Source organism: Carica papaya, chromosome 6 (assembly GCF_054855325.1).
Source record: "Carica papaya isolate Zhongbai chromosome 6, ASM5485532v1, whole genome shotgun sequence".
Classification (NCBI taxonomy): Eukaryota; Viridiplantae; Streptophyta; class Magnoliopsida; order Brassicales; family Caricaceae; genus Carica; species Carica papaya.
This window is the reverse complement of record NC_142314.1, coordinates 33962076-34063028: the sequence shown is the minus strand read 5'-3', so window position 1 is coordinate 34063028 and position 100953 is coordinate 33962076. Positions and strand designations below refer to the sequence as shown.

The window sequence follows — 100953 nt, the reverse complement described above, 5'->3', positions numbered from 1 at the left end:
AAAGAGCTAAATTACTTTTAGGAATTACCCTAAGGTGTCCTCATTACTCTTTGAACTAGCTCTACAAGTTTTAGAGATCAATCATAGTGTGATCGCATGACTTATAAGGACTTATTTAATAAAACTTCAAACACCTTGTGGATTGACTATGAGTTGACTTCATAACTCTTAGGGAATATGGATGTTTACATGCATTTAAAGGCCAACTTTATGGTGATCTTGTAACTCTTAAGGACTGATTTTAAAGGATCTCTATTTTTACGATTAACTCTAGGATAACCTTATAGCTCATTTAAGACTAACCTTGAGGGATATCATAACCTTTTAAGGTGGAACTTGAGAGAATTAATGACCTTTAAGTATAAATGTTGAAGAATCTCATAACCATAGGGAACTAACCTAAAGGAATTTATATTCTTTATGAAGTAACACCAAATAAATTAGAACCTTGGCAATCAACCTTGAGGAACCTAAAAACCCTCAAAAAACCTTGGATAACTAACCTTTAAGGAGCTTGCAAAAACCTTAAGGATAAACATTTTAGGGACTTCAAAACTTTCGGGGATTAAACCAAATAGAACTCACAACCCATAGGGACAACCCATAATAACGTAACAAACTTAGGGAACCAAACTCTACAAACTTTATAACCTTTAGAAAGACTTAAGGGACCTTACAACCCTGAAGAATTAATATTTAGGGACCTCATAATATATGGAGATTGATGCCAAGAAACATTATAACTTAAAGGGGTTAACCTTTAGGCTTGGGACAACATAAAAAGACCTCATAACCTTTAGGGACTAACCATAAAGGTGGAAATAACCTTTTAGAATCAACATAAGGGACCTCACCAATCTTAAGGAATCGACCTCTAAGGATCTTGTAACCATTAAGAACTAATCCTATAGACCTTATAACCCTTATGGATCAACATTAATGGACTTCATAACCCTTGGGTATCAAGCAACCTTAAAGCTTTAGGGAACACCCTTAAAGGTATCAAGCAACCTTAAAGCAACCTTAAAGCTTTAGGGAACACCCTTAATATGTGTTGCTCATATTAGGTTGACTCAATGCATTGCTTCTGCTCTGTGGAATCCCCTGGTATGTGGCTGGAAAGTATTGTGAGTGTGTGTGTCCTTTTGTGTGTTTATTTGCATATGCATCTAATTTTGGCTCTAGATTTTTCGGCTTAGTTACAGTTATTAGTTGTCATACCTTCAGGTTTTTCTTTTTATTTGGTGGCTGTGTTTTTGTTGTCAAATTCAGATAGTTCCATTTTTACCGTCTATTGTTAATTAGTGTGATTCCTATAATGTTGTAAGATTATTGTTATTATTATTTGGTAGTTGATGATCGTTCCCTGCTTGCATTTCTAGTTAAATTTTGGGACCATATGTTGGAAGGGACTTGCTATTCCTCTCCTTATGCTTCTTCCATGTCATATCATCAGCATTGTGTTCAAGCAATCATACTTAATTGTGGTGTCTGATTTGAAAAATCAAGGTGTTATTATCTGAGATATTTTGGATATGTTTCTTTTTCTGCAGATTGGAGTATCCAGTGGTTTGGCAGAGGCTGCTCAGGTGGTTAGAGATACCGATCTCTCACCTGGCCAACCATTACAGTCGAATCAGCCTTCTGGCAATCTTGGAGTTATTGGTCGTAGAAGTGTTTCTGACCTTGGCGCAATTGGTGATAGTATCAGTGGATTGACTATTAATTCTGGGGGAATGCATGATCAGCTGTACAATTTGCAGATGCTTGAAGCTGCACATTATAAACTTCCTCAGCCCAAAGACTCTGAGCGTCCCAGAAATTATGTGCCAGTACGGAATGCCCAACTCTATTTGTTTTCTTGCTCCTGTAACTCTGTCTAATTCTTAACAGGTTAAATTGATAAATAATATCATTCAAATTTTTGCCTGCAGAGGCACCCTGCTGTAACACCTCCTAGCTATCCTCAAGTTCAGGCACCTATTGTTAATAATCCTGTACTTTGGGAAAGATTTGGTAGCGACGCTTATGGCACTGATACACTGTTCTTTGCATTTTACTATCAACAGGTAATTGTGTATAATCCTTGTACACATCATGCAACCTTTGTTGATTAGATTTTCATTTAGTATCAGCAGGTTATTAGCATGTATATTCCTATTATGCTTCCAACATAGTTTCTTCTTTGTTAACTTGTTATTTCTTCAGAATACTTATCAACAATATTTCGCTGCAAAAGAGCTGAAGAAGCAATCTTGGAGATACCATAGAAAGTATAACACATGGTTTCAGCGGCACGAAGAGCCAAAGGTAGCTACTGATGAATATGAACAGGGGACTTATGTGTACTTTGATTTCCATATTGCTAATGAAGATGGCCAACACGGATGGTAAGGAATTTTATTCTACTTTCTGGTTAAGCTTTTTCATCTTTCTTTTTTCCAGCCATACGTAATAATAATGTACTAATTTTATGATTTCAATTACTTTGTCTGGGTGCTCAATACGTACGTATATACTTTTTCCCCCCAATTTTCTTGGTTCTCTTTCAATTTACACAAAACTCCTAGGGATGTGAATATGGGTTAGCTTTTGATCTCCAACCATCAAATGTATCTCATTATCCTGTTGTAATTTTATTGAAAAAGAATATGCAAGGTATTATTGGCTCATGTTAATTGATAAACAATTTAGAGAAGCCAACAATGGTATGAAATGATTGTTGATTTTTGTTATTTTCATATGTCAAGCTTTCTGAACAATGAACTGGATGTGTCATCATGTCTAAAGATACAGTCCACTTGAAACACTTATGGCAATTTATTTTTTTGGTTGTTCTTTTTCCTTTGGGAAATGTATTTATTTGGAACCTCTGTAAGGTTGGGATAAGGAGGAAGGTACTTGCTACAGTTACTGCATATAACTCAACGACCAGGAAAGGGGTAGTAACATTTTAGTATGTTGTATTTCAATTTTATAATCATCCCGACTGAGATGTTTTTATTTGGTAATGACAGAGTGAGTATTATTTAATGCAAGTCCTTTGATTTCCATGTCTGAGGAATATAAACCTGTCACTGTTGTAGTAGATTCCTCTTTGTCAGTTTGTTATCCTTCATTTGCTTTGAGAGTATGCATATGATGATCTATTATCTTGATATCCAGGTGTCAAAGGATCAAGACTGAGTTCACCTTTGAGTACAATTATCTTGAAGATGATCTCATTGTATAGAGGGTGTGCAGAAGTTGCTATGGCATTGATCCTGTGATTTCACCTCCTGGTTTGTAGAGCTACATTTATCCTTGGTAGTTTTCTGAAGTTTCTTCTTAGTGTATGTCCATCCTGATTTGCCCTTGTGATCTTTAGTAATTTTTAAGTGGAAGAGCATTATACTTTTGGGAAGATATTATGGCAGTTTATTACTGAAGAGGAAGTGGAATAGGTGGTTTCAATGGCCCTCCAATGTTGTCACCTGAAATTTTATTGTTTTTGTTACTCAAAAATTGAGATTGTAGTGTAAACATGTTATTCTCCTTGGACTTCTTATTTTTTAATTTATATGTTTTAGGAGGCTGACTGAAATTCTCAATTGGCACCTAGGGACCTTCTAATCAGTTTTCCCGCCTGATTATTTGTTTGATGGCACCTTCCATGACTGCTCTCTTTTTCCTGGGTGTTCTGGTTCGGAGTATAATTATCGTAGATTAGCAAACACATTCTTATTGTCTGTTTCCTCTTTAATTTTAGGAGCTATGTTGCTCCAGTAAACTGTTTCTAATTTTCCAGTTCTAAGAAAATCAGAAAATGGACTAGGTTTGGTGTATGAAAAAGTTTTTCTAATTTATTTTCAATATTCATAGACTCTTTTACACGGCAAACATTATCGTTCCCAAGATGAACAGTTGTTTAGTTATTGGTCTTCCTGATGTTATTCAATCTGTGTAAAACATCTTTTATTGTTTGGCCTCTTTTCATGCAGACATTAGATTGCGACCGGATTGGATACTATAATCGCTACGTTAATGTTGTGTATCTGGTAGCAGTGATGAGGATATGAGGTATAAATATAAATATAAATCCTTCATACTCCATGCTTTCTGTATTGAATTGCTTAATTGTAAAGGACATTTTGGTTTGAAAAAATCAAAGAAACATTTTGAATGCTAAGGAGCATTATGTTTGTTAAGATATAAAGAGCGTTTTCAATGCTTTCAAGAGCTTCCTCTTTTGACGAGGCAACCTCCGAGCAAAACGCTTTTGTGATTTTATTAAAAAATAATAATGAACGGGATTGGCTTTAATTGGACAGCATTGTGTTTTATTATTTATTAGATTAGTATGTTTGTTTTCTGGGGAAAGAAAATGCGAACAAGAAATTGAATAAAATGATTAGAGGATGTTCCCAACCGAATGGTCAAACTAGGAGATATTGATGTTGGGGAATTGGCAAAACAAGCAAAGAAAAAGGATTATTTTCTGTGATTTTAATTCTCAAATATTTACGTCTTCTTGTTTGAAAACCACGTATAAAAGTCGTGCTTCTTTGTTTGCTTTTTCTTCTTAACTTTTCAAGCTGGAAACAAGTCACAAAAAAATTGGTCAGTAGTTCCCTCCTGTTTCCATCTGAAAGTGCCAAAAATCATTTCTTTGATTGCTCAAAAAGTTTTTAGGAGCCAAACGCATTTTCTTATTTCTGCTGCTAAAGATGAATGAAAAAATTATTTATTATTTTCAAGTGTAAAATTCTTGCAGACTGTTACTTTTCATTATTTTTCTCTTTTTATTATGCCGAGTACGGATTTCTAATTGAATCTCATATTCTCTTTCAAAAATTTCATGTGACCGAAAGGTAAAACAAGGGTAGAATCGACATGTAAGAGTCAAAGACTTTGACGTGGTTTTTGTTATGATTTACAAGGCTTCTCTACATTCTTCCTTCTCCTTCTATCTTATTTATCACTCCATATAAATAATAATAATAATTTTGATTCAAAATTAAAATTTTTGCTTCAGAAACTTGTGTCTACTATTTCCTCCTCAGTTCCATATTCCCTTTTACATGATTGATATTTTTTACTTTTTGTCCATTAAATTATTACTTCCCTTGTAATTTTTTTTTAATCTTTTTATATATTAAATTTCAACTTACTTTTTCCCTTTTTTTTTTTTCATTGTTAAATGTATGTCCTGGTAATATAATATTAAACCTATTGATCAAAAATAAAAACTAGGACGTGTATATAATATGAATAATCGTTCTATTGAATATGGTATTAATTATAAAATGTAAATAAATAACACTGTTGTAAACTATATATGCAACTACAGATGCGAATGTTGCAATAAAAAATATATTTTTTAAATTTTAATATGAAATGATAGAAAAGTTAAATTTAAAAAATAAAATAAAATATTATTATGATGTTGCTGATATTTGATCTTCATGTGATATTGAACATTCTCATATTAGTTTTTAATTATCTTTACTTGATCAATAACTTAAATACACTTCACACGTAAAATTATTACTGATATATAAAATAAAATACATAAATAAAAATTAGCATCGATCTTGCAAAAATACATAAGAGAAAAACTGTACAAAAAACAAATTGAAGCACTTCCAAAAATTTTATATGTCCCAACCAACGAAAAAATATTTGATAAAATCAGAATATATTTTAGGTACTAATTTAATTTGCCAAAGTCATATATAATAATAAAAAAATTCGACTTTTATATCACAAATTTATTAAATGCAATTTAACAAATCAGGTTTGATTTGTCATTAGAAGATTAATTAATCTGAACATCTAACCAAAATAACTCAATTATGGTCAAACAATTTGACAAGTTGTGTACGCATGCTCCTTCTGGATTTTTTTTTTTCTTTTTCTAGCAAATATTATTGTACATACAAATTATCATCAATACGTATACATATATATATATATATATGACAGGTGGCATCATGAATCACATTACCAACTTCCACCAAACACCCATAAAAAGGACTTTTCCTTTTGAAAAATACTAAACTTATAAAATATTTATATATATATATAGTAAAGAAAATTGACACAAATTTTTGTACCTTTTTTTAGAAAGAAAAATTAAAAAAAAAGTGGATAACTATAACTTATACATTTTTCAGTGACCATTCAAAAGCAACATGTCCCATTCACTAAACATGTATAATAAATACCATCCCACCAAAAAAAAAAAAAAAAAACATGTATAAATATTAAATCCCATTTAATAATTGCATATACTAGTTAAATAAATTTTTATAACAATATTTTCATGAATATTACAATTAAAAATTTAAAGTTGATTTAATTCAAAGGCTTAACTTGTCAAACAAAAATATAATAATCTTACATTTTAACCGATTAACTCATTTTTAACATGGAATTAATCTTTAATTTTTAATTTTTTTATTAATCCTCTTTTAAATATTTTTTATTAGCTCAAACTCAAATTCAATTATAATCCCAACAGTTTTATCGGGAAAAAAAAATTAGACGTGTTATTTTTTTATCGATTTTAAAATATAGGTAAGATATTTTATGTTATTTAGAAAAAATACAATTTATTATTTATGATTGATTTTATTTTATTTTATAAATATTGTGATTATTTTTTTTGCAATTCACATAAAAATCTTAGGTTTTTAGAGTTATTTGCACATATTTAGAGTTCAAAAATAGAAATACCTAAAAATTTAAGGCTAAGTAAATCATAACTAGAAGAATATATTTTCATATATATATATATATATATATAACAACAAGGGCTTTAAAAATTACTCTATTACAAAAAAAAAAAAAGGAACAGAATTTAAATTGCAATAAAATTAAATTACAAAGGGTAACAATGTAAATTGTCATTTAGATAATAAAGTTGGCCATTTAATTGAACAAAAAAATAATTTTAAATGGGTATTAATTATTTTGTAGATAATTAATAGAAGATGCTTGAAAGTCACAAAGAGACAAACATGAGAACCCAAAAGAAGATTTAGGGATCCAATTTGAAATTAACACAAGAATTTGATTTAGAGGATGTGCACACTATCAAGACAAATAATCTTATCATCTTTTTTTTTTTTATTGGTTGAATTATTATATAGAAAAAAATTATAAACTATATGACTTCTCTGGTCGATTACGGAGATTTTAGTTTTTTTTATAAAAATATAAAAAAAAATAAATATTGAATGATGTTTATTTATTTATAATATTTAATTTAATAAAATTAAAATTTTAATTTATTGATAAAATTATAACAATTAACTTGATTTAAATTTAAATAGATTTATCTTTTTTTTTAATTGAAAAATATTATTTAATGAAAAGGTTTTTAATTTAATTAATTATAACGAATTTAAAAAGGATTTTTAAAAAAATAAATAAATATAAATTAAACGTTTAAAATATATAAAAATATTTAAAATTTTAAAACTTTATGTGGCGTCACAGTCTCCAAGAACAAATCCAACTCTGAATAAATTGGGGAACAGAGAAACGAAATTGCTTTTCCCAATCTCGTAAATGGTCAGTTCATCCAACGGCTCTCGTTAGATCTGGCGGCCACCGACGCACGACATGAAACGTGGTTACTGCATTTTATTTGGAAAAATATATATATACAAAAAGACAATTTTACCCTTAACGTGCTTTTTAGCGTTGCCCAATCCCAATCGTGCTTTGGGCAACGTGGGGGACGTCGGCCAGACCGTGGATGGAGTGGCCACGTCATCGCTCTCCAAAGAAGTGGGACCATCTTTCCAAATCCAACTCCGTCATCAAACGGTGTCGTTTTCCCTGATTGATTTTCTTCATTTACAAGCAACTAAACTATTTTATTTTTATTGAAAAAGCGGATAATATTATTTATCAATTAATTAATTATAAAAAGGGAATGGTTTTCTCTTCAAGTTTTTCACTTTCCAAATCAGATAGAGAGAGAGAAAATAGGATCCCTTCAGAACACAACTGTCTCTTTCTCTTTTCACATTCATATATACATACACATATATATATATATATGCACACAATATCTGAGATTTGTATTGGTAAAAAAGCTTTTTATTAAGTTGAAAAGTCTTGATACTTGCAAGAAATCTAGCCGTTATAAGAAGAGCCTCTTCTTTCTTTCATGTGACTGAACAATTTTTGGTACTCTTTTCCGCCAAAGTTTTTTCTTTTATTTATTCTTTTTTCAGTGTGCGTGTGGGGGATCTTTTAAAATAATTTTTTGTCACTTTTGATCAATCAGGAAGTAATCAAGGAATATTTCCCTAAAATCTTTCATGGGTAACGTCAATTCTTCTTCCTATCTCCTTAAAATCCATTACTCTTCTTGAATTTTTTCCATTTTTGTTCTTCCCATCGTGACTTCTCTTCCTTTTCATCGGCCTTTCTCTTCCTCTTTTTGCTCTGTTTTCGGGATAATCTTTCTGGGTTCCTTTCACTTTTTCCTTTTTTGATTTTTTTTTGAATAAACATCTGAGGAAACCAATCGATACCCATAAGATCTTTGGTTTTGATTTTGTTTAAACCAAAGAAACTGCTGTTGTTTCTCTGTTTTTTTTTTTTTTTATTATTGTTTTCTGGGTTTCTGTTCTCCTGTTTCTTTGTTTTTCTTCTCCTCTACTGAGTTACAGATATATCTGTAACTTTTTATTGTTCGTTTCCTGATTTTTCTTCAATATTTGTTTCTGGTTATTTATTCCATATATATACACACATACACACATATATTCATGTATTGGATCCATAGAAAAATTATGTATTAGAGTATTTTTTTTCCTCTCTCTTTCACGAACTTAATTTTCGCGGTACTGGCAAAGAATTGCATGATTCTCGCTGATTTCTCGTAACCCACCGCCAAAAGCCGTTTATTTTTTTTTTTCTCTTTTTCTGGTTTAATCATTGAGAATCAACAAAACTGAAAATCCACGACTCTCCACCACGTCTTTCTTTTATATACTACTCATTTTACCTTTCCGGGAAAATCTTTCCTGCGAAACAAAGGGGAAAATATGAAAACGACAAGGGGCATTTCATGTTTCTTCAACTGGGTCTGGTTGGTGGCTCTTCTGGGTTACTCTTGTTGCCTTGTTGATTGCCTAAACCTCGGTGTGAACTGGGGCACAATGGCGACGCACAAACTGCCGCCGTCTACTGTGGTGCAGATGTTGAAGGACAATGGGATAAAAAAGGTGAAGCTTTTTGATGCTGATGAAAGCACCATGAGCGCTCTTGCTGGTTCGGATATTGAGGTCATGGTCGCTATCCCCAATGATCAGCTCAAGGTGATGAACAACTTTAACCGAGCCAAGGAGTGGGTCCGCAGAAATGTCACTCGCTACAACTTCAATGGTGGAGTTCTTATTAAGTAAGTTCTGGGTTCTTTTTTCTCTTTATAAGTGTTCAGAAAGAGAATTTACGATCTGAGCCTTGCCTTTGCATTTCTTTTTTTCTCTTTATAACTGTTTAAAAGCCGCATTTAGGATCTGGGTTTTGCTTGTTTCTAGTTTAGTTTGCTTCTTGTAGAAACTTCAAGGGAGCACTTGAAGTAGATTTTCTCTTATGGTTGATCAAAATTTCTCTTGAAGAGTTAGAATTTGACAATAAGTCATGACTTGATATTGTTTTCAACTTATTGGGTGCCATGTGATTACTCTGATTGAACGTGAAGTGAAAATTTCCTTTTTCTTTCTTGGGTGTTGCTTTGAGAAGCTGTTGCCATGATTTGAATCAGTCATCATTACTTATATTCTACTTTCCTGGCATGTATGAAAAACTTGGATGAACTTTGATCAGACTTTTGATGTGTTGACATTGCCAATTATGGTTTTATATTGAATTGAACATGGTTTCTCGCAGGCCAAGAAAATTGGTTATGCGGTGGGTATAGAAGAGTTGCTAGTATAGAAAAATCTGATATTCTACTGCTTTCCATCAATTCTTTTTCTTTATTTTTAGCTTTGTGGTTAAATCTTCGACTTTTAGCACCAGTTTCTCATCTTCCACGTTACACACTTGTCTAACTTCATGGAATATTAATGGTAGAGCACTTTACAACAATCATATAAATCTATGCATGTGTGTATGTGCATATGCATTTAATAAGAAGTCAGTTTGTTTATTAGTTGACTTAGCTGTTGATCTACTATGAGATGGCATGAAAGGCTTGTTTATTTGTAAAGTTAACTGTGAATTTCACAACTTTCGACAATACTGGTTTTGTTTCGAATCCGAGCTCCCATTTTCTATTTTGTAGAACATAATGTTTGCTGGGTATCGTTGTCATATTGATTCTTGATCTCAAAATCAACAAAAAATAATTAAGATTCTTGTTATTGGTGCTTTCTAAGTGAATATATTTTGCTGCAAAGCAGAAATGAATGAACAAGAGGGTGAGATACTTTTTGTTTTTGGCCTTTTGGAGACATTGAATTGTCGATAATATCAATTCGTAAATATTGAATTTTAGGATTGAATGTATGTAGTGTAACCATGAAACCTACATATCTTGTGAGATTCGTATGGTTTAGCGATTCAGAATCCTCATCTGGGCTTTAAAGAGAAAGTCTGGGTCTTTCACGCAGAGGACTATATCTAGAGCTCTACGATTATGTGCTTGATTTGCTTTCTTTGGGAATATTTTTAAAAAATCTTGCTATGATCTTTGATTTGTTGCTTCACATTTTACTGGGTAAAATGCTTAAGCTTTTCCGTGGTATCTTTCAAAGAAGAGGATTATGACTTATTGGAATCACTTGATGTGGGGCATTTTACTGGGCCTCCTCCACTGAAATTGTTGGAAAAGAACTTTGATTTTTCTTATCTTTAAAAAGTTTTTGAGGAGCCTTTTCTAGTCCTATTTCATTTAGTTAGATAGACAACCTTCTTTTATGATAGCCCAATTTAAGTAAATGCCTGTTATACTCGTAAATAATTCTGTTTGTGAACAAAACTTGTAAAGAATGAACATATATTCATTTTTCATCCTTACAAATAAGTCTTTTCCATACTTCATAGCGATTCAAATGCTTATTCTATATCTTAATTCTGCACAGATATGTAGCAGTTGGGAACGAGCCTTTCCTAACATCTTACAACGGAACATTTCTAAATGTCACCTTTCCAGCACTTCAGAACATTCAAAATGCCCTTAATGAAGCTGATCTTGGAGACTCCATAAAGGCTACCGTGCCCCTGAATGCTGATGTCTACAACTCGCCACCTGACCGCCCTTTTCCATCAGCAGGGAGGTTCCGGGCTGATATCAATGACTTAATGACGCAGATTGTTGAGTTTTTGGCTAAAAACAAAGCACCCTTTACCATAAACATCTATCCCTTTCTAAGTCTTTATGGAAATGATAATTTTCCCTTTGACTATGCATTCTTCGATGGAGCTACCCCCATTGTGGACAATGGGATCGAGTACATGAATGTTTTTGATGCCAACTTTGATACATTGGTTTCGTCTTTGAAAGCAGTTGGTCATGGAGACATTCAAATTATAGTTGGGGAAGTAGGTTGGCCAACAGACGGTGACAAGAATGCTAACTCAGGATTAGCATTAAGATTCTACAATGGGCTTATGCCGAGACTAGCAGTTGGAAAAGGCACCCCTCTTCGACCTGGAGAGATTCTAGTCTACTTGTTTGGACTTATTGATGAAGATGCCAAGAGTATTGCTCCTGGAAACTTTGAGCGACATTGGGGTATTTTTAAGTACGATGGGCAACCTAAATTCCCGATGGATCTCTCCGGTCAGGGTCAAAATAAGTTTCTAATTGGTGCACAGAATGTGAAATATCTTCCTCAGAAATGGTGTATGTTCAACCCAAATGCCGGTGATACAAGCGAACTTCCAGATAACATAAACTTCGCTTGCACCTTTTCCGATTGCACAGCACTCGGATATGGTTCTTCCTGCAACAATTTGGATGCAAACGGGAATGCTTCATATGCATTCAACATGTACTTCCAGGTACAAAATCAAGACGAAAGGGCCTGCAATTTTCAAGGTTTGGCCACTATTACTACACAGAATATTTCACAAGGAACCTGCAGTTTCCCAATTCAGATAGATTATTCATCATCTTCTTCTATATTTCCCTCACTCCTCATCAGCTTATTATCTTTAACTCTATTGCCATTCTTTCCACTATAGATTAGATTGCTTCAGATTTGAGATTCTTTGTGATTTTTTTGGGCCGTTGTACGTTGTACGTCACATATGTATTTGTTTTCTGATTGGCTCAGTTAGATCGCTCAGGATTTATATATTGTTCTTGAAATGATCTTTGTTCTGCAACTTTCATTAATCTCACTGCAGATTGTATTTAATTATACCGTAGATCTTATAATTATGTACTTACTGATAAGTTTGTGTGTAAAAGGGTAGTGACCACGACGAGCATGTTTTCTGTCAAAACGGCGTCGTTCGTGATCAAAAAATATCATTTATTGAACAGAAAATCTATACATGTATCCATATGATGCGTACAGAAAGAAGCAAATGGGGTTGTTTTCTCTTGTTAACTGTGCTGTACTTTTGAGAGAAAGAAGCATAAAACAGTGTGTGTGTGTGTGTATATATATGTATATATATATATATACGTGTATGTATATTCTGTATTGTGATATTATTACACAATGGTAAAAGCAGCAATGATTAAAGTTGCTAAACGAGGCAGTAGGCAACCAAAACTTTTTCCAGCTTCCCAAAATCTCACTATTAATCTCATGTCTTTTTCACAAACCATTTTGTTTATTTGAATTTTTTTTTGTTTTTGTGGGATTTATATATATATATATATATAATAAGTACATAATTATGTATGAATTTGAATTTACCTGTGATGTTATATATTACCAAATATTGTTGATTTAATATTAATATAACAATTAAAAAATTTGCTATTACATTAAATTTAATCTTACTACATAATGAAACATCACAATAAGATTATTATATAAGCATACATAAACTCAATTTAATCCATTAAAATAAAACTAATAATTTATTTTTTTGCCCCAATAAAATTATGGGTACATGTAAATGTCATCCCAATCATAACATCAAAACTCAAGCATATAATATAATATAATATAATATAATATAATATACACCCACAATGTGATAATCAAATCAATTCAATTCAAATGGAGAAAAATCTGTTAGTTCAAATGATAAAAAAGCAATAATTAAATGTAAGAAAAATATGGACATACCCACATAAATATTTTATTTAAATTCATAAACTTTGGATTTAAAAGAAATGTAATAAAATAAAAATGGAGCCTTTGGAATTTTGTTTTGAGTTTTGGTATGAATGATGTGGATGCATGTATTTGTCAAGTGGTGGGTTCCAAAGGGCAGACAAATACATTAAAAGAATATCCAAAAGAGTCTCCTTAATCTCTATGATAATGCCATTCACCCTTAACTCCTAACAAAATTCCCATTTCAATTTTACCCTTTTAATATATATACATATATATACATATATAAATACATATACATATATAAGTTTGTATAGCATTTTAGGTGTGGGTTTATATTTTTTTAATAAATATATGTAATTCATGACTCAAAGTGACATTCCGATAATTTGAGGGTGTTGGGTTAATTATTATTATTTAAAATCTTATTATAAAAGAAACAATAAAATATAGATACATATATATATATATATGTATATGTATAAGAAATTAGATTAGTGAGATACTTGTTATAATGATAGGTAGTGAATACAGCCAATATTAGGATTATATTTAAATAATTGAAACGAAAGAGACATCCACCAAAGAGGAAACTAAGCCTAACCTTCACAATATCAAGCTTTCTTTTATTATAATCTTTTTGACCGATTGATACAATTGACTTTTAAGGGGGGGGGGGGGGGGGGGGTGTAATGTTTATTGAATGCTTTAATTCTTTAATTCATTCAAGTCTACATACATATATAAATGCATAAATTAATCACAACATGCATATAAATGCATCTATACATATACATATATATATATATATATACATATCATAAGAAAAAATATGCATGGATGTATGTTGAAATATTAAAGAATGGAGGTGGTGGAAGGGGGTGTACAATTTTCAAACAGAAGGGGACCCATAACCCATAAGAGAGTGCATGCCACAAATAAAAATACATATATCACACACACACACATACACATATATATATATACACACACATAGGAGAGAGAGAGAGAGAGAGAGAGTGTGTGTGTGTGTGTGTGTATATATGTATATGTGTAAATATATTAGAAACCACCACCTAAATTTAAATAAGCTGTCGGTTCAACCTCTTTTGAATTGGTTGTATAATGTTTGAAGTTGATGGAATATATATAAATATAAGATAAGATTTGAATTTGCCCACCAATATATTTTAATATAATTTCATTATTCTTACAACTTTCCATTTTTATTATTCTTCCATCTTATTAACTTTAAATCAAACTAAAGCAAATTAAATAGTAAGTCCAATATTTAAAAAAAATAAAAATAAAAATGTATAATTTTCATTAATTAATACACGAAAAACAATAAAAAAAATGTACAATTTAATTCAAATTTATAACATTTTATTAAAAAAAAAGAAAAAATATTAATCATTCAGTAAAATTAAATACGATATTTGACCTATAAAATTCGACACGTTAACTTTTTGAATTAATTATTTAATGTTGAGCAAAATATAGAATATGATATTATTTAGAAATAATCGTGAAAATAAGCACGAAAATTATGACGGATAATAAATAATAAATTATTTATTTATATTTTCTATTTCACAAAATAAAGATAAATATTTTTTACTTTATAAGATCAAATTTCATTCATTTTGATTAAACCAAATCTTAATTTGAATTATAATGTCAAATTTATTAATGTTTAATATAATAAAATACACGATATTATTAATATTATGTAAATTAAATTATATTTTTTATAGTATTTATTTATAATTGCATTTACATTGCATATAGGAATGTTTAATTTTTCCCTTCAACATTTGTGTGAAATTAAATTAATTGAATAAAAAAAATGACAATTTTATCTATGGTTTTCAAAATTAAAATAGAAAAGATTGACATTTCAAAATCAAATTAATATGAATAGTCGAAAATACATTGCCAACATTTTTCAATTATTTAATTTATTAAAAAATGAATTTTTTTTTTATGTTTATTATATTTTTAATTCGACATAATATATAATTAATTGGCATAAAATAGAAGTAAAATATAATACATATTAAATTTATGAAAAAATATATATATATTGATTAAAATTCGATGGTTAAAAATAATTTTTATTATTATTATTATTATTTAAAGCTCACGTGCACTCTGTGGAATCCGTCGTCTATGGCCTTGTGCCATTTTCAACATTCTATTTAATATTTATTTATGACAATTGATACCAATAATTTTTTTAAAAATATAAAAAACAAATTACAATTTTCAACTTAATTATAAATAAATTTATTGATTTGAAATTTGCAATTGATATATCAAAATTTAAATAAATAATATAATTCAAAAAATTATTGTAAAATTATGGTCAAAATTTACAATTTATTTATTTTGATCATAAATCTCCACTGAAATTTGTCTTATTTCTCCCTTCAATTTCATTTAAAAATCTTTTGATCTTTCACAAGATTTTTCTACCCTAATTTTTAGATTTAGAAAAAAAATATTTTTAATTTCTACAATTATTAAAATAGATTGACTTGATTAATTGTTTTTTTTTTTTTTTACATTAAATTTTAATTATCTATCATTTTGTTGGAATTTTTAAATCAAATATTTTGTCCTTAAAAAGAGTTATGATATGATTAACGTATAAATATTACTTATTTAATAAAAATATGCATTAAAAATTTAATTAATTCAAAAACCAAGGACCCAATTGGAATTTTCCCCCTTTAGACAACATCAAAATCAAATGACAATTGGTCCTCAGTGCTGTAAGTTCAATTCATGTCAGAAAATTATGTTATCTATATATATATATATATATATATATATATATATATTCCCTAGAAGAAGAAAAGACAAAATAAAAAATCAAATTTTGCAATAAACCCATTGGTGATTTAAGTTACTAATGTATGAATACTAAATACGACACACAGACTAGTACATATAATATAATGATATATATATATATATAAAACCATGTAAAGAGTAGTAATAAACAAAAAAGTCAAGATTTTTTTATATGAAGTGTTGACAAGTGAATAGGAGGAGGAGGAGGAGGAGGAGGAGGATGAAGATTAGTGTTTGCCATTCTCATCTCCAAGACTTTCTTGTGAGAATTAGAGTGCAAGTAGCTAACAAAAGTAGGACTTTTGGCTGGCCTATACTCTGGCAATAACCTTCCTGACTTATACCTAACCCCACATGCATTACACAAAGTTTTTGGTCCCATTGGCCCTGCCCTCCATTGAGGTGTCCTCTGAGCCAAGCAATGGCTGCACCTCCTCACCTGCTGCACTTTCTCACTCTCCATTACCATCTTCTCTTCCTCCTCCTCCTCCTCCACTTCATTTTTCCTCTTGCTCCTACTTCTTCCTTCTTCTTCGTCTTCTCCTTCTTCTTCTTCTTCTTCTTCTTCTTCTTCTTCTTCATTGGTTTTTGGTACAATCAGTTCACTTTCTGCTAACCAATATGCTTGTTGCAGCAATGGAGGGTCTGAGGGTGTGAAAATGGGATGTGGGTTTATGTAATTACACCAGCTGGTTAATTGGTTTTTGTTCTTTTTTGCTGTTGTTCTTTTTGATCTCTTGCTCCTGGCCTTTCCAGGTACTACAAATTTGTGGAGAGATGGTGGGATTTGATGGGGTTTTGACGGTTTTGGAGTTGGAGATTTTGTGGTTTGGATTTCAACAGTTTGTGAAGGAGTTTGTGTTGCAGGAAGACAGTTTCCTGTGCTGGTTAAACAATCCTCAACAAATATTGATAGCCACTCTAAACTCACATCTGCTTCCTGCAATCAAAACAAACCATTATATATTCTCAGCAAAACCAAATACACAAGCTGACAAAATGAGAAACCTTTACGAACATATAAATAGAACCTCAAACATATATTAAAAGGAAAGAGCTTTGTTTGGTTACTCCACATAAAAAAAAAAAAAAAAAAAAGAAACCCAAAGTATCTAGTTTAGCAAGAAAATAAACCAGAGAACAGAAAGATAGAGCCTGAAATGGAGAAACAATATTGGAGAAAGAAAAGATTGAAAATTTATCAGCAAAACTGCAAAGAAAAGAAAAGAAAAAAAAAAAGAAAATACCCAAGTAGATAAAACTAGAAAAAATGAAAAGTATAAAAACTAATTACCATATTCTGAGCAGAGAAAAGGTCATCAATGGAGCCAGGGTTTAAAGCACCAAACTTAGAACAAGCCGGTGAAAGAACCTGCTCTTGCTGATGATACTCACCGGAAACCGACACATTCCGGCAAAAATCCATGGCTCCAAACACAAAACAAAAATACCCAGAAGAAGAAAAAAATTTTTGAAAATTAGAAACCCAGAAGGAGAAAAAGAAAATAATGGAGATTGAAGGAGGAGAAGGGAAGTATAATATGTCTGTGAGAGAGAGAGAGAGAGAGAGAAGAGAAGCTTTATGGCCTTGTTTTCTGTCGGCAGATAAAGCTAAAGAAAAAAATGAAGCTTAATCAATCACAAGGAAGAAAAGCCCATATCCCACAACCTCATAATATTTCAATTTTCTTTTTCTTTTATTTTTTTTACTTTTCTTTTTACTATTTTTATAAAAGTTTTAAACTTTAATATATTTGAATTTGTAGTAATTTTTATAAGCTTTATAAGATTATTTATTTTGTCATTAAATTTTTTAATAAAATACCTTTAATTTATTGTTTTGCATCTACCCTTTTCTTGGATTTGGCAATTTACACAGTCTCTCTTATGGTTGCTTATTATTTAGGCAAAGAAGCAAAAAAAAAAAAAGGGCTTTACCAGAATCTTAAATCTAAGCTGTATTTTGACTCTCTCAAAACCCATTTCACTCAAACTTTTTCAAATATTATGTTATATATATAATAACTTTCTTATTTAGCATAAACAATACTCTAATATTTCTTTAAAAATTATATATTTTTAACTTTACTAAATACATCAATTTTATGATTATATTATATTCACCGAAAATTTAATTCATTAATTTATTAATAAAAATTTCGTAAGTTAAATTTTAATAAATTTATTATATTTTTTTTTAAAAAAAGAAAAAAATATATTTTATTTTTAATTAAATAAGTAATAAATTTTCTTGTTATTTAAAATTGTTTTGGGTATGAATGTGGGCAGAGGATGAGGTGCAGTCATTAATAGTGGGGACATGCCAACAGAGGTTGGTTGCAATTTATATAATAATTTTTTATTGTATAATTAACTATTTTTTTTTATATATATTATAATAATATAATTTTTATATAAGAATATATAATTATTTATAGATACAATAATAATCAATAAAATAAAATATAAGGGGGGAGAGTTCAGTGATCCTTTATTACTATAGTGTTAGTGGTCATTATATTTTTTTTTGCATCGTCTTTCACATTTTAATGTCTTATAATAAGCTAATAATTTCGTGTAATAATCACCATATAATATGTAGTAAATAATAATAAATATATTAAATTAGTGTAAAGTATTAAAAATTCTTTTCGTATTTTTAAAACCAGCTTTTTATTTTTTATTTTTTAAAAAAAATCTGGTGGTGTTGGTGCAGAGCAGAGTCAGAAAAGGCTTCGGCTTTGGGATGAGCAGTGAAAATTTGTTTCTTTGAAATTTATCATTCAATTTCATTAAATAAAAACTTCATTCAAGTTATGTGGAGTAATTTTTTTAACAGATTGATGTTTTAACATGATATAATTATTCTAAGTAAAAGAAAAAAAAAATTACTCTTCATGAAATGTTTATTTCACCTAACGGTATGTCAGAATTCGACTTTAACATGTGATTTATTGAACTTATAATTTGGGGTAAATATTAAAGTTGGAATGATTTAAAATAATTTGAAAATTCGAACAAAATTTATAATTAAGAAAGTATGGGATAGAATTATAATTTTATAAAAAAATAAAATAAACTTTCTAGAAAGAGAGAAGAAAGGAAGTCCGGGTGAGAGAAGAAGAGAGATAGAGAGAGGGAGACTAGTTTTTAGAGGAAGAGTGAAACGTAGAGAAAAAGAAATAGCGTTTTAGAAAGACTGTAATACCCGTGCTCAGAAATTTAGCCCGGGATAATTTTACAATTTATAAAATTATACATTTAAATAATTTAATCTTATTTTATTTTAATTTTGTAGAATTTTTGAAAAAAAAATAGAATTAGAGACGAAACTGAAAATAATTTTATGAAAAAAGTTGTAAAACTGTGAATAAAGAGAGTATTTTTTTTAAAAAAAACTTTAAAATATGGGGTAAAATCGAAAAAAAAAAATACGATCATGTCGGTAGCCACGACGAGTCAGAATGTGCCGCATCGCGGACACGTTGACATCAGCTCCATGTGGGAGGCCACGCGGACGATCTGCGTGCTTGGACGATCTAATGGTCCAGATCGCATTCCGTGCGCTTGAACGGTCTGGATCTGTTCCCTCTATAGATGCGATTGGATGGGCAGGATTGATCATGATGGACGACCATGATTCTCACATGTGATCGGCCTAAACAGATAATGATCGAATAATTCTTCTCGCTCCACGTCGACTCAAATGAACGGCTTGGATTGAATAGAGAGGAGTATTTAAACTCATCTTCGCAGGGAACCAAAATCCTAACCTAGAGGAGTGACCAAAGAATAAGAAGAAGGGCAGTCGGAGAAGGAACCAGACGCTGGAAAAAGAGACCGGCCACGGTCGCCGCTACACTAGAGCCACCGTCGATGTCGAACATGTATTTTTTCCCCTTCTCGTTCAAAATTTAATCCTGAATCTCCTTATGCTTATATCAGAGCCGAAAAGCTAATGGGTGAGCTGAAAAACATGAGTGAATCTCGGCTGAGCCGCCGTGGCTGAAATTTAAAAATCCCTCATATGACCCCCTTCTCGCTTCCCGTTTTCCATAATTTTTTAATTGTTGTGTTACTCGTCCTTTTCTCGTGCAGGATAGCCAAAGGAGAACCCCAACCGCGAAGGAGGAACGACGGATCTACCACACCCGAAGTCCCTCCCACCGGTAGGGCTTTGGTTTTTACATTTTTCGGCCAATAGAGGCCCCTTAACCTAGTTTTTCGTAGGTTTTCATGTAAAATCGGTCAAAACTGGCCGAAAACAGTCAGACCGAGAGGAACCGCCGCCATGGGAAGCAGAGCTGGTGCTGGAACATAGCGGCACTGTTGTGCTGAAACCCTAAATTGGCCAGAAAAGTTTTTAAAATGACCATTTTGACCTTTTGAAGTGGATATGTGACGAGTATTTTTAATTTCTGTAGAAAAAATTCAGAAAAATCGGAGACCGCTAAGTATCAGAGTAAAAAGTACGGTGTTCGGACACCGATCCGGGGTAAGAATCTCTCACTCTTTTTCATCATTACGGTAAATTAAAGTTTAATAACTAATAACAGTGTGTTTTATAAAAATTAAAAATCCCTAAATTAATTACAAGTCACCAGTGTAGGTAGAATCGGTCAATGTGTAATTGTTCTAGTTGTGTTATTTATGTTCTCCTATACTATCTAAATTGCTATTGTTTAATTGTTTTATTTACTTTTTCGTCCATTGATTATTTGGCTGATTATCCTCACTTATCGATTGATTTGAAGCAAATACTTTAATCACGTTTTCTGAATTTTTGTATTGTCTATTTACATGACTTACTATTGATTTGTAAATGTGAAATGTTGGTATATAATTGGTGATTGGTTGATGACGTGGATATATCTATGAAAGATTTATCGAGTACCCTGGGGAAGGGTGTACAAAGCCAGTGGATGGAGAAAATCCTACCGTGCATATTACCTCAGTCGAACAGGACTAAGAAGTCTCATACCGAAAGGAGTTGGGAAGTATAGTTCACCCTCATATCGGACGAGATATTGAGGCAGTGGTATGCCATCATTGGACAGGGTATGGGGACGACCGATTAAATAATAGATTGGATATTGGATTCACACGTAGGGGGGATCCCTATGGACTCCCAAATATACTGGTAAGCGGTTAAGAAGGTAAGTTATTGTTATTGTTAATTTAAATGTGAAATAAAATTGTAATAGCTCGGGTCTTAAAAAGAAATAAAATTATGAATTAAATGCGGAAGCGAAATAATAGAGTTTAGGGTTTATATTCTTTACACAATAATTTAGAATGCCCAATAGAGCTACGAGAATATCTATTATATAAAAAGTTACGAAAATTGAGGAAATAAACAAAAAATTAATAACTGAGTATTATAGGACAACCTTTGCTAGCTTTTGAAGGGAGTCCGGGTGGTGAATTTATTCACAATCCTCTTGTTGATCAAAATCTGGATCTTGGTCCTCTTGATATGAAATAGTTAATGAAATGGTGAGCTACACTATCACAATAAGAATATCACACTACTCACTAATACAAAAACTGAAGGTTGGTAAAAATTATAAAAATAACCAATTGAGCTCTTGATTTAAGTAAATTCGTTTATCATAAAGAAAACTAGTTATTGCACATACTTACTGTTACTAGATTTCTAAAATCAATCTATAGAGACAGTAACTCAAATAACATACCAACCTCATTTTCGAGTTAGCAATAAATACTACTTTCCCTTTTTTATTTGCTTACTGGTATCCCTGGAGCCTCATAAGAATGTCTCCCTACGCGTGAACCAATATTCAACATTTTCAACTAACTAGCCGTCTCCATACCTCATCTGATATGAGTGCCAAATATACTATCCCCCGTCCTGTATGAGAGTAAATTGGGTCGTCCCCATATCCCGTTCGATATGAGCGCCAAAAATACTAATCTTCGATACCCCATCCGGTATGAGGCGACATTCACGGTAAGGTTTTCTATGTACCCAGTCCGTCCACCATCTCTCAGGATATCCAGTAAGGCTACCATTCATTCATTCACTTAACCAATCAATTTTCCGTTTACATTTAATTTTCAGTTTCACAATTTAACCATAAATCAACGCAAGACAAACAATACACACATCAAGAAAATACAACTGAATTATTTTACTAATTATAGTATATTATCATGCATTTAAAGCTGTAAAATTAAACAATCGATTAAACAGGACAAACAATAATAAATAACAAGTTTTGGCTCCATTAGCAACTTGTAATTAATTCTTGAACTTTTCTAAATTATGCAAAATACCATATTATTAATAATTAAACTTCAATTCCATAACAGAGAATAAGGTGAATGATTCTTACCCGAATCAGTGTTCGAAATACCAAACTTTCAATTGCATCTACTGAAAGTTCTCGAGTTTCCTAAAATTTCCTGTGAAGATTAAAACACGCTTCACATACCTAAAAATACCCAAAAAAATTCAAAATCAATGTTAAAAATATTTTCTGGCAAATTTAAGAATTTTGGCATGGTGGCATTGTCGTACTCTAGCGATGGCACTGCCGTCCACAGCGGCAGTTTGCCTCGACCTAGCCGTTTTCGATAAGTTTTGGTCAGTTTCAGCCGATTTTATATCAATCTATACGAGAAAACACATTAGAGGGTCTCGGTTGGCCAAAAAAGACAAAAAAAACAAAAATCTACCAGTGACAATTTTTCGGTGCGGCGGCTTCGCCGGCTTATCTTCGCAGTTGGTGTTTTTCTTCAGTCAACCTCTAGAAAAAAGAACGATGAACACAATGATGAAAAAATCGCACGAAATAAAAAACAGAAAGTGGCTCATCGGATGCGATTTTGGGTTTTGCCCGTGGTGGCGGCACTGAATTTTACCTACAATTTTTGGCTCATCCACCATTCTTTTTGCTCCGATTTGGGTATGGGAGTGTTCAAAATTAAATTCCGAGTGGATAGAAGAATTTTTTACCTTTTTTGGCGGTCGGAGGTGGCTTCAGCGTAGCAGCAGACGGCGGTTGGCTCCCTTCTCTGGCGACTGGTTCTTCTTCTTTAGCGGGAGGCTAGTGGCTAAGGTTTGGGTCCGGTGTGATGTGAGATATTTATACATGTCTTCCTTAAATCAGAACCGTTCATACGTTTGATATCGACCTTCTGATCGCGTTTAGAGAAGAAATGAATCTGAATCATTCATCATGATTTGATCTCGATCGTACAATCGCGTTTAAAGAGGGAACAAATCTGGATCGTTCATCGAATTTAATCGCGACCGTCCAATCACCCTAAGGAGGGAACAAATCCAGACTGTCCACGCGCGCGGGAATGCATTCGGGCTGTCTGATTGCAGGCACACGGATTGCCAGAGTGGCCTACCGCATGGCACCGAGTCAGTGTGTCTTGCTACACAGCGCGCTCTGGTTCGTGGGGGCTACTGACTAGACAGTCGTACGTGGTACAATTTTTCTTAATTGCGTTTTAACCTTTAATTTTTTATTTTTTTCAAAAATACCATCCGAACACAAATTTTTACTAATTTTTTCCAAAATTATTTTTAATTTTATCTCCAACCTATTTTTTTTCTTAATTTTACATTAAACAAAATTTATAAATTTAAAAATTATATTTTCATACATTTTTTTTAACTTTAAAATTAATTTCGGGCCAAATTCCGGATCCAAATATTACAAAAATGACATCCTAGTTATCGTTATAATACTCGGGCATGAAGAACAACTTGAGACAAAAATTTTATTTTTTAATTATTAATTTAAAATAATTTATTAATTTATTTTATTTTTATTTATGTGGAATTTTGAAGAAAAAATGAATTAGGGACGAGATTGAAAATAATTTTAAGAAAAATGGATGAAAATTTGGCTTATCGGGGTATTTAAAAAAAAAAATAGAAACAAAAGATTACTGCAAATAGAGAAAGTTTAGCAACATAAGACTGCCTAATCAGCAGCCTCGATGAACTGGAGTGCGTCGCGTGGCAAGGCGCGCTGACATCAGTGCCACGGGAGGCCACGCTGGCAATCCGCGTGCCTGTGATCGGACGGTCCAGGATCGATCTTGCGCGCGTGGACAACCCGAATCTGTTTCTTCCTTAATCTTGATCGGGCAGTCGAAATTAATCGTGATGAACGGTTCAGATTTATTTTCTCATTAAGCGCGATCAGACGAATGAGATTGATTGCGATGGATAGTCCATATCAACGTAGGATAGTTATAAATATTTCGTATCACACGAAAACCTAAACCTTAGCTGCCAGCCCCCATTGGAAAAAAGAATCAGACATTGGAGAAGGATGCCGATCGTCGACCGCTGCCGCATCGAAGCCACCATCGATCATTAAAAAATGTAAAAATTTCTCATACCTGCTCAGAATTCGATTGAGTATTTTTGCGGCCAAATCGGAGTAAAAGGGATGATAGGTGAGCTAGAAACTGCTGGCAGAGCTGCCGTGGCTAAAATCTCAAAATTCTTTCGATGAGCCCCTTTTCGATTATCATTTTATGTGATTTTTTAATCATTATGTTCACCGTCTTTTTCTGTGCAGGATAGCCGAAGAAAAAACCTCAGCCCCGAAGGAGGAACGACAGAGCGACCGTCGCACCCGGAGGTCCCCCCACCGATAGGTTCGATCTTTTTGTGATTTTCCAGCCAACCGAGTCCCCTAGCATATTTGTTTGCAGGGATATGGCTAAAACCAGCCAAAACTGATCAAAACTGTCCAGGCCAAGGTGAACCACCATCGTGGGTGGCAAAGTCAGTGCCAGAGCATGGTGTTGCCACCGTGCCCAAACTCTAAAATTTGCCAGAATGAGTGTTGGATACCGATTTTAGATTTTTTGGGGTATTTTTAGGTATACAATGAGTGTTTTGAATTCTACAAAAAAAATTTAAGGAACTTGGTACCCATTAGGAGACGTAATAGACAAGTCGACATCTCGAAACATCGATTCAGGTAAGGATCTCTCACCTTATTCTCCATTACGATAAATTGAGACTTAATGATGTATATTTCTTTTTCTGTATAAGATTAGAAAATCTTAAAAATAATTACATGTTACTAGTGGAGCTGAAAACGGTTAGTTCACAATTGTCTTGATTTTCTGATTATTTTTCTGTACTGTCCTACTTATTTGATTTTCGTATGGCACATGTTCTTAATCTATAGTTTAATAGTCTTATCAACTTATTTAGTTATTTTGTTTATATATCGTCAGCATGAATGTAGTTCAATTGATTTGTGAATATGATATGAGATATTGGTATGAGTTTATTGGTTGTTTGTTGATGAAAATCTGTATGTGAAAGATTTTGCTGGTTACCCAGGGAAAGGTGGACAGACCCGATACATAGGGAACCCTATCTGAATGTTATCTCAGTGTGACGGAGCTGGGAAGTCCTTTATCGGAAAGGTTTGAAAGATATGGTTCACCCTTATATCAGACAGAGTATCGAGGCGAAAGAATATTTGGCACCTATTACCGGACGGAGTATGAGGATGACCGATCAATTGTAAAATTGGATATTATGTTCATGAGAGCGCGGAATACCCCTATGGACCCCTAGAGGTACCAGTTAGTAGATAAAAAAAGAAAGTTATTGTTTTTCATTCTCTTATGCTTGAAAGTGAAAAGTAATATGTATATAGATCTTCATAAGTTGTCTTTGAAAAACTCGTTATAATAAGTATTAAATAAATATTTTTAAATTTTAAATGTATTTAAATAAAACAAGAGTTCCGTTAGTTATTTTCTGATTTTTTTATCAATCTTCAGTTTTTCGTATCTGTGATTAGTGTAATATTCTTACTGGGTTAGTGTAGCTCACCATTTCATTAACTATTTCAGATAAAGAGAATCAAGATTCAGATCCCAATTAGCAAGAGGGTTGTGAGTAGTTCACTATTTGGACTCCCTTCAAGTGCTAGTGAAGGTTGTCATAGGATGCTTAGTTATTCACTTTTAGTTTTATTTCTTTAATATTTGTTTGTGTTTTAGAAGAGATATTCTAGTAACCCTATTAGGTATTCAAAATTATTGTGTAAGTAATGTAAACTCTAACTCTTTTAATCGCTTCCGCATTTAATTCATGAATTTATTTCTCCTTAAGTTCTGGGCTTCTACAGTTGTCTTCATAGGTCAGTTTTAAAAACTCATAAGGGTAAGTATGGGAGTAACGATTTTTATGTTAAATGATTTTATTTAAAAAGAGATAATGGCTCCATTTGTTGTTTACGATTTTTACCAACATTTAATTTTTTGTATCGGTGCTAAGCGTGATATTTTTACTGGAGTAGTGTAGCTCATCCCCCTATTTAATCATTTTCAGATCAGGAAGACGAAGATCCAGATACTTAACAAAAAAAAAAACTTGCAAATAAAGTTGCCTCCCACATCCCATCAGAATTGCCCAGCGGAGATTAACTCCATAGGATCTTTAATTGTGTGTTTATTTATTTATTTATTCTGTTATTGAAAACTTCCTTAAATGGACAGTCCCGTAACCCTATTAGACATTCCGATTTATTGTGAAATGAATGGAAACCCTAAACTCTTAATTGATTTTACTTTTACGACATATATATTCATTTTTCTTAAGTTTTGGGCTTCTATAAAGGCAGAGAAATATATAGAGAAAAAGAGTTTGTTAGAAAGAAAGAAAGAAATATAAAGAGAGAAGAAATATTAGAGAGAAGAGAGAATAGAGAAGAGAAAGATAGAAAATTTAGAGAGAAAATAACAAATTGTAATTTTATTTCATAAAATTTACATTTTTTGGTTGATTTACAACTAATATATATATATATATATATATGTATAAAATGATACATGAGAACTCTTATCAACCATTATAACAATTAAAATATATGAGAATTCTTATGTAATGCCCCGATTTTTTTTTTCATGTTGGACGTACTTAACAAGCAACCAATTTCATAACCAAACGGTCATGCACAAGGAAACACTAACATAATCCATTATTCAATGATCGAGATAACCTACAATCATGTACAAGACATCTCACACAATACAACCATACTCAAAATCTATGCTATCATCAATTCTACATATTCCATTCAGTCGAAACAAAACAAAACTCCTCATCCTGTACTCTACACACTAGGATCGGAATCCAACAGCTTTGATCCAGACCCCGTCCCTACATCATCTGTAAAAAGGAAAGAGTGAGTTCCTTTAACTCAGTACAATAAAACTCAAAATATATGCGTGAAATGCAACAGTATAAAACCCTATGCCTCCACCAATCGTTCACTACTGAACTCAAATTTTCACTCCTGCACCTACAATTCTACCTACCCTAGGCGTCCGTTCCCCGACGGCACTCCAGGCGTGCCAGTGATACCATTCATTGCCACGGTTGGCAACCACTAACCACCTATCAACCCCTAGTGGGCCACACATGCACAAGAGTTTTAATCATTTTCGTCACCAACAGCGGCGACCATCCGTCACCTATCAACCCCCCCCCATCAGGCCACACACGCACACTCTAATCATTCACTCCCGTCACCACCTTCGGCGACCGTTAGCCATCTCACAACCTATACCAGGCCACTCACACACATACTATTTTCATTCACTTGCGTCGCCATCATCGACGACCGTTAGCCATCTCTCGACCTATATCAGGTCACTCACACACACTCTGATCATTCTCTCCCGTCACCGATATCGGCGACCACTAACCAGCTCTCGACCCATACCAGGCCACTCACACACACTATTTTCATTCGCTTGCGTCGCCATCATCGGCGACCGTTAGCCATCTCTCGACCTATACCAGGCCACTCACACACACTCTGATCATCCTCTCCCGTCGCTGATATCGGCGACCACTAACCACCTCTCGACCTATACTAGGCCACGCACGCACACCATTTTCATTCACTTGCGTCACCAACATCGGCGACCATCGTCTACCTATCAACTCTCATCGGCCACACCCACACACACTACTCCTTCTCGTCCACTGTCTCTCTCCGCCCGCTACCTGCGAAATATCCTAATTGCCCCCATTCACCCCCTCTTCCTTCCCCCAAGGTTTCAACTACCCCACTCCACTTCCCCAAACATCTCACTCCCCCGGTGGATCTCACTCACCTGGTGGATCCTTCCCTTCTCTAACCTTCACTCACTGCCCCTCCCTAACTCTCTCTCGGCTACAGCCTCCTGCCACACTGTCGCGCCACACCATCCTTCTCACCTCACTCACCCCGCGGGTTCTTCCCTTCACCAGCGTTCCTCCACTGCCTCCCGCTATCTCTCTCTCGGCTACAACCACCTGCCACACCATCACACCACACCTTCCTTCTCACCTCACTCACCCCACAGACTCTTCCCTTCCCCTGCGTTCCCCTACTGCCTCCACCTATCTCTCTCTCCGACTACGTCTTCACACCACAACCTCTCCCTATCTCCTTCCGTGTTGCTCACACACCTCACTCACCTCACGAACTCTTCCCTTCCCCTGCGTTCCCCTACTGCCTCCACCTATTTCTCTCTCCGACTACGTCCTCACACCACAACCTCTCCCTATCTCCTTCCACGTTGCTCACACACCTCACTCACCCCACGGACTCTTCCTTCGCTCGCACACATTCTTTCTCTCTCCCGACCTCCACTCACTCCGCACTCCTATCTCTCTCCTCCCGCGATCTTCACTCGATCCATTTCCTTCCAACTGCCTCACTACACCTACTCACCCGGTCTCTTCCGTACACTGCTACCTCCACAACCCGTGACCACGCACGCTACACATCCAACCATTTTACACTCAAATCATCACACACATTTAGAGTTAGTTACCGTACCTCCCATTTCCATTTTTCCTGCTTTCGGCCGAATGTGCTCTCACTGTCCGCGATCTCCTTTTCTCCCTGCTCCGCCTCCTTCCTCTCTCCTTCTGGAACCTTCCTTCCTCTCGTCTTTCTCTCTCCCACTCCCCTTCTTCCCCTGCTCCCCGTTTTTCTTTTCTTTTTTTTTTTCTTTTCTTTCCTCTCTTCCTTCCTTCCCCCGCCTCCAACTTAAATCACCCCAGTTTTCCCTCAAAACGGCGTCGTTTTCCTCCTTGCAAAACGACGTCGTTTTTTCCTTTCCAAAACGACGCCGTTTCCTCCCCTTTGCAAAACGACATCGTTTTTCCCTTCCCTCTCTCTCTTTTTTTTTTTTTTTTTTCCTTTTTCTAGTTATTACATCTTATCAACTATTGTAATTATTCATGATTTTATAGGATCTCTACACAATGTAATAGGTTTAATAAAAATTATCTCAATTTGATTACTATAATTCTATCAACACATTAAATAAATTAATTTCTCAATCTAATTATATTAGTACATTATAATAATAAAATCAATCAATTATGAATCTTGAAAATGTTCAGTGAATTGGACCATTAAATTTAATTTGTAAGACTAACTCAAATTTTTCTAAAATTAAAAATAATCAAATAATTAGATAATTTATTTTTGCGTACCTAGAATTTTGGAATTTTCAAGATAATGTAAACAAATATTTTGAAAAAATAAATTATATTAATATAAAATCTTTAATATTTTACACAATTTGCTCTCAAAAAATATATATATTTTTCTCTACTTTATCGTAATACGAGTTAAATTTTTCAAAATATTTTCGTGTTAATTATTATAAATCATAGTAAATTTTGATTCATTGAACATCTTTTGAATCTTAATTTCAAATTTCGTTAAATACTATTGTTGATGTATGATATACAAATTATTGGGGTAGAACTATTTTTTTTTTAATTTCATTATTAAAATAAGCTAAGAGGCAAATCAACATTAAGTTCTAAGCTTGAATTGCATAGCCTACATTCACTTCATTAATAACACTTTTTGAAGATGACTCCATAAACTTTTATGAAAATTATATTTTATTGTTACTATAAAAAATAGATTACGTGTGTAAAATGGTAGTTACCAATAAATATTTTTTATTCAAATTTCCCAATTATTTTTTTTTTACTAATTCCTACAAAAGACAAAAAAAAAATTATGTGATAAGGTTAAAAAGTTTATTAAAATTATTAAAATGTTATATAATATATGATATTAGCAAAATCCCTAGTAATAATTACTAATGGTCCTAACCCTATTAGCTTTGGTGTTTTAGTAGATAACCTACTTGGTTAATTAGGGTTTTGGTGAAGGGGATGAATAAGTATTATTTTTTTAAAATCTAATCAAATCATAGTATTAACTTTTCAATTGAGTTATTAAAAAAAATTAGATGATTAATTAATAGTATAGTACAAAATTAAAATATTATTAAATTGAGATTTCATCACCAGTAATTTTTAATAAAAAATTATACATTTTATCAGTTATATAATATATATAGTAGTCTATAAGGAGAAGACCAAATTAATTATAAAACATATATTATAAGATTTAAAAAGAATTTTCTTATAATATAAGCAAAATCCCTAGTAATTATCGATGGTCCTAACCCTAGTTAGCTTTTGGTATTTTTAGTAGATAACCTACTTGGTTAATTAGGGTTTTGGTGAAGAAGATGAATTAATATTATTTTTTTAAAAAAATAAATCAAATCCTTTTATAGTATCAGTTTCAATAGTATAGTGTAAAATTAAAATATTTTTAGAAAATAATTTTATTGTACGTAAATTTTTTAATAAAAATATATATTTCATTAATTATATAATATATATATATATATAGTAATCTATAACGAAGGCTTACAGTCTGATTTGAATTCACAATCTCTTAATTAACAAATGAATAATTTGATTTTTGAATTGAACTGAATTCTACAACAGATTTTAGGAGGAATTCAATGAATACACCCAACATATTTATTTACCTTAGCTTTGTTGAAACCTAGACTTACACCAAATAAATTATTGCCTTTTCTTGGTGGTGCCTTGAAGATAATGTTTTGTAGAGTAACATAGAGGCAACCTCACATGCATGTCAATCCCTCTGAGAATTCCCCCTTACATAAAAAAAGTTATATATAGTTGGTCCCATATTCCAATCACAATTTCATCTTTAACTTCACGTACCTATATGTATATATATATATATATATATATATTATAACCAAGTATTATCTCTCTCTCTCTCTCTCTCTCTCTCTCTCTCTATATATATATATATTGAAGTACTTTGTTATGAAATGTTGTATTTGAATCAATAAGCTCCTATAAAAACAAGTGATTGAAGAGCAATAAACTTTATTGGGAAGTTCATTATTTTTAATTTAATTTAATTTTATGGTATTTTGATTTACTAAATAATATTGGAAGACTTTTTTGGGGGAAAAAAATGATTTGAACGAATTTGATTTTCAAATCCTGTCGGAAAAACCACCATTTGTTTGTCTAATTCTGTAAATCTAGAAACCCTAACTAATAGTATAAAATAGCTTTGGCATGTGAACATCACCAATCTGGATTGTAATACAAATGGACCCAGATGGTGGGTCAAGGTCAGTCTTAAGCAGCATCAATCAAACAAGTCTCCATCATAATCTTGATCAGCCTTGTGTCATCCACAGTGACTCAGCTAAACAAAACACAGAACCCAATTTGATCCCCAAAACTTGAGATTGGAAAATAGAAAACCCTAATCAAGACTTCAGTTCAATCCCTTAAGAGTTTCCTTAGGAAAAGACAACAGTAAAAAGAAAAGATGGGTTAATTAAGTGTAGTAGTAAAAAAAACCAGGGTGAGTGTAAAGTTTGAATTTTGAAATGATTCTTTGAAAAAAAAATGAGGGCTTGGTGCATATGCTGATATATACATACAGTTCATCCAATTTGACTGGACAAGTCAGGTGAGGGTTGCATTTTCTGCAAGGAATAATGGCAATGGGGACAGACTCATCCCCAACTGCTACCCTCAATGTAGAAGCAGGACAATACAAAGCAATTATTGCTAGAGATGAGAGCTGTAAGAATTGTGAATTATTAAAAAAAGAAACTAAACAAAAAGAAAAAGAAAAATGGTGGGTAGGGATATGATTCTTTTCCAGCCAGATTAGTTGGCCAAAAAGTCCCAGGTTTCCACTTTCCTTTCACCAAAAATTATAAAATCTCCACACAAGGAAATGCCAGAATATATGCAGCTTAGGATTCCACTTTGCATATGATTGATAATTGTGTGTGTGGTGACATATCTCCCACTGATAGTGGTTTAAGACTTATTTAGCAATGAGAATAAGACATCAAATGTAATAATCAAATTTACCCAAAAAGAAAAATAGAAAGAAAACAATGAGTGTCATAACCATATTATAATGATCTATGAAAAAGATATTATAACCTTCATAGTTTGAATATTATGATAAAACCACTGGCAGAGAAATCATTAAACCCAGAATCTCTAGAACTAGGGTGGATGCATCAGAAAATAGACATGGGTATTCGTAGAGATTATTATGTCAAGAAAAGAAAAACTATGAATAAAAACTCAACTATCAGGGGAAGTCCTAAAAAATAAATTATGAAGGAAAGTGCACTGCATAGGAAATTATGGCATTAGATGCCTATGCATATAGTTATTTACATGAAATTTGTCGAACTCGCGGGGTAAAAGAAAGAAAATCTTTTTAAATTTTATATAGACAATAAATTAGATATTTTTTGTATACAGTGCTTTTAGTATAGTTTTGAAGCAGAAGTGAGAGTATAGATCGCATGTACAAACTCTCCGAACATATGATGGCCCTTACAGATGGATCTTATGGCTCCGAGGAGGGTTTTGCTAGGTATTGACGCCATTCTTCTGGCATTTCCTTTCTCATCCTGAGCATCTTTAATGCTGCACTTGTTAAGGGTATGGCAAGTATGTCATACTCCTTCGGGGCCTGTAAGCTCAAGGGAAGATGTCTTGTATTATCTTGAAAATAATTGTTTAACTTTGGTTACCAAAATAAATATTTCATGCCTAGAGAATATAGAAGCACCATGCTTGAAATAATTTATCATTCTCCTAAAACCAATATGATGAATAAAGGTTACCAAAACAAACCCAACATCTTGAGCTATTAGACAAAAAATATACATTAATCTAGAAGATAAATAAATCATACCTTAGGAACCTTGAGCAGCTTCATATTTGCTTCCTCGGGAGTTTTTTGACCTTTTTTTGAGTTGCATTTGGAACAAGCAGCAACCTGTTACAAGAACCAAATCGACATAAACTGTAAAAACTTTGGGAATCGAGTGATGGTTCAAAAGCTTTTTCTTAAGGAAAAAGAAAGGGATTCATTCATAAGGCATCAAGGGGCACTGACTAATCTTATGGAATTCACACCAAAGAAGACAAAATATCTTTAAGGTTCCCTAGATTGTCTGCATCAGGAACTGAGTAACAACTCAAGGTTATAACAAACTTTCTTCCCCCTTTTCCATAAATCAAACTGAATCATACAAGTTCATATTTCACTGGACTTCTGGAAAAAAAGTAAAAACCTCCTTCTCTAAGTGACAGTTCAATTATTCCTAGGTTGATCGGATTTCTCGTTCGCAGCATCAGAAAAAATTTAAAAAGAAAAGCTCTTCTTTCAAACTTGAGTGATTTCTAAAGTTATTTGACTTCCTATCATTCGTTGGTTTCAGTTTGGTTTTTCTTCTATTTTCCCCTCCCAACTTGCCCGCGCGCACCCCCCCCCTCTAAAAGTGTATTATAGTATGAGCTTTCCATTTCTCTACTCATTCCCAGTAGAGTTCATTTAACGCAATTTGCATACGCACATGCAAATATAGAGCTATATGATGGCTTAGAGGGGCAAAATGGATCTTCTGCACTTGGACTTAGTTGTTCAAGAAGCTCCAATGATTGGCCTCTGTCATTACATGGATGTCTTTGTTTTCATTTGTAATAGGTATTTAGTTGAGAGACCTGATTATATGAGTACTGGTTATATTATAGAACAACGAATCCAGTTCATATTGCATATACATGTCAAAACCAGAGAAAAGCGCTGGTTATAGGATCAACATAGCAATTTAATTTAAACAAAGATATTATAGTTTGTTATTACCAGATTTTCCCACTTCCATTCTCCTCCTCGTGCAACCGGCAGAACATGATCAACAGTCAAATTATCAGGTGAAGAGCAGTATCTGCCAAGAAAAGAACATGTGATATGAATGTGATTAAAGGTGACACCAAATTAGTATCACACTTTTTAGCTAAAACTTTTCGATATTAGGGCAGAAAATTTTGCCCAACAAGGACAGGACAGATAGTAGAAGAGTGAAATATAACCAAAAAATTCCTACACGAAATCCCCAGGAGACTTAATGCATGTGATAATTCTACAAAGGATCTCTATACATTCTTGTCATCTAGGATGCCAATACTTCCTAAATTTTAAGAGAGCAAACACCTAATCTCCCAATGCCAAACAAAGACAAAAAGGACAGAAAAAGAAACAAACTCATACAAACACTACATACATATAAACACATGTACATGTTCTACTTTTAAAGGATTTGATTTATCTCCGATTGCTGCATATCAATATCGGCCGCTCATATTGACCTTCCCTTCCATTTTCATTCCAGAAAAACATATTCCACGAATCAATTAGAGAGCACTTTTCTGTCTCTCAGCATTTTAACCAGTGTCAAACATATTATAAGCTATAATTTGCCAGAGGCTAGACTACTCACTGACAAATGTAATTGTCCCGAAATAGTATATTTTTACGACTAAGGGAGCTTCTAACTCTTCTTCTCTTAACAACCTGCAGTAGATGTGGAACCTGGAGCAGAAAAGATATGGTTGGTTTTATTTGACATGTCACAAGTTCATAAATGAGCTTCTAACTCATATAGAAATATATCACTAAAAAAGGAAAGAGAAAAGCTAAATGCTCCTCAATTGTGTACCCTTAATACAGCCGGAATGTAGAAAGATCCACTTGGGGAGTTAACTGTCCGATCATAATATTCTAAGACATCAGCCTGGAAAAGCAGGGTCAAGAGCTTGAAAACAGAAATGAGCAGTTATCTTCAGCATATATTTATCATATGAAAATGCATGCAGTGTATGTGCATGTGAATTTACCAGATAAAGAACTTGCAGCCATACAAGACATGTATGCATGGCAAATAAGATAAGAAGTGTGCTTCTCAGCTACTACAATGCGTATGCTAAACATTAGCAATTCTCAGAAGTTAGACTAACTACGTCAGTCCTTTTTTCTGTAAGATTTCCCTCGAAAGATAAATAAATATAGGAGCTACACAAAAAACCCAAAACAACACATCATTACTTCCGACACATTGAAAATAAACCAGCAATGCACATTAATCCAACCTTCTCCATGAACTCCAAACAAATTGCACGCCTCCAGCAAACAACATTGACTGGCCTGATTGGGAAACAATAGTCAGGTTCATGTACCACCTCAAGAATGCAATACAAGAGCCAAAGAAAAACTTGCTGTCTAATTGTGAACAGCACTTCCAGGAAATCAAACACCAAACGAGAATCTATAATCACTTTCATTTTCATCCGTTTCTTAGTTCATGACATCATAAAGATTATGCTAAAAAGATAAAAATAGGATAAGTTAAGCATTCACAAATCAACTTCGAGATAGAGATATCTAGGAAACGAGTAAACAATCAGCAATCTGCCTAAGGTATCCTTTTGCCACCTGCCAGAAAACGTTCAGTAACCGCATGAGTTTGCCTACTTATAGCCAGCAGACCAGAGAATATCTCCCTGGAACTAAAAGATTGTCCACGTGGATGCTTAACTAAGACCCCTTAATTTAAAAATCTGGATCACGGGATGCTTTTCTTCTTTCAATAGCTATTCAGACATTGACATGTGTTGTATATAGCTTGAACCATATTGCTGTTTATGCGCTTAAGAATTAAACACCAGCACCTCATTCTAAAGAAATTACAATCTTGATTGATGAGTACTCCAAATATTTTCTCTTTGTCACAACTCCATTCATGTGCTCCTCTAGTGGAATAGAGGAAATGGTAGTTGAAGACACAGTAATTCAGAAGTAGAGAGAAATAGCCAAGAACAAGTCTTTGGGTGTTTGTCCAGCATCTAACTTATCAAAATCTTAGTAATAGCTTAAGCTGATCAAACAACCCAAATAGCCAAAAATCCGAAGCAGCAGAAACCCACATTCAGAACAAGAATTCAACTAAAGAAACAACACAAAGCATCAGCACAACATTGAAAATGGATTATCAACAGAGGAAGAACCTGTAAGAGATATCCAAAACCAGGCCTCTAAAGCAAGACAAATCATCCGTCACTGACTCACTATCGTAGCCATCATCTCCATCGTCGTCGTCGTCATCACTGGAATTGACACTTGCATCTGCACCAAAACGTGCGGATTTTTTCACAGAAGAAGAAGAGTAAATCCTGGTAGACGACCCAGAAAACCGTGGCCTTCTCTTGTTTGGTTGAATCGATCTCAACCCACCGACACCAAAACGTAAACCAACAAGTTTATAGTGAAGTAGGTCCTTCAGTTCAAGCCCAAAGAATGGTCCTTCTCCATTGAAGAGTGGCTTCAAGCGTCCATGTGCAGTAGTAAATTGCGCCATTCAAAACCCTGCTGCTTTGCAATTGGATTGTTTTGTTTCAAATGGGCTTATTGTTTTCAGTTTGATGATGCTTTAACAGGACAAATTTTGACGAGAAAAAAACAGGAGAAAGAAGAAGAAGAAGAAAAGAAAGAAAGAAGAGGAAAAACAACGGTTACCACATGAATTTTTTCTCGTATGGTCTGCTTTCCATGGAAAATATCTTTGTTGCTTATCAACGAAATTTCAAGTTTGCCATCTGAATATTTTCTTTCACTGGGAGGGAAGCAATATATAAATAAGTGACATCTTCTTATTTCTATTTAATTTTCAAGAATGTGTGTAGTTCAGATTCATCCTTCTTTTTTTTTTTTCTTTGTTTCAGTTCGTTTAATTTATTTCCATAATCTATTAAATTTTAATAAAAATTTGAGACAGTATTTTAAATTACATTATGAAATTCAACTAACATTATTTTTTAGTACATTTTGAATGACTTACGAATAGTTTAGCTTGAAGCACATACAATTTATACAGATTTTATAAACAAAAATGTAAAATTTATTATAAACTCTCAAAACCATATAAGATGATAAATTTTTTTTAATAATAAATTAATATAATGTTTGATTAAGATACAGATTATATTTATATCAAATATGTAATAAACTATTACTTCTGTTAAAAATAACAGAAAATGAGAGCTAAAAGATAACTATATGTCATTATTAAAAGAAAAAACCATTTTGTCCCCAGGTTTCCCTGAATTCCATAGGCAATCTGGTCTCACTTTCTATAAAAGTTCTTTATAGCTTTACAGGGGTTTTAACATGCAGCAGACAACAAGGCCAGTACAAGTTTATGAGGCATTGTAAGAGTTTTCAGCCCAAACTGGAGCAGAGTTTCTAAACATTGAAAGTCCACATCAAATCATCCAACAATTTTTCTTGTTTCTCTTTTTCCCTCCCAAACACATACCTAACTACTACTACCCAATTTCAGAATGGCATGAGACAAGACCTATATTGTAGGAATTGAAAAAGACCCCACACCACTCAGAAGCCTTCCGCCACGCAGTCCCATATAGATGCTCAGCACCAGTATTCACACCTTCATAAATGCCTCACCAGAGAACAAAGAAACAGCATCTAACATAAATCTGCTTTGGAACCCAGAGGCTAACATGCGTATATCTGGTATCAAAAGAAACAGAAACTTAGGAATAACACCATTTAAGTAAAGGTTGTTGGCAAGTGAAGAATATGCCATACCACTGCTGGACCTTCCTGAACTCTGTAAGTACAGGGTATATGTTCTCGAACGCGGTGTATGTTTCATCTCTCACCTATGCATCAAAAAATGAGTTTCGGATAGCCAATTCAATAAGAGAGAACGAACTCATAAAATCCCCAAACTCACCTTAGCTCCAGTGATCACAATCTTTCCAGACACAAAAATAAGAAGCACAATCTTTGGTTGTTTCATGCGATAGATAAGACCAGGAAAGAGTTCAGGTTCATACTGCAATAAGACAACACCACTTTAGTCCGTATTCTCAAGACAAGAACCAATAAACATAATCACCAATGAGAAATCATTCAACATTATTCACTTCGATGAGCACATCATGATACAGATACTTGTTTTTACAGTCTGAGACCACTCACTATGCAGAAGAGAATTCTGCTTCAGCTGTCCTCTAGATAAAAATCTCCAAACACTATTTTCTTTTTCTTTTTTTGAATAACAAATGTCCAAACACTATAAAAGCAATTCAAATATTTTTGCCTTAGTCCTAGAGAAAGGGGAGTCAAAATGAGATCTTGAAGACCCTACAAGATCTTTACCTATGCGCAACAAGAGAAAACTCAGGCAACCAAAAGACTGAAAAAGAATAGGACGTTCTTAGACAAGTCTTAAAACACAATTCTCTCACAAAGCAAATACAGTTTGCTCATTTCTTTGAAATCTTAATGAATATGGTCACTCACACTTGAGAAAGCACCATGAGAGTATGCAAGACCTTCAAGTCTGATGGGGAACTTTACGTCACAAGATCCAACAATATTCTGAATCTTAAAGTCCTGACAGAACACAGCAACAAAAGTCAACAAAAGAACACCAACAGTGTACATGTACACAAACTTTTATAAAATCAGAAAGAAACAACATTGCAATAGCAATACCGCAATAATGGGAGACAATGTACGTACCTTAAACTTGGCTGGAAACCCAAGCTTCTGGATAATTCGAGCATACTGAAAAATACAGATTTATCATCTCATATTGTCATTAAACTTCCAACAGATGCTTATTTAAATGTTAATGATGATAATTTTACATCTAACAAAACTGTCATGGTAAAAACAAAAGCACTGTGCAATTCAGAAACAAAACATACCTTCCTAGCAGCCAGTTTAGACTGCTGTTCACTCTTTGCACCAGTGCAAACCTGAGCATGGCAAACATAATGAGATGAGTTGACAACCTCATCAAAGGGCTTTAAACAACTATCTACCATGAGAAATGAAGAAAATTCAGAACTAACTCACCATTTTTCCAGAGGCAAAAATCAAAGCTGTGGTTTTAGGTTCTCTTATCCTCATTATAACAGCAGCAAAACGCTGGAGGAAGATTATATTAAAAGAAGTTAATAACCAACACTCTACAGAATGCGACCATCAAAGAACTCGACACCTGTTAGACAGATGTTCATTCACAGAGTTCCCGAACCACTATCCTATTTCAGTTATACTTAAATAAATCTATGATTGGAATGCTGTAAAACCTTCTACAGCAACCTAGCAAAAAAGCAATAAACCACTGTTGATGACAAACAGTTTTGGTTCATATTTCGAAAGCTTTTGAATCCTTCACTTGTTCAAATCACATCGTTTCAATAGCAAATACCTAGCATTTCAATCTCAATTTAGTGGAATTAGTTTTATTTAATCGTAGCTAGTAACTTTATCTAGATATTATGTAGAACGTCTAGATATTATATAGAACTCTATTGACAACAAAACCATCTCATATTTATTTGGTCAGATTAAAATATCATTTGGACATCAAAACAGAACTTTTGAACCAAAAATATGGATGTGTTATCTTACCTTCTCATTTCACTTAAAATTAACAGCTTTCTGCTACCATGTCAATATCTAGTTTGCTAATTTTTGGTCAGATAGCAGTATAATGGATATGGTTAACAAGCTGCTCTAACAATAAGTTCATAATGTAATTTACCACATGGTTAGATTTTTGCAATAATTTCACGCCATTATACACAACTATGAACCTAGAATACAATGACAGTATAGCTATCCCGGACATAACTTATTGCCAAGTATTAGCAACTATATATGCCAGAGGCACTTGCTACATACGCATCACGGCACCATTGAAAAGAACCAAATTAACCAAGTGTTACAAACCTTTGGGTTGTATTCTGCATTTCGAGCTTGCAATGCAATTTGCTTTAAATCCAATTTGCAATCCAAGTTGACTGTTGACACAATATTCCTGAAAATAGCATTCCAATTTAGAACATAAATAGAAGGCAATTTACGATGGTTCAAGACTATGTAAGTGCATGTTCTTACAGAAAAGATGAAGATTTTGAGAGTAGGAAAAACTCCTTTTTTCATCTCATTACATCAATGATTAGTGCCTCATTTTATAGGCAAAAACCAGAGGAAATGACAGCTAGCAGAAGGAATAAATGATAGCTAACATTCTGTTACAGTGCCTGATTCTAACAGATCCTATCAGAAAATGAAAACAGAAAGCAGTAACAGTAATTGTAAATACATTTTATTCCTAATATTTCTACAAAAGATTATAGTGGTCAAAGAATAGAAAAAACAAAAAATAGAAAAACTATAAGTACAAACTTGACCACATAAAAAAATGGAAGACCATTCATGTTTTTACACAAACTAATCTCATACATTCTCTTATATTAGTCAAGATTTCTGCAAGATTACTTGCTCAAATGGTCAAATGCTTACCCAGGCACAAACACACACTAAGTTTAAGCACCAAAAATAATAATAGCCTTGAAAATTTTCTACTCTACAATTTCAATTAGAATTTGCAAATCAGTATGAAAGGTAAACAACAAAACGTTTTATATTCTACTGGAAATGCTTTCTTTCCATAGAAAACAAGAGCAAATGGATAAACAAGGGAAGAGAATAAGAGAACATGCAATAATATCGGGATAAAAGTAACAGACACAATAATTTGGAGGAAAAAATTCATGAATATTTTTTATTTTACCTTTTAATAACTCATCGTCAGTTGCTGAAAAGAAATATTTGCAACTTTTTTTTTGAAATATAAGATTAGTAATATTATGCACAAAGGTACCAAAAGGGTACAGCGAAAAGAAATATTTGCAACTTAAAAGATCAATACTGAATTTTCAAGTCATTAGTTGGAATTTATGCTTCTAATCATGTGGTAATCAATGGAAACAACGAGAAAAAAAAAAGGAAGTTGACACTTCCTCAATTATGCTGTGACAAGATCTCACCAATAACAAACAGCTTAAAAGCCAATATATGATGTCTGACAACGGCTCATAAAAGTATCCAATCCTAGAAATTAAGAATAGCCTAGTTAGAGTGTAGCGGACCAACTAAAGCCCTTGTCATACAACACATCAGCATTACTAAAATTTCTAATTCAGGAAATTGAGAAACACAGTCCAGATGTTGGTCATTCTATGCAGACAAAGGACACAGATCATCATCTGATACATGACCATCAGACCCCAAATAATGACGAAAAAATGAAGTTCAACACATAATGACACCAAAATCGATGATCAGTTAAGTAATGATCATGGGGATCACTGGCCCACAAATCTATACAGTGAACACCATTAAAGAACAATCTAGGTAAAATGTAAAAACATCAAACATTTTGACAACAAATACATAACAGAACCACAAAATTTGCATGGAATCAACCCATAACTTATACACAATAATGTCAAGTAGCAATTCTCTGAGGGTCATTGTCCTAGCAGCAGTTTAACACCATTGAGTTTCTAAAAGGTATGCTAATTTGGGATGTTAAACATAAAAAGCTAAATATCGCAAAATTTAAGTCGCGGATAAGTTAAATCACAAATGGTTCTAACCTTCAAGCGCAATGAAACTCAAGAATAAGTAACTATACAATTATATGGTAGTGGTTGGAGTTACCATCTACCACGCTTTGGGCACATCAACCCGAAATAGTAACAGATGGTTCTCTAGCATTTTTCACCACAAGGTAGAGTAGAAAATTCTTCCTAACACAAACATGTGGAATATGAGGCATTGCATAATCTCTACCCACGAGCTACAACAAATTGGATATACCAAACATGTATACAGCTCACAACGGGAAAACCACTTGTTGAATAACATTACATTCTTATCCATCATTTAAAATCCGCATAACCATACTGTAGAAATTTAGAAGGGAAAATTTTGTAAGTTCGCATAGACTTACTGAAGAGTGGGAACAATGCCAGAGGGGTGCTTGGAAAGATCCACCGGCTGGCTCCCTTCCAAGCCACCTTGTTCCGCCATTTTTTCTGTTATTCACCTCTCCAAAATTAACCCTAAAAAATTTTGAATCGAAACAACAAAAATTGATAGTAATCTCGGTTCCCTCTTTCACAAATCAACCCAAGAAACACCCGATTAACCCCAAAATCTTCCTAATCGCGCACCTCAACCACAGAAACCCCAACCCACAGGATTGCGATTGCGATTGCGATTGCGATTGCGATGAACTGACATAAATTATCCCGGTCTTTGACAAGGGTTTAGAAGGCAAATCGCAGAGCTTGATGTAGAAGAGAAGTCTTTTATAGGGTCTGATGTAAGGGAGATCGAAGAGCTTTTGTACCTTTGAGATTTGGATTTGGGTTTCGTGGTTTGGTCAAGAAGCGAAAAAGGTGGGGGCTTTTGTTACCGCCAGGTTTAAGTATGTATAGGGTTAAGTACGTATGGCGGTGAGAAGAGAAGTCTAAATAATATAATTATATTTATACTAATACAAAATTAAAAATAATATTTAGTAATATATAAATAATATTATATTAGTTATATTTGTCAATATAAATATAATTATTTATTAACATAATATATTCTATTTATTTATTATATATAATATATTTATAATAATAACAAAATTTAAAATATATATAGATAAATAGTCAAATTCAGACGAGTTTTTGAATGTTAAATTCAAAATTATTTATTTTTTACTGTCAACTAAAATCTAATTAAACTCAAACTCGCACTTTAATTTAAAAAAATCGTATTAGATTAAATTCGAGCTAATCAAATTAAAGAAATTCAATTTTAGAATATCATCCATAATATTATAATCTATTTGGGAAGTATTTCTACGAGTACTTTTGAATAAATATTTGTACTATAAACAAACATCATATTACTAAACTATTTAGAAAGAGTGAATAAAATTTCAAATAAATTTAAATAAATAAAGTAAATAAAAGATTAATGATCGAACATTTATTCACTTTTTAATCACGCTTCTCAGATCTAGAACCCCCAAAACACACGATTGTGATTGCGATGAACGTCACAACAATTATACTAATATTCGACAAGCGTTTAGAAGAAATAGAGAAAATTAGCGAGAAAATCATATCAATAACGAAGGAAGACGTTTGAAAGGAAATGTCTTTTATAGGTTTTAATGTAAGGAGGATCACAGAGCTTTTTTATCTATGCGATTTGGATTTGGGTTTCGCTTGTGGTTTGGTCGAGAGAGGAAAAAGGTTGGGGGCTTTTGTACCACCAGATTTAGATATATATAGGGGTTGACGGGGATAGTGGTATCCAGTCGGTTAGAAGATGTAGTTATCGACTGTAGCCGGTGATTCATATGATTCTTACATGCACGATGCATTATTCTAGAATGACAAACATATAATTAGAATTAAAAAATAATTATAAAAATATTATTAAATTTTATATTATATTAAAATGTATATGTATATATATTTGAACGAATGCTTTGGAAAGAAAGGAAATTATACATATATATACATGCGTGTTGAAATTAGAAGGGAAAATTTTGGGGGAACACATTCCAGAAGAGTGGAAAGAATGTCAAATGGGTGCTTGGAAAGATCCACCGACTAGCTTCTTTCCAAGCCACCTTGTTCCGCGATTTTTTCTGTTCCTCACCTCCCCAAAATTAACCCTAAAAAAATCTTGAATCAAAACAATAAAAATTGATACAAAATTTGGCTCCCTCATTCACAGCTTAGCCCGATTAACCTTAAAATCTCCTTAATCGCGCTCCTCAAATCTAGAAACCCCAAAACACAAGATTAAGATTACGATGAACATCCCAACAATTATACCGATATTCGACAAGGGTTTAGAAGGAAGAGGAAAAATTAGCGAGAAAATCATATCAATAACGAGGGAATGCGTTTGAAAGGAAGCGTCTTTTATAGGTTTTGATGTAAGGGGAATCACAGAGCTTTCTTATATATGCAATTTAGATTTAGGTTTTGCATGTGGTTTGATCGAGAGGCAAATAAGGTTGTGGGCTTTCGTACCACCAGGTCTAGGTATATATAGGGGTTGACCGGGTTGGTGGTATCCAGCCAGTCAGAAGAGAAAGTTATCGGCTGTAGTCAGTGATTCATATGATTCTTATATACACAATGCATTATTCTAGAAGGACAGACATACAATTAGAATTAAAAATAATTACAAAAACTTTATTAAATTTTATATTGTATTAAAACGTGTATGTATATGTATATTTGAATGGATGCTTTGGAAAGAAAGAAAATTATACATATATATACATATATATATATATATATATATATATCCATGTGCGTTGAAATTAGAAGGAAAAATTTTGGGGGAATACATTCCAGAAGAGTGGAAAGAATGCCAGAGGGGTGCTTGGAAAGATCCACCAATCGACTCCTTTCCAAGCCAACTTGTTTTGTGATTTTTTCTGTTCATCACATCTCCAAAATTAACCCTAAAAAATCTTGAATCGGAACAATAAAAATTGATGCAAAATTCGGCTCCTTCTTTCACAGCTCAACCCAATTAACCTCAAAATCTTCTTAATCGCTCTCTTCAAACCTAGAAACCTTAAAACACAATATTGCGATTACGATGAATGTCACAACAATTATATTGGTATTCGATGAGGATTTAAAAGGAAGAGGGAAAATTAGCGAGAAAATCATATCAAAAACGAGAAAAGGCGTTTGAAAGGAAGCGTCTTTTATAGGTTTTGATGTAGGGGGGATCACAGAGCTTTCTTATCTATGCAGTTTGAATTTGGGTTTCACTTGTGGTTTGGTTGAGAGACGAAGAAGGTTGGGGGCTTTTGTACCACCAGATTTAGGTATATATAGGGGTTGATTGGGTTGGTGGTATCCAGCCAATTAGAAGAGGAAGTTACTGGCTGTAGCCGGTGATTTTTATGATTCTTACATACACGATGCATTATTCTAGAATGACAGACATATAATTAGAATTAAAAACTAATAACAAAAACGTTATTAAATTTTATATTGTATTAAAACGTGTATGTATATGTATATTTGATCTTATGTTTTGAAAAGAAAGGAAATTATATATACATACGCATTGAAATTAGAAGGAAAAATTTTAGGGGAACACATTCCAGAAGAGTGGAAAGAATGCCAGAGGGGTGCTTGGAAAGATCCATCGACTAACTCCTTTTCAAGCCACCTTGTTCCATGATTTTTTTGTTCCTCACCTCCCCAAAATTAACTCTAAAAAATCTTGAATCAGAACAACAAAAATTGATATAAAATTCGGCTTCCTCTTTCATAACTCAACCCGAGAAACACCCGATTAACCCCAAAATCTTCATAATGACGCTCCTCAACTGTAGAAACCCAAAATCACAAGATTGAGATTGTGATGAATGTCATAGAAATTATCCGAATCTTTGACAAGGGTTTCGAAGCTGATACAGTGTGTAAATAACAAAGACCCAAGATGCCCTGTAACACCCAATTTATTATTTTTATTTTTATTTTATTTATTTTAATATATATTAGAGTTTTAGTTTAATTTTTTAATATTTAATTTATAAGATTTTAATTTAATTTAATTTAATTTAATGAAAATAAAAATAATAATAATGATAAAATAGAGTAAAATTATTTTTGGGGAAAATTGGTGAAAATTTGTATTCTGAGGGTGTTTTTGAAAAGAAAATCGGAAACCAGATGATCAAAACGCAATTTAAGAAAGTTGTGTCACATTAGCAGCCACGTCAACATCCCAGTCAGCGACCCCGGCCAACCAGAACACGCCACGTGGCAAGGAACCTGACGCGGGAGACCACGCGGACGGAGCTACATGAGCGATCCGCGTGCACGCGATCGAACGGTTCAGATCTCACGCATGTGGATGGCCCAGATCTCACGCGCACAGACGACCCAGATCTCACGCGTGCAGACGGCCCAGATTGAATCACGCACGGACGGCCCAGATCGCATCGCGATGGATAGTCCAGATTTATTCTCATTTTAATCACGATCGGACGGTCCAGATTAAATCGTGATGGATAGTTGAGATTAAAAAGGAAAGGTTATAAATAACCTCACACACACCCGACCCCAAACCCTAGCCGCTAGTGCCCTTGCCGGAGAAGAAGAACCAGTCGCCGGAGGAGCCGGCCGCTGCCACCGCACCGGAGGGTTTTCCGACTGCCAAACGATGTAAATTTTCTCTTATTGGCTCGTTTTTCGATGTTGAATCTGCCTATGGCCAAATCGGAGCCAAACCACCGGCCAATCGGCCGAAAAACACCACCGAAGTCCGCGGCGCTGCTGTGGCTTCCTTTGATTTTTGCCTCCGATGAGGCCCTTTCCGGTTCTTGTTTGATGCAATTTTTACACCACTGTGATCACCATCCTTTTCTCTATAGGTTGATGGGAGCAAAACATCAAACCGCAACTCGCGCCGGAGAAGCTGCCGCACCCGAGAGCTCTGCCGCTGATAAGTCTCGATTTTTCGTGATTTTTTGGCCCATTGAGGGCCCTAGGGTTGTTTTATCGCAGGAACCAATGCAAGTTTGGCTGAATTCGGCCGAAAACGGCCAATCCAAGGCGGATCGCCGCCGTGAGTGGCGGTGCCGTCGCCGGAGCACAGCGGAGCCGCCGTGCCGGAATTCTGATATTGGCCGAAAAGGGGTCATGGATCTGATTTGGAATTTTTTGGGACACGTGCAAGTACCGGTAGTGCGTTTCAATTTTTCGAAAAAAATTTAGGGAATTTAAGGACAGCCCGTAGGCGCACTGTAAAGCCAATTTCAGAACCCGAAATAAGTAAGGATTTCTCACCCTATTTTCTATCACGGTATTAAAGCTCAATAAATAATAAAACGGTATTTTATGACATTAGAGATATGTATAATTGATTGAGGTTGTCAATAGAGCCTGAATCTGATATATTGTCGCTCAGTTGCTGTTTGATCAATTTTCCAGTATTAAATGCAGTATGGTATTTGATGTATTTATTTTATGATTTCGTATGCATGAATCATAATTTCTTTTATTATGGTTTAAATTATGGTAAACCCGATGTTGTGTTGTTTTGTTTGGTGTTATTATTAGTTTACGTGTTTGTGTATGATTGAAAAATTGAGACCAAGGAAAATGGGGAAAAGGTTATGTGAATTGATAAATGGATAATGTGGACAGCCTTACTAGATATCCTAGGAGATGGTGGACGGACCGGATCCGTAGGGAACCCTAACGGGAACGTGGTCTCTCATATCGGATGGGGTATGGAGATCTTATGTATTTTGGCGCCCATACCGGATAAGGTATAGAGACGACCCGTTTCACCCTCATACCGGACGGGGTATTAAGGTTTATGGTTTTGACGCCCATATCGGACGGGATATGGGGACGGCCCGTTTCACCCTCATACCAGACGGGGTATTGAGGTTCATGGATTTGGTACCCATACCGGACGGGGTATGGGGACGGCCCTGGAATCAGATTATTAATGTTAATGGTTCACGTGTAGCGAGGACCCCCTATGGATCCCCACGGATACTAGTAGGCTGGTAAAAGAGGAAATCTGTTGTCTGATTATTGAAGTGCAAAAGTATAACATGTGTTATGTTACAAAGTGTATATGATTTTATGATGGTTATAATGTTATTGTTTCTATATGATATTTTCACGAATCTCACCGAGGTAAGTGGACAGTAAAGATTTTTATTATTAATAAATGAATTTGTTATAAATTATGCTCTATTGGTCGTTTTTGTTTTCTACCAACTTTTACTACTGTGGCAGTGAGATACTGTGATGTATTTACTGGGCTAGTGTAGCTCATTCCTTACTTAACCATTTCAGATCAGGAAGACGTGGTTCCCGAGCCCGTTCCATAGGAAGATGGCGAGTTAGACGCCTAAAGATTTTATAGTTCTATTTATAGTTTTTATTTCGAGTATTTCTTTTAATTAGCTTATTCTTTCATACGTTGAATACGTTTATGGCTATTGTGTAAGGGATGTTAATCAAAATTTTTATTTCACTTCCGCATTTAAGATTTTTTATACATACATATTTATTTGAATTTCTGGGGCCGTTACATGCCCAACCCTCGATATTTCAAGAACCATAAAATATAATTAAACAGTTACTAGAGCAGTTTCTAAAGAAAATATGATCAGATAGTTTCTAGTAGTTATTTACAGTTTATTGTATTATAGAAGCAGTTATGTTTTCTTTTTTATTTAAGCTTATATGTCTAAGGTACTGGTATGGAATAATTTTAGCAATAAAATTATGGTTAATTTCTCACCCTAAGCGAAATGTCTCTATAATCCATTCTTTATTTTGTTTGGGACCCTATTAGAGGCAACAAGGAAAATTAGTGAAAAGATCAGATCAAGAACGAGGAAAGATGTTTGAAAGCAAGTGTCTTTTATAAGTTTTGATATAAAGGATCATAGATCTTTCTTATCTTTGATATTTGAATTAGGGTTTTGCTTGTGGTTTGGTTGAGAGGCGAAGAAAGTGGGAATCGCAGAGCTTTCTTATCTTTGATATTTGGATTTTTCATATATTAAATTACCCTAATTTATTATATTGTAGCAACCATGGCTCTTGAATTTTTCATTATTACATTCAAATTTATATGAATTGTGTCAAGGACACATAGAGTTTCTTCCAGGTCCGCCATAGTAAAACTCTGGATCTTCGACATATTCTCGAATATAATCACCATTATAGCAACAATATTCATCAACATAACAATATGCCCATGCTGGGATTTTCAAAATCAAAGAATTATCACGAATTCTCATTCTCTTGATAGACCCTGAATTGCCAGAAACATAATCTGGGAAGTGTCCATTACCCATTCCTGTGGAAGTATGAGGTGATTGTCCTAACTTTGAACTGTACACTTCACCTCCCCATTCAGCACATTCAGCATGATACCTCAATAAATCAAATAACTCAGCTGGCCAGTATCCTATATTGATCTTTTCTCCATATTGCACCCACCAATTGCTTGTGCTGGGATCCTGTATTCGAATATTCAATCATATCATTTATGTTATGTATAATTAAAGTTACGTGTTTATGTAATTTGTAGGTAGATGTTAAGAAGAAGAATTGAAGTGGTGATGACCTGAAAGATGTAGAGAGTGATCTGAAATGGGAGGCCATAAGGAGTGGAGATGGGATAGATTGATGCACCAAGTGCAATTTGGTTGCTGGTTTGAATGAAACCAGGACATGTGAGATCAAAGCAACCTGTTGTCTTTGAAGCATCAACCTATTTTAATTCATACCCATTTATTCAAATTAATATGTACATTTTATAAATGTACATTAATTATTAATTGTTGAAGTATGCTTACTGTCCAGTATATAAATAATCTAGTTTTTCGATCTCCGTATACACTCGGATTTACCTGAAAATAAAGTTTAAGAATACATAAAACTCATGTTGAAATAACTATTGGTTAGATAAGTAATGATGTAAATTAAAATAGTATATTGTCAAATAATTCTCGAAATTTGACATTCTTTATAATTTAATTTTTAATATTTTTTATTTATTTTAAATGTCAAATTTTATCTATTTTCTTAATAAAAAAATAAAAATAATTAGTTTGTATCTAAATAATTTAAAAGACATTTAGAAAACAATAATCTTAACTAAATTAATTAGATTAATAAATTAATAACAATTAAAAACAAACGTCATAGTATTAATAACATATTTATTTATTTATTTAATTAATTAGTTAAAATATAAAATATTTAAATATAATTTAATTATTTAATTTTTTTGTTAAAAAATAAAAATAAATTGAGTATTTAAAATAAATTAAAAATATTAAAAATTAAATTATAATAATATAAAAAATAAAACGATAACAAATATCATATTTCGAATACTAATATAATAATTTATTTCGACAAAAAGAGTTAGAAAAAAATACTAACCGCCCATCCGGATTGAACAGTCTCATAATTATAGTAAGGGCCGCTCTTGAGACTAATTTGAGAAATACTGTACTCGTCATCAGATTCAAGATTAGGGTTCCAAACTTTGATTTCTCCTTTAACTCCAGAATAACTGTACCCTAATGTAATTAATATTACTTTCTGATTCACATCACGAAAATAAAAATGTATTATCATATACATCCATGACACCAGTATCTAAGAACGAAGTAAGAAGAGAAATCCTTTTTTGATATCGGTCTCCAATTTAAATGAGACAATAATTTTATCCCGTTTTAGTTTAATCTGAAGTTAAATTGAACATTTTTTCGTCTCATCGAATTCGGATAAAAATATACCGAGTGATTTTTTTCTTGAAGGTAGAGTTTTCCCATGTCTATTGGCTTCTTTCTTCCATTATTATCTTGATTCCGAAATCTTCGAACCGGAACCGTTCCACGAGGACAGCTTCCACTTTTTTGCCACAGTTGTGATATTAGGGAAGATTGTTCCTTCTTTTTGTTTAACATTCTTGTTGAGAATTTCTCTGTAGTGGGTGCCATCTGAAAAAACACACAAAGTTAAAAAAAAAATTTAAGAAAAAAAAAAAAACAGATAGATATTGTTGTAAAGTTCAAATTGTAAATGTATATAGACCTGGATTGTATGATTTCTCAGAGCAGGATGATCAAAAGCTGGCTGATTATAAATGTCAATACAATCAATTATATCTCCATCTTCACTCTGCAAACAAAATGTAATTTCCAAAAATCAATTACCACCCATTTCTATTATTACTTTCTTCTTGTGGGGTTGGTATAAAATTTATGTTTTTTGTAAAATAAAAATTCAAATATATATATATATATATATATTGCAAGAAATAATTTTGTGTAATATAACTGTATATAACTTACCTTGATACTTTCCAAAGCAATCTTTCCAACTCCTGGGAGTATCTTCTTCCCATTCACAAATAATGTCACTCCCAATAAAATTATCACTAGTTTAAATCCCAACCCAACACAAGAATATCCTCCCTCCATTTTTCCTTTAATATTCAAGAGCTAAAAGATAAAAAAAAAAAATTCACAGAGGAAGTTGTAAATTCTGCCTGTGATATTATATAGTATATGTAATGGAAGCATATTAATTTGCCTTAAAAATCTCTCAGTACATAAAATTAGCATGATCCAACTCCTACCATCCATTTCCTTCAAACATTTCAAGTGAAAACGCCAAAAACATGAAATGGGTCATGAGGAGATAACAAATGCCATCACCAAATTTAATGTCTATAATTATTTTCAACTAAACAATTCATAATATATATATATATATATATATATATATTTACACACATACACACACACATAATTTACCAAGAGCTCTTCGGTGGTATAAATTTTTTTGAAAATTTCTCACATATTTTGAAAATAGAACGAAATTTAATAATAATAATAATAAATATTTTGGAACTTTATTATTTATTTCAAACCAAATGTTTTTGGAAAGAATGGATTTGAGTTTTATGGTAGGAACAGAATCTCATTCTTCTTCACTCGTTGGAGCAAATTTGAATTATTACATTAAAAAAATCATGTAAAATCATATATAAGTTTGTGTATAATAATGATCTGTTCCATAAATTTTTGAAGATAAATAACCTAATCCTTTAGCTGTGGTAAAATTATGAAAAAAACTTAATAAAACTTTATGAAAAAAAAGATATGGTATACATTTCAAATATTCCTGTTTTGTGTGTGTGTGTGTGCGCACATATATATATATATATATATGTATATATATGTATTCCATTGTGAATAAAGAACTTGGCAAGCAGATGATGAGCTTTAAGTTGACTTTCATCCATGATCATCCACAAAACTATTTCATTCAAAGTGAAAACAAAGAGAAAAATTTCCACCCTGAAAACTATTTTCCTCCCCAGACTTCTATTATGTGGAAGAAACAATAAAGCAAACTACCCTACAAGAAAAAAAAAAAAAAATGCATGACCTCAGCATTTGCTCACCCAGGTTCTTCCCTTACTATTATACTTACATCTCACAAGTAACATGGATAATAATAGCAGCAAATATTCCGTAATTAAATTAAGGAGACTGACTTTGAGCAAATTTAAAACAAAATTTCTTAAATGACATTTCTTAAATGTAATAAGAAACGCCTCCCCGAAAACCATTGGTATCGGCTTTTTAACTATCGTGTTATTCCCCAATATACTTTTTTTTCTTTGAAGTGTTCATGTATGGCCGGATAACCCATTCGATCTGAGCTTCAGTCTGGTCAACTGCTCCTAACTTTACCTGCAAATCAAAAAGATAAAACATGGGAGCAGAAAGCAATCATTATTTCCACCCGTGACTTTTTAAGAGGAAAAAGGAAATTCCAACATTACGAGATTGGGACAGTTGGTTTTTGGGGACCTATACTCTCACTATAATAATCAAGCTAGATTATTTCCAAATCTTCATTGCAGAAACCAAAGTTAAGCTATAAATAGACATCAAGCTTCAAATAGTAATGCTATTATGTAGAACTGTCTTTGAATTTAAGTTGCTTTGATTAATACCTGATAAAGCCTCAATTCAAATCGAGGTCCAATCTCTTTCAGCTCAAGTGATTTAGGACCTCCATGCTTCTCATAGATATGATGCCTGTACATGTACAAGTTATTGATTAGGGGAAAGAAACCATAAACACTCAATCTAGAAGATAACAGCTTCTTTTTAGGAAAGATCAGGAAAGGAAATTAATTCAACATAAATAATACCAAACAACCAGAAGTCAAATGGAAATAAGCAGAATGTATGAAAATTATGAAAGAAACACAGGCGTTGTCAGTTTTAGAGGTAGAGTAGTAACTCTATTGAAAAAGACATCAGACTCAAGTGAGAACCTGAATGAAATGTAGTCGGACTGATTAGCGAAGGTAATGATCCGTTTTGTATCTGGCTTTGGAACTGGAAAGAGATGCTTTAGAATATTTGCTGTCCTTTCACCAAGCTACAGAATCCAGGAAAGTAACGAATGAATAACATGAAAACAATGTTGGAAAGTTTCAATAATAATAGAGACATACAAACAATTTGCAAAAATATCATAATCCAATAGTATTGATAAATCAAACCCCGGATTCCATTGTAATATAGGAGTAAAGTCAGCCACAAAAGATAACTGAAGCAGGGAGAAAAAAAAAATACAAGAACTTTTCTAATACAAAATAATAACTACAAATTAAACTCCCTATTGAAAACTACCGTGTTAACGTAATAATTAGTGACACCAAAACCTATAAAGTTCTAGATTTCTACTGCATTTCTAATAGTAACACTCTTTGAATAACCATTTTACAAAATAGACATAGGGCTTCAAATGAACCAGCTGCTTCTAACCAAACTTTACAAGACAAGAGTAGAAAATAATGAAGGCCAAAAGCAAGCATCAAATAAACAAGAGCTGAATTGGATCATACGTACACTTCAAATAGTTAAGCTTCAGAAGTGATCAAGTTTAAACTTGACAATGATTTAGCATTAACAAGCTGAGCTCAAGAGCAATTATGCAGCCAAGTTCAAACAACAACTTCAAGACTTTTTGCAAGCTCATGCTCACTATCAAAATATAAAACAAATTCAAATTTGGGCAAAGCTCGACTTAGCTAGTTTGTGCGCTTAAGTAAAACACATGTTACTTTTAAATTACAGACAAGCCTAGGACTTCCAGAAATATAATTGCAACCCTAATTTAACGGTTATCAGACTTGCTTTGAATGCAACCATCCTCAGATTTTATAACGTTCGATTAGATAGACTGGCATTAGTCTAGAGATGAAGATACCTTGGTTGTGAAGTTGTTAAGAATAAGATGAGGATACGCCTCAGGCATCGTTCCAATGGCTTTCTTGTCCTTGATATCATGTCTTGTAACCTACAATGAAATGCAAGAACAAAATATTCAGGCCCCAAAAAGTAGACAAGGGAAATAAATGTTCATAAAGAGGAAGAAAGGTCAAATACATACCACATTGAGTAAACCGAAGTAAGCAGTTGGACCAAATGGTAGGTGACTTATAATTAAACCATCAGGCACACCACGATGTTCATGAACCAAAACAACATCTGTAAACTCATGTGCACGGGCAGTTTCTATAATTTCAGAAATGACCTGCAAAGAAGGAAATTAATTCAGGAAAGGCATCAGATGGTAGTTGTCGAGAATTTTGCTACATTTCCACCAGAATCAATTTACCCCTTCTTTGATAAGTGCAAAACAATCTTCCATGATAATCATAAAGTTTACACTGTACACGAGATGCAATAATAAAAATATAACTAACCATGCACTAGGTTAGCAAGTGATAGAATTAAACCAACTTAACAGTTTTTACTGCTATGTGTCACCAAATTGAAATTTTACATAAAGCCTCAATACAGAAGGGAAAAAAAAGGATTACTAGACATACAGACCTGGCTACCACGATTTATTCTTTGTGCATTAGGGAAGACAAACTTCAATTCCTGCAACAATGATCCATTATGATCATATTAAAAGAAACTTAAGCACATACCCATTCAAAGAAACTTAGGAAAACAGTGGGTTTATGAACTAAAGTGAACTACTGCTAGACCGACCTTTACAAACTGTGTGAGGGGTGCACTTGGATTCCTGGATGTAGTTAACAAAATCTTTGGATCTCTTTCAGTTGCATTTGCATATTCATCATCAATATGAGTCCTTGGAACTAATTTAAGCAAAGATTACGCCACAGAAAAGTTAGCAAGATCAGCAAACAACATGGACTTACATGCATTTAGCTTAAAAAAGGGAGAACAGAGAGAAAAAAAAAATGAAGAAGAAATACAGATTTAACTGCAATCTAATGCTAGTATAAGAGAAGCTCACAACTCAGAGTTCAAAACACAATATCTCATGAAACCAGCTAAATTAACATCATAATCACGTATTCAAAATGAGAGAATCTGGTTTTATATCATGCAGCCCTTTTTAACTAAACATGTATTATCAAATCGAACCAAGACATTCATCCTCATCATAATTTGCAAACATAGACAGCCAAGCACAAATGATTCCAATGAACTGCAATAATCATCACTTCAAAACCAGTATCTTCGAATTAATGGTGAGATAATGATGAAGCTCCACTTCTTTAATGTTCTTAATTCCTAATCCAACACTTTCTAAGCTACAAGTAGACAGAATCTAAACTCTGAACTACCTTAACTATCCCAACGAAATCAACTGAAACTTACCGCAAATTCAAAACAACTCTTCTAAGCTTGGACAAACTCTAACGTTGCCAAAAATATAGAAAATACAAGGGAAATCACATAAAACAAATAAAATGTCATTAAATTTTATATTACACTGTCTATGCATCATTCAGCACAAAGCATACCAGTGGTATTCTCGTCTTCGAGATCGATTTCTTGGCGAAGGGCAGCTTCCTCGTTTCGGAGCTCCGTTGGAATGGGCTTTCCCTCTGTGAAGAGAATCAGAATTTTTTTAGATAAAAAGAATTAAAATTAAGAAATTAATTAAGGATAAAATAATTAGAAAACCACCAAGTTCTTATTGGAAAACAAAATTTTAACCTTGAAGAGCTTCTCTTATTTTTCGCTTCTTCTCATAAAGCAAACGTTCTTTTCCTTCTAAGCTCTTCCTGTACAGATACTCCCTCCTCAGCCGAATGTTCCTTCTCAACATTTTTTCGTTGAAATATAATACAGCTTCTAAATACAGGGCCTTACGATTTCAGGGAGGGTGCATCTGCGTGTTTGCAGAGACGAAGAGGTAACACGCAGTTTCAGTGTTAGGGTTTTGGAAAGCCAAGCAGAGGGAGCAGAAGTGCGAGCGATGAGTATAAGCCAATGAAGGAGATCTGGAGCTCGAGGGATACGGCCGTATGATGTTGGAAGAGAGAGATAGACGACGGAAGAGGAGTGTTCAGAGTAGAGGATGAAGAAGGGTTTACAGACAGGCACTGTGGAGACGAAGGGCTCGGGGAAGAAGTTAAGAAGCCCAAAATTAAGAGGGTGTTTGGAATCAATTATAATTAAATCCCGTACCGGTTTACTGTAAATATTATATTTGATATCTTATAGTAATTTTTTGTAGTAAATATATTTAAAATTCTTAATATGATAATTTCCGGTCCAGTTGGACCGTCGTGCCGGTTTCAGGTTCGGTTGGACCGCGATCCGGGTTTTTGGTCCGGATGAGGAAAGGCCAACTCTCTCTCTACAGATACATATAATCTAACTCTCTCTCTCTCTTACATGCAACTCCGCCACGTACTACTCGACCTGGCACTCTCTGCTTCTCTTCGGCTTTCAACTTTCAAGGTAACACCTCCAAATTTCCTACTCTCTGGTTCTGTCTCTGTCTCTGTCTCTGTCTCTTTCTCTGAGTTTTCTGCTATTTCTTCTGTTTGGTTGATGAGAAAATGAAACCAGAAAGTCTTGTTGCCTCTGCTACCATCAATATAGGCCTAGCCTTAGTGGGTCTCTGGTTATTCTCCATCTTAAAGAAGCAACCCTCTAATGCTCCCATCTACTACGCTCGTCTCCTCGCCAAACGACAGCCTTTGCCTGTACATCACTCTTTCTCCTTTTCTCGTTTTCTCCCTTCTCTTTCTTGGATCCCTCACGTCTTTCGTGTCTCCGACGATCAAATCCTCCAATCCAACGGCCTTGATGCCCTTGTCGTCATCAGGCTCTTCAAGTTTGGGTATTTTATATTCATGCATTTTCTTCTTTTCTTTTCCTTTTGAATCTTTTGCGCTCTGCAGGTCACATAATTTCCGGTATAACTTTCTGGGTTTTGGAGTTTATTAATGGGGAAGTATTATATGAACTTACTGGCCTGTTACTCACCATTACGATTGTCATCAAGGTGTTTGATCTAATGAGCCAATGTGTTATGAGTATTTTCCTTTTAGATTTCTAACGTTAACTATTACATATTTTCTCCTTCCCCTAATTCAGTTTTGAATCTTCTTTATCTTTTTCTTAATCAGCATTTAGTAGCATGATATGCTATGGAGTTGTGGAGGCCCAAATTCTTTTTCAGGTTTTGTGCTTGGAATCTGAAGTTAATGTAAAAGTTTAACATCTAGAAGTTTATTGAACTTCTACAATTAAGGGTTGTTATGGCTAGGAGTATGTAAGGGTTGTCTATGGCCATCTTCTATAAGTTTTAACAACTTTAATATATTCTTAAACTTATATATATATATATATATCAGTTTTGTTACCTTTTTCAGGTTTTTATACATATAAGGGTTGTCTATGGCTAGTAGTATCTTCTAAAACGACATCATATTTTGTTTTTAGTTTTTGCCTGATGATATGGTTCCAACATATTAGAGATGGTTTATATATCAGTTTTGTTGGCAGTGATTTCCTTTATGTGTTTTGCAGTATCAACTTCTTCACAGTTTGCTCTGTGGTTGGGTTAGTAATACTTCTCCCAGTCAATTATTACGACCAGGATGAGCAGGATGGACAATCTACAAGCGACCATTATTCACTGGATCCTTATGCAATCTCAAACATTGGCAGTGGGTCTAACAGGTGACTGTTATTTGAAAATTAGTATATTCATGGAGAAGTCATTATTGTCTCATCTCTTTCACAACAGAAAGATGTGACTGTTATTGCTAATATTACCTTTTGTATCTCAAGCTCCTTCATTAGCAATTTCTTAGCTGATTATGTTTAATATCATGGTTTGACAGACAGAAGAAAGGTGGCCTTATGTTCTCTGATGATGGTCTAATCCAGTGATGTTGTTGACACTCTCTCTAGATAAGATATGGCATGGCCTATACTTAGAATTAACCCAAGTCTCAGGACTTGGTACTCTTTTTGCTGGTAGATTTGATAAGCATACATCTCAAGGTCTATTTTTGATGATTTCAACAATGAATGGCATATATGTCACTCTTAACTTATTTCAATACCAGGTCACATGGATTTGTTGTAGAATATTTGTAGCTTTATAACCTTACGAGGATAACACATGTCTAAACCTGGCACTCTGAGTGCGGAGTAAGAAGTTGCACTATAATACATCTGAAGCTCAATGAACATTAACTAGAACTTTGACATTGATTTCTCATTGAGAGTTAGTCTTAATGGGTGTGCATCTACATTTGTTCACGTTGTGCATTATATATGGGCTTAGTAAAGCACCTCTTTTATTTCATTTCTTAAGTTGAGTGCAGTCAGTTTATTGGAAACCTTCCAGTTACATGCGCTTACCAAGTTTCTGCTGATTTCTTAGGCTATGGGTGCATTTTGTATGCCTGTGGTTTATATCTTTCTATGGACTTTACCTACTGTATAAGGTGAGTTTTGCATCCTTAATTTCTCTAGTGCTTGGTTAAGAATTTTCTGATGAAATCTTGCAGCATGGTACTGTGGTAGTGTGGATGGATTCTTATGTATATCAATTGACTCTTCGACTTTATATTCAGATATGTTGATGTAAGAGGTGATTTTTTGCATCATTTCATCTCCAGGAATACAGTGAAATTTTGGTTAAACGGATTCAACAATTTCAGAAACTCAAGCAGCGCCCTGATCAGTTCACTGTTTTAGTTCGGCAAATCCCTGTCTGTGATGAACACAGGAGCCGTGGTTGTTGCGTTGAGCACTTCTTCTCTAAACATCATCCATTCAGTTATTATTCTTATCAAATGTTATACGATGGGAGAGAAATTGAAAATCTTCTGGTAAGGATTTAATGGTTAACCCACCCTATGAGTTAGTCTTGTCACCTTCGCATAACCTGCATGATCATGAGCATTTTGCTAAAATATTTTTTTTTTCTAATTCATGCTCAGGTTAAAGTTACTGCGTTATTTTTTCTTATGAGTCAATTACTTGGTTATCAAACCATAATGTTGTGGAAGATAAATAGGCCTGATTTTTTCCTCTTGATAGAGGAAATAGAGGAGTTCTTGATGTGGATAACTGAATGGTTTAACATTTATGAATAAGCTTTCATGTTTTTCTTCTATTCTCCTGTATCCTCAATTTATTTAGTTATCTTTTACCAAGAAAAAAAGGGAATTTGGGAAATGAACTTGTGATAATTGATTGCATTTACGCCATGTTCGGAAAGCTACAATTATTTTAACTAGGAGATTGTGAAAACCTCTTCCAAAACGATGAAAATTGACATCCTAGACAATTTGACTTTGAATTGTTGAGGATATTTATCATTTTGGAATGGATTCACCTTTTTATTTAAAGTATAGATTTCCAAATGAACTTCACAAAAAAGGTTAATTTCTTCCGAATATGACCTTAAGCTTAATAGTAAAGGATGTAGTCCACATGTAAGCATGTGTCCTCCATCTTGTGCTAAAGTTTGATCAACAGAATGGAGTGATAGCCAAAATTGAACTCTAAACTTCTGACTACGAGTACTTCATGAAGTAATTAAATGTGAAAAGTTTCTCCAAAATGTTATACTGATAAGAAAAGACTCAATTCATTGTTATACTTTTAATAGGCGGGATGTACCTATAGAAGACTTCTCAAAAACCATATGTTTTGTTGAAACTTTATGCTGAAGCTATTAAGGAGCTAATATACAACAAATTTTAGAGTGATAAGAAACAAGATCTTAGTGGCTACATTTGGTAGTGATTTGGGTAGGGTAAGCTAGGATAGTGTAAGGTAGCCTAAGGATTTTATTTATGTTAAGGAATAGATCAGTATGGCAATGCAAAGGTAGTTTATTATATGGCTACAATACCTTTTATTTTTAAAGAGTATTTATTATATAAATTTAAAACGTTAACAATTAACAATATTTTGATATTAATATAATAACAATATTAAATTAAAAATTAAATGTTAAGCACGTTATATATTTCAAAATTGTATTTTAAAATAACATTTAATTTAATAACAATTAAAAAAACTTCCTGTGAATTGCAGCCAGAAGACCACAAGTCACCACATTATTGATGTAATTGGCATCCAGGTAAGGCCAGAGATATTCTTTGGCGCTGATTGGTCTGGACGAGAACAGTTTTCGGTTTTTCTATGGTTTGCTCCATGGTGGTCGGGCAAGACTGTAGGTGTTGCTGGTTTCTTTATTTTTTAATATAAATAGTGTGGTTATAAGGATTAAGTATGAAGTAAGTGAAAATTAGAGTTGGTATTTTGGTTATGGATAGCTCTTATTCTTCTCATCAAAGTTGACTAGCACTACTCATCATGGGTAGGGTAGATGCTTCTCGCCAGAGTAGTTTTGGCTGTTAATCACTAGGTAAGTTGAGGCTTGCCATCTTTACCCTACCCTACCCACCTAGAGAAACAACTTAGATTTAAGGTATACACAGGAGACTGGGGCCAACACAGCCTTAAGGTTTATCCAGGGGATAAAAATTGGCCCTAGTTTCTTCCCACAGAAAGAATTAGTGCATAATCTCAATTGATAAGTAATAAAAGTTGGTCTTATTTCGACGACTCTGTTTTGATTTTCAACTGTTTCTAAATTCCTGGTGCTCTTCTGTTCATTTTTCTTTATGGTCATAGGAATATTTTCGAGAAGTCTGTTTATTATGAGGACTTTCTAAGTTAGAATTGCTTTTTGACCATAATATGTGGTGTAGTTTACTTCATGATGTTCTTATAGATCAGCTCTTAGAAATAAAATGAAAATGCATATATCACTCACTGGCTATAATTAAAATGATGACATCAAGAATAATCATTGTTTTCCTTAACAAATTGAACCAATATGGTTATACCATTTTCTTTGAATAGAGAAACTACATTCAAACATCCTGCCAATTCTTGTTTATTTATTCTTTTTATCAACTGCTGAGAGGTATTATTGTATGTAGAACCAAGCACGTGATATTGCAAACAGAATAGAGAATATGAGAGAAAAATCCATGACCAAGAAACATAAAAGGGAACCCTTGCTTTTGGATGGATCACGGCAAGAAGCTGCTAAAGTAGCCATGTATCAAGAAAAGCTTCAAGAACTTTTCCATAAAATTCATCAGTTACAAGAGGAAAATATGCTTCAACAAAAGGTATTCTTTGTATCTATTTGTGAGTGTATATTATATTATACATATTTCCTTCCTGTTTATGGTCAGCAAGTAAGATCCTAGCAGTTCATTTCTTATGGCTTGCTTGCTATGTTTCTTTATGGAATATTGTCCATCAATTTGGTAATGTGAATTTTGTTCCTAAAGAAGTTTGTATAACTATGCAGAATCACACATCACTTTGAGAAGATCCCTCATTTTCTCTCGTATTTTTTTTCTCTTTGTTGGAATTTCTCTGTAACTAGTTTTGGAGTGAGTAGCTCTCTCCACTAGAAAATATGGCAAATGGTAAATTGTTATTGGATGGATAGAACACGATTTTTTAGCTGAAAATTCCATGGAAAAAAGGGGAATGCTTTGAGGTTGTGTTAACTACGTTGCAGGTTTGTCCTGTTACTTGAACTTGCTGCATATGTTGGTACTGAGCTGTATGTCATTCTTTTCTAATTAAGTAGTATTATCCGTTTGTTGGATCCCTGTATATTAATTTTTCAAGATACATATTCTTTTGTTAGGCCCCTTTACAGCGTCATGTCATCCATTTGTGATTTTGTTGGACTAGTAATAAAATTTGTGAAAGTTCTAATAGGAACTTTCAGAACAAGGTAATGGAATTTACCTACCAATTTTTCCTTCTCCAAATCTGCAAGCAAACAAGAAAGACGTCTTCAATCTATAAAGTAGCTCGCATGGATGTCCAGTATATACATTGGGTTGAGAGCTGGTCTCCTACTTCTTTTTTCCTAATATATTTGAACCAATTTCCAACAGTAATCTAGAATTGAGGATATCATGTTGTTTTGTTTTATTTGTAGGAGTTACCTGTTGCTTTAGTAGCATTCAAGTCCCGTTGGGGGACTGCACTTGCTGCGCAAACTCAGCAGCACCCACATCCACTACAATGGATTGTTGAAATGGCTCCTGAACCAAGAGATGTATCATGGAGGAATGTGGCAATTCCACATAGTTTTTTACCTCTTCACAAAATTGGGGTCATTCTTGCAGCATCTCTTCTTACAATTTTCTTTGCTGTCCCAGTCACAGCTGTTCAAGGAATAGCAAAATTTGAGAAGCTAAAGAAATGGTTTCCCCCAGCCATGGCTGTTCAGTTGATGTAAGGACGTGTATCTTGTGTTAGTTTTTCTTTTCTCCGTCAAAAGCAGTAATTTATTTAGTGAGTAATTCTTAGTTATTAAGTATCTTCCCTTGACTTTTATTTTGATATTTGAATTGTATGACAGACCAGGACTGAGGTCTATCGTGACAGGTTACCTTCCAAGTGCCATTCTGAAAGGATTTATGTATATTGTTCCCTTCGCTTTGCTTGCTATGGCCAAAATAGGCGGTTCTATCTCAAAGAGCAAGGAGGAAATTAAGGCGTGCAATATGGTTTTCTATTTTCTAGTGGGAAATGTATTCTTTTTGAGCTTGATATCAGGATCATTACTTGATGAAATTGGAGAATATTTTACTCACCTTGGAGATTTTCCTAGTCATCTTGCTAGTGTGGTGTCCGCCCAAGTAAGATTGATTTGTTTCCGTTATCTTAGATTACATTTGCAATCTTCTTCCATGTCTTACCGAGTTGTATTACAAAAATGAACGGACTACAATTTTCTAGGGTATATACTTGACATGTTCAGGGGATATAGTTGATTCTACATGGCTATTATCTCACAGACATTTTAAATCTAACTATATCATTATTGGCTTTAAAACTCAATAAATTAAATTGGACAATATTTTGATAGTTTATTTATACTTGTGCCAGGCAGATTTCTTCATGACATACATCTTGACAGATGGGCTATCAGGATTTTCTCTGGAGATCTTACAGTTGGGGCTTCTTACATGGGATGTTATAAAGTCATGTACATATGGCCGAGGGAAGGAGAAAAATCCTTATCTTTATTCTTTTCCCTACTTTAGGGTTATTCCCACAGTCTCCCTGTCAATACTGATTGGCATGGTGTATGCAGTCATTGCTCCATTGTTGCTTCCGTTCCTTATTGGCTACTTCTGCCTTGGCTATGTCGTTTACATCAATCAGGTTCGTTTCTCTACTGTGTTGTGCATCAATAATATTTAATATCTTCAACATAACTGATTGGTTTATGGTTATTGGTTCTGAGGGTATTTGTATGGACTTTTCTTGTGATTGAAGATGCTTAACGCACATTTTAGTTGGAAAATAAGCTCTAAGGTACTTGGGTCACTTCAAAGTGCTTAAAGTTTAGAGTTTTTAGCCTCCAACAAAAGACTAGTAAGACCAGTTTTGTCAATAGCTTTAAATGGAAGATTGATTTTCTACCAAAATATTCTTTATCAGAACAAAATATTACACTTAAATAACTTTATCTAAAAAATAATTAATTACAGTCTTTTTAGATATTTTACTAAATTTCTAGCTTAAAGTTCTAATTTTATCAAAAACTCCGACAACTTATCAAAGTTCAAAAGTTAGAAGGAAAACTCAAGTGTCCAAATAGCTTTCCTGCTTAAAGTATTATGAATTTAAGGGTCATTGGAGCTAAAAGCCTTATGAACTAAAGCACAAATAATAAGCCTACCCGAACACCCACCTTGTTTGGAATGAATAAATAACAAAACTTTATTTTGTTTGCAAATAATAAATCAATCTATGGAGCACCTAGCAGAAACCGAGAAAAGGAAAGTTTTGAACTTTTCTGACTTCTCTTATGTAGTTCTTAATCTCTTTTAGTTTTTTTCTCCTCTGCATATATATTGAAGTGAAGAGGAAGAGTGACTGGAAAAAAAAAGCAGTTGCTTAGAGACAGGAGAGAGAGGAACAGATTTAGGATTTAATTAGTTATATGTATATAATATATATACATACTGCGAAGACTTTGAAAACATTTGCAGGGGAAGAAAATTAACTCCTGAACACACACACATGAAAGTTATTCTTTTAATGATTTTTACATATATATATTATATTTTAATAAAAAATATATATATATATTTAGAATATGTCACTTATAATATATGTAATTATATATATGCATTGTGGGTCAGTGACGGGGAACCTGTGAATCCATTATGGTTCAAAAGAATAGTAAAATATTAAACCCGTCTCAAACCGTTTTCTGCACCAAAGCTCGGGCACGGTCAGATTTGCTCATATCTGTCCAAACCCGTCGTGTTATCATCCCCAAAATAGGAACTATAACAAGATGTCATTTACATTGAGGTGAAATAGTAAGTTTTCATGCTTCATCCTGATACAAAACTTTCATTAGGTAATACCTGTTAGAAGCTCTTGGGTTTTTCTCTCTCTTAGCTCTCTTCTCTTGACCTTCTTGTCTTATGAAATGAATGAACAAGCAATTTCCTATATTAACCTTCTCGTCTTATGACCAATATGTTCGACAATTATATTTCATTCAAATGATCGTGATTTCTTTTGTAATGTTATGCAGATTCAAGACGTATATGAAACTAGTTATGAGACATGCGGTCGATATTGGCCATTAATTCATCACTATACCTTTGTTTCAATCATTCTCATGCAAATTATTATGATTGGTCTCTTTGGACTGAAATCGAAGCCAGCTGCTTCTATAGCCACAATACCGCTCTTAATAATCACCATACTGTTCAATGAATACTGCAAGATTCGTTTCCTTCCTACTTTTCGCCATTTTCCTTTACAGGTACAATTTGCATTTTCGTTTCTTCAATGCATGTATGTTTTACGTTTGATTATTTTTGTTAACAAAGTGCATGGACAATCGCGGTATCTCGAACAAATGTGAAATTTTGTTCCACAGACTGCTGTTGAAATGGATGAAGCTGATGAAGAGCTGGAATCCAACTATAGAAATGCATTGAGTGCATATTGTCAACCTTGTTTATTGCGTGGGAACAGCTTTATCTCATCTGAGCCAACCCTCATCCAGCCATTAATTTCCTCAGTGTGATTTTGTTAAGAACTCGTCCTGAATTCTCTTCTCCATTACTCTAAAATTTTTTCTACTTTTTTTCTTTTTTCTTTTTCAAAGCAGGTATATTATATGGCTTACATTTTTTTGAATGTGAATTAAGATCAGTTTACAAAAATCTCACTTGATAGTAAATGTTAAATTACACTACAATGAATCTCACATTGTAAAATGATTGATTGGATAATTTGTTGAAGATTTATGTTCTCATTCTGGTCAGCTTATGGGTGAAGTGGTGTTAAAATATAATTAATTAACTAATTAGATGCCATAAGCAGGATTACTAACCCATAGTATGTTCTTAAAATTTATTGAAAATTTGATTATCATTCTCTTCATGGACTCTTAAACTAACTTTCTAACTTTTCATCATTAAGATAAATTAAATTTCATTAACTCTGTAAACCTAGCTTTCCCACCACCTCCATTTGTAATAAATTAAATTGTTGAAAGATTTGAATAAAATTCTTAATTCTAATTTAAATTAATTTCTCAATGAAAGTTAGAATTCAATCAAAATTTCGATATTCAATACAATCTATTTTCATATAAATTAAAATGTGATTGTACTTATGAGATGATTTCAACTGTCTACGTCTGATACGATGCAATCCCACATCGCATAGTAGATAGATGCAATACAAGCCCCTGTATACAAATACATTGAGTCAACATCTGATAAATTCACGGAGCTGTGCGGTGAGAACAAAGCGAACTATTCTTTCGCCTTTTACTAAAGAATACCGTGTTCGCGCCGCTATTAAGCAGCATACGCCAATTTTTGGAGGGGCTCGCTCTGGGAGTGTTGCCTCTTATCAATTAAAGTTAAATATGAGCTTTGACTCTCCTGCCAGTCGTGGAGAGCCATTCTCTCTCTCTCACGCTTCAGCAGTCTTTATCTGATGTGGGATATGACATGCAATTTATAACTTAAAATTTGAACTATTTTTAGTGCAAATGGTTCAGTGAGAACTAAATTTAGCTAACTTCAGTAAGAAGTTCATGGCTTCTTCAGAATCTGAAATTGCCAGGGTAAGAGAGAAGAATTAATTGTTTGTTTATGTTTACATTGTCATTAACAACTAATAAACCAACTAGTTAACAACAAATCAATCAGTTTAACAAATAATTATTTATCATGTTTAGAGTTTTGAGTAAGGTTATATAATTAGAACTGTCAGGCTTCGCTCTATATCCATTAACAAACCCTAATTTGCTCTTCCATCAATATTGCAATTGTCATCACTTTAGCTCTAAAAGGTATAGTTTTGTTCGGTAAGCCCTTGAGGCACCGGTATGATACTGGGATTATCTAAATGGTGCAAGAAGAAATTGTTGGCTGGATCATTGAGGACACATTTGCCTGCCATTGTTTGGGAAAAAAAGGAGATTCAGGAAACAAGGTAAAGGTTAAATGATGATCGATAACCAGAGTTATTTTAACTGGAGTTCTTCCTACTCATTTGTTGGGAAGTGAAATTAGCAGAGAGTTAAACATTTACTCTCGAAGAAAAAACAAAAATCTTGTGGCATAAAGGAAATCAGTAGAAGGATCTCCATGCTCTCTCTTTGGGAAAATAACTAAAAAGAATGAAACAAATAATGAAAAGACAAAAGAAGTGATCAAGAAGCTTGCTGAGATTTCAAAATCGCTCTGATACTATATTACTGGGTCAAAAAGCTTGATTCCCATTAATTGAATGTTAATCTATACATAATATGTATTTACATATACATCACCACTGATAACTAACTAATCAAGTAATTAACAACAACAAATCAACCAATTTAACAAATAATTTGTAAGTACCTAATAATTAATCTAACTAATAGAAAAGCCATGAATATGATTAGACTAGAGAGTTTCACAAATAAAAGCATACTTTCCATGACTTTTTAGCTAAAGATTATAAATTACAATATGCGTTTTAGGTAATGGCATATTATCCCACATCAGATGAATAGACGAATGAGTCACCGCGTGTCGTCTACTAGAGGAGAGACGAAGGGATTCTCAAGTATCTTTGCGCTTGGGGCAATGACGCAGCTAGTGAGGTTCTAACCGAGGCGCGTCTATTGCTGGTTGAAAACTATTTCCAAACCCCCTCGAAGGCCTGGGTTTACCCTAGGCCTTCGAGAATTTCTGGAAGGGCTCCCTCCGGGGTAAAGCCCTACAATTTCTTAGTTCAAATTTCTTGTGACTATATGCAGTCGGACTCTTTATCAGCTAAAGTATTTGGATTCAAGCGTCGAAAGATTTGGAAAATTTGTAATTCTCGAAGGAATAGACTTTGGACAAATCATAGATTGGGACGGTATTTTTACCTGTGGGTATAAGAAAATTGGACAAGACTCTTTAGGGATTAAGAGAATTTTAATTAATTTTGGTAAATTTTTCAATGATATATCAAAAGAATGTTTTAATAAAAAATAACTGGCCATGATGAATTCCGATATCAAAAATAAGTAAGACACGACTAGTTCATCTTTTATAGATAAGGAGGTATCGGACTTGGCCTTTACGGATATATTTGATTTTTGGAACGACTACAATCCCACATAGAGAGCAGACATGGATTGAATAGAATGGGTTCTACAATTAATATGGGCCTCAAATGAGATGTCAAAATTAAAAGGGTCGGTTGGCTAAATATGCCACGCTCGCTTCATATTGGGTGAGTGCTGTATGGCTATCAAGACATATGGCCGACATAATTTGTGTAACCTGAAAGGGTTGGCTCGCCCGGCCGACCCTACAACCTTAATCTAATTTTAATCAATTAGCTAAATTAACGAGGAAAATTTTTAAATTTAGTACCACGGAAATAGAACGTAATTTCTAGACTGTTTTTTATTGCAACTTGTAGGTATGTGATCTAATAAAAAACAAATTAACCTCTAAAATTCAAAATCAGCGTCGTAGACTCCATCACGAAGCTGGTTGTGGGATGTTAGAACACACGAAAATCTGAGAGCAATATAAAGGAGCTGGGATAAAAGATGGTTCAGTGTTTCGCTGATGGAATGGTCGAATTTTTGGCTTCCAGTACCTAATATGTCCCACCCAGCGGATGGTGGCAAGCGAGTCTGAGTGCGGGAGGGGACTCGAGGAGATTTGAATGGGACTTTGTTAGGTTTTGGCGAATCACATATCCAAGCCGAGTCCTGACAGACTGGGAGTCAAGATTGTCCAGCAGCCGTATGTTCACTTCATCAGGTATGGACGCCTGATGGAGAAGAGGTTGTCGGCGTCGAGCGGTACCCTCATTTTGTTTGTATCCAAGAGGGATAGTTCTACTTCAGTACCTGGGTTTTTGAAGTCCGTATCTATTCACTGCCGGGGATAGTGTGGAATTAAAAGTGTTCAGAGATAACCCATAAGGAAAACAGCAGTATGGGCATGCGAGTTCGGGTTTCTGGTTTCTCTGTAGGCACTAAATTCACAAAGCTCTGGAGCTTTCCGCATCAGGGCAATGTTATCTTTCTTTTTTTACTGTCCACAAGTCTCAATACTTCCAATATCCCCTTTTTTTCTTCTCCCTGGATGCTTCAATTCACTTCTGTTCGTCTCTTTTTCACCCATGGTTGTAGTTTGGGTCTCAAATTTATGAAGGACCAAATAAACGCCACACGTTTGATAGGGTAAAACAAGTGCTTCAACTCGGAGATCTCGCACGCGTGTGCCAGGTTCGCCGGCAGCTGGTGTCTCTGCCACAGTGGGAGCCATGTGTTCTACTTCTCGCAGGATCAAAGCAGAGAGAGTTATCCATTTTTGGCTCTATGCATATGCGTCGTTGCTGCAAAATCTAGGCACTTGATCCGGTAATGGCAATTCGTGATCTGGAGTATATTCTTCTTTTGCAAGATCTTTTTGTCTAACTCTTTTGCTGGCATTCTCGGGACAAGCACCAGTATAAGATTCTAGAAACGTGGTTTTGTCTGCATGTTTGTTTTGCTGGTGTCTTCTTCCAATTTGGGATGCTGCTTTTCTGATCAGCTCCAATAAGTAGTGGAGGTGCAGATAATCAAATAGCAAAAGGGTTGCAATTTCCTCGTTGGGAGAGGGAAAAAACGAAAGATAGGGAATATAAAACTAGTACTTCTAAGTACTAGGGTAAACTGAGCATCTCAATTGATTTGAACATTTTTGTTCGTCAACCCTCGTTAACGAGACATTGGATGTCAGCTTCAATGCACAAGGTCAGGACCCTAATGCTGAGCCCAGTGTATAAATCAAGTGCTTGCCAAGGTCTTGGCTTTCCTCATTCCATTTTCCAAGCCATCTGTGCACCCACGGTCTGCGCTTTCCTCCCCCTGCTTAAGCCAAAACCTTGGCCTATTGAAGAATCATCAGAGCATTAGGAAACTTTATGCTCTGTGCAATCCTTGTCAATTCATGGGCATGTTTTCTGTCGTAATTCACAAGATCAATCGGCCGTCAATGTGAATAGATGATGGCGGCGTGGAACCCCTTAAAATCAGAAAACGTTTGCAAGTAAAAATTGTAGGGCTTTACCCCTCAGGGAGCCCTTCCAGAAATTCTCGAAGGCCAAGGGTAAAACCCAGACCAAAGAGGGGGTTTGGAAATAGTTTTCAACCAGCAATAGACGCGCCTCGGTTAGAACCTCACTAGCTGCGTCATTGCCCCAAGCGCAAAGATACCGATAACTGATTTCGTCTCCCTTAACGTAGATATGCTAGGCGAGTCGTTTCTTCCACCCTTTCGGTGTGGGATTATGTTCTTGTTACTACCGCATTCTGCAAAAAACACGGCGGCATCAGCTAAACTCCCTTATTACCAATTATTTTTATTGAGACATGGAAAAAAGCGTGCAGTACATTTAACTTGACTACATTTAGTTTTATTATCATATGATTTGAAATAGGACGATAAGAAACAGAAATATTGAGTCTAAATAAAATGTGCATCATAGAGGGCTTTAAGCACAGAGAGCATTAAACCCTGAAGAAATTCTTGTAGAAGATTTGAACTAAATTTGATGGAGGCTATACTCAGCAAGAGTAACCCCCTCCAAAAATTAACGTATGCTGCTTAAAAACGGCGCGTACACGGTATTCTTTAGTAAAAGGCGAAAGAATAGTTCGCACTGTACTCACCGCACAGCTTCGTGAGTTCAATCAAATACGATTCAATCTATTTTGTATGCAGGGGCTTGTATAAAGTTCTGTCTCTACCTGATGTGGGAGTGCATGTTGCAATACTCGCATATTTTTGTAAAATTATTCTAAATATGTTAAAAGCGTTGAATCATTAGATTAGAATAGCCTTTTAATTTACGACAATGTAAATTGTATTATATGATATTTTAAAAAAAATCTAAATTTCTCTTATTATTTACTTTAAAAACATTTCTAAAAACTGTCAATATATTTTTTCCGTTGTGAAAAAAACAGACCTGATAAATTTTTTGTTCTATAAGAAAACTAAAAAAAAAACTACCCAAAAAATTGCATGTCATTTTTGAGTTCTTTTAAATAAAAGCTTAAAATCATAAACTCATAAAATTAATAGTAACAATAAATATATATTGCACAAAAATAGATTTTAAATATTATGCATTCAAATTTCAAAATATGAAAATAAAATTAATGCAATAATTACATAAAATATACAGAGAATTTTAAATATCATTTACTCAAATTTCGTAATACAAAAGAAATTAATATGAAAATATAACACCGTCATTTTGTGGACACACACACACACATAATAGTAGTAGATGATCAAACGATTAAAATTGGAATTGACCCATCTACGGAATAGAAAACGTTTACCACTAAAATTGTAGGGCTTTACCCCGGAGGGAGCCCTTCCAGAAATTCTCCGAGGCCTAGGGCGAACCCAGGCCCAAGAGGGGGTTTGGAAATAGTTTTCAACCAGCAATTGACGCGCCTCGGTTAGAACCTCACTAGCTGCGTCATTGCCCCAAGCGCAAAGATATCGATAACTCCTTCCGTCTCCTTTCTTATAACACGCTAGGCGAATCATTTCCTTTATCCTTCCGGTGTGGGATTTAACTCTTATTTGCATTCATCTCAACTCGCATTACGTATCGCAATGCCGGTAATTGACGCATGGAAAGCATGCACTATGTAGAACTAATGCGTTTATATTATAATTCTTTCAGCTTACTATTAATTCAGTTGAATCATATGATTTGAAAGGACATTCAGATAAATACATAACAGAGATTCAGAGGATCAATGAAATGGACCAGATACACGCTCAGGAAAAAAACACTAACCCTATACACTCCAATGAAGGAGAGAAATATTTAACTCATTTTATAGAGACCACTCTAGCAAGAGTAGCCTCTCCAAAAATTAACGTATGCTGCTTGAAAGCGGCGCGCACACGGTATTCTTTAGTAAAAGGCGAAAGAATAGTTCGCTCTGTGATCACCGCACAGCTCCGTGATTTTCAGCGACGATGATTCAATGCGATTTGTATGCAGGGGCTTGTATTGGGTTTACTGTCTACCCGATGTGGGACGGCACGTCGGGATGTTCACACATCTCTATACAGATACAGATCGTTATTTTAAATATTTTAAAGGGTTGAATCATTTAATTTTATTTTATTGTTTAATTTATAAAATTATTTTTACGAACTGTATTGGTTTTTTTTTTTTTTTTTTTTTTCCATCAGTATTATGCCTGGAAAAAAACATGCCACCTGTTAAATTCTTTTTTTTTTATAAGAAAATTTTAAAAGAAACACACAGCATCTCATTTCTTTAATTTTTTTTCAAATAAAAGCTAGAAATAATAGGTTAGGTTTTATTAATAATAAATATATATTACTTGATGATAAAATTTTAGATATTATTTATTAAAATTTAAACTATAAAAATAAAACTAATTTAATAATTATAATTACATATATTATATAAAAATAAAATTAATATGAAATATCTATTTAAATTTTTAAAATAGAAAAAACAAATTAAAATTCAAGAGAAATAAATTACACTACTTTATATTGACTAATATATACTGTACCACTCTAAATAAAAATATAAAATATAGACAATTGGTATCGTATATCAATATGTACTACCAAATATAATTTTCTTTTAATTTCAGTTAAAGAAATGAATTTTAAAAATTAAAATCAAAATTTACAAATTTAATTTTGTATGTGGTAAGGCATGACATCACATGACTCCTCATTTCCATGAAGTTTGACTAAAATTTATTTATTTATTTATTCCAAAGCATTATATCTAAAGAAGATCAGAAGATTCCAATATAATAAAAATAAATCACCAAGCGACAAGTCTGATGGTGCCTGGTAGGTTCTTAATAAAATCTTTGACGAACAAAGAAGAACCAAACCATAAAAGTAATTGGTCAGAAGAAGAAAAGAAAATTAGATTACAAATCCACCATTAACCCTAATAACCTGACCATTAATCCATTCCCCAGCATCAGTAGCCAAAAATCCCACAATCCCAGACACATCTTTGGGCTCACCAAGCCTGCCTAAAGGGCAAGCATCCACTAATCTCTTCACAGTTTCTTCACTTTTACCTGCAAAGAACAAATCTGTTGCTGTAGGCCCTGGTGCAACACAGTTAGCAGTGATTCCTGTACCCTTTAGCTCCTTAGCAACAATCTTGGTCATCGTCTCCACGGCTGCTTTTGAAGCTGTATATGCTGCATATCCAGGCATGAGTGCCCCAACTGTTGAGGTTGAGATCATTATGATTCTTCCACCACCTCCTCTTACCAATCTATTAGCTGCTTCTTTGCAACAAAGGAAGGCTCCCCTTGTGTTCACATTGAAAATCATGTCCCAATCTTGTACTGTTGTGTTGGCTAGAGTTGGATACTTTGGATCCATTGTTCCTGCACTGTTTACCAGGATATGGACTTTTGAGTTAAAGTCTTGTTCGGTTTTGTCAAAGAGGAGCTTCACCTGATCTGGGTCCGAAACATCAGCTCTGATGGCAACTGCAGAAGGTGGAGCTGAGGAGGTGTTCAGTTCTGATGCTAGGAGATCAGCTTCGGTTGAATTTGATGCATAGTTGATCGCAACTTTTGCTCCAAGGGAGTGGAGGTGAATAGCAATGGCACGACCTATGCCACGTGAAGCACCCGTCACTATTGCTACCCGGTCCTTTAACGGAAGGGAAGAGGAGGGTCTTTCCATGTTTGTTTCCCAGAAATGATGAAGATCTAATGAGTTCTGGAGACAAACAAGTGGTTTATTTATAACTCAAAAGAGTTTTTTCTACTTCTCGAGTTATTTTATTCAATCCACAAAGCATCACGATGCCAAAATTGCCCTGTATTTTCCTACATATGAAACAAGATAAGGTCAGTTCGGTCATAATATTAAATGAATGGACCAAAGGAAAAGTTGAATGCCATGTTCCAAAGTCTCTTTTTCTGATGTCAGCAATGACATAAATGTCTGAATACTAAATAATATACAACAATGAGGCATTGCCTTAATTCTTCCTAACCATATGAGTAGGTAAGGTCCCTATTACGGTTTACTTCCATAGCATGGGATTGCAATAAATTCAAAACTTTATGCAATTTATTTGTAAATTTAAACTTATTTCAATGAGAATAATTTATAAATTGCATTAGAATGACAAAAAAAATCATCCGAAATTTGTTACCTCAATTCATTCTTTCTTTTAAGTGTGGCTAAGTATTCTATGCGTCTCCATGTGCATGCTTGTTGGATCCATCCATCCCTGTGTGGAAAGAGAAGAGAAGTAAAGAGAACCAGAGGCCTTACAGCCATGATGATCACTTCCCTGCTTCCCTGGATCAGACTCAACTCATGTCAGCAACATTAAGGTTTTTACTACTACTGCCAACCGAAAAAGAAAAGCAAAAGAAGAGAAGGAAACAATTTGAGAAGATTCAGGATATTCAGTGATGGATCCAATAAACACAGTATCAACTCGAAAATAAACTACAAAGATCATTAATCAAAATCTCCCAATCACCAAAGAAAACATCATGAATCAAGTGATTGAGTCCTTACCACATTATTCAGAGATATTTTTCTGGGCAAGGAGGCTTTCATCTTTGATACTCGCTCCAAATTTCCTTCAATATATCTTCCTGCAGACTTAACTTACCAGTAGTCTCTACATGAACAAATACCACCTTCAAAATGATGAAAACGGTATGTATCCCTTACTACAATAGCTCGATTTGATATTTTTGACACAAACTTAATCCAGTTATGACAGTCATTACATACGCGGAGATTCTTAATTACACGTACAGGCATTCCTCTAGACAAGCTAAGGAGTCCAAAAGCAATAGCTAATTTCTCACTGTGTGTGGACATAATCGGGTCTTTTTGTCCTTGCTCTACTTCATTAGAAAGGCTAGAATAATCCTGCACATAACCAATTTCAGCTGCCCGTTTATTCAGATCCCCTATGTACTCATATATCTTATCTGCTAATGGATGGAGCTGATCACCAACAAAGAATGCATGAACTGAGTTCTTAACCTCAATCCAGCTACGACCAGCTTCTTTCTTTACACCCCTCTCTTTCATCATTTGCCTCGTTCGATTCCTAGCATCCCAATTTCCAGTCACAGCATATATATTTGATAGAAGAACATAAGTTGCCGAGTCTTCAGGTTCTAATCCTAGAAGATGACTGGCAGCATATTCTCCAATTTTCATATTCTTATTAATTATACAAGCACTTAACAAGGTCCTCCAAACATTAGCATCTGGTTCTACTGGCATTTCCTCTATAAATTTTTTTGCACGGGTCAAAAGACCAGCCCTACCTAACAGATCCACAACACAAACGTAATGGTTAGGCTCAGGTACCAAGCCATGCTCTTTGGTCATGGATGCAAAGTAGCTAAGTCCCTTGTTCACAAAACCTGCATGGCTACAAGCAGATAAAACTCCCACAAAAGTAACATGGTTTGGAGTAACATCAAGTTGCTTCATCTTTTCAAAAAGATCAAGTGCTTCAACGCCAAACCCATGTTGAGAATAGCCTGTTATCATGGCATTCCAAGAAACTTGATTTTTCCCAGGCATTTCAAAGAACTGTCTTTTTGCATCAGCAATACCACCACATTTTGAATACAATGTGATCAAAGCATTAGAAGCTTCGATTTCTAGATCACATCCCCTTTTAATGACCATGGCATGGATCTGCTTCCCTTGTTTAATATCTGCTATATTAGCAGCAGCACTAATTGTGGAGCAAAATGTAAATAAATTAGCTTCTATACCAGCTTTGTTCATTTTAGCAAAGGTCTGCAATGCTTCTTCACAGTATCCACCTTGTGCAAGTCCTGATATTAGTGAATTCCATGATATATTGTCTTTAGCTTCAATTTTCTCAAATGCTAGGTATGCTTCATGTTTTTTACCACATCTAGAATAAAGACTAACAAGTGAATTTCCAATTGAAGGATCGTTTGAGTAACCAGCAACACATGATTGAGCGTGAAGTTGTTGTCCCTGATTGAAGGCCTGAAGACCAGCACATGCACTGATTGCACTTGAAAATCCTATGTTGTCACATTGGATCCCTCGGCTAAGCATTTCTCCAAAAAGCTTAAGGGCCTCAGCAAACAAATAATGCTGTGTATACCCTGCAATCATAGCTGTCCAAGATACTATATCTTCCTCTCCAAGTCTTCTGAGAATTCCATAGGCAGTATCTAGTTGGCCAAGCTTGGCATACATACCTATGAGCACACTACAGACATAAACATTAAACTGAAACCCGGTTTTTATAGCTTGACTATGGATCTGCTTACCCAACTCAAGAGCTCCCAAAGAAGTGCAAGTTCTCAAAATACTAGGATAGGTAAACTGATTTGGGATAACACCTTCAACCAGCATCTGTCTGAAAATCCTAAATGACTCGTCCAGATTTTCCAACTGCCCATAAGCAACTAGCATCACATTCCATAAAACCACATTTCCAGTTTCTGTCGTAAGGAAGAACTCATGAGCGGTTTCTATTTCAAAGCATTTCACATACAGATCAAGAAGAGAACCTTCAATAATAATGTCTGAAGACATTCCCAATTTAATTACAAAAGAATGGAGTTGCTGCCCCTTAATAAGAGCTCCAATTGATGCGCAGGCACTCAAGAGACATGCAACCGTGATACAATCTGGTTTCAAGCTGTCAAGCTGCATTTCCTCAAACAACTTCATAGCTCTATTACCATATCCGTATTGAGCTAGCCCAGAGATGAGTGAATTATAAGTAACTGAATCTTTTTCCCACATGTTGCAAAATATTTGTTCAGCTGATATTAAATTCCCCAAGCGGGAGTAGAATGTAACAAGTGCATTGCACACATATGTTTCAGAAGAAAATCCAAACTTAAAAACAAGGCCATGAATCTGGTCACCCACATCAAAGGACTCTATTTTGGTGCAAGCACTTAAAACACTCGAGAAAGTATATGGAGTAGGTAAAATTCCCGATGCATGCATATCACAGAATAGGCGAATAGCATCTTCCTCAAATCCGTTCTGAGAAAGACCAGAAATCATGGCCACCCAAGAAACTTTATCCTTGAGATATAATTTGTCAAAAACCTTCCTGGCAGAATTTATATATCCATTTTTGGAGTATAAATCAATTAAGGGGTTGCATATAAGTGTGCTAGCACCAAAACCATGGCGTATAATTCTACCATGAATCTGCTCAACAAAGTCAAATGCAACAAGACTCCTTAAAACGGCGGCGAAAGTACTCTCGTTGGGATTCACATTGTTCTCGACCACCATCCGAGAAAACAAATCAAACACCTTACCAGTCAATTTCTTTGCAAGAAACGCAGCAATCATCTTATTCCATGAAAACACATTTCTAGTTGGCATATCATCGAAAACCTTGAGTGCACCATCTAAGTCACCTAAAGCAAGATAAAAATCAATCAATTTATCACATAGAGAATATTCTCTGTCGAAACCCAACTTCAAAATCTTCCCATGGAGCCTGTTGCCATCTTCCAATGAACATCCTTCTAAGAGCAAAAGAAAAGTCTGATAATTCCCACGAATTCCACGCTCCTCCATGAAATTTAAAAAGTCAATTCCTTTTGGATAGCCTTCATTTTCTTGGCCAGATAAGTCTTCAAACGAGCGACAAGTTGCCGTCGTAGCAAAACAAGCTAATCTCAATCTACCCCAATCTCCACAAAAACACTGCAATGAATCCCAAGAAAATAATTAAAGAATTATAACCATAGAAACATATATTCACGCAAAAGACATACTATACTTGGGAGTTTAATCATCGAACAGATAATCCAGCATTACCCTTTGAAATTTCTGGGCGTTTTTAATATTAATTTCGGCGTTGAATTTACTCGTCAATCGACTATATTTCAAAAATGAAAACGACCCACAACGAGAAACTGCGTAAGAAACCATGGATTCTAGGATTTGAAGAAACATTCAAGTGTAAAGAGAAACAGAGAGGTCTTCATATCATGAACTTGGACTGCAAGCTAACATCCTTCATGTAAGCATTCGAGTCTTTCCAACATTAGTTAAATTGGCGGCCAGCTCCGTCATTAAAAAAATGGCGGCCTGCTCTGTGAAATAGCAATAACTTCCTCTGGAAAGAAAATTAAAGATATAGTTAATTTTTACTTCATGTATCCTTATCAACCTTACTTTGTTTATGTGGTGCCGAAGATCCATGATTCTGTGAATTTAACAGACGATGGAATTTGTAATATATCCTGCGTATCGTCATTTCTCGTGATGCCACTAGGCGAGTCGTTTCTTTTATCCTCTGGATGTAGGATTTTACTCTTACTCGTATATGACGTTTTATCTTCTTTGAATTGGGTGCCATCAGCTCAACTTGCATGCTAATTACCAATTATGTTGATTGAGACATGGAGAGCGTGCAGCAATTTACCAAATCCACGACCTCCTTAATTGAACGTTAGATAGCTTATTTTAACTAATTTGATAAGAGGCTTTACTCGAACTAGCAGCCCCTCCAAAAGGCGAAAGAATAATTCGCTCTGTGCTCACCGTACAACTGCACAGATTTAAGGGAGGATGATGTAATGCAATTTGTTTGCGGGGGCATCTACTGCGTTTATTGCGTATCCGATGTGGGAGATTATAGATTTTTAAGACTTATATTGTCTTATAACAACCTTTTTATTTAATTTTAAGTTGTATTTGGATGTTCAAAAACACATTTTATTTTATTATCTACTTCCAAAAAGCAAATGTATTTGATCATAAAATAGAATTGGTAAACGACAACCTCACGATACAATTAAAGAGCACGAAAATTTAGAATTTGAACATAATTTGTCAGAGACCACTCTAACAAGAGTAGCCTCTCCAAAAATTAACGTATGCTGCTTAAAAGCGGCGCGCACACGGTATTCTTTAGTAAAAGGCGAAAGAATAGTTCGCTTTGTACTCACCGCACAGCTCCGTGAGTTTTGGCAGCTGTGGTTCAATGCAATTTGTATGCAGGGGCTTGTATTGCGTTTACAGTCTACCCGATGTGGGACTGCATGTCGCGATGCTCACATATCTCTTATACAGATATAGATCGTTATTTTAAATATTTTTAAAGGGTTGAATCATTTTATAATTAGAACAAACCTTTTTAAATTACGTCAAATTAAATTCTATTTCGATATTTAAAAAATTTATGCTAATTTATTTTATTGTTTAATTTATTGTATTTTTTTCCATCAGTATTATACATCATGGATCAAGTGATTGAGTCCTTACCGCATTCTTAAGAGAGACTTTTCTGAGCTGAGATTGTACATTATAACAAAAAATTTAAAATATAGTTACTAATATATAATAATATCTACTAATTATATATATTAATTTAAATATATATATATACATGCATATATAATTAGTCAAGTTCAAATAAGTTTTGAAATATTAAACACGAAACTTCTCATATTTCTTGTCAACTCGAACTTGATACGACTAGAACATACATTTAAACAAAAAAATCATATCAAATTGTATTTAGTCAAATTGGATTAAATAGGTTCGAATTTAAAATACATTCCTTACCTAAGTTTCTAATTATAATTGAAGTAATTTTTCATTGGTGCAACGAGTTATAGAGCATCGGGCCCCTTTGTCTTTTTCCTTCTCGACTTTTTCTTCTTTTTTCTTCTTCCTTCGAGTCAATGAAAAACTTTTATTCACTCTCAACCTCGATTGGAGCTCGTTTTTTACGCATGCTTCTTCCAAGTCATTGCATAAGATCTTCATTTTCTCCGTTTTTAGCTTTTTCTTTTTTACGACATCATATAGATCTTTCCCCTCATTTTTTATTTATTTACGTCTTCGTTTATCGAGCCAAATACTTTTGTTTCTTTTTTTTAGATGATTTTTTCAGTCATCTTTAATCTTCTTTATTGTTCTTGTAGCCAGAAGAAGAAATGTAAAAAAAAAAACATTCAAAATGATTCATTTTAGATATGCAGCTTAGGTTGGATTTAACTTTTTTGTTTGAGTCAATTCATTTATTTGTTAATACTGAGCTTACTTATTAGATTAATATCAATCTAAAAAATAATAATTTTTTAATAAATTTTGACATAATTCATGACTTAAATTTTTTCTTATAGAATAAAAATTTCATTGATCATTTGATATAATTATTATGCTTAGTGTGCGATTCGTTAATTTTTTTATTTTTATTTTTATTTTTATTATTAGAATTAAAAAAAATAAACTGAACTATAATTATATTGTGAACTAATAGTTATAGCAAATACGAATAAATAACAATACGCATTATATACATCCAAAGAATGAGTCAAGATATAATATCATCGTAGCAACTAATTTTTTGTTCACAAAAAAAAAAAAAGAAACTTAATTATAAGTTGTGAAGCAAAATAGAAAAGTATGCAGAAAAATAAAAGTACTAGAGAAAGAGAAAAAAAAAACAAATATTAAAGATATATGATTTCAATATGTAAGGTCTATGAGATCATCTCCTAAACGACAATGTAATAAATTGTCAATATAGATTCATGTATAATTATAAATCTTCAATTATTTTTTATATCTAATCTATTCTTTTTATTTTTTTATTGTTAAAAGAAAAATAAAATAAAATATAGTATAATAATATTATTTATATTTATATTAATACTAATATTACTTATATAATAATAGTAATAATAATAATAACGACATTCTTTGCAATTATGAAACATTTTAGTTTTTATAATTATTGTGTTTCCAAATTTCATCATCATTATTGTTATTATATTCATTACTTATATATGTATTTTTTTTATTTTTTTATTTTATTTATTGATATAAAAAAATTAAAATATGATATACTAAAAATTAAAATAAATCATATATAAAAAAATACGATATTAAAAAATTTTTAAAATGGGGCTCACAATATTAGGAGAGTCCTTTATCGACATATTTGAATTATTTATTAGAAAAAAAAAATTTAATTAATTATTCATAACTTAATATGAAAATCATAACTTAAAAATTTTAGTAGTATATATTTTGATTATTACATAAATGATAATTTATTAAATGTTTTAAAAAAATATAATTTAACAATTAGTTTGTCATTAATGTTGAATAATATAGCTTTTATTCTAAATATTTTTAAATATTTATTTTTGCATTAAACAAACAAAAAAACAGGAAAGAGTTAAAAACATAATTAAACCAAAAAAATATTTTATATAAAAATACGAGTGGAAAGGTCATTAAAAAGAAATATTATATTAATTTGATAAAATGAAGGGGCCCACATTCTTGGGGAAGTCCCCGCGTACATAACGGTCAAAACCTTTTTGATACGCTCTTCATGGGAACTGCCCTGAACCCACTGTTATTTACCAAGAGATGTCCTCCCTCCCATCAGGCAAGGAAAAAGCAACGTAAAACGACGCCGTTCAATCCTCCTCTCCCTCTCGTTTTTAAACCAGAAAACGAAAAATCAAAAACAAATCGAAAAAAAAAAAAAATCCCTCCGACCCTCGCAGCGGAACCCTAGAACCAGAAATTCTTATTGACAGGAACAAAGGATGGCCATCGCACGAACCGGAGTCTATGTTGACGATTACCTGGAGTGTATGTTTCCCTAAGATTCCTAGAATTGTTGTTCTTTTTTTTTTTAATATATTTTTAAGTTCTCATTTTTGGGGTGTCAACTTTTTTAAATTGCAACAGATGCAAGTACATTGCCTGCTGAGCTGCAGAGACTCCTCAATACTGTCCGGGAACTCGATGAGCGATCCCAGTGTAAGATATACTTTAAATATGTATATGCAAATTACTTCTTCACATGCTTATATATATGGTTTTGTAGGTATATAGTGTTATAATCTTGTTTTTAGTTGTTTTTATTTTGTTATAAGATGTTATTTTTGTTATATATATGCATTTCCATCTTTCTGTAAGTTTGTGTCTCATGAATGTATTTATTGTATGCCTCTGTAAGTAAATATAATTTGTATATATTTCTATGTATTGTTCTTTGTGTAAGTGTTGGAAATTTTAATTGATTATGATATATATCTGAAGCAATGATAAACCAAACAAGGCAACAGACAAAGTATTGCTTGGGATTGGCATCACAGAATTCCAAGAAAGGGAATGGTAATAGTGGTAATTACCATAATGGTTATGAAGACGATGAAACAATTGAGAAAATACGGAAAGAAATCGAGGCTAGTCAGGAAAGTGCTCTGAGTTTGTGTACAGAGAAGGTTTTGTTGGCACGGCAAGCCTATGACCTTGTAAGCTGCATTTTTGTCAATGGCTTCTTTATGATTTATTCTTATGTATATTTGCTTTTTTGGAATTCTTTATGTTGATTATTCTATATGATGATTTCCATATATGACTTTCTCCCTGTATGGTATTGAAGCTTAGGCTGTAGGTATGCTTTTTATTGCACCTTCTGTGAGTATGTATTTGTTGTTGAGCAAATACGGAACTGTTCTAGTTAGCTTGATTTGGTTACTTTCCTCTCCGAGAATAAGGAACTGGTTTGAAATTGCCCTCAGGCTAGGCGCCTCTTTAAAATGGCTCAGAAGCAAAAAGAGAAAAAAGCAATTGTCTTAGCATGTGGTCGAGAAGTAACTTGACGTCAGTTTGGTTTCATCTATAACTGCATGATTGTTTGACGGAAAGCTTTATGGTTTTGCCTTGCTCGGAAGCAATCTAACATCTTAGTAATGTATAGCATTCACACAAACATGTGTGATAGTGAAAGTTTTTAGGTGTAATTAGCTTCTGCTGGAGTCTTCTTTGTTTAGAGGTTGAAATCCTGACAAATTCCAGGAATTTTTCTTGATGATTCAGTATGTAATTCATGCACTCCTATCTTTGAATGCTATGCTGTAGATGGCTTAAGGCATATTAGTTGCATAGGGTCTTGCACCATCAAATTTTATCTGGTACAAGTTACCCAAAATTTAAGGATTTGGTACATTTTCTCTGGAATATCTTGTAATGTTGCATTGATATACCTAATTCTTCAGGTGAAATTCTATGGCTTGTTCTGTATCATCATTCAAGCATCATAATCCTATATCATCAGCTCAAGCACACAAATGCAGCTGCTATGGCTTTATTTTATGGGTTCCTTTTTGAGCAGTGCTCTGGGCTTATTGCAACCAGTTATAATTAGTGCTAACAGAAAGTTTCCATTTTCTGGTATCTCTTTCAGATAGATAGCCATGTAAAACGTCTTGATGAAGATCTCAACAACTTTGCAGAAGATCTAAAGCAAGGTAGGTTAAATGCAATAAACAAGGTTTTATTTTGCTTGTATTCACTCTACTACATGTCAAAATCCAGGGGCACTGCAAACTTAGTTTGTTATGTGACTCAGTAAGTCTGTGCAAGCAAAATATGAATCTCATTCTTGAAACTCAATAAATTTATATTCCATTATTGCACAGTGACACAAGACAGTAAATTGATCCTGGCACTCAAAAAATGGCCTGGTAAAAAAGAGAGTTTGACTGCTTAATATGTTGAGAGTATAAAAATTGTTTTAGCTTTGAAATGACAGTTTGGGGTAGTTTGCCTTATGTTCTCATTCTGTTTCCAACTTTTAGAGGGAAAAATACCTCCAGATGAACCTGCTATTCTTCCTCCGTTGCCTATAGTACCAAAAGCTGAAAAGCGCAAGTCCTTTTATGGAACACCTCAATCAAAAAAGATAGATTATAGAGATAGAGAATGGGATCGAGAGCGTGATAGGGATTTTGAGCTAATGCCTCCTCCAGGAAGCCATAAAAAGGATTTTGCTACACCTGCTGATGTTGATCAGCCTATTGACCCCAATGAACCTACTTACTGTGTCTGTCATCAGGTAATGTTTTCTGCGCGACAATTTTTCTTTCTTTTTCAGGAAAATAAGTTAACGTACATCCTGTTTAGTTTTTTTTTTTTTGGCGAGAATTTGGTATGAAACTGAAGTGCTGTAATGTAATTTTCATGACCATCAGGTGTCATTTGGAGATATGATCGCCTGTGACAATGAAAATGTGAGTTTACTAAGTTGATTTTCTTCCTCTTATTTTCTGCTCCATTTCCTTCATTTCAGTTCACATTCAAGCATTGGATACTAAAGATTTTCAAAGTAAATTAAGATTGCAATACATGTTATTACAATCATATTGATCAGGAGTTTAGGATGGACCAACCTCTTTTTTCCTTCCCCACTTGACTTTTGTTAGCCGCACGAGGGAGAATTCCAGCTAAATGTTAAGCCGTGGGAATTTTTTAGAAGCTACCACAACGAAGTTTTTGAAATTTTTTTCTTGTTGTTTCAGTTACCATATTTTGGCTTTTAAAAGAAAATCCTTTGCTTGTTTCTTAATCTTTCTTTGTCAAGAAGATCTTGAAAATGAAATATTGTTTCTATCTCACATAACTGAAGGTTATTTTCAAGAATGTCGTTTATGTAATCCCTGTTTTCTCAGAAGAAATGTTCATTTTGAAGGCACTTGTTAATTTACACGAATGCTTCATTTTTCAACAGTGCCAAGGAGGTGAATGGTTCCATTACTCGTGCGTTGGACTGACACCAGAGACAAGATTCAAAGGAAAATGGTTTTGTCCAACCTGTAGACTTCTGCCACAAGGTCAATAAATTGTGTCTGCCATCTTGGTACCATAAAGTTTTCATTATCAACAGTTCAGCATCTTCTTCCTACAGAAAGGTAGAAAAGTTGGCATGACAAATTGGCCAATAAGGTTTGCCCGACTATCTGGTCTCACATTAAGTCGTATGTCCTTCTGCAATAAAGGAAGAAGAATCATCTCCACTTTCTGCTAGGCTTTAAAATGCTGACCAAGTTATCTGGTCTTTTATTGGGTAACAAATAGTTGCTGCTTGAGGAGTTCTAAGAAGGGAGAAAATGAACTAACTAGGAAACAAAGTGAAAGTTGTGGGTTCCATTATACTGTAGCGAATTTTTCATTTTCTTGATGAGAATTTTTTAAGAGCTCCATTCTCTTTGTGTAAGTTGTAAGTTCCACGTTCGTTATTGCTGCAACGTCATAAAAACCCATGTGTGTAGTTTTTTGATTAAATATCACAGAAACTTGAATTTATTCCGAAATACATGTCATAGCACATCATTTAATTTCCTTTTCTAAATTGCATATCTTGTTGTCAAAATTACCTTTTAGGAACTATTGAAATTTGTTTTAGAAGTGAAGATTGTTAGCCAAATAAAGAAATGTCGGTTTCTGTTTATTTGAGTCCCGGGAAGCTGAATTTATGATCATTTGATGGAAAGCAAGATACTTCGACACACCTCGAGGAAGAAATCTAAAGTTCCTTGGGTACACATGAACTCCCCATAACTTGTGTTTTCTTTTACCAATAGATTTTGTTTGACAATGAAGTTTAGTTGGTGAAAATTAGTGTAAATTTAGTGGTATAGGAGTAGGTTTTTGTGAAATCCCTATGACAACAATAGTAGGTAGTTTAAAACAATGCCAAGTACTTTGATTTGTTTTGGTCGCTTGTTCCTTTAGACTGGATTATCTTGGCTTATGAGATGCCTTCTGGAAAAACATTGAAGAAAGATTATGGATGATATGGTGGATTATTAGTTGAAGTATAGTATTACTTTGATTTATTACTCTTACTGTTCTAGTTTAAGCAAGTGCTCCACTAAAGACAAAATTGAACTAAATGCAGATTTCTTTTTTCTTTTTTTTTTTTTGGTATTTTTTTTTTCAAACATAGTCTTAAATTTATTAAAAGGTAATAAAAAAAATCATACGAGATTCATAAATTTTTATTTTTAATGATAATTCACAAATAAATTTTATAAAATTTATGTACTTATACTATAAATGTTTTTAACAAATATTTAATCGCAATTTTATTAGAATATAATTTGATGTCATACGTATGGCTATTATTGAATAAGAAATTCATTTTGTAAATAAAATTCGATAAATGTTTTCAATTATTGATAGATAATTTATATTTATATTTATATAATAATAATTTTACAAATTACCCATAAAGGTTTGGTGAAAATCTTCTTATAAGAAGAAAGAAAACCTTAACTTATAGTTTAGGAAAAAACAAAATAAATTAGAGTGAATATCGTCAAGCCTTTATAGGGAAGGGTCTTCTTGAGATTATGCATCTTGTGGAGATCTAATATGATATTAGAAATTAAATACCTGAAAAAAAAATCATAATTTAAGGGATTATAATTTTAATATATAGTTGAAATAAATAAACTTCAAATAATTGTGGACATCTAAAATTTTACATTTTATGTTATAATTATTTTAAATTTTAAAATATATTTTGTGTGCAATTTGATGAGTGCATTTTAAATTTATCAAATTCGAGGAGATATAGAAATAAATATTAGAATTTAAAAAAAAAAATCATGATGATTTTATGTTATTCATAATAAATTAGTAATATATATATTTTCGACAATTTTATAATGATAATACATTTTAAAATAAAAAATCAGATTCAACTTCTTAATTTTTTATAAAAAGATATTGGATGTACTAAAAATTTAACAAAAATATTAAAAAAATAATAATTTAAATTTTTTGTTGGTTGGCATATAGTATTTAAGTTAAAAAAAAAAAAAAACTTATTAGCTGTTTGCAAACACTTCTAAATGAAAAAAAAAAAAAAATTACATTTCAAAAGAATAAATTTCCAATAAATAAATTAAATTTTTTAAAAGACAAAAAAAATTTGAAAAACCGTTTATCGTTATTCGTTTGTATCGGAAAGAAAAGGGCATTATCGTCCAATCATTCAAGCAGGCAATGGGCCCCACCTAAAGAAGGGATAGCGGTGGAAATAAATAGAAGGATTTGAATTTCAACGAATATTCCCGACGCTTTGGTTTAACAGACAGCTCCGGCGAAAAGGCAAGCTTTCTTGAAGTTTCGATTCTCTGTGGAGTTTCTGATGCTCATTGCTCGTCAACAGGAATTGGTAAATGTCCGTCTCTTGATTTTGGTTTCTTCTCTGTGATTTCAGTTAGAGAGCAGGGTTTTTGTGTGTTTTCTTTTGGATTTTGATGTTCTTGTGATTTCTGTGATTTAAGTGTATCCGGCGATACCTATTTGCTAATTTGAGCTCCTGGTTTGTGATTTCACCTTATTTTAGAGTCTTAATGCGTTTTCTATGTCCTTAGTGTTGGTTTTATGGGATCTGTGACTTTTGTTGGCCATTTTAGCTTAATCCCTAGTATACCCGTTTGGGACTCCTGATTATTATTATGGAATTTTACATTCTCTGTTTTCCTCCTAATGTAGTCTGATTGGGTTTGTTTATGGGAAGCAGGAAATTGCCACATCCATTTTCAGGATTCAAAGTTTCGGTTTGCTGTTTGTTTTTCCGTTTCCTGATCCTTGCTGGGTCAATTCTCAGAGTTCTTTACGTTTCTGCTATGGTAACTTCGTAAATTTCTTTACGGACCGTCTCAATAATCCTTTTATTTTGATTCAGGTTGGCAATGGGTAGAAATCTTAGTCCAGTATTACGGCGGGAGTTGGCAATTCTTGATAAAGATGCTGATAGCCGTAAATCAGCAATGAAGGCACTGAAGTCATATGTGAAAGATTTGGATTCAAAGGCAATCCCTGTCTTTCTTGCACAAGTTTCTGAAACCAAAAAAACTGGATTCTTGTCTGGGGAATTCACAATATCCCGGTATGAAGTTCTTGCTCGTGTCCACGGAGTCAACCTAGTTCCTCAGATTGACAGCATTATGACTACTATTATAAAGAAACTGGCCTCAAGTGCAGGGCCTTTCCCTCTTAAGCAGACATTTCTGATTCACCTTTGGTGGACCATGTATATACTGATAACGGTGCAGATTACTCTCATGAGTTTGCTGGGGTTCTGCAAAGAAGTCCTAGAAATAGGCTGCTGAGAAGTGCTACTCCCAGTCCTCAGGTAAAATGCTCACGTGTTTTTAAATTTGCTTTACTGAGATATCCTTATCTGAAGTGTAATATCAGCTTTTATAGTACAATTATATCATGATCTCTTGAATATGATTAGAAGCATGATTGATGAGTTTCTGCAGTTGGCTGGCGCCGCAGAAAACAAATCTGATAAAAAGTTCTGAAAAAATATATAGAATAACAGTAGAATTACCCAGAACTCCCTAAATATTAAACAGCAAATTTGGTGCCTGGCCAGTTTTAAAAAGCTCCATTCCTTTCATTTATTGGTAGTGGGTGTTGCTTATAGGATTGTGAAGCTGTGATGCTTGACTGCTGGATAATATAGCAGTTACAAATTATAACTTTACTAATAGTCACTTGCGATAGGTTCAGTGTAGCACTTTGCCCAATTCACAGCTTTATGGTGTTAAACTTCCTAACAGTGTTAGTCTTATGCTAACTTCATTTCTGTTTCATTTTGTTTCGGACATATGCTGTTATATGACATGAGTATTTTGCTTTGTTTTAATTTCTGATGTTGATGCTGATTGCTAATGTAAATTGCATTTTGCAATCTTCTGCTTCAGAGATCAGGCTCTCGGATTAATGCTGGCAATGTTAACATCTTTATGACTCCGAGGAAGCTTATTCACTCTCTTCAAGATGCTACTGATGTTGACTCAGACTTCTCAGGCAGAAAACCTAGGAGATTCAGAAGTCCGTGTTCAAGAAACTTTGATATGAAACCAAAACCACACCAGGATTGTTTTCTGCATGATTCAGTCCATGAGGTAAAAGGGAATGGAAATTCTAGTACTGCTGGTGAGAAATCTCGATGTGTATCTGAATCAGTGTCATCGACAGATGAGGCTCCTCTTGATGCTGATGCACAAATCCATCACAAGGTCATTCCTCAAAATGTTACCGAAATGCAGAAAATTTACATCTATGTATATGCATATATATTTGTCCGTTGAATTGTTGGTCCTTTTTCTTTATATATATTTTTAAGTTCTCAATTTTTGGGGTTTAAAATTTTTGAATTTTCAACAGATGCAAGTAGATTGTCTGCTGAGTTGCAGCGACTTATTAACACTGTCCAGGAACTCGATGGGCGATCCCAGTGTAAGCTGTACTTTAAACATTGACATGCAAATTACTTCTTTATATGCTTTTTTTTTTTATATATAAAAAGTTTAGAGCATGTATTAACATAGTATCAAAGGAAAGGGTGTACCACCCGTATACAAAAGTATTTACATAGAAGTTAAAGTGTCAATGACATCCCCAAAATTCACATTACTAGTGATATCATGATTTAACATAATCGACTCAAATAAATATATCCATCTATCTATTAGTTTATTAGTACTACTCTCAACAAAATCAAAAGCTCTCCTATTCGTCTTTTTCCTAATGATCCTACTTCTTCATATGCTTATTTATGTGGTTTTGTAAGTATATAGTGTTATGATCTTATCTTTATTTTGTTATAAGTCATTCTATTTTGTTTAAATATCAGTGAATCTTGGGTTTATTCCAAAATACATGTCATAGCACATCATTTAACTTCCTTTTCTAAATTACATAATTTATGTTCAAAATTACCTTTTAGAGACTATTGAAATTTGTTTTAGAAGTGAAGATTGATAGATTTTGACTACTAATTACTAATACTAATAACAATCAAAATAAAACTCAAACACAATATTATTGTAAAGAATTTCCTTCTAATAGTTGAGTACATATAGTTGCTTGAAACTAGAAAACAAAAAGCCTAATCTAATTTTTATTGACGAAGTAATTAAACTCAAAGAAAAATTAGGCAGCACATGCCGGAGCACCGAAGTCTCTAATAGTTACAAAAACAATGGAATCTGGTTCGACATGGATGGGCAACGAAGCATCCACAAGGTTTGGATTCATTGGTGGGATTTCGAGAGAATCAGTGAGCTTCAGTGGAGTACCATTAAGTAGAACAACATTGCTTTGAATATTCCCATGTTCTGGAGTCAAATGGTACTCTTCTCTTCTCTTTCTCCCATCAATGCTGTATCCAACCTTTCTATTTCTTGTGCCTCGGACGTAATCGCCTACCAGTAGATTGTAATCTTCACCCACCGTGACATCGTAAGCAATAGAGTTTGACATGCTGATCAGAACTAAACTGATTCCAGGCTGCATACAGATTAATCCAACTTAATATAATAATCTAATTAATCAGATCATCTCTGATGTTGGGTTTAGATCATATCATCACTTACCTTATCTCTTGCACAATGAGAATAAACACGTAAAAATGGAGAGCCATCATGGGTGACTCGGAGAACGTTTGGTCCCATCAACCGATGCCACAATAGAGCTCTGTTATGTACATCAAACAATTTATATATATATATATATATGTTACTTTGGATTACATGTTTAGATATATAGAAATAAATAGGAAAGTAAGTTGAAGAGAAAACTGACCCATAATAATCAGGATTAGGAACAAAAGTTGTGGTATTAAGGAGGGCATAGTTTCCACCAATTAAGGCTTGTCTGCAGTAAACCTTATGGTTGAAAGTGGATGTCATACCCAGTTGATCTATATACCTGTTAAACATTATTTATTTCAGTCTCCCTCTCTCATTTTCTCTCTCTCTCTAGATGTATGTATGTACGTGTTTATATACAATGAGTAAATTAAATAATCTGATAATAATCACCAGAAGCCATCAACGAAGTACTGTTGAACATCTTTGCCACCACTATTATATGCTCCACCGGATTCACTGACCCAAGGTCCTGTCCAGGATGCATACACAGCTGCATCTTTTGAAACATCTTTGAAAGTTTGAGCTATTTGATCCAAATAAAGAGGATCTTGAATCCGATTAATCAGTTCTTTGTCAACACCTACAAACCAATATATGTAATTACATACATAAACATAACTATATGCAATCAACACAATCTTCATTATGTAAACATAATGAGGAAAAGGAGAGGAAGAAATACCAGGACCCATGTTGTAGATATGGTGGGTGACTCCACCAAGAACTTCAAAGCCTGTGGCTTGAAGGAATTCATTGAACCATGTTTCCTCATAAAATCCAGACGGACCCAACACTTTTGGTTGTGTTTTTTCATGTTTATATACTTGTTGCACGATTTTCTTCAGTGCCACCACGTCTTTCGCATATTGTTTTGCTTCAATTCTTGCAGAAACACCAGTTCCACACAACTCGTTTCCTGTTCAGATTTCACCACATATGTGCATATATATATCTTTAGAGTTTTCTTTCTTATTCTTTTAGGGAAGAGAAGAGAACAGAGAAAAATCCTCCTACCAAATTCATACGAGTCAATGTTGTATCCCTTGGAAAGAGTATAATTGATAAAATCCTTAGCATTTTTTGAGTCCCAGTCACCTTCCCACAAGATATCATTCTCATCGGCACTCTTCTTCTTTCCAATAAGAGCATTTATTCCAAAGGTTACTTTGGCTCTGCATAAAATATCAACACCATAAAGTGTATATATAGACACACATACGCATATATATAAATTCTCATGCCAACGATGATACATATATATACCCTGTTTTGTTGAAAAAAGAGTTGAGTTGATCCCATCTGTGCATCTCCAAGCAACCACCACTAAACCCGAAGAGAGTACCATTCTTGGTGGCGAAAGGTTTGCATTCCTTGGCTGCATCACCGAGCTTGTATATCACCTGATCTTGTAATGACCCTCCCACTCTGAGTCTCAAAGGCTGAAACGCTGCAGTTTTATATTCACAATTGTAAAATATTGAACAGAAGATAACTATGTTGGAATATTTAATTTATTTTTTTACGGGAAAAATAGCAGGAAAAAAATAGAGAAACCGAAGAAAGAAAGAAGAATTCAGAGCTTGGAAACGAAGGAAGAAGAAGAAGAAAAGAAGATGGCGGTTGAAAAACAATAACATATATATATATGGCTGGTATATATATGTAAGAGCAAAAGGGGGAAAAGTAAGGCGGCAACCTTGCCGCGCTACAGCCCAACGGACTACATATATTACATGGCGGGAGCCAATACAGCCATCTATATATACATATATATATATTCTTAATTGCCAAACAAACCCAAAACACATATTCTAGAAAATAAAGGATTTGGAGTGGGATTGAAAACTTACCCTTTATGGAATTTACTAGGATCTTGTTATTCAAATCCTGTATAAAGCAAGAAGTAAAAAACTTTGTATTTAGTACATATATACATATATATATATATGTGTGTGTGTACGTAAGTAGGTGTATGTGTAGTGTACGAGGTGAAGAGAAAAGGAAAGAAAATACCAGATATGGAATTCCAGATTGGCCCCAAGGGCACTGGTCATAATCACATTTGTTTTTAGGCCACCAATCCAGAGTAGCACATACAAAGGTATCATCTGTTTTGGCAATGGAAGTTACTCCTTGGACTGTCACCTGAACATCTTCTGCTGCCACCAACCCAGAAATCAACCATGCAAGAATTACGAAAACTCCAATTAATCTCGCCATTGTGAATATTACTTCACAGATTCACAGATCACTGATAATATGTCTATCTTCTCCATCATAGATCACATATATATATATATATAAGCAGTGGTAGTGTCCCAGTGCATCTATAACTTAAAATTATATCTCCTATTGACTTCTTTCAAATTGGGTATCTTCAATGTATTTTATGACTCTTTGATTATATGTATTATATATTTATTTAATTAGTATTTATATTTATACTAGAACTCCCAGCTTAAAAGTTCAACTAATTATCTAATTACAAATTCTCTGAAATACTGAAACACTTACTGGAAGCAATTTTTTAACGTATCGAATTCTTTTAATCAACTCTCTCTCTCTAAAATCAAATACCGAAACACTTACTGAAACCACCTCCTCCGTCTCTCTGGCCGATTACTTGCGGAGAAAAATTCTTGGGCTACCCACCTCGACTCAACAAACTACAATACTCCATCTTCAACAGATAGCTTCATCTAACAATCTACCTCCAATCCTATAACTGTTACATGTTTTAATGGCTGGTTTCACAGAATCAGAGAATAAGTAATCTCCTCCATCTGATTACCTTTTCGTCTAATCATAATTCTTTTTTTTTTTGGTTTTCGCTTTCTTTAGTCGAAAACTTTATACGTCTATATTTATCTCGTTTGTCTGTCATGGTTTTACTGTAGCGTTAATGTCCTATATTCGGCGAATTCTTTACTTAGGACGTTTTGCCAGAGCTGTGTATGCAAGGTCATGTTTACTCATGGCTATTGAGTTGGATACGCATTGGATTAACTGGGAACAGAGAACCTCATGTGGGTTTCTCTTGTTTTCTCCTAAAAGCTTTGTTTAAATCTCGTTTAAAACATTGAAGTTGGACGATAATCGAAAAATTGACTAGGAAGGAAAATATATAAATTTGCTTATGAAAGGTTTTTGAAATTTTATTACGATTGCCGATGTTTGTCTTCTTGTTATTGTCTCCAGGAGTGGAACTGGGGAAAGCCGATGTGAAGCTTCTTCAGAGAAGCTGCCGGGAATACAACTCTGGCCGACTCTGTAGCCAAATCTTGGGAAGCCGTATCAGGCCTTGGTCCCTGGTATTCCAGACTCTCTTGCCAAATATGATTTCTTCTTATGTATTTTTCTTTATTTGCTTTTTTGGAATTCTTTATGTTGATTGCTCGTATGATGATTTTCATATATGAATTTCTCCCTGTATGGTATTGAAGCTTATGCTGTAGGTATGCTTTTTATTGCACCTTTTGTAAGTACGTACTTGTTAAACAAATAAGGAACTGTTTTAGTTAGTTTGATATGGTTAATTCCCTCTCCGAGAATGAGGAACTGGGTTTGAAATTGCCCTCAGGCTATGTGCCTTTTTAAAATGGTCAGAAGCAAAAGGAGAAAAAAGCAATTATCTTAGTATATAGTCGAAAAGTAACTTGACATCAGTTTGATTTCATCTATCACTGCATGATTGTTTGCTGAAAGCTTTATGGTTTTACCTTGCTTGGAAGCAATCTAACATCTTAATAATTATACGCATTCACACAAACATGTGTAATAGTGAAATTAGGTGTAAATAGCTTCTGGTAGAGCCGTCTTTGTTTAGAGGTTGAATCCTGACAAATGCCAAGAATTTTTCTTGAGGATTCAATATGTAATTCATGCAATCCTATCTTTGAAGGCTATGCTGTAGACGACTTAAGGCATATTAGTTGCATCGGGTCTTGCACCATCAAATTTTAGCTGGTACAAGTTACCCACATTTCCTTTGGAACATCTTGTAATGTTGCACGTGATCTACCTACTTCTTCAGGTGAAATTCTACGGCTTGTTCTGTATCATCATTCAAGCATCATAATCCTATATCAGTAGCACAAGCACACAAATGCAGCTGCTATGGCTTTATTGTATGGGTTCCTTTTTGGAGCATCATGTGCTCTGTGCTTATTGCAACCAGTTATAATTAGTGCTCACAGAAGGTTTCAACTATTTTGTATCTCTTTCGGATAGATAGCCATGTAAAACGTCTTGATGAAGATCTAATCAACTTTGCAGAAGATCTAAGACAAGGTAGGTTAAATGCCATAAACAAGGTTTTATTTTGCTTGTATTCACTCTACTACATGTCAAAATCCAGGGGCACTTCAAAACTAGTTTGTTATGTGACTCAGTAAGCCTGTGCAAGCAAAATGTGATTCTCATTTTTGAAACTCAATTAATCCAACCCATTTCATGACTAAAATGTGACCAATTAACCAATCAACAAAACTACTTGTTATAAATAAATCTTGTTATTGCATCGAAACATATAAATGTTGACTAATCTAGCTAACATTGAACTTGTAAAATGAAATGGTTGAATAATTGAAAAATGAGATTATCCAGGAATACACATTGAATGCAAAGATTACGTGTTGAATTTCTGGTAGTAGATCCATAATTAAAAAAGTGTTTGTGATTGTTCTTCTTAGTTTATATTCCATTATTGCACATGACACAAGAGAGTAAATGGATTCTGGCACCCAAAAAATGGCCTGGTCAAAAAGAGAATTTAACTGCTTCTTAATATCTCGAGATATGGAGAATTTCAGATTCCAATGCCATTGCAGTAGTCTATGAATTTATTCTTTATCATGGTAGCTTTTTGTTCCTTGTAGTTCAATTAACCTGTTCAGATATCCGTGGAGAGTATAAAAATTGTTTTAGCTTTGAAATGACAGTTTGGGTTGGTTTGCCTTATTTCTTGCCTCTTTTTATATTCTCATTCTGTTTCCAAATTTTGGAGGGAAAAATATCTCCAGATGAACCTGCTATTCTTCCTCCGCTGCCTATGGTACTGAAAACTGAAAACCGCAAGTCCTTTTATGGAGCACCTCAGTCAAAAAAGGTAGATTATAGAGACACAGAATGGGATGGAGAGCTTGATAGGGATTTTGAGCTAATGCCTCCCCAGGAAGCCATAAGAAGGATTTTGCTACACCTGCTGATGTTGATCAGCCTAATGACCCCAATGAACTTATCTACTGTGTCTGTCATCAGGTAATGTTTTCTGCCTCACAATTTTTCTTGACCCCAATGAACTTACCTACTGTGTCTCTCATCAAGTAATGTTTTCTGCCTCACAATTTTTCTTTCTTTTTAAGGAAAATAAGTTAACATCCATTCTCCTGTTCATTTTTTTTTGTCGAGACTTTGGTATGATACTGAAGTGCTGTAATGTAATTTTCATAACCATCTGATGTCTTTTGGAGATATGATCACCTATGACAATGAAATTGTGAGTTTATAATTTTGATTTCTTCCTCTTATTCTCTGCTCCATTTCCTTCATTTCAGTTCACATTTAGGCATTAGATACTAAAGATTTTCAAAGTAAATTGAGATTGCAGTACATTTTATTACAATTGTATTGATCAGGAGTTAAGGATGGACCAACCTCTTCTTTCCTTCCCCACTTGACTTTTGTTAGCCGCACAAGGGAGAAGCCCAGCTAAACATTAAACTGTGGGAACTTTTGTAGAAGCTACCACAACAAAAGTTTTGAAACTTTTTTCTTGTTAACGTATTTTGGCTTTTAAAAGAAAATCCTTCACTTTGTCAAGAAGACCTTGAAAACAAGATATTGCTATCTCCCATAACCAAAGGTAATTTTCAAGTTGTTTGTCTAATTTATGTTTTCTCAGAAGAAATGTTTGTTTTGAAGGCACTTGTGAATTTACTCGAATGCTTCATTTCTCAACAGTGCCAAGGAGGTAAATGGTTCCATTACTCGTTTTGGACTGACATTATAGACAAGATTCAGAAGAAAATTGTAGCACCCGGAAAGGAGAAAAAAAAAAAAAAAAAAAAAGGGGGGGCCACGTCAGCAGCCACGTCAGCAGGCCCGGTCAGCAGTCCCGGCCAACCGGGGCCTGCCACGTGGCAAGACCGCGTCACTCCGAAAGGAGCCACGTTGGCGATCCGCGTGGGTGCGATCCGACGGCCCAGATCAATCGCGCGATCGGACGGCCCAGATTCAATCGCACGGACGGCCCAGATTCAATCAAAAACGAACGGCCCAGATTAAAACGAAATGAACGGCTGTGATCAAAAGGCAAGGGGTTATAAATAGAACCCCCACACCAGACCACAAACCCTAGCCGCCCGCCGCTCGCCGGAGAAGACGAACCAGAGGCCGACCGCCGCCACCCGCCGCCGCACCGGGGAAATTTTCGACCGCCGATCGAGGTAAATTTCATACCCCCGACTCGTTTTTCTCCGCTGATTCCTCCTATGGCCAAATTGAGGCCGAAATCCCGGCCAAACGGCCGGAATACGCGGCCGAAACCCAGCGGCGCTGCCGCGCCCCTCTCGGTTTTTGCCTCCGACGAGGTCCTTCCCGGCCTCCGTTCAATGCAATTTTTATATCACCATGATCACCATTCTTTTCTCTACAGGTTGACCGAAGCCGAATCACCAAAACACGAACCTCGCCGGAGAGCCGCCGTACCCGAGAGCGCCGCCGCCGGTAAGCTCCGCTTTTCCGTGATTTTTGGCCCCCCCGGGGGCCCTAGGGTTGTTTTCTGACAAGGACCAATGCGAGTGTGGCCGAATTCGGCCGAAAATGGCCGAAAACAGCCAACCCGAGGCGACTCGCCGCCGCCAGCGGCGGCGCCGTCGCCGGAGCACGGCGGAGCCGCCGTGCCGGAGTTGCGATTTGGTCCAAAAGGGGCCCTGGGCCTAATTTGGATTTTTTTGGAACACGTGCAGGTACTGTTAGTGTGTTTCAGTTCCCCGGGAAAAATTCAGGGAAAATTAGGGACGGCCTGCAGGCGCACTGTGAATCGTATTCGGATCCCGAAAACAAGTAAGGACCCCTCACCCTATTTCCTATCACGGTATTAAAGTTCAAAATGATAAAACGGTATTTCTTGAATTAACGCATGTGTGAAATTGCTTAAGGTTGCTAATGGAGCCCGAGTCTAGTGTGATTGATGATTTACTGTTATTTGGCCTGTTTTATACTGTTTTACAGCTTTAAATGCATTATGGGGTTTGATGTGTTCATTTTATAGTTTCGAATGCATATATTACTGTTTTATTAATTATGGGTTGAATGACTGAAGAACTGATACTGTATGTTGTCTGTTCGGCATGAATTACGATTTGCTTGTTTAAATGTGAATTGATAATGCTTATTGAGGAAAAAGGGAAATGAAACATTGTATAGACTGATAATTGTATGATGGGGTCAGCCTGACTAGATATCCTGGGAGATGGTGGACGGACCGGGTCCGTAGGGAACCCTACCGGGATTGTGGTCTCACATGCCGGACGGGGTATGGGGATCTTATGGTTTTGGCGCCCATACCGGACGGGGTATGGGGACGGCCCTGGAAACTGATTATGAATGTTAAAGGTTAACGGGTAGCGGGACCGCTAGGGACCCCCATGGATACTAGTAGGCTGGTAAATGAGAAAAAGATATGTTGTATAATGATCGAATTACAAAAGGCGTGATAAGTGCTATGTTGTACAGCTTATATTATTCCATGATTGTGATAATGTTATTATTTTTCTTATATTGTTTTCATAAATTCCACCGAGGTAAGTGGATGGTAAAGGTTTTCATGTTAATAAACGAGTTTATTGTAAATTATGCTCCATTGGTCTTTTTGTGTTTTTCTACCCACCTTTACCTCCGTGACGGTGAGATATCGTGATGTTCTTACTGGGCTAGTGTAGCTCACTCCTTATTTAACCATTTCAGATCAGGAAGACATGGTTCCCGAGCCCGTTCCGCAGGAGGACGACGAAGGGGATACCTAGAGACTCTGTAGTCATACTCATAGTTTTATTTTCGAGTTTCTCTCTTAGTTAGTTTAATCTTTTATATTTTAAGTACGTTTCTGGTTTTTCGTGTAAGGGATGTTAACTGAAATTTTGATCTCGCTTCCGCATTTGATATATTTAAATACTCATTTCATTTTAATATTTCCGGGGCCGTTACAGTTGGTATCAGAGCCGCATTTCCTCGGACCCATCCCTTACACTATAGTCCTTTAAAGAAATACTCACCGATTGGTCGTTACTCAACCATTCCTTGTAAATGCAGGTACACAGAAATGAGGAGAGGAAGGCCCCCACTAAACCGAGCGGCCCAAGATAATTCGCTTCGGGAGGATTTGGACAGATTATATGAGATGGTGGAAGCTCTCGTAGCTGCCCAGCGAAGGCAAGAGGAGAGAAGGGAGTTACCCGGACCTCCTCCGCTAGCGCAGGTTGAGCCCCCGTTACAGCAGGCTGATCCCGAGCCACCCCGGCAGGAGCCTGTTCCTCCACAGTACCACCCGGCACCACAGCCGCGGTACGACCCGGTACCACAGCCACAGTACCAACAGGTACCGCCACAGCATATTCCAGTGCCCCCACCCCATCAGCAGGCGCCACCACAGGGTCCCCCAGTTCACCCTCAGCCGGCCCCAGTCCCTTTACCTCGGGACCCCGCTCCCTCCTTGATCGACCCCGGCTTCATAGAGAGGTACAGGAGACTGAACCCTTCTACTTTTTCAGGGGGATCCTCTTTTGAAGAGGCCCAATACTGGCTGGCGGAGACTGAGAGAGCCTTTGAGACCTTGGGAGTAATTCCTGAGCAGAGGGCTGCCATTGCCTCCTACATGCTGGTAGGGGAAGCAGTACGCTGGTGGGAGCTCAAGCGGGCCACCCTGCCTGTACCAGTTACTTGGGAGCAGTTCCTAGCGGCTTTCCATGCGGAGTATCTCCCTAAGCACATCCAACATTTAAAGGAAATGGAATTTGCTCAGTTGGTCCAGGGTAATATGACAGTGTCGGAGTATGCCCGCAAGTTCCTGGAGCTGGGCCGACATGCCCCGGAGACATTGTTGGATGAGGGCCGAAAGGCCAGGAAATTCCAGTGGGGTCTCCGCCCGGCGATCAGACAGCACTTGTTGGTGATGGAGCTCGAGACATATTCGGCAGTCCTGGCAAAGGCGCAGATCATAGAAATGAGCTTCGACACCCGCCCTCAGCTAACGGGAAGTTCCCGACCTTCAGCCCCGCTCCGCAGGCCAGCGCCTACCATGCCTGTCCAACCCAGTAAGAGACCCAGGCCTGCCGTTCAGGGCCCTCCTCAGGCTATGGGGGCAGCTCGTGGGAAGACCTGCCAGTACTGCGGCAGGGATCATGGGGACCGACCCTGCTACCGCCTCAACAACACCTGTCGCATATGCGGCAGTGCCCAGCACTATGCGAGGGAGTGCCCTAGGAACCAGAATCAAGGGAGGCCTCCAATCCAGGGCAGAGTTTACAACCTTACCCAGAAGGATGCCGATGCAGACCCGGACGTGGTACATGGTATGTATACTATCTCTGGCCACATTGCTCATATTTTGTTTGATACTGGTGCATCACATTCTTTTATTTCACATGTTCTTGCTTCCAAAATTTGTGTATCACCTGATAGACTTGATTCACTATTGTTGGTATCTACCGCTGGGGGGGAGACATTACTAGGAGAGGTTGTCTACAGGGCATGTGCCGTGGAGATAGCAGATAAGAAATTGAGGGTAGACCTGATAGGGTTAGACACAGGGGATTTTGATGTAATCCTAGGAATGGATTGGCTGGCGGCGTATCACGCCACCATAGACTGCTTTAATAAAAAGATTGTATTTAATCCTCCCAACGAGGAGCCATTTACAAGTTAATAAAATTATTCGGTACTGATTTTCCCTAATGACAAATTCTTTTCTTCTTAATTCCCAGTGCGTTGATATTGTATTTTCCCCAACTAGGTAAACCCAAGAAGGAAGTTTGTATCCAAGAGATTCCAGTAGTCCGAGACTTTCCAGACGTATTTCCGGATGAACTGCCCGGTCTACCAGGGGACAGAGAGGTCGAGTTCACCATAGACTTACAGCCAGGAACCCAACCCATCTCGGTAGCTCCTTACCGAATGAGCCGCATCGAGATGGAAGAGCTAAGGAAACAAATCACTGAGCTACAAAACAGTGGCTTCATTAGACACAGCATTTCCCCATGGGGTGCCGGGGTTACTTTTGCAAAGAAAGGAGATGGAACGTTGAGACTGTGTATTGATTATAGAAGGATAAACAAGGTAACAATAAAAAACAAGTACCCTCTCCCCCGGATTGATGACCTTTTCGATCAGTTGCAGGGTGCACAGGTCTTTTCTAAAATAGATCTACGATCAGGTTACCATCAGGTGAAAGTGAGAGCTGAAGACATCCCCAAGACGGCATTCCGAACCAGGTACGGACACTATGAGTTCCTGGTTATGCCGTTTGGGCTAACCAACGCCCCGACCATCTTTATGGATCTAATGAACAGAATCTTCATAGAGTTTTTGGATAAATTTGTCATCGTGTTCATCGATGATATCTTAGTCTACTCAAAAAGTAGAGAAGAACATGCTCATCATCTTGCCCAAGTCCTCCAGGTACTCAGGGAAAAGAAGTTGTATGCAAAGTTGAGCAAGTGTGGATTTTGGCTCGAGCAAACCGCCTTCCTAGGACATGTTATATCGAAGGAAGGGGTGTCGGTGAACCCCGAAAAGGTTGAAGCGGTACTTGGTTGGGAAAGGCTGACAACAGTTAAGGAAATTCGCAGTTTCCTAGGGATG

At 34.6% G+C, this 100953-nt stretch overlaps 11 protein-coding genes and 8 non-coding genes across 27 annotated transcripts in view; 7 read left to right on the top strand and 12 right to left on the bottom strand.

Moving 5' to 3' along the window:
* Positions 1 to 4309, top strand: part of LOC110824824 (transcription regulator NOT2/NOT3/NOT5 family protein) — a 15218-nt gene extending 10909 nt beyond the window's left edge. For 4 of the 5 annotated variants that reach the window (XM_088221983.1, XM_088221984.1, XM_088221982.1 and 1 more), the window contains 4 exons: positions 1554 to 1832; positions 1935 to 2069; positions 2209 to 2390; positions 3166 to 3577. In XM_088221983.1, coding sequence (XP_088078109.1) covers positions 1554 to 1832; positions 1935 to 2069; positions 2209 to 2390; positions 3166 to 3232 — 663 coding nt within the window. In that variant the 3' untranslated portion in view covers positions 3233 to 3577. Of the gene's footprint in view, positions 1 to 1553; positions 1833 to 1934; positions 2070 to 2208; positions 2391 to 3165; positions 3578 to 3980 lie in introns of those variants that run through there. The other variant, XM_088221981.1, reaches the window with a different exon arrangement.
* Positions 4310 to 7986: 3677 nt separating this feature from the next.
* Positions 7987 to 12381, top strand: LOC110814939 (glucan endo-1,3-beta-glucosidase 8-like). Its single transcript, XM_022042535.2, has 2 exons — positions 7987 to 9403; positions 11091 to 12381. The coding sequence occupies exons 1-2, from the start codon at positions 9048 to 9050 to the stop codon at positions 12193 to 12195; spliced, it is 1461 nt and encodes a 486-aa protein (XP_021898227.2). The 5' UTR covers positions 7987 to 9047; the 3' UTR covers positions 12196 to 12381.
* Positions 12382 to 16254: 3873 nt separating this feature from the next.
* Positions 16255 to 17737, bottom strand: LOC148253562 (GATA transcription factor 5-like). Its single transcript, XM_088223520.1, has 2 exons — positions 17404 to 17737; positions 16255 to 17049 (listed from the first exon to the last, which is right to left on the bottom strand). The coding sequence occupies exons 1-2, from the start codon at positions 17533 to 17535 to the stop codon at positions 16267 to 16269; spliced, it is 915 nt and encodes a 304-aa protein (XP_088079646.1). The 5' UTR covers positions 17536 to 17737; the 3' UTR covers positions 16255 to 16266.
* A 15053-nt stretch (positions 17738 to 32790) lies between these two features.
* Positions 32791 to 42679, bottom strand: LOC110814958 (uncharacterized). The gene is made up of 16 exons (XM_088223401.1): positions 42213 to 42679; positions 40142 to 40229; positions 39260 to 39331; positions 39109 to 39159; positions 38921 to 38965; positions 38699 to 38791; positions 38127 to 38228; positions 37974 to 38052; positions 37818 to 37900; positions 36379 to 36728; positions 35464 to 35518; positions 35034 to 35108; positions 34815 to 34906; positions 34181 to 34262; positions 33227 to 33310; positions 32791 to 33001 (listed from the first exon to the last, which is right to left on the bottom strand). The coding sequence occupies exons 1-16, from the start codon at positions 42290 to 42292 to the stop codon at positions 32876 to 32878; spliced, it is 1557 nt and encodes a 518-aa protein (XP_088079527.1). The 5' UTR covers positions 42293 to 42679; the 3' UTR covers positions 32791 to 32875.
* A 6157-nt stretch (positions 42680 to 48836) lies between these two features.
* LOC148253561 (protein neprosin-like) lies at positions 48837 to 51949 on the bottom strand. The gene is made up of 7 exons (XM_088222159.1): positions 51150 to 51949; positions 50890 to 50976; positions 50592 to 50795; positions 50233 to 50394; positions 49641 to 49694; positions 49409 to 49555; positions 48837 to 49301 (listed from the first exon to the last, which is right to left on the bottom strand). Exons 1-7 carry the CDS (start codon positions 51276 to 51278, stop codon positions 48921 to 48923), a joined length of 1164 nt encoding a protein of 387 aa, XP_088078285.1. The 5' UTR covers positions 51279 to 51949; the 3' UTR covers positions 48837 to 48920.
* A 130-nt stretch (positions 51950 to 52079) lies between these two features.
* Positions 52080 to 56301, bottom strand: IMP4 (Ribosomal RNA processing Brix domain protein). Its single transcript, XM_022042432.2, has 9 exons — positions 55869 to 56301; positions 55673 to 55756; positions 54888 to 54997; positions 54723 to 54773; positions 54277 to 54420; positions 54094 to 54183; positions 53153 to 53259; positions 52826 to 52910; positions 52080 to 52559 (listed from the first exon to the last, which is right to left on the bottom strand). The coding sequence occupies exons 1-9, from the start codon at positions 55978 to 55980 to the stop codon at positions 52461 to 52463; spliced, it is 882 nt and encodes a 293-aa protein (XP_021898124.1). The 5' UTR covers positions 55981 to 56301; the 3' UTR covers positions 52080 to 52460.
* A 332-nt stretch (positions 56302 to 56633) lies between these two features.
* On the top strand, positions 56634 to 65526 carry LOC110814930 (Early-responsive to dehydration stress protein (ERD4)). Its single transcript, XM_022042518.2, has 10 exons — positions 56634 to 57003; positions 57696 to 57848; positions 58561 to 58624; positions 58799 to 59011; positions 61142 to 61336; positions 62170 to 62468; positions 62596 to 62875; positions 63126 to 63404; positions 64795 to 65028; positions 65146 to 65526. Exons 1-10 carry the CDS (start codon positions 56720 to 56722, stop codon positions 65293 to 65295), a joined length of 2151 nt encoding a protein of 716 aa, XP_021898210.1. The 5' UTR covers positions 56634 to 56719; the 3' UTR covers positions 65296 to 65526.
* A 480-nt stretch (positions 65527 to 66006) lies between these two features.
* LOC148253560 (U5 spliceosomal RNA) lies at positions 66007 to 66123 on the top strand. The gene has a single exon (XR_015813015.1). It is a non-coding gene; the product is annotated as a U5 spliceosomal RNA (small nuclear RNA).
* A 1213-nt stretch (positions 66124 to 67336) lies between these two features.
* Positions 67337 to 67487, top strand: LOC148253559 (U4 spliceosomal RNA). Its single transcript, XR_015812949.1, has one exon. It is a non-coding gene; the product is annotated as a U4 spliceosomal RNA (small nuclear RNA).
* A 459-nt stretch (positions 67488 to 67946) lies between these two features.
* On the top strand, positions 67947 to 68075 carry LOC148253558 (U11 spliceosomal RNA). Its single transcript, XR_015812975.1, has one exon. It is a non-coding gene; the product is annotated as a U11 spliceosomal RNA (small nuclear RNA).
* A 1756-nt stretch (positions 68076 to 69831) lies between these two features.
* LOC148253557 (U4 spliceosomal RNA) lies at positions 69832 to 69976 on the bottom strand. Its single transcript, XR_015812951.1, has one exon. It is a non-coding gene; the product is annotated as a U4 spliceosomal RNA (small nuclear RNA).
* A 349-nt stretch (positions 69977 to 70325) lies between these two features.
* On the bottom strand, positions 70326 to 70444 carry LOC148253556 (U5 spliceosomal RNA). The gene has a single exon (XR_015812933.1). It is a non-coding gene; the product is annotated as a U5 spliceosomal RNA (small nuclear RNA).
* A 682-nt stretch (positions 70445 to 71126) lies between these two features.
* On the bottom strand, positions 71127 to 71277 carry LOC148253555 (U4 spliceosomal RNA). The gene has a single exon (XR_015812950.1). It is a non-coding gene; the product is annotated as a U4 spliceosomal RNA (small nuclear RNA).
* Positions 71278 to 71630: 353 nt separating this feature from the next.
* Positions 71631 to 71750, bottom strand: LOC148253554 (U5 spliceosomal RNA). The gene has a single exon (XR_015812932.1). It is a non-coding gene; the product is annotated as a U5 spliceosomal RNA (small nuclear RNA).
* An 839-nt stretch (positions 71751 to 72589) lies between these two features.
* Positions 72590 to 74110, bottom strand: LOC110814912 (NADPH-dependent aldehyde reductase-like protein, chloroplastic). Its single transcript, XM_022042493.2, has 2 exons — positions 73971 to 74110; positions 72590 to 73638 (listed from the first exon to the last, which is right to left on the bottom strand). Exon 2 carries the CDS (start codon positions 73490 to 73492, stop codon positions 72710 to 72712), a length of 783 nt encoding a protein of 260 aa, XP_021898185.2. The 5' UTR covers positions 73493 to 73638; positions 73971 to 74110; the 3' UTR covers positions 72590 to 72709.
* On the bottom strand, positions 73971 to 78452 carry LOC110814911 (Pentatricopeptide repeat (PPR) superfamily protein). 3 transcript variants are annotated; one of them, XM_022042491.2, is made up of 3 exons: positions 77630 to 78451; positions 74345 to 77515; positions 73971 to 74119 (listed from the first exon to the last, which is right to left on the bottom strand). In XM_022042491.2, the coding sequence occupies exons 1-2, from the start codon at positions 77765 to 77767 to the stop codon at positions 74438 to 74440; spliced, it is 3216 nt and encodes a 1071-aa protein (XP_021898183.2). In that variant the 5' UTR covers positions 77768 to 78451; the 3' UTR covers positions 73971 to 74119; positions 74345 to 74437. The 3 variants fall into 3 exon arrangements, with proteins under 3 accessions (XP_021898183.2, XP_021898184.2, XP_088078314.1); XM_022042492.2 differs by having other exon boundaries at positions 77990 to 78451; XM_088222188.1 differs by having other exon boundaries at positions 73971 to 77515; positions 77630 to 78452.
* A 203-nt stretch (positions 78453 to 78655) lies between these two features.
* LOC148253553 (U5 spliceosomal RNA) lies at positions 78656 to 78775 on the bottom strand. The gene has a single exon (XR_015812931.1). It is a non-coding gene; the product is annotated as a U5 spliceosomal RNA (small nuclear RNA).
* A 2412-nt stretch (positions 78776 to 81187) lies between these two features.
* ING2 (PHD finger protein-like protein) lies at positions 81188 to 84942 on the top strand. 2 transcript variants are annotated; one of them, XM_022042433.2, is made up of 7 exons: positions 81190 to 81433; positions 81533 to 81604; positions 81887 to 82101; positions 83037 to 83100; positions 83431 to 83687; positions 83824 to 83862; positions 84360 to 84942. In XM_022042433.2, the coding sequence occupies exons 1-7, from the start codon at positions 81388 to 81390 to the stop codon at positions 84468 to 84470; spliced, it is 804 nt and encodes a 267-aa protein (XP_021898125.1). In that variant the 5' UTR covers positions 81190 to 81387; the 3' UTR covers positions 84471 to 84942. The 2 variants fall into 2 exon arrangements, with proteins under 2 accessions (XP_088078315.1, XP_021898125.1); XM_088222189.1 differs by lacking the exon at positions 83824 to 83862 and having other exon boundaries at positions 81188 to 81433.
* A 4522-nt stretch (positions 84943 to 89464) lies between these two features.
* Positions 89465 to 92862, bottom strand: LOC110814890 (heparanase-like protein 1). 2 transcript variants are annotated; one of them, XM_022042471.2, is made up of 9 exons: positions 92107 to 92862; positions 91944 to 91980; positions 91357 to 91540; positions 91108 to 91265; positions 90776 to 91009; positions 90484 to 90673; positions 90245 to 90370; positions 90037 to 90136; positions 89465 to 89950 (listed from the first exon to the last, which is right to left on the bottom strand). In XM_022042471.2, exons 1-9 carry the CDS (start codon positions 92311 to 92313, stop codon positions 89594 to 89596), a joined length of 1593 nt encoding a protein of 530 aa, XP_021898163.1. In that variant the 5' UTR covers positions 92314 to 92862; the 3' UTR covers positions 89465 to 89593. The 2 variants fall into 2 exon arrangements, with proteins under 2 accessions (XP_021898163.1, XP_088078251.1); XM_088222125.1 differs by having other exon boundaries at positions 90484 to 91009.
* Between the last annotated feature and the right edge of the window lie 8091 nt (positions 92863 to 100953).

Coding starts and splice junctions, on each gene's coding strand:
- LOC110814939 (XM_022042535.2), top strand. CDS start 9,048: ATGAAAACGACAAGGGGCATTTCATGTTTCTTCAACTGGGTCTGGTTG. Junction 9,404..11,090: donor AATGGTGGAGTTCTTATTAA/GTAAGTTCTGGG, acceptor AATTCTGCACAG/ATATGTAGCAGTTGGGAACG.
- LOC148253562 (XM_088223520.1), bottom strand. CDS start 17,535: ATGGATTTTTGCCGGAATGTGTCGGTTTCCGGTGAGTATCATCAGCAA. Junction 17,050..17,403: donor TTTTCTCTGCTCAGAATATG/GTAATTAGTTTT, acceptor TTTTGATTGCAG/GAAGCAGATGTGAGTTTAGA.
- LOC110814958 (XM_088223401.1), bottom strand. CDS start 42,292: ATGGCGGAACAAGGTGGCTTGGAAGGGAGCCAGCCGGTGGATCTTTCC. Junction 39,332..40,141: donor ATGCAGAATACAACCCAAAG/GTTTGTAACACT, acceptor ATCTTCCTCCAG/CGTTTTGCTGCTGTTATAAT. Junction 38,229..38,698: donor CTCATGGTGCTTTCTCAAGT/GTGAGTGACCAT, acceptor GTCTTATTGCAG/TATGAACCTGAACTCTTTCC.
- LOC148253561 (XM_088222159.1), bottom strand. CDS start 51,278: ATGGAGGGAGGATATTCTTGTGTTGGGTTGGGATTTAAACTAGTGATA. Junction 50,395..50,591: donor TTCAAGAAAAAAATCACTCG/GTATATTTTTAT, acceptor GATGTGAATCAG/AAAGTAATATTAATTACATT. Junction 49,695..50,232: donor CTGTTCAATCCGGATGGGCG/GTTAGTATTTTT, acceptor CTTTATTTTCAG/GTAAATCCGAGTGTATACGG.
- IMP4 (XM_022042432.2), bottom strand. CDS start 55,980: ATGTTGAGAAGGAACATTCGGCTGAGGAGGGAGTATCTGTACAGGAAG. Junction 54,184..54,276: donor ACTTCGGTTTACTCAATGTG/GTATGTATTTGA, acceptor ATTTCATTGTAG/GTTACAAGACATGATATCAA. Junction 52,560..52,825: donor TTGAATTGAGGCTTTATCAG/GTATTAATCAAA, acceptor TTTGATTTGCAG/GTAAAGTTAGGAGCAGTTGA.
- LOC110814930 (XM_022042518.2), top strand. CDS start 56,720: ATGAAACCAGAAAGTCTTGTTGCCTCTGCTACCATCAATATAGGCCTA. Junction 62,469..62,595: donor GCCATGGCTGTTCAGTTGAT/GTAAGGACGTGT, acceptor ATTGTATGACAG/ACCAGGACTGAGGTCTATCG. Junction 65,029..65,145: donor TTCGCCATTTTCCTTTACAG/GTACAATTTGCA, acceptor TTTGTTCCACAG/ACTGCTGTTGAAATGGATGA.
- LOC110814912 (XM_022042493.2), bottom strand. CDS start 73,492: ATGGAAAGACCCTCCTCTTCCCTTCCGTTAAAGGACCGGGTAGCAATA.
- LOC110814911 (XM_088222188.1), bottom strand. CDS start 77,767: ATGTTTCTTCAAATCCTAGAATCCATGGTTTCTTACGCAGTTTCTCGT. Junction 77,516..77,629: donor ACGCCCAGAAATTTCAAAGG/GTAATGCTGGAT, acceptor GATTCATTGCAG/TGTTTTTGTGGAGATTGGGG.
- ING2 (XM_022042433.2), top strand. CDS start 81,388: ATGGCCATCGCACGAACCGGAGTCTATGTTGACGATTACCTGGAGT. Junction 81,434..81,532: donor TGTTGACGATTACCTGGAGT/GTATGTTTCCCT, acceptor AAATTGCAACAG/ATGCAAGTACATTGCCTGCT. Junction 83,863..84,359: donor TCGCCTGTGACAATGAAAAT/GTGAGTTTACTA, acceptor ATTTTTCAACAG/TGCCAAGGAGGTGAATGGTT.
- LOC110814890 (XM_088222125.1), bottom strand. CDS start 92,313: ATGGCGAGATTAATTGGAGTTTTCGTAATTCTTGCATGGTTGATTTCT. Junction 91,010..91,107: donor CATTGACTCGTATGAATTTG/GTAGGAGGATTT, acceptor AAATCTGAACAG/GAAACGAGTTGTGTGGAACT. Junction 89,951..90,036: donor CTCATTGTGCAAGAGATAAG/GTAAGTGATGAT, acceptor ATCTGTATGCAG/CCTGGAATCAGTTTAGTTCT.